The sequence below is a fragment of the Carex rostrata genome, chromosome 10 (genome assembly GCF_964058835.1).
Source record: "Carex rostrata chromosome 10, lpCarRost1.2, whole genome shotgun sequence".
Classification (NCBI taxonomy): domain Eukaryota; kingdom Viridiplantae; phylum Streptophyta; class Magnoliopsida; order Poales; family Cyperaceae; genus Carex; species Carex rostrata.
In genome coordinates this window covers 5333381-5466797 of record NC_135927.1, presented here as the reverse complement: position 1 = coordinate 5466797, position 133417 = coordinate 5333381, and the positions used below count along the sequence as shown (strand labels likewise).

At 33.6% G+C, this 133417-nt stretch overlaps 8 protein-coding genes, 3 long non-coding RNA genes and 1 other non-coding gene across 14 annotated transcripts; 3 read left to right on the top strand and 9 right to left on the bottom strand.

The window, feature by feature from the left end:
- The first annotated feature begins 20564 nt into the window (after nucleotides 1–20564).
- On the top strand, nucleotides 20565–21772 carry LOC144561082 (uncharacterized). Its single transcript, XR_013513578.1, has 3 exons — nucleotides 20565–20807; nucleotides 21413–21445; nucleotides 21541–21772. It is a non-coding gene; the product is annotated as an uncharacterized LOC144561082 (long non-coding RNA).
- Nucleotides 21773–38338: 16566 nt separating this feature from the next.
- Nucleotides 38339–40957, bottom strand: LOC144560986 (uncharacterized). Its single transcript, XM_078310205.1, has 2 exons — nucleotides 38492–40957; nucleotides 38339–38423 (listed from the first exon to the last, which is right to left on the bottom strand). The coding sequence occupies exons 1-2, from the start codon at nucleotides 40930–40932 to the stop codon at nucleotides 38399–38401; spliced, it is 2466 nt and encodes an 821-aa protein (XP_078166331.1). The 5' UTR covers nucleotides 40933–40957; the 3' UTR covers nucleotides 38339–38398.
- A 20775-nt stretch (nucleotides 40958–61732) lies between these two features.
- Nucleotides 61733–65578, bottom strand: LOC144560764 (uncharacterized). Of its 2 annotated transcripts, XR_013513470.1 has the most exons (3): nucleotides 62498–65578; nucleotides 61870–62346; nucleotides 61755–61838 (listed from the first exon to the last, which is right to left on the bottom strand). XR_013513470.1 is itself a non-coding variant. In XM_078310012.1 (2 exons), exons 1-2 carry the CDS (start codon nucleotides 65517–65519, stop codon nucleotides 61967–61969), a joined length of 3402 nt encoding a protein of 1133 aa, XP_078166138.1. In that variant the 5' UTR covers nucleotides 65520–65578; the 3' UTR covers nucleotides 61733–61966. The 2 variants fall into 2 exon arrangements, 1 of the variants encoding a protein (XP_078166138.1); XM_078310012.1 differs by having other exon boundaries at nucleotides 61733–62346.
- A 3338-nt stretch (nucleotides 65579–68916) lies between these two features.
- Nucleotides 68917–73112, bottom strand: LOC144560756 (eukaryotic translation initiation factor 3 subunit F-like). 2 transcript variants are annotated; one of them, XR_013513465.1, is made up of 7 exons: nucleotides 72658–73112; nucleotides 72491–72569; nucleotides 71479–71534; nucleotides 71052–71109; nucleotides 70880–70972; nucleotides 69534–69628; nucleotides 68917–69230 (listed from the first exon to the last, which is right to left on the bottom strand). XR_013513465.1 is itself a non-coding variant. In XM_078310003.1 (5 exons), the coding sequence occupies exons 1-3, from the start codon at nucleotides 72829–72831 to the stop codon at nucleotides 71479–71481; spliced, it is 309 nt and encodes a 102-aa protein (XP_078166129.1). In that variant the 5' UTR covers nucleotides 72832–73109; the 3' UTR covers nucleotides 70726–70972; nucleotides 71052–71109. The 2 variants fall into 2 exon arrangements, 1 of the variants encoding a protein (XP_078166129.1); XM_078310003.1 differs by lacking the exons at nucleotides 68917–69230; nucleotides 69534–69628 and having other exon boundaries at nucleotides 70726–70972; nucleotides 72658–73109.
- A 1832-nt stretch (nucleotides 73113–74944) lies between these two features.
- LOC144560166 (uncharacterized) lies at nucleotides 74945–79910 on the bottom strand. The gene is made up of 4 exons (XR_013513346.1): nucleotides 79731–79910; nucleotides 78898–79660; nucleotides 75292–75517; nucleotides 74945–75165 (listed from the first exon to the last, which is right to left on the bottom strand). It is a non-coding gene; the product is annotated as an uncharacterized LOC144560166 (long non-coding RNA).
- Nucleotides 79911–83210: 3300 nt separating this feature from the next.
- LOC144560089 (uncharacterized) lies at nucleotides 83211–91627 on the bottom strand. Its single transcript, XR_013513317.1, has 3 exons — nucleotides 91391–91627; nucleotides 83952–84197; nucleotides 83211–83529 (listed from the first exon to the last, which is right to left on the bottom strand). It is a non-coding gene; the product is annotated as an uncharacterized LOC144560089 (long non-coding RNA).
- Nucleotides 91628–94980: 3353 nt separating this feature from the next.
- Nucleotides 94981–99262, top strand: LOC144560165 (uncharacterized). Its single transcript, XM_078309347.1, has 6 exons — nucleotides 94981–95237; nucleotides 96081–96209; nucleotides 97034–97107; nucleotides 97249–97378; nucleotides 98043–98357; nucleotides 98742–99262. Exons 1-6 carry the CDS (start codon nucleotides 95109–95111, stop codon nucleotides 99027–99029), a joined length of 1065 nt encoding a protein of 354 aa, XP_078165473.1. The 5' UTR covers nucleotides 94981–95108; the 3' UTR covers nucleotides 99030–99262.
- A 2886-nt stretch (nucleotides 99263–102148) lies between these two features.
- Nucleotides 102149–105396, bottom strand: LOC144560164 (annexin Gh1-like). Its single transcript, XM_078309346.1, has 5 exons — nucleotides 105233–105396; nucleotides 103881–104026; nucleotides 103398–103616; nucleotides 102645–102857; nucleotides 102149–102559 (listed from the first exon to the last, which is right to left on the bottom strand). The coding sequence occupies exons 1-5, from the start codon at nucleotides 105306–105308 to the stop codon at nucleotides 102263–102265; spliced, it is 951 nt and encodes a 316-aa protein (XP_078165472.1). The 5' UTR covers nucleotides 105309–105396; the 3' UTR covers nucleotides 102149–102262.
- Nucleotides 105397–109120: 3724 nt separating this feature from the next.
- TRNAR-ACG (transfer RNA arginine (anticodon ACG)) lies at nucleotides 109121–109193 on the bottom strand. The gene has a single exon. It is a non-coding gene; the product is annotated as a tRNA-Arg (tRNA).
- A 443-nt stretch (nucleotides 109194–109636) lies between these two features.
- LOC144560195 (sugar transport protein MST1-like) lies at nucleotides 109637–112504 on the bottom strand. The gene is made up of 4 exons (XM_078309372.1): nucleotides 112369–112504; nucleotides 111605–111930; nucleotides 110494–111126; nucleotides 109637–110080 (listed from the first exon to the last, which is right to left on the bottom strand). The coding sequence occupies exons 1-4, from the start codon at nucleotides 112502–112504 to the stop codon at nucleotides 109637–109639; spliced, it is 1539 nt and encodes a 512-aa protein (XP_078165498.1).
- A 2384-nt stretch (nucleotides 112505–114888) lies between these two features.
- On the bottom strand, nucleotides 114889–123400 carry LOC144560163 (sugar transport protein MST1-like). Its single transcript, XM_078309345.1, has 5 exons — nucleotides 123151–123400; nucleotides 122571–122893; nucleotides 116802–117124; nucleotides 116054–116363; nucleotides 114889–115444 (listed from the first exon to the last, which is right to left on the bottom strand). Exons 1-5 carry the CDS (start codon nucleotides 123284–123286, stop codon nucleotides 115001–115003), a joined length of 1536 nt encoding a protein of 511 aa, XP_078165471.1. The 5' UTR covers nucleotides 123287–123400; the 3' UTR covers nucleotides 114889–115000.
- A 3808-nt stretch (nucleotides 123401–127208) lies between these two features.
- Nucleotides 127209–133126, top strand: LOC144560710 (sugar transport protein MST1-like). Its single transcript, XM_078309962.1, has 6 exons — nucleotides 127209–127263; nucleotides 129298–129593; nucleotides 129674–129993; nucleotides 130653–130894; nucleotides 131502–131892; nucleotides 132413–133126. Exons 2-6 carry the CDS (start codon nucleotides 129461–129463, stop codon nucleotides 132845–132847), a joined length of 1521 nt encoding a protein of 506 aa, XP_078166088.1. The 5' UTR covers nucleotides 127209–127263; nucleotides 129298–129460; the 3' UTR covers nucleotides 132848–133126.
- The last annotated feature ends 291 nt before the right edge of the window (nucleotides 133127–133417 follow it).

Below are 133417 nucleotides of genomic sequence, written 5' to 3'. Positions count from 1 at the left end.
AGCAACTTTGGAGCTTTGAGAGTGAACAGAACTTGAAAATATAAATAAATTTTGATATTAATTCCTCCATATGGCTTTACTAAATTGGACTAGAAACTTTTACAGAATTTACTATAACTGCTCACAAGTAACTATGTAGGCTGATAAGAAATTTGTACAAGTAGTGTTGGTAGGTTCTAAAACCTTAGAATCGACCTCAATTTTTCCAGGAGCAAAATTGATTATTTTAAATTGTCGTAGGGTCTGGCTGATAAAGGATTGACAAAATTTGTACTCAGTTCGTAATTTTAAAAGTGAAAAAAAACAAAGATAAAGGATTGAAAAAATTGCTTACTGAAAGTGATGATCAGAGAGAGAGGCGGGCAGAGGAGAGAGTCGTTTGGTGCCTGGGTTTGAGAACTGATGGAGGAGAGAGGCGGACGGAGTAGAGAAGCGGGCGGAGGAGAGAAGGGGGGTGTGGAGGAGAGAGTCGTCTGGTGCCTAGGTTTAGGAATTGACGGAGCACTAGTTATTTCACAAAATCTTCAGCAGGGGTATTTTGGTCAATAAAATTATTTGTTGAATTTTCAGAATATTTTAAATCAGAAATCTGAATTTAGTGTATAAGGGTGGCAATTAGCTTAATTTAATGAGTTTGGGGTGGCAAATAACTAATATCAAGTTTTAGGGTGACAAATAACTAATTTTCAAGTTTTGGAGTGGCAAATAAAAAATTTTCCCTAAAAATAAACATCTTGAATTTTAGTGTGGATGATTGTGTATACATTACTTGTAATGAAATGAATCATATACCCTCGGAAATTGATAGATAAGGAGACTAAGCATTATTATTGCACACCACATATTTTATTTTTTAATAAGAGGTAAAATAATAACTTTATCAATTTAAATAAGTTCTAATAAAAATGAAATAAATTGGAAAAAATTGTGACTTTTTGAAACTTTGAAGGATAAGTATACTATTATAAATTATAGTTGGGGAAATACGTAATTTTGAAAATTTTGCGGGGCATACATGAAATTCTCCCAAAAAAATATTTCTGAAATTGAATTCTTACAAAGTGTGCTAACCTGAAAACGACAAATCCAATTTCCATAAAAATAGCAATTTAGTACTTTCAGAATTATTACTTATATGAAGAATATAATATTTTGAGATAAAAATTGAATAAAACCGCTCAAATATCCACAAAAAAAATGTAACACCATATTTTCTCACCTTAATTATTAATCTTATTGTTTCCTGTTACTTCTTTTACTTCTTTTTCCAATACCTAGTGATTATACATGGCTTATCTATTGTCTTTCATAAATACTATAATATTATATATGGTGCTCATAACGAGGGCTAGCATGCATTTACCTAGAGGAGTGTAGTATGATCTGCCAAAAGCAGTTTGCATGGCCATAGCGCTGAGAAGCAAACAGATGATGATGATGAATTCACTCTTCATTTTGCTCCACAAATACTCTACACACTACCATGAACAGCTAGCAGGAGTAGCAGTGTCCCAAGTCAAGTCCCTCCTCTCTGCTGTCAGCTTTCAATTCGATCACATGACACCATTTGTCCCGGTAGAGAATAGTATTCCCAACACGGTTAAATTTTCCTACACGAAAGGAGCAACAACAAAATTGAGGTCAAGGTACAACGCAAAAGTGTTACATGTGCTGCTTGGCTGAGTTACTGAAATCGACTGTCAAGTTTGGATTTCGAGTGCAATTGTCTTTTCACCGTAGAATTCCAGCATCCTAAAGGAAGGTTCACTTGGACCATGTACAATTCAACTTTTTCCCCATAACTTGGTTAATTTTTCTACTTGAACAGTTGGTTTTAGGTAGGTCGCACGGCCCATCAAACCGTTGCCGTTACGAAGTATCTAGAACGAATATATATATACTCACAAAAATAATGACAAATGAACAATTCGATTTTGATTCAAGCAAAAGTTCGTAATTCAAAAATAATTCATATATATTTCGAGAATAATTCAGTACCTAAAAAAAATTAAATTTTTCTTCACGTTTTATATGTATTTTATTCGCGAATAAAATGTATTGTACGTTTTTTTGTGTTTTAATTATTCGGTGTTCTGTTCGGAAACGTGAAAAATCTGAATTAACGTGAATAACTCGCAAATTGTGTTACTATGCTCACTAGTGGAACTGTAACACCAACCAATAGGCACCCTCGAAAAGCTAGTCTGATGCCCATGAGACCTACTTTTGGTTCGATGGGTTCCATCACCTTCCGATGCACTTTAAGTTGTGTGCACTCCTCTTTAAAATACAAGTGCGTCTGTTTTAATTTTCGTGCAAATAAATTTTAAAACGTATTAGACGGTCTTGAAGATCATTGGACCCAAAAGTAGGTCTATACCTATCAAAACCTGATACACAAATCTTAAAGCGGAACAAATAAATTTGAAGCTCATTAGATGCAAAAGTAGATCCATACCTACTCTGTTTTCCTCCAGATATTTCTTACTCCTATCCTCTCTACTAATAAATATAAATATCTAATAAAATGCTCTTGTATTCGTGCACCTAAGGTAACACAATATTTATCTATCTTTAGATAGTGACCATTCAATCAGAATATCCAAAATATTAAAGATCTCCAGATTCAAATCGGACGGTTCAAATCTAAACAGGAATATACTTTTACCTCAGAGGATTTGGAATCATAAATATTTTGTTGTTATCAAGTGATTGCGCGCTGCTTGCCATTTGTTCGGAAATGCAAATAAAAAAATTCATAAATAATTAACATTCGTTGTCTCTCCAATGACATCACCAAATTCTCCCGTATCTCTCGCCTTCTCACGTCGACTTCTCTTTTTTTCTTTTCTTTTTTTCTTTTTATCATTTCAATGCCCGTAGGTTTTCTATTCATCATAACAGCAAAGTCTCATTACAGATGATTTAGAACTCCCTGACCTCATTAATTACAATCCGTAAAAAAAATCTCAAAACACCCGAATTACAGTCTAATTAACAGAAATGTAAACTCTGTTACACTCCATCCCTACATTCTACCTGCCTTAGCTAATCCGTCTGCCATCTCGTTTTGGCACCTATTAACATGACAGCATTTGAACCCGACATTCTTCTTTAGGATTTCCCAAACCTTCATAATTTCCAAGTAAGCTGACCAGTCCACATCCGATGGTGGTTGTAACATGGACACTGCTGATTGTCTATGTGAAACATGCAGGAGTTCAGTCTCAGATTTAAGGCATGTTCTGTAGCTTCCATCAGTGCTGTAGTCTCAGCCTGCATAGGTGTGCACACACTCGCTGCAACGGAATGCTACACTATGAGCTGAGACCCTTTTGTGATTCCACTATCATAGCCAGGATCCATCTACAAACATCGCCAATGGAAAATATTGCTCTGCACCACCGCATTTCGCTCTGTCTGCAACCTCCCTCTTCACGCTTCTTCACCATCTACCGCTATCTCCGTCTCTTTTACGAAACCTTAAAAACCCAAAAGACAAAGGAATCTGCTGGTTTTTAATTAAGTAATTAACACTAAGCTATATTTTTAGGACTTAATATGAGGTTAGATATTTGCTTTACTTATTTAAATTCTAGAAAATAAAAAATAAAAAATAATACTTATCTTAATTAGGATTTTATTTTCAACTTTTATTACTTTCTATTGTGATCTGATTGAAGTTAAGAATTATAAATTTATTACCTTTGATTTTCAACTATGAGCTTCTTAAGTTCACCAAATCTTTTGTAAGTTTAACTTCAAAATTTATTAGATTGATTTCAAATAAGAAATTTGAATTTGAATTTTTTACATGCAAAATTTATAAATTTTAGAATTTATTTTGTGTTAAGTCAAACTATCAATATATAAAAGGATGTTTATAAATTTAGTGCATTTCATTTTCATTTTTTCTTTACTCTTTGATTTTATACTATTTTTTTTCCGAAAGAAGTGGATATACCCCACCAATTTTCATTAATAAAAATAGAATCTGGTACCTAGCTAAACTAACAAACACAAAGCAACCTAGCTTTATATTCAACAAATACCAGCATCAACATACAACTATCTAAATAATTTCATTCTCGGGAAGCGGGACCTCCGTCAGTACTTAATTGAAGTGGAATCCATAAACAATAGCAAAAATCCTCGAGCTCAATTCATCAGTAACTTGCAAAAGAAAATGTTGTACAACGTTTTGTAATTAATGGGGAATCTGAACACGGACTAAGACGGAATAAGCCGATCTTTAGGCTGGATTAAATTGGCCTAAACTAAATCACCTCTCTAGGTGGTTTAATTTAATTGAGTATGAGATCTAACTTTTCATTATTTTTATTATTTTTAATCAATTTTTAAGAATTATAAAATACGCAATTTTTTTTTTTCCATTTACGTATAAGGAAACTTGTAACTTTATCAATTATAAAATCAATATTTTTTTTTCAAAATGACATAACTTTCTAAATCAATAAAATATGCCATCTAGAAACTAATTAAATAAAATATTTTTTTAAATTGTACAACAAAATAATAAATTTTTTGTTCATCAACCTAACACATTTTTGACAAATAAATTAGTACACATATAACTTCAATTAAATAAGATTCATTAAATACAATGTGCTTCTCTAAGATATAAAATTAATTTGTACATAACTCATCTTCTTGTAGAATTTCTTTCAATCAAAATGAAAAGAAAAATAAATACAAATAATAGTTTTATTATTGTTATTACAAATTTTGTAAGACAAAATAATTTGTAACATCAAATCATGTCTTAAGCCAACAAATTCTTACCAAACAAAGAATAATTTAAATCAAGGTATAACTTTAGATATCAATCAAACATGAATAATTTAGATCCGACCTAAGTTGAAATAATCAAGTTAGACTTCATTAACTTTAGTCCACAACAAAACATCACCTATATGTGCAGTGAGCTTATTGGACCTACGAACAATGGCAGGCCGGACGGCCCATGACCATAACCCAAAAACTAATTGAAAACTGGATAATTTAAATGGTTATACTTAGTCATATTAAATAACATAATGAGCTGTTATAACCTTTTTTCAAAAAAAAAAACCAAAGAAAGAAAAAAGGTTTGGCAGATAAGGATAAAATTCATATACTTCAACGGTATTATCACATAGCATTCCCTCCTATTTATCTGAATTCCTGAAGTTACATTTTTCTATATTTAAAAAGAATACAAAATCTACCTAAATTGCTTGTAGTGATGTTCAGTGAATCAGTTTGATATTGTTTTGTTCTTCTGCAATAACCTTGTCTAGATTAGCGGCCATTTTTATTAAAACTCTAAAAAAAAAAAGGTTTTTTACAGATCTACTCTCGCATTCGTTTTTTTTTTTTTTTTAAATTGCCCCAACCGTCTGGCCCACGGGGGGCCCACTCTCCCTAGCAGACCTCCCGGGCCAGGAGCGGTCCACAAGAGAGATCTTAATATTTTGATTTAAATAATTTTATGAAGAAAAAATTTTCTTGTTTAGAGTGTATGCCAAAAAATAAGACATTTGATATATTTATGCAGTAATGTCATAACTCTTTATAACTTTGATTTGGTTTGTTAGTTTGATATCACAAGTTTACAAATAACACTAATTAAGGACTAGGTCTTAATTGATTCAAAAAATTTCAAGTTCTGACAGCTTGTTGATCTTCTTATCTTTATTTCTGATATTAAAACAATAGATTAGAGTTACTAAAATATGAATAAACCTGAAATTAGATCTTTGTCTATGCACAAAGTACCATAGACTGATAGCTGGTATGGTACCAAGTCCAAACTCAGCAGCCAAGCACTAAGCAAAGGCCACTGGTATAGTGCAATGCACTAAAAACATCAAATTTGATATCTTCTGGTAAATCAGCAAGTTTGGACTGATACAGGGACCAAACTACAAAAGTGATTACACCAGCAAGTAGAGCATTTAAAAGTACACAGAATTGACACAAATTTCAATTTATTTACATTTTTCTACAATTAGTTATGAATTTTCAAAGTTCAGCTTTCGAAAAAACTTTAAACAGTCATAACTTTGGCTAGGAAAGTCAGATTTGCGCGTATAAGCACTTTTCGAAAGGGGGAGACGAAATGGATCCGAATATTGCCCAGGAATTACCCTTGCGCATCCAAAGCATCATAATTTCAAAAAAACGTCGTTTAGTATCTCAAAAATCTAGTTTAAGTTTTCGTTCAACGGTAGACGTACAACGTACGATCGATATTTTGTTTAGTCCAAAGCCTAAGAGATTATTCAAGAATTATTCATATAATTATTTTTAAATGCATTTACTATTTATTGTGTTCATTTGTCTATCTCCGAGCAAATGGTATATGTTGACAATAATCAAATAATCCAATTATTCTCTAAAAAAAAAAGTTGACAATATCATTGAGGCAATATAACTATATTTCCTTGTGTATATTTGAATAAAATAAATTATTAAGAATCAAGGCCAAGTCTTTAATTAGTGTTATCTTTAGATTTGTGATAACTTGAAGACAAATCAATTCAAGGTTATAAAGTGTTACGATATCACTTTATAAATATATCAAATGCCTTATTTTTTTGGCATACACTATAAACAAGAAAACTTTTTATTCACAAAATTATTTAAATCAAAATATTAAGAGATCTCTAAAAAAAGAAAAATAAAAAAAGACGACCACTGGCCCGGGTGATCTGCTAGGGAGGGTGGACTGCCCGTGAGCCAGGCAGTCAGGGCAATTTTAAAAATAAACCCGAATGTGGGTGCAGATCTGTAAAAAACTTTTTTTTTTTTTTAGGGATAAAAATGGCCGCCAGATTAGCCTTTCTTTCTTTTTTTTTCTCTGCCTTTTTATCTCCGGTAAATACAATATGTAAAATTATCAAGCAAACTATTTCGTTATCATGAATAAGTGTTCACAAGATTATTGAATTTTCTTTATTAAATTAAATAATTTTAATGCACTCTTTGGATGATGAGAACACAATTCATCCAAATAAACATTATACAATATATATATGTAAAATGTACTTATTTTTGCCTCCCAACTTGCTTGAAACTTGGTAATTACATAATAAATCATCCATAATTGTTGTTATAATTAGTTTACAGAAATCTTCATCATTCATTCATCAGCATCGCTAGTGCAAAGAATCCCCTACTTTGTGCAAGTACTTGCGAGGTGCAAACCGTAACCGTATCCAGTCCGATCCATCAAGAGTAGCACCATTTAGAATACAGTAGCGTGTCTCATTTTCTAAATTAATGTTATAAAAAAATTTAGAATTATTAATTGACCAACTTAGTTTATGGTGTACAAGTAATTCATGAATTATTTTAAGTTTAAGATCACAGATTATTTATTTATGAAGCAAAAACTTGGAACAAATCATATAGAGAATATTTCCAATTTAATCATAAAATTCATATTAGAAGTTTACATCACCACTATATTGAAATATATAAAAAAGAATCACTATTCACTGTATCATTAATTAATTAAAGCATTTTAATACATTCATTAAATTGATAATTTGAACACAATATATCCAAATAATTTATAGTAAATGTACTAGTACTGCCGATATCATCTATAATCACACCTGTGTCTTAATTAATACAAGCCGAAATAATTATGTAAAATGTACTATGTTGTTATTAGTTTCCAGAAATCTCCATCATTCTTTGACCAGCATCGATCGCTAGCAGCACCCATTACCACAACAACTCTCGCTGCAGCAATTGCCGGGGGATCGGTAGGTTGTAGGATTTACAGGTTTTGTAGTATATGGCCCACCTGAATGTGTGGAAAAGTTGAGAACATATGAATGAATATGGAGTTGTACTAATATAAAGAAACAACAAGGGTATTTATGTACAAATTAATAAAGCAACAGTTAATTATACTATACTAGAAGATCTTCCGAAGTTCACCAAGTTTCTTCGTGAACTCAACTATAAAATCTATCAGATTGATTTCAAATTACTTCTTTTTTTTCTATTACTTCCTTTTTCTTTCTTTTTTCCTTTGCTTTTAAAAAGAAAGACTAGATTTGTAATGGAGAGAAATGGCTTTTTTATTGGTTTTCAAAATACCATAATATGGACTATTACTGTGGATTGGGAGATGAAGCTTAATTTTGTTGTACATGCTTATTAAGTCACACAGAACAAGAAATAACATTTACCTTTTGGTTTCGATTCGAAGATGGAAACAAAAGCAGAACGAGAGGCAGCATTAATCGCCACAACACTGAGAAGCAAAAATAGAATCATGAGTTCACTCCTCATTGTGCTCTAAAAAACTCTACACACTACTAGTATCAATAGCAGTATCAGCGTCATTTGATTTCTTCTATCTTCATCATTTTATACAAAAAATTATAACAAGACTTTGAGCAAATCAAAACCCAAGTCAAGTCCTTCCCAGCCTCTACTATCCCAAGTCTGAATTGATTTGTCTCGGTACAGAATAATGTCGCTAACTTGATTAATTTTTTCTACATAAAAGGAGTCATAACAAAATTCCAATCAGAATTCTACGCTTGCAAATGTCTAATTACATGTGTTGCTTAGCTGTATTACTTGAATAAAATCGTCAAGTTTGAATTTTGAGTGTAGCTGTCTTTTCATTGTTGAATTGTAGCACCCAAAAACGAAGAATCACTTGCACATGTACAATTAAACTTTATAAACAGCTGTTTGACTGGATCTACGACCAATCGTTTCAACGGTCAATATATGATTGCTCATGCCAAAGGCAGGCCGCACGGCCCATATTGACCATCACCACCAAACCATTTCCCTTACCGAGTATCAACAACTAATATATTTTTTGATATCAGAATATTTGTTTCTCGAACTGTGTTTGGATTCAAATTTTGTTTGTTATTTATATTTCGTATGAATTTTCGCATGTCGTATTTAAGAGATTTATCGGAAAAGTTTGGATAATCTCGTTGGGTAATCCAAACATTTGTTTTTCGTGACACTATATCTGATATGACACCAATATTTATTGAATTTAAATATAACTGAATTTGATATAAAATTAATTTGATTTAAGTTAATTAGCTACTCCGATTGATATGTATCTCATAACTTTGATTTGATTGCTATTCATTATGTCCTGTTCGATTTTAATATCATTCGCTTGGGTTTTGAAGGAAGATAAAATTGTAACACCCGTAATATTGAAAACCTAAAAGTTTAAGTTACAAAAATGCAAAACATAAAAAATAACTACCATGGCATTTTAGCCCACGTGGCCCCATGCATGGAAACTCCCGCTTTTCACCGACCTCTCTAACTTTAAAAAACTTAATCTCTATCTTCTTTTTTAGGTAAAACATCCGTAGGTTTTTGTGATTCAGTGTTTTCTCAGCTGATGAGTTGTTGTTTTGATTCGGTAAATTCAATTTTCAGTCTGATTTGAAGAGAAAATCATCGCTAGACTTCTATCACACTCATCAAGGAAAAATAATCAATTTGTATTTACAGAATGTACATACCCCTATGCATCTAATTTTATGAAACAACTGCTTTGTAACTTTTTTCTATCAATGAAACTGCCAAAAAAAACTGCTTTGCAACTTCAGCCGAAAAAAAAAACACCCTTAGGCTTCATATTAGATCACGAACATTCACTACATCGATATTACATAATTAAGCAACACTCAAAGGGTATGTAAATTACACCATGGAGAAGGATGGAGACAGAAAAATAGAGGTGTGTGGAAAGAAAAAAAGAAAAATGAAAACGAGAAATTAATGTTTTCACAAGCTTTTTCTGTCTCCATCACATATGATGGTGTACAGAGAAAATACCATAGTAGGCAATATCGGCCGATACCGATCCGGATCGGCCAATACGTATCGGTATCGGCCGAGTTCGATCCGATACCGAGCCGATACTGATGGTTTTTCTGTTTTTGGTCCGATTTATGCTGTTTTGGTCTGATTTATGCTGTTTTGGTCCAATACACAACTACCACGTAGCAGTAAAAGATTTATATATGCTGCCAAGTACCCGTGATTAAATAGAACTCCATATAAAAAGGTTCAGAAATGGCTAAATGAGGAAACCACCAATGATGAACATAAAAGTCCGATTTTCCTATTTTTTTAGTGTAAAACAACCTTCTGGCAAAAAAGTCCGATTTTCCGATCCGAATCGGCCGATACCGGCCGATACGCCGATCCCGATCCCGATACCGATATTTCCTACTATGGAAAATACCTCTACACTCCTTTTGAGTGTCTCCATTACAAGCTTTTGAGTGCTGGTTATACCATCACATATGATGGTGTACAGAGAAAATACCTCTACACTGCTCACCACGTTCTTCACATGCAAGCCGACACGTATAAGCTCAACTTCTCATTATCAGACCCGTGTTTCGTTCCTCTGTTTCCTCCAGACCCAACGGTGAGAAGATGCAAAAGCGGTAAGGGATGCTATCTCTTCTTCATCATCTCTGCTCTGTAAACAGTACTGAGGTGCAAAGGTGCGCATGGTCCGAAAAACATATAGAGAAAACTGTGGAGAAGGATGGCACAGATAAATAGAAGTGTGTTGAAAGAATAAAGAAAAACGAATTGAAATTATGTTAGAAGAAAAATGAAAACGAGAAATGAATTTTTTTCGCAAGCTCTTCATCAATACAAAGTCGATCAAAATGTCATAAGTTTTTTGATAGGTCAAAATTACATACATATTCAATCTAATTTTTATCACGAAATAACACCAAATATCTTGTATTTTTAATATAAAGTGAATAGAATACACGTAGGATCAAGTTACTGCATTTGTTTTATTTTAATTTGTAGAAAATGAAAAAAAATGAAGAAAAACGAAGAAAAATGCACAATGCGGATGCACGGTTTGCGATACGGTTGTACTAAGTACTTAGATGGATTTCTGAGCGCACACCAATTTTAAGAAGGTATAATAAGCTATGCATCAAAATCTGTCCGAATGCATGGATCTCGATACAGCCGCACTCTGGTATCACAGAAAAGTCTGAGCGCAGTGCGGACGCACTGTAGCAACCAGTGCAGGTGGCCTGATCGCACTGTACCAGAACGCAGAACTAGGGCCTGAAATTAAAATGGCCATAACTTTTGACTTGTAATTCCGTTTTGGGCATATGACCATTTTTTAGAAAACTAGTGAGAAGATCTACAACATGAGAAACTAAAAAAGAAATTTGGGATCAAGTGCGAACGCACTCAGTACTTAGAAGAATTTTCATCATCTCAACACTTCATAGAAAAAAAGTCCGAGCCTAGTGCGGACGCACTCACCTCCAGTGCGGCCTAAGGCATCCGCACTGGACCCATAGACAACCAAAAATACACATTTTTGATAGTTTTTATATTCCTGGCGCACCAAAGATGTGTTTTTACAGCTAAACTTGGACAAGGCAGCCTGAGAAACAATGCAAAAATAGCACCCACTAAACCCACTCACCCCACAGCTATGCCTTTTGATTGGGCATAGTCATTGGCTATAAAAGGGAGGTTAATTCCCATTGAAGGCAACATAGACTTAGCGTAAAAATTATGCAGCCAAGGAAATCTTTTCAAGGAGGGAGAAGAAAGAAATTCGAGCAAGAAGTCGGCAAGATTGAGAGTTTTCATTCAAGAAGGATTGTAATCATTTCTTTATTTCATTTCTTCTTATTTTTTCTCAATTTTTTTAATGGAACTCTCCAAGAGAGAATAGATCTCTCTAGAGGTTTAGATTAATGCATGAACTTGTTTAATTTCATTTTATTTGGATATTTATTTTTGTTATGATTGTTTTATGAGATTTGATTGTTAATTTATGTGAATTATTATTTGTGTTAATTACATAATTATTGCTTGAATTGTAGTTATCCTGTTTTGAATTCGAAAGAATCAAAATTGACTAGGATCAATAGGATAGTACCAAATTATTAATGCAAATACCCTAGGTTTGGATTAGGATCTAACCAATTTGTAATCTAAGCAGGAACTACAGAAATTAAGGTTAGGGACTTGGTGAAGGACCTAACCGTGAAGTCAAACCCTAATTAGGACATCTCAAATCGAATTGGATATTGGTATGATGGACTTAATCGTGAAGTTCCAATATTTGAGGATATGAGAGACTAACAAGAGCTTATGGTCTTGGTAGTTAGGGTGAAGGACCTAACTGTGAACTTCGAATTACTTAGGCACGATATTAATTCACGAAAGTGACTCTTAATGACATATTAGGTTAGAAACTCATCAAATCATACATGAACTTAAAAAAATACCGAATAGATGGAATTATAAAGGGATTGTAAACCGAATACTCCTAAATCTCCTAAACTTGAAAACAAACTAATCTTTATTTTCTTTGTTTTATTTTCATCTATTGTTTAAATCTCCTTTCTTTCGAGTATTGAACCCAAACTTAGGACTATTAGAACAAACCTCTCAATTTACTTTATTTGCACTTTATTTTTTTATTTTCTAAAATTTATTTGACAAAATCTAAACTAAGTATTTACCATACTCCCTGTGGTTTGACACCTAGATACTACAAGGATAGGTTGTGCGCTTGCAACTAACTTTTCTTTGAGTATTGAGGATAATAAATTTAAAAACAAAAAGAGTATAGATCAAACGTAAAAATTTTATTTTAATATTTGAGTATTAATTTTGAATTTATGAATGTTTAAGAAATGGAGGTATTCACTACTACAAAAAGGTTGATTACTAACAAGTTATTAGTCACAGTTCCGAAATTTATTTAAAGAGCCGTGGGTAAAAAAGGAAGTGAGATGGTCAGAGGACATGTATACACGGTTGAACCGTGGTTGTTGTGATTCAAACAATTTAAACGTGGGTAAAGAAATGATAACTGAGTGTCGGTGCCATTTACCCACGGTTGGGATTGGAGAAGCCGTGGTTAATGTGGTGTGAGTAGAAAAGGTTTAGCATTTAACCACAGCTAGGGGTGAAAACAGAGCCGGATTATCCGGTGGATATCCGCTCCGTATCCGGTTATAATCCGAATCCGAATTCGGATAATTTCCGGATACGGATTCGGATAATTTTCGGAAATCCATAAAAGATCCGGATACGGATACGGATTCAGAGTCCTAAACGGAGCGGATATCCGGATTATCCGGATTCGGATAGTTTGGCCAAACCCATATAAAAGAGGAATAAATATTTGCTATAGGTGGGATTTGAACCCATGTCCTCCCATCTCAATGCCTTAAGACTAAGCTTCAAACCACTACAACACAACATCTTTTGTTACCATACACTTATTTGATATATATATATATTATATGAATAGATTATCTTTCATCTCTTACAAGTTCATTAATATTTATATTTAATGTTTTAATTAATATTTGTATTTTAGAAGTTCATATATCTTAATTATCCGACCATTATTCGTTTTATATCCGTATTCGAATCCGTATCCGTGGACTATCCATTCCGTATCCGTATCCGTTTAAGGCGGATTTGGTTTTGAATTTTGATATCTGTTTACTATCCGTATCCGTATTCGTATCCGCTCATTATCCGACGGATGCGGATATGGTATTAGCATTATCCGCTCCGTATCCGCTCCGTTTTCACCCCTAACCACAGCTCAAAGCCATGAATAAAAGAGTGTGAGTAAAAAGATGTGAGAAAAAAGTTTCAGCCGTGGGTAAAAGGGTGACAAAATCCTCTTACTATAGTTTTCATTTGCCTCTATCTATCACATGACAATATTTTCATTTGCCTCCCTCTCCCTCTCCCTCTCAAAACTCAATACGAGGGTTTGTAATTTCAAAACTTCACCCTCTCTCTTCGCCGCTCAGCACAAATCCGCCCCCTCACTCTCCGCCGCTCAACAACATCGCCACCCTCCCCCTCTCCTTCCACCGCTCAGCGCAATGCTGGCCCCCATCTCTCTCTTGGCATGGTGAGTACAGATTTTACTCTCTGTTTTCATTCAATAACTGTCCATGTCCGAAGGTTTTAATTAGATGAAATTCTTATCTTGTACATTGATTATGTGGAAGTCGATGCCTATCTATTTGGTGTTTGGTAATTCATATTTACTGTGTCCGTAAGGTGTTCGACAAAATTCAACAAAGATTATTTTCGTTATTTTCACGGGGACCTGACACAAATTTCATCCAATAAGTTAGAAATTGAATTTACAACACAATTTTTACGTGTGGTAGAAATTTTTAAGATTCAATTTTTTTTCTTATATTATGCTGCAAGTGAGTCAGTGCAGGTAAAACTTATCTCCACCACTGCACTTGTACATCTGTTGCATGTACTTCGTGATCTCCATTATGTATGATTAAAGAATCAAAACCTTGCAAATTAAATGGAGTAACAACAGGTTCAAGAGAAATTCAACCTTGAACAAGCCTCCTCTGATACAGAACCAGTTATACTTATTAACTTAAGCTTGCTTGCTTTCGTTCAGTAATCATGTGAGTCATGACATAATACTCACATTATTGGTTGAAAATATATTTTATATTATTTTTGGATCATGAGATAATGTTTGTTTATTTTTTATATTACTCGTGCAATCACCAATACATAAATTAAAAATACAAGGATGCATTACAGCATTAGTTACTAACAACATAATTATTGGCTTAGTTATTCACACTTCAGTAATTTATTTTGATAAAAAGCACCTAGAAGGTTAATTTATTGACCAACTTAGATCAGTGTTGGGGTCAAGTTTCGGCTGGATCAATTTTGTGTCTTGTATGGTTATGATTAGATTGTATCTTGTTTTTCGGTGATTGTCATCTTTCAGGGTCGATGCGGGTCAGGTTGGGCTTAGGCTGTATGTTATTTCTATAACAGCGGCGTGGCAGAAAACGAGCTCTCTTTGTAATATCAGATTTCATGATTTTTCAGTTACTGTTACTTTATGTCATAGGGGCATGTCAGAGATTTGTTCTGAATCGGTTGCATGATATGTGACATGTCAGGTTATGCCATCTCCACTTTATACTAAAGTCATATTTAGTTAGTTTTAATCAGAATTGGTTTGTTTATTTCCTTTGTACAACTACCAAAGAAATTCACACTAATAACCTTCACTTCTGCAATTCAGTGCCAGTGACAGTACTTGGGTTGAGAGTGCAGATATTATGTGATGAAATTCATGCACTCATTCGTCACAAGGCATCAAAAAATCATTCCAAAAAATGTATGTTAGTTCTATTTACATTATTTATTTATTTATTTTTGACAGAATTGCCATGTGTTCTATGTTATTATATTTGTTCTATAAAACGCTGGTAGATGAACCCACCTGGTACCAAACTTGTTCTCATTGTCTTGCTTGTCTGGATTTGGTATCTTGCTATATTAACCCATGTGTTCTATTTCTTTTTCTGAATACTGATATTTTGAATTGAATTTAACCAATGTACCCAAACTTGTTTTGTAAGTATATATTTGGGTATAATTATACAAAAACTGCACTGTGTATATGTCACCTCTTAGGCTTATTAATTAGTTTTTGTTGTGCTTGAATTGAAACTTATTTAACTGAATTTATTCAGTAAATAGATAATTTTTGGTACAAGCTTATTGAACATACGCACTGTGCACAATATCCCTCTTTAGTTCATACCTAGGTTTTCCAATAAAATCATAGGGTTTTTCTAAATTTACTTGAGTTCATTTGACATTTTATAATTTTGCATGCAGTTTCCTATGCTAGGTGTTGCGCCTCTCCCGATGGATCAGTTCCATGAAATCAGGTGTATGTGAGCTAGAGTGTTCATGGATGAGCACTTAAATTGATATGTTCTAAATACTTGATTCTAGTTCTAGTTCTAATAGTTCTAAATACTTTGTAATTCTTACCGTCTACTTTTGAATGCGTATGTGGGTTATATTTAGGACAATGTTTATGGAAGTGCAAATATGATCTGTTGTACTGGGAATTGTCTAACTCTAAATAGTTTATTTATGTAGTGATATTTTGTTCAAATTAATGTAGTGATTTTAGTATATATGTGATGTAGTGAGAATTTGAAGTTGTGTGATTTTTGGTATTTGAAATGGCTATAAATATTGATATTGTTAATCAATTAAAAACACTATTATAAATATACTGAAACCGACAAATTAAATACTATTATAAATACTGCATGTCAAAGGGTGAAATGAAACGCTAATTAGGTTGGAGAAAGGGTGTGGCTAAAAGGTGAAATGAGTTAACCGTGAATAAAGGGTGTGGCTAAAAAGGTGAAATGAAACGCTAATCCGTGGGTAATCAAATTGAAGCTCTAATCTTGTCACGGTTCGGCAACCGTGGTTATAAACCTTCACTTTTACAAACGTCCACATTACTCACGGTAGAGAATCCGTGAGTAATTTTAATTTTTGACCGTGGTTAATTTGTTATTCTGTACTAGTGATTCGAGCAATCCACCAAGAATATAACGACAGATTAGGATGTAATTATTACAACAAAATATATTCATTGCATGATTATTATGACATAATATATTCAAATAATTTATAGTACAAGTACTGCAAAATATCTATAATTATTGTACCAATACAAGTTGAAATAAAAATGATACAATATGTAAAATGTACGTTGCTTGTCTTCAACTTGCTTTAATTAAAGTAGGTGATAATAAATCATCCGTACGCAATTATTGCTATTAGTTTTGGGAAATCTCCATCATTCTTTCACCAGCATTGCTAGCAACACCCTACTATGGGCAGGGGCATGGTTGATAGATACCAGAAATTGGAGGTCTAGTATTTCATGGGTTACTCGCGCAGTTGCAAGGAGTACCTCCTGAAGGACCTCCTGAAAATAATATAATTATTTTTAATTTAATTGGATGCAATGCAAACACATTTCTTTCTTCTGATAGTATGTTAAATTAGTATTATACTACTAATATAACTTTCATTGAATGTGTTTGGAACGGTGTGAATGAATAATGGAAGTATAACACTATTTTTGTTAATTAATATGTTAAAATAGTGTAGAAAAAATGTTAATTCGGATAATATAGAAAAATTGTTAATTAAGTCCTATTTTATATAAATAAATATTGTTGGAATTTAATTCTTAGAAAGAGTGCTGATCAGAAAAAAAAAATTCCAATTTTCATACAAATAGCCATTTAGTATTTTGGAATTAGTACTATAGTATGAATAATATAACTTTTTGAGCTAAAAATTCAATTAAACTAAATTTTAAATATCTAAAAGTTATTGTAACACACTTTTTTTCCCCAACCTTATTGTTTACTATTACTTGTTTTTTCTTTCTTTTTTCCTTTGCTTTTAAAAAGAAAGACTAGATTTGTAATGGAGAGAAATTGTTTTTTTATTGGTTTTCAAAATACCATAATTACTGTGGATTGTACATGATTATTAAGTCACACAGAACAAGAAATAACATTCACCTTTTGGTTTTGATTCGAAGATGGGAACAAAAGCAGAACGTGAAGCAGCATTAACCGCCACAACACTGAGAAGCAAAAATAGAATCATGAGTTCACTCCTCATTGTGCTCTCAAAAACTCTACACACTACTAGTATCAATAGCAGTATCAGCGTCATTTGATTTCTTCTATCTTCATCATTTTATATAGAAAATTATAACAAGACTTCAAGAGAAAATCAACGCCCTAGTCAAGTCCCTCGCAGCCTCTACTTTCCCAAGTCTGAATTAATTTGTCTCGGTACAGAATAATGCCGCTAACTTGATTAATTTTTTCTACATAAAAGGAGTCATAACAAAATTCCAATCAGAATACAACGCTTGCAAATGTGTAATTACATGTGCTGCTTATCTGTATTACTTAAATAAAATCGTCAAGTTTGAATTTCTAGTGTAGCTGTCTTTTCATCGTAGAATTGTAGCATCCACAAACGAAGATTCGGTACAATTCAACTTTATCCGAAAACAGTTCTTACGTAGGTTGCTTTCATCGTATAAACAGTTTCTTTTTTTTTTTGAGAGAAAAATGAAGGTCATGCCTTCAAGTTCCATTAAAATGACACCAGAGATGTCCGATTTTTACAAAAGTTTGCTAATCAGTAATTTAGAAAAGTAAAAATTTGAAAAATAAAATGTTGTAAATAAACTAGTTATAGCAATTCTCCAGTGGCTGTTAGTGAGACTTTTCCCACCGGACCTCTAACTCCTCTCAGCTCCCTAAGAACCAGCTGATATATTCATCAAAGATCTCCTTTGCTAGCATACTCTCATTCTTGCTTTCCTCTCTAAAAATTTGTTTGCATCTTTCTCTCCATAACACGAAGCAAACGACCACCTGTAGTCTTCTAACTTGGGTGTTGTTACTGTTGACTATGTTGTCCATGTAGTGACCTTGCATTAGTTGTACCAGTACACTTACCGGCATCTGCACAGCATCCCCGTTCCTTCTGATCAATTGCTGCCTGACCCCATACGTGTACCAACATGTACCGTATAGATGCTCCACTGATTCAGCTGCTACCTTACAAAGGATACATCTATTTGGTATTTTCCATCCTCTTCTGACGAGATTGTCCACCGTTAAAATTTTATTTCTCATCATAAGCCAAATGAAAATCTGCACTCTGGGAGGAGCCTTAATATTCCATGATTTAGCTCGGATGTCATTTACCACTTGGTATTCCTCCATTCCTTTGTAAAAGGATTTAACAGAAAATGATTTCCCCATCTCCCATTTCCAAAGGGCATTATCCTGTGTTGCTTGATCCAATTCAATATATTGAAGCTGTTGCAGTAGCTGCTGACTTTGGTCTATTGAATCTTGTGTGAGGTATGTCTCCAAATCAAGGTCCCAATCTCCATGATTATTCGCTTCACGGATCACAATATTCTTCTGTTGAGCTTGAAGATATAGATCTGGATATTGAAATTTGAGTGGCATTCCCATCCAAGCATCATGCCAAAATAGAGTCCTAGTCCCTGATCCCACCACATATGTCAATGAAGCCTCAAAGAAATCCTTTATTTGCCCGATAGATTTCCAAAGTGCCGTTTGCCCCACCATATCCCATGGCCTATGTGTGCATGGTAGAAAGTGCAGCCACCATTGTCTCTCCGGTTGAATGAAGTTCCAGACTAATTTTGCCATTAGAGCCTTGTTCATTGTAAGCAAATTCTTGATTCCCAAACCTCCTCTATTTTTTGGTGTAATTACAATGTCCCAAGCAATAAGACTCATATACCCCACCTGTTGCTGATTTTCCTTATGGCCGTGCCATAGGAACCTTCTTCGAATTTTATCGATCTTCTTAATTAGCCACTTTGGTAAAATGAAAGTAGACATGAAGTATATGGGCATTGCAGAAAGCGTGGCATTAATCAATGTCACTCTTCCCCCCCATTGACAAAAGCCCTGCCTTCCAAGTTGAGAGCTTACCTTCCATTTTTGCAAGCAGTGGTTGGTACTCTAATTTTCGAATTTTTTTGTTTGAGAGTGGCATATCAAGATACCTGAGAGGAAATTTTGATGGTTTACAGCCCATTATGTTGGATTTTGATTCAATTTCCTGTGGAGTCAACCCTGTAATGATGAGTTCCGATTTTTCCATATTCACTTGCAGTCCTGATAGGTCTCCAAAGATTTGAAGGATTATCTTTAAAAACCTAAGCTGCTGCTCCTCCGGCCTCATGAGGAATAGTGTATCATCCGCATATAGTAGGCATTGCTTGCAATCTTGGAAAGGTTGTGCAAAAAGACCTTGACTCACAAGTCATTGGAACCATGTCGACAAGAAATCCATAGCCAAGATGAACAAATATGGTGCCATTGGATCTCCTTGCCTAACTCCTCGTCTCAATTTAATGTTTTTCCCTGCCACCGAGTTCAAAATCACCTTTGTTGTTCCTTGCAGTGTTGAATTGCTTACAATGCGTATCCAACTTTCTGAAAATCCCTTTGCCAATAGAACTTGACTCAGAAAATCCCAAGATAACGTATCAAAAGCCTTGAATACATCTGCCTTGAAGAGGGCTATCTGTTGTCTCTGTCTAGTAGCTAGTGTCACAACTTCTTGCGCATACAAAAAACCTTCGTTTATGTGCCTCCCCTTTATAAAACCTGTTTGTCCTTCCATCACTAAATCTGAAATGACAAATTGCAGTCTATTTGCCATTATTTTTGAAAAGATCTTTTGAACCGAGTTAATTAAGCTGATTGGTCTAAAGTCCGTCACTTCAATTGCCCCATCTTTCTTCGGTAACAGGATAATATGCGAATCATTTAGCGGGTAGAAGGTTACTTGTGGGTCCAGGATGATCTGATTGTAAACCTTTAATAAATCAGGTACTATGCTTTGCTGAAAAACCTTGTAGAATTCTGCTGTCGAAAAAGACTACTGGTCTGAAGGTAATTACTAAGGCAGTTATTGATGTTCTTGATTGCTCCGATTTTTATTTATTGTTCTTGATTGCTCTATTTTATTAAGAGGAATAATGTATCAAATTCTAAGTGGTCTTGCTTACATTCTAAGTGATTCTTGATGTTTCACCGTTAGTATGGTACTAACCAGTATATACCAGTAACAGCCCTGTAGTAGACCTGTTGAGAGATATAATTTGTAAGGGTAAATATGTAACTTCTGAATTGTGTGAGCATATTTCTGAATTCTGTAATGGGATGCAACAATGAAAAGATGCTTCAATTTTTTGTAGAAAATATATTGGTTAAGGATGGAATAATTAAAATTGCAGATTTGGGGCTAGCAAGGGAACTTTACTCGGAGCCTCCTTATACTGAATATGTCTCTACAAGATGGTAAGTTCATTATTTTTGTTCACTAAATGCTTTAAAGTTACCCTTGAAATTCTACTGGTACCTCAAAAACCCCAAATGACCTTCTGTGACAGATCAGCCAGTGCAGGCTGATCAGAAGTCCAAACCAAAAATCCACATGAACAGTCAGATAGAGGACTCAAAAACACACACTTTAGACCCAAATTTTGCATTCATAGAATTTTTCTATGATTTACTAGCTATTTTTAAAGTTTGCTTTCTGAATCTCCAAAAAAATGCTGTTCTCTGCATCTTTTACCAATCTGCCCCTTCATTCAAGCATCTGTTAAAAATAGTTAGAAAATTACTAAAATCCTGAAACTTGGCTGACAGTGTAGTTTAGACTTTCCTTTACATTTCTATAAAAAGAACAAAAAATTTGACTTTGTAGATTGTCCAGAATGAATTTTTAAAGATTGGCTGACAGCAGCTAAACTCAGATCTGGGTTGGTTTTCTTTCCATTGATCTATCTCGATCTTCTCTTCCTACTTTAAATCTGTTTCTTTTCAATTGCTAAAACAACATTACTTACGTTCTTAATTTTGCTTAATGGGTGAGCTTGCATTAATTTGAGAATAATTTGCAGAGTGAGTTTGCATGGAGTGAATACACTTCTACGGTATATTGTCATACTACCCTCTTGTCATACACTTTATCATTGTGATATTAAATTTAATGGCACAAATTCTAATTTTCACTAATTGCTATCCGTAGGTTGTACTAGGTGAAGTGGCAATGTGAGGTTGATTACGTTGAATAGGCCTCGTCAATTGAATGTCATCTCTTTTCGGGTGGTACTATCCTTTATATTAGTTATAGGTTGCAAGAAAGAGAAGCATTTTTTATTTAAGTCAAGTAAATAGATTTTTGATGGCAATTAACTTGGATGATTTGGTGTCTTTTGTGTGTTTTGTGGATATATGACATGTAATTTGATAATTTTTAATGGCAATTAACTTGTTTGGTGTATTTTGTTTGTGATTGTGGCATATTAATTTTTTAATGTTAATAAATGTTGAATGGTAATATATGGCTAGCAAAACAGAATCATGCCAACACAGAAAAACAGTGGGTGTTAATGCACAACACTGACTCTTTTTTAAAAGAGTCGGTGTTGATGCACAACACTGACTGTTTTTCAAAAGAGTCGGTGTTGGTACTCAACACTGACTGTTTTTGAAAAGAGTCGGTGTTGGTACTCAACACTGACTGTTTTTGAAAAGAGTCGGTGTTGGTACTAACACTGACTGTTTTTGAAAAGAGTCGGTGTTGGTACCAACACTGACTGTTTTTGAAAAGAGTCGGTGTTGGTGTCAACACTGACTGTTTTTGAAAAGAGTCGGTGTTGGTGTCAACACTGACTGTTTTTGAAAAGAGTCGGTGTTGGTGTCAACACTGACTGTTTTTGAAAAGAGTCGGTGTTGGTGTCCACACTGATTGTTTTTTAAAAGAGTCGGTGTTGGTGTCAACACTGACTGTTTTTTAAAAGAGTCGGTGTTGAATCCAACACTGACTCTTTTTAGAGAGTCAGTAAAAGGTAATCTTCACTGGCACTGGTTTTACTGACGCTGCTATAACAGTCGGTGTAGGGGTATTTTAACAGTCAGTGAAGGGGTTTTTTGTACTAGTGCCTCGCCATGCACGCCAAGCTGTGTCTCACTCCTCTCATAGCGGTCAACAGCTGCACACAGCATGATTATGCCAAATAATGAATAATTAAAATTTGCAATTTTAAATTAAAGTATGTTTCGGTTGTACTTACCGCGCGAGCATTGATCGGACCCCAAGGCATGTAATTGCTGGATGAATCCATCAGTCTACGTCGAAGGGTCTCGCCATAATGGCCGGTCAGGTAGACTGACGGCATGTCCCATCTCTAGTACCATACGGCATATCTCAGATCCCCGGGACCAGCACCCAACGATGTAGTAGACGGCGGGCTCCATAAGTGCTGCTCCGGATGTTGAGCCCAGTTGTACTGCATGACGAAATGCTGGCTCCAGTCAACTTTAGACTTAGTGTGCGCCGTTTTGCAAGTGCAATTAATTAGAAAGTAGAGAAACAGTGGATATATTAAAGTGATAATGAAATTAAGTAGATGGTACTTACTTGTGGAACTTGTCGGTAGCATCCTTGCCCATCAACGGGGGCTCCGGGATGAAAGAATCCAAGTCAAACTGTCGGGATACCCGATCGGGGTAGTGGTACTCCACTATCCAAAAACAGACGACCGGTCCCCGATAATACCATAGGTGTGTCTGCTCTAATGTCAGCGGGCTCAGCCATCTACGCTGATACCATGCACGATACAGAAACCAATCGATATTCCCATCTCGGAGCATCTGGAGCTGACCCCAGACATAAGAAATCCCCCTGCCCCTCTCTTCATGATCAAGATGACTGCCCCATATGGCGGCGTATGCGGGGCATCTGGCTGGGTCAGGGCCTCCCCAATCGGGATGCGGCAATGGTATGACTGGCCGATTTATGGGCAGATGTGACCACGACCAGTGCTGAACCAGAAGAAGTGGTCCAAAAAGTTGTTTATTCTTGACCTAAAAATTTAACTTAAAATAAAAACTGGGTGCTTCTTATCCAACCTTCAATAACAACGTATATTAATACAGACTTACCAGACAAGCATGACAGATGCCTCTATATAAGTGGGCGAGGATAGCTCCACCCCAGTTCCATCTCGATTCTTTCTCCAGGTCCCTCAGCAGGGAGAGATACATCATCCGAACCGCGTCACCGCTGGAATCCTCAAACATGACAGCACCGCACAAATCCAGCACATATGCTCTAGTATACCTGCAATATAAAATAATCAATGTAAATAATTGAGACTGTTGAGCAACTACTAAGTTAATTTAAAGAGTGTAATAGTACCTCCTGACCGCCTCAATGTCATCAGTATCAAGATCTATCTGATTCTGGAAGAAGTGAGACCGGAGTGCCTTTAGAGAAATGCAGTACCCGGAATAACGAAACTCCTCCTCCTCCCCCTTCTTCTTCTTATATTTCTTCTGCAGAGTCTTCGGATCACACCCTAACAACTCCGGTATCATCCTCTGCAGCTCTGGATGGTCTGAGATGCCACCTATGGGGTCGCCATCGATACATAAACCCCATAAGGCACTCACATCACCAAGGGTGACTGTCATCTCCCCGACCGGAAGATGAAATGTATGAGTCTCAGGTCGCCATCTCTCCGCTAGACCATGCATCAGAGACACATCGATCTTACTCTGCGGCATGGTGGCAAGCTAGTACAACCCGAGGTTCAAGATGTATCGCTGCATTTCTCTATGTGGAACGAATGGAATCTCAGACCTGCGGTGCCTCACCGTAAGCATGACATCATCCTGTATTTATTATCAATTTGTCATACTCAAATAGTGTCATTTTTTTAGTAACTCAACAGAATGTCATTTTTTTAAGTATAAAAATCACGTACCTCAAAAGATTCCAATGAGACGCGGTGCTTAACATGATGGGTCCATAGAAGATGACTAAATGTGTCAGGATCATGCACACCATCTGGAAAATCGGCCTGAGACGACGGATCCGCTCCAGTCGGATCCTCAAAACCCCTGCCAGTCGTATCATCATACGACGACGGGCCCTCTCCAGTCGGATCCATCAAGGACGTGCCAGCTCCACTCGGATCCACCGAGGATGTGCCAGCTCCACTCGGATCCACAGCATCTGCACCCTCTGCAGGCTCAGCTCGTACTCCCCACCGTCTAACTCTAGGCATACTACATTTGCCAAAAAATATTAATCAAAACATACAATTTATTTAAAATTTTTTTAATAAGAATTGAATGTATATAATCCCAAAATAATTGCATGTATATGATTTTCAATAAATCTAAAAAAAGTAAACCCATAATTGTAAGTAAATTGCATGTATATGCATTTTTTTTGTTTACAAAAATTAATTTTGTTGAAAATAAATAAACTTTACAAAAAAAAAAGCATATACAATTCTGGGTTTACTTTTTGGGTGTATATGCAATTTGTTTAGAAAATTAATTTTGCATGTACATGCATTTTTTTTGTAAACAAATAAACTTTACAAAAAAACAAAATTAATTTTTAAACAAAAAAAATGCATATACATGCAATTTACATACAATTTTCAATTTTGGGTTTACTTTTTGTAGATTTATTGAAAATCATATACATGCAAACATACAATTTATATAATTTTTTTTAATAAGAATTGCATGTATATAATCCCAAAATAATTGTCTGTAAATAAATTGCATGTATATGATGTTCATGCATATACAATTAATTTTGTTGCATGCATATGCATTTGCATGTATATACAATTAATTTACACTTTGCATGTAAGTAAATTGCATGCATATGCATTTTTTTTTTTACAAAAATTAATTTTGTTGAAAATAAATAAACTTTACAAAAAAAAAATGCATATACAATTCTGGGTTTATTTTTTGGGTGTATATGCAATTTGTTTACAAAATTAATTTTGCATGTACATGCATTTTTTTTTGTAAACAAATGAACTTTACAAAAAACAAAATTAATTTTAAAATATTTGCAGACCTAAATTTTAAAATTAAAAAAAATGAGATATACATGCAATTTACTTACAATAAAAGAAAATATATATCATTTTTAAACAAATATTGATATACTTCAAAATAATTAGTTTTACTTCAAATCTTTTATATTGATATATACATGTTTTTCGCCAACTATCACAAAAATAATTTAAAAAAAATTAATATGCATATTTTGAAATCATAAACCCAAACCCTACATTCTTAAACATTTCAACCAATTGAACCATAAATTATAACCCCAAATTGAACCGTAAATTTTAGCCCTGAATTGAACCCTAAACCCTAAATTTTTAAGTAATTCACAACCATAAATCCTAAATTTAACTACAAACCCTAAATATTAAAAGCAATTCACATCCATAAACCCTAAATTGAACCATATCTCACATTCAAGCAATTTTTCTATAAATTATAATCCTAAATTCAAGCAATTGAACCAATTCGAGCAATTTGAGAATTCAACCAATTCAAGCATTCAACCAATTCAAGTATCCAATTCGAGCAATTCAACTATAAATGAATCGAATCGATTCACATTCAACAATTCAAGCAATTCACCCCTAAAATGTAATCGAATTGAATCACAATCAACAATCAATTTAATCACATTTAACAATCAATTTAAACTAATAGAATCAAATCGAATCGAATTGAATCGCATTCACAATTAAACCCTAACCCTAACCCTAAATTAAACTAATCGAATCGCAATGAAAAAACATACCTTCAATCGAGGAGGCTTCGGCTCGGTGGGGAAGCGGCTCGGTGGGGCAGCGGCTTGGTGGTGTAGCGAGTGAGGGAGAGAGGGAGCGAGGGAGATGACAATGTTGCGATGGGGAGCGGGTGGTGAGGCGTCGACCGGCGGGGCAGAGCAGGGGTGTTTCTTTTTTTTTTCTTTCTTTTTTCTGGTCTGGAGGCGGGGCAGAATGGGGGAGAGGCGTGAGGGTTCGGGTTGGGTGTATGGGGCATGGGGCGCCCGGGGGTGTGGTGCCTCACTTGGCTCATGGAGCGCCCCAGCATGTGGCGCCTCATTCGGCTTGTGGGCCGCCTGGCGGGCTAGCGCCTCACAGGGTATTTTTGGGCAGGCGGTCAGGGCATTTTTAAAAAAAAATGGTAGACAGGAGCATATTTAAAATTTATATTTGTTTTAGGGATATTAATAAAAATGGCCGCACTCTCTCCTATTAATAAGATATCTTGTATCAACAGTTTTTCTATTAAAAATAATACAAAATCTACCTAAATTACTTCTAGCTATGTTCTGTGAATCAATTTGATATTGTTTTGTTCTTCTCCATTCCGTCCCTGTCCAGTTTGATCTTTTGTCTCTTTTTTTCTGCCTTTATCTCAATTACTGGAGAGTGTCACGCGTAGTTCAGCCTTATCTCAAATACTGAAGAACCAGCATGACCATGACCCACCAAACCATTTTCATTACCGATGGACTATCTGCAACGAATATACGTATCAACAGTTTAAGGCAGATTGGGGTTTAAATATTCACATCCGTTTACTATCCGTATTCGTATCCATGCATTATCCATTCTGAATTCGCTATGTTTTCACCTCTAAGAGAAACGCAACTCCAAATTATATTTCTAATTACTTGTTGGTTTTACGTAAAAAAAATACATATATAATAACCATTAGTTGTTGATTATGACTTCAAACATCCCTTAATCTAATTGTTATTTGTTACCTTGAAAAATTTAACAGTCTTTGAACCAATTATATGAAACAAAAAAAAAAAAATGAATTGTGAAAATATTTAACACTTTATCTCAAAAATATCATTGAAATTTTGAAATTTTGTTTCTTATTATTTAATTGGGAGGGTTGAATGTCCTATCCTTCTTTCATTATAATAATATTATGAATTATGAAATATTTAAAAATTTATTTTCTAAATAAAATTTGGTTATTGTGTATTAACCCGTTGCATCCTCATTATTTAAGTCATGCCACACAAAATCTCTAATGCATATTTTGAAAACCTCTGTCCATCATAATCCAATCATGTGGTTATAGAGGCATAGGAATAGGGACAAGTATCCTCTCCATTATTGTAAAAAAACTCCCTTCAGTTTACGGATTGATATTAACTCTCTGTTCCTTTGGGATTCCGGCTAGCGTAGGGAGCAGTATTATTGGGCTTTGAGCTTCGTGCCATGTTAAAAAGAACGTTCCAGATCCAGTAATTGTAAAAGATTCCTTATTATGGCATCGGAGAGGATCTGAATTCTAGGAATAGGATGTCACTTTCCATCAACAACTAATTTCGTGTGGCTGTGTTGTTGATGGACTTTTTCACATAAAAGGGCAATTTCATGTATATACCCCTTAAAAACATCAAAATTATTTATTTTTCTATCTAAAATTCATAATATCATTTATCATTCTAAATTTTAAAAACTCACAAATTTAGCCCTTTTATTGCATTTTCTATTAAAATCCAATTTTAAATGGCTAAAGTACCCAATTTACCCATTATTTAAAAAAAAAATGTAGCATGTTGAAGGAAAATGTCAGTCTTAATTGGTCGGTTTATGAAGACAAATGGTTCAATTCTCTACTTCTGATGTTTACACATGTGTATACCTAATGTCATTGTTTATGCGTTAGAAGTAGAAAATTATCTATTTTTCCTCGAAAATTGATCAATTAGAAGACTTTTTTTTAATAAACTACATTTTTTTTTTGTAATGAAGGGTAAAATGGATACTTTTTAAATTCAAAATGAGTTCTAAGATAAAAAGCAATAAAATGGGTAAATTTGTGAGTTCAAACTTAGATGGTATATATTATATTATTATGAATTTTAGAGGGGGATACGTAATTTTGATGCTTTTGAGGGATATATATGAATGTCCCCCGAATGAAATTATTCAATCATACCATCGTTCTTTTATTTTGAATTTTATTACTTTTAAACTGGAAAAAGAAAGGGTAAGTTAGGAAAAAATAATTGAAGTTGATTTTGATTACCGTTGTGTGGCGCCGTTTGATTCTAATTAAATAAATTTGACAAAATACAATAAGCACATTCTAAAGCCATTGAATTAAATAATTGAAAATGATAGACAATAAAGGTAAGAAATATTTTGGCCACAACTGACGCTTGTACCGGTTATTGTATCAATACAATGCATGACCCCTGTTTTAACTGAAATAAAAATGGTAATAAATCTTTCATTTATTGGAAGCAAATATTTGTATATACAAGTCCTTGTCAAGTTGCCATCCATTTATTGGAAGGTGTTACAACATTCATGACTACAAACCAGCAAATGCAACAAGTCATTGTCCAAATAAATAATTGATAATTTATTTGCTGGAATTTATTACAACCGTTCCTGATTCTCCGTTTCAGACGATACGAGCAACACGTGCGAATTGACATGAGCTTAATTTCCGAGATTTTGACTTGTTATTATAGTTACTTTAAGATAAGAAAGTGTGAACCAAATTTGCTCATAATATTCAGTAACTTTTTGGAAGATGCTCTCCTTGGCATGTGATATGACATCTTACCAATCATTTTAACAATGATTTCCAATCACTATTTGTAATAGGCACAAGGGACTTGTGTTTTGTGAAATGATAAATAAGTACATTTTGTGGTGATTGAAGTAAAAACTAAATTAATATTTTAAATTAATGGATTTACTTGATGCCGCTTCTTTCTTCTTTTCGTTTAACCTGATCTGAATCCCATAACCCTTATATAATTGTAGTATCTCAATTGATTCAATTAAGATAATTAAACTATATAGAGATGCACCATCATCACAATTCTGTTCCAACATATACAATTCTCGCCAATTGTGTGGCAGAACCTAACACGTGGGTCCCTCGTGTCAATGAGTCATATATGTTGATATTCTAAATTCATTAATTAGTTCATATTATTTAATTTTCTTTATTTCATGTTAGTCGAACATGGATTGTTCATGCGTTCAAATGAAATTTCCGATATAATCTGTTCTAATTTATCATTTCCTCAAGTACCTCATATTAATTCATTTAAATTTTACTTCGGTGACATCCCGATTCTCAACCATTCGTATATAGAATTTTCAAGTATATATTATATTTTATTCAGCTGTTAATTTGATTTTAATTATCCAAAAATTTAGTTTGTACTTAATTAATCAATGTTAAAAATTTAGTTTATAACAGGATCATTAATAAACACCTCATATTGCTACCCAAAAACTCTACAAATTACCAGGAACAACAATGACAATTATTTTATACTGAAAATTATAAGAAGACTTGTGCAAATCAACTCCCAAGTGAAGTCCCGCTGCCGCTGCCTCTGCTTTCTAAAGTCTGAATTGATTTATCTCGGTACAATTATGATATTGGTCCCTGGGGAACACAATCAAATATGACAATGTTCCGTAAATAAGGAAATACCTAATAAGGCAAGTTCTGAATTCAGACCCAGTAAGAATCCAATAAGATTTAATTAATTAAATAAATATGAAAGAGGCGCCTGATGAATGCACTTATTCATTTGATATCATATTCATCAGATGGAAATTATTACGGCTCCTATTCATCAGATGAATCAATTAGGCCTCTTTGTCTCTCTCTCTCTATTTTTGTCTCTCTACTCTCTCTCTAAAGAAAACTGAAAAAGAGATTAATATAGAGTGATTAAGAAGAGGAGTTTAAGTTCAGAACTTGAATCGGGTATCAGGTATCTCTCCTTGTGCGGAAGAGAACATTGTCGCTGCCGCCTCTCTTGCTCTCTCCATCGGACTTGAGTGGGATTACTTGGAATTCTAAGGGCTTCCGGTGATCAACGGTGATTGTGCATCTCTGGAAGACCATGGCTACTGATCAAGGTAACTTTAAATTTCATATTAGGGTTCACTAGAGGATCATGGCAATTTAGGATTTATATATGCAATACGGTTCTGCATAGAATTAAATCCAACACCATGTACTATTCAACTTGTTCGATCTATTACTTTCTTGCAATGTTATCAGAACCGGACCGGACATCGACCCGGTAAAACTCCGGGTCATTGGTTCACTGGTCGGACCAGTGGTTCAACTGGTTCAACTGCTGGTTTTTTAATAGTTACAACTAATAATCTCAAATACTAATCAGTTATTTAATTTTTCGTCTAAGTTCTTACAAGAATAAATGCCACATTTTACATAATAAACATTCTTAGTTCAGAAATTTGCACAAAGTTCCCTAAATCACAATAAGATGTACCAGAACACGTCAATAACATAAGAGACAATTAACAATACCGAAATACCATTTCAAATAAAAGCAAGTCAATTGTTACAACTTACAAATAGTCTCACACATCTCAAGCCTCATACATCAAATATAAAAGTTTAACTTTTCAAATGACTAAGAAGATAAACTAGCAACAAAATTTAAAGACTAAAAGTTACGATTCTTAAAAAAAGACGCTCCGTCATTAACCATCCACTTAGACACGCTAAATCAACCTTCTCTTTTTCTTCTTTTATTTGTAAAACATTCTTAATAGATGGTTGAGCATCGGGCGTGGTATGAAATATGTAGCCATCAACACCAAGTTTTAATTGCCAGTTTCTTCTTCTTCTGAGCACTGTCTGTTCTCCACCAAATACATTTTCTTGCAAAAATTCATTAAAGATCATCAAAATCAACTCAAACTTTATAATGATCATTTGCCTTAAGGAAGTGTATCTATATAACTTAATTCTAACTTTAATCATTATTAATCAACGCATTATTGTAATATCTAAGTAAATGTTTCAAACATAACTAAAATTGGGATATTTCATCCAATATGCTTACATTAATCAATTAATATTGCTTCTCTCCATTAAATTATAAAACTGTAATATTAAACATGGAAACACCAAAACTTGTTAAAATACTAATTAAGCCTTATTAATTCAAATTTTAGATCACATTCCACAAGTACCATAAATACAAGTAGAACTATAACCGATACTGGTAAATAACAAAGATGCATGGTTAATCAATTTAAAGTTTTAAACCCCACACATATACACAAGCAAAACATAAAATTTACAACTATATCCTATTAGTAGTGCTATATATGCTCCCAGATATACGACAATACAACCAAGAAAAGAAAATTATCCAGTACGGTCTATGTGGAAATCCCATGTCAAAATGTCTTTTGCTTTAGTTTGAGCATTTCATCAAGCAGCTTATATGCATGGATCCATTCAATAAAATTAACTCAAAATCTTCATAAATTTACTTACAGTTCTTGATCTTAGGAGCTTTTTTTGTGATTCGGATTCAAATGAAGTCTGTAAAATGAGATTGAGCAACAATCAAATTGACAGCAGAGAGGAGGTCGAAGTAGAAGGAGATTTGAAGGAAATTTTAGAAAAACAGCTTCCCATCTTCACCATCGAAGAAAAGACAAGAAATCACAGGAAAATTGGAGAATGATTTGAGAAAGGAGAAAATAAATATACGATATCGGAGATCAGTAGGAGAAGGAGATTTAGATGAATCTGTTTTGAACCGTGGTTTTCTGTCGGTTTAAATCAGCGACATTTAATAAAAACCGCTCGGTTTAATCCGTCATGAACGGTTCATTACCTTTAGCGATCCACTTGAAGAACCGAACCGGACTAGTGACTGGGTCCGGTTTTTTCCGGTTAAACCACCGGTCCGGTCCGGTTCTGATAACACTGCTTTCTTGACATGAACTTCTTAATTTTCTTTTGCTTTTGTTTGTTTCAATATTCAATAAAGTTAGTCTAATATTTTCATATTTCTTTAGTTCTTTTCCTAACTTGTGATGTGCAGATTCCGTCAGCACTTAATTTAATTTTAAACGGACCTTTTAAATCCTAAAAACCCTTAATTTGTCATTAAATTCGTGAAAATTTGTAAAAGAAGATCTGAACTGGAGCTACGGCCATGATCCTAACCTCTTTTAACGCTGAATAATTTAATGGATAATATTACCGACTGCAAGTGATAGCCTTTTTCTTAAAAGAAAAAAAAAGAAAGAAAAGGATCAAATATCCTACTAAAGAATTCTCTCAAGTTCCCTGAGGCTTTTCCTCGGTTAGTTGATGTTGATCATGACTATAAGCTTGCTCCATGTAATGAAGAATTGGAATAATGTGGTGTCACAGTGTTTGCATATTTTTATGATGCCACCATGAGAATTTCTGGGATCAAATATCCTACTATCAACATCTTCTTTAATGAATTTTGTGAGTTTTACTTGAGTATACGAATTTCGCTCGCCAGCAACCATTCTTTTATTGCCAATATGGTGACCCGAATGTGTGGCAAGTTCTAGAAATATTAGTGTAACAAAAGTATGTTATTGGCTATTGCCATTATTTTAGATTCTCGGTCCAAGTTGAAGTCGGTTGAGTATTATTTTCGATTAATTGACTCAAACTGTATCCAGTCCGATCCATCAAGGATAGCACCATTTAGAATACAGTACCGTGTCTCATTTTGTAAATGTTATTTTTTTTTTTTGGAATTATTAATTTCCCAACATAGTTAAGGAATACAAGTAATTCATGAATTATGTTCAGTTCAAGATCATAGATTGTTTATTCGGCAAATACTTGGAACAAATCATCTATAGATTATTTTCAGTTTAATCATAAAATTCATAGTAGAAGTTTATATCACCGGTATATTTAAATGTATAAAAATGCATCACGACATCATTAATTAATTAAAGCATTTCAATACATTCATTAAATGGAAGATTGGTTCGAATCAGCCTAGCTCCTTGCAAAATGCAAGGGGAATGCTACCTAGAAATTCCCTTTCTCAGACCCTATAACGTGTTGATTGGTAACACAATATATCCAAATGATTTATAGTAAAAGTTGTACTGCTGATATCATCTCTAATCAACTGTGAATTAATACAAGCCGAAATAAAATGGATACAACATGTAAAATGTAATAATGTTGTCTCTCAACTTTCTTTCAACTAGGTAATAACATAATAAATGATCCCTGATCGTTGCCATATATAATTAGTTTCCGTAATCTCCATCATGCTTTCACCAGCACTGCTAGGAGCACCCGGGCATATTTCTTTGAACTAGGTAATCACTTTTTTCGACAGCAGCTATTTCCGCAGCAACCAGCGGGGTGATTAGAAGGCTCATTATTACAACATCCTCCTGGCTCAGAATTTGTGCAAAAGTTGAGAATATTCGAATGACTATGGAGTTATACTAAACAGCGTATAAAGAAACAAGGAGGTTATTCATGTACAAATTAATAAAGCAACAGTTAAACTTTACTCGAGATAGATCTAGTCCAGTTTTGTCTTAACTACTCATAATACGACCATTATGGAACTGAACTACAATTTAGAACGAGTCCTTAATTACATTATACATGAAATGATATGTTTAAAACTTTAAATGCATGATAGGTAGGAATCATGTTCATACTCATTAACTAATCGGGCACTAGATAAAAAGAACAATCAGCTTAATAAAAAATAATAAAAATAGTATATATACTCTTACATAATAAAAAACAATAAAATAATATTATTTTACATATTGAAAAACAACAAAACATAAGCACAACACAATTTTGATCATGAATAACACTTGTGGTTCCTTCCCTTGCAACAAAACTAATATATGTTAGCCAACTTACAAATGATCAAAATTGTGTTGTACTATTACTTCTTTTTTCTTTCTTTTTTCCTTTGCTTTTAAAAAAAAAGATCGACTAGATTTGTAATGGAGAGAAATGGTTCTTTTAATGGTTTTCAAAATACCATAATTACTGTGGACTGTACATGATTATGAAGTCACACAGAACAAGAAATAACATTTACCTCTTGGTTTTGATTCGAAGATGGGAACAAAAGCAGAACGTGAGGCAGCATTAATCGCCACAACACTGAGAAGTAAAAATAGAATCATGAGTTCAATCCTCATTGTGCTCTGAAAAACTCTACACACTACTAGTAGCAATAACAGTATTAGTGTCGTTTGATTTCTTCCATCTTCATCATTTTATACAGAAAATTATAACAAGACTTAAAGAGCAAATCAACGACCAAGTCAAGTCCCTCCCAACCTCTACTTTCCTAAGTCTGAATTGATTTGTCTCGGTGCAGAATAATGTCGCTAACTTGATTAATTTTTTCTACATAAAAGGAGTCATAACAAAATTCCGATTATAATTCAACGCTTGCAAATGTCTAATTACATGTGCTGCTTAGTTGTATTACTTAAATAAAATCGTCAAGTTTGAATTTCGAGTGTAGCTGTCTTTTCATCGTAGAATTGTAGCACCCAAAAACGAAGATTGACTTAGACACGTACAATTCAACTTTATCCGGAAACAATTCTTACGTAGGTTGCTTTCACCGTATAAACAGTTGTTTGACTAGATATACGACCAATCGTTTCAACGGTCAATATATGAGTGCTCATGCCAAAGGCAGGCCTCACGGCCCATATTGACCTGTTCGATTTTAATATCATTCGCTTGGGTTTTGAAGACAAGATTTTATTGAAGGAAGATAAAATTGTAACACCCATAATTTTATAAATTTTATAAATTTATTTGAACTTATCAGTAATATTGAAAACCTAAAAGTTTAAGTTACAAAAATGCAAAACATAAAAAATAACTACCGTGGCATTTTAGCCTACGTGGCCCCATGCATGGAAACTCCCGCTTTTCACCAACCTCTCTAACTTTAAAAAACTTAATCTCTATCTTCTTTTTTAGGTAAAACACACGTAGGTTTTTGTGATTCAGTGTTTTCTCAGCTGATGAGTTGTTGTTTTGATTCGGTAAATTTAATTTTCAGTCTGATTTGAAGAGAAAACCATCGCTAGACTCCTATCACACTCATCAAACAAAAATAATCAATTTGTATTTACAGAATGCACTTACCCTATGCATCTAATCTTATAAGACAACTGCTTTGTAAGTTTTTTCTATCAATGAAATTGCCAAAAAAAAACTGCTTTGTAACTTCAGCCAAAAAAAAAAAACACCCTTAGGCTTTAGATTAGATCACGAACATTCACTACATCGATATTACATAATTAAGCAACACTCAGAGGGTATGTAAATTACATAAACAACTTTTCGTAGTCTAGCTAAATTGGACAATTGTGGAGCCTGTATACTTTGATCCCTCTGAATATATTAATGGCCCAGTTTGGCTTTTCCTCTTGTAGGCTTCCGCTTAGTTAGAGACTTGGAGGATTTCCAGCATTAATTATCACAACAAGAATGAGACACTTTTCGCGAGGATAAAAAAGTGATTTTTTGCGACGGACTACTCTCATTCACTATTACAGAATAAGTGATTATACACGGACATAAACAAGCGAGCTACACGGATTTCCTGCCACGTGGGCCGTCACGGTGTAGAAATCCTTGTATATATACACACGGATATGTACCGCGTACAATTACTGATAGCTACACGGATTATTACATACACAGCCGTTTACAAATCCTTGACGCTGGCGCTCTCCATAACCGAGCTTCACAGATTATTACATAAAAAGCCGTGTACAATTAGATTTCTACACGGTTATTTATCTAGATATCCGTGTAGCTCTCTTATTTTTTAATATTTTTTAATGTGGAAAAACCTTTCTACAGGGATATATAATTAAATGTCCGTGTAGCTCTCTTATTTTTTAATATTTAATTTTATGTATTAATTTTCTTCTTTATTTTTTTAATGTGGAAAAACCTTTCTACACGGATATTTAATTAAATATCCGTGTAGCTATCTTATTTTTTAATATTTTTTTAATTTTGAAATACCTTTCTACACGGATATATAATTAAATATCCGTGTAGCTCTCTTATTTTTTAATTTTTTTTAATATTTAATTTTATGTATTAATTTTCTTCTTTATTTTTTTAATGTGGAAAAACCTTTCTACACGGATATTTAATTAAATATCCGTGTAGCTCTTTTATTTTTTAATTTGGAAAAACCTTTTTGCACGGATATATAATTAAATATCCGTGTAGCTCTCTTATTTTTTAATATTTTTTTAATATTTAATTTTATGTATTAATTTTCTTCTTTATTTTTTTAATGTGGAAAAACCTTTCTACACGGATATTTTTTTAAATGTCCGTGTATAATTGAACTACTGTTTTTTTTTACATTGTTTGCTTTTTTTGTTTTTATGCAATATAAAATGTGTAGAAAATAAATATGCAAAAATAAAAATAAAGTGGCGGATAAATCTTCCTTCCAAAGTGAGAGGGTTTAATGAGAAATGAAGTGAGGATAAGAGAGAAAATGAAGAGACATGGAGTTAATGAGAAAATAAGAGGCAAGACTTAAATTGGGTTAGAGAGCGTGAATGAAGCATACACGGTTTCTAAATACAAATTTTTTGTTGGGTGATTGAGCAAAATCTGACACGGTTATTCACATAAAAACTGTGTGTGATTGCCTAAGACCTTACACGGTTTCTTATTAAAAAAAAAACTGTGTACAAATATAGGTGTCTTTCATACACGGTTGCATTTTAAATGACTGTATGTGTATGGTTGAGCTCATTTTTGCACAAGCTCCTCCTCTCTTTACACACTATTTATTTGAAATTTTCCCACATCCATGTATGATATGTCTTGTATGATTAACGTTTTTGTAGTAGTACAAATTTGTAAATCAATTTTATATGGTGTTTATATTCTAAGGAATTTTTCAAAGAAAAATTTAGCATTTATTATTTATAATTCTGGCTAAAAAAGAAAATTAATTGTAGCCGTTTGATTAATACAATACAAATATTTTGATGCTGATCTAATGACTCAAGACAAATGTGTGGGAGGAATGTTGAGAGTCTTGAATCAGTAGTGAGAATATTATTATATAAAAATGCAATCAAGTGAAAAGACCATCAAAACAGCTTGCTTTGAAAGTAATTCTGATTTTTGCTCTAGCTAGTTTATCTATTTGTATATAAAATAAAAGAAATTGCGTAATTAAAAAAATACAATGTAGGACTGAAATATCCTTCTTCCATAAACAAGGAAAACATGCAATAAATAGTACACAATTTTACATTTGCTTGTTAATTCCAGCTTCCAACCTACTTACTCTATACTAATTTTGCTGCTTTCTGTTAATATTACAACACTAATGCTATGGCCACATGATGCACCTAATCATTAATTGTCAGACGTGCAAAACTTGTTATTTCTGAAATTAGATATAAATTGTTAATTGCATGCTATGATGGAGCCCTAAATGCCCCTGAAGTCTACATTTATGTCATCTATAGTAAAAGGGAAATTAAGAACATTCACATGAAACAAATGCCCCACTGTTTTCTCACATGACTTGGGCTTGCTTTTATTCATGCAATAAATAATTTTCTCATTAAAATTAGAAAAGAAAAATTAATCATTATTTGAGTGTTACAAGACATCTTAGTTCCTAATCTCCCAACTATTACAATTTTAACATCTCAATGTTATGTTTAGATTTCCTAATTCCAATTAGTATCAAATGACTGAATTTTTGGCAAGGCCCCTTTCAAAGATTGCTTTACCAAAATTTGTGCAAACATTTTGGACAAGTCGCTTTTTCTTTTAAGGCACCAAGCCATAAAAATAATGAGCCCAAAAATGTAAATTTGATGAGACATTAGTATGCACCCATTGCAACAAATGGACTAAAAAAATGAGAACTGATTTTACGGAAATTTGTTTAGTGGTTTTATACATACCAATCCAAATCCCCAGATTGATTCAAGAAGGTTATGGTCAGTATATGGTACAATCATACAAAGAGGTCCTACCAAATTGAACACATTGATAACTTGTTAACAAATAATCATACAAAGAGGTCCTACCATACATTTTTGTGACATTTGTGTATAAGAAAATGTACTTAATAAACAAATACACACTCATAAAAATACATAGTGATTTATACCCATTTATTATTACAAAGATCTTACATATATCCATCAGCGAAAATGCCGAATGTCAAACCTATCTATAATGATAATGTACCACTTTCTTCCATTCTCCCATGATATCGAAAATGTTGAATGTCAAACCTATCTATAATGCTAATGAACCACTTTCTTCCATTCTCCCATGATATCGTAGCCCAAATTACAAAGGCAAATCCCACACCTAACCCCAAGCCGATAGAAATAGACAGCCCAATTATATCAGTAGAAGACTTTGAAGGCAAACCTTTATTAAACCCATGATTTGAAGGAGGTGCTGAACATTGCAATGATAAAGGACCACCACACAATTCTGGATTACCCAAGTAAGAAGTATTGGAAAAGGTTGAGAACTGACGGTCTTTGGGTATTTCTCCAACTAAATTGTTGTATGAGAGATTTAGTGCAGAAAGAAAAGTGAGAGAGGTGAGTTCTTCAGGGATGTGTCCAGAAAGCTGGTTGAAAGAGAGATCTAGTGATTGAAGTTGCTGTAAATTAGCAAATTCTGTTGGAATTGGACCAGCCAGGGCATTAACTGATAGGTTAACCACATCAAGTGACTTGAGTTGCCCGATCTGTTCGGGTATTTCCCCCCAAAATTCATTATTTGACAGATCAATGTAGCTGAATATGCCAAGTGAGAACATCAGATCAAAACTCTGCCCTTTGTATGTGACTGAAGCTACATACGGAATGTAACTTTCATTGATCTCATTATAATATAAGAACCTTGTATTTGTTGCCCCCATCATAGCCTTCAAATTCACAAAAATATTTTTGGGCAATGTACCACTGAAATGATTTGAAGAAAGGTCCAGAACCGTTAGCATGGGGAAAAATGACTCATTTCCTTTTGTTTTGATTTCCACATCTGATATTTTTCCATAAAACATATTTGATCTTAAGACAAGAACTCTCAAATTTTCAAGATTTCCCAGCCAATAGGGAAATGTGTTCACTATCTGATTGTTTCCCAAGTCTAAGACCTCGAGAGAATTGCAATACATAAGGAAGTTGGGCAAACTTCCATTTATTACATTTTCACTCAGATTAATTGTTTTAACTCCACATGCTTGACTAATATTTCGTGGCAATGGCCCACTTAATTTGTTACTTTTCAGGTCAAGCACTTCCAAATCAGTAACTTCTAGAAGGCAAGGTGGAATTGTACCAGTTAAATTGTTATATGAAAGATCAAGTTGTGTTGGCAATGTCACATTACAAATGAAAAGGGGAATCTCTCCTGTGAGACTATTATTTGAGAGGTCTAAGTATTGAATATTTGTTTGGTAACTCAAAAAATAAGGAAACTTTGTTAAATTGCACGATCCCAGCCCTAGATATCCTAGTTGCGGCAATGAGACATAGAATGAGTCCTTATGGTTTTTGTCTTCTGTAATAGACAACTTGTTGTTTGAGAGATCTAGAGAATCAAGGTACTTATTATGCATGATGAATCTAGAAATTGACAATTGTCCTTGAAGATTGTTGTGGTCAATGTAGATAAATGCCAAAATTGATGAACCATTTAAGAACTCGGGTAGATATCCGGACAATTGGTTATTTGATAGAACAAGGTATTCCAAAGAAGGATGAGTAAAGAAAGACATTGGTATCGTACCTGTCAATCTGTTTGAATCTAAGTTCAAATCTTGGAGTCTTGTAAGGTTTGTTATTGAAGGAGGAATTTCTTTATAGAAGTTACAGTTGAAAAGACGCAATACCGATAAGTATTGGAGATTTCCAATTGAATCTGGTAATAGACCTGTGAAATTTGTATATTCAAGAGACAAATATTGCAAAACACTTTGCTTCTTGAATACTGGCAGTTGACCTGACAACATTGAGTTATATGATAAATCAAGTTCTGTTAGATTTGTAAGGTGGAATATTCTATCCGGCAAATTTCCACTTAATCCACACTCTTGCATGTATAGCTGCTGAATTGTTGGACCTATTTGAAAAATTGCATTTCCCAACTCAGATCCATTGAGTGAAATGTCAACCTCATTCAAGCGAAGAACTTGGAGCTTGGTGAGGTTTCTGAGTAAGGTTTGTAGGTCTATGCCATGAAGATACAAGTTATTATGGGATAAGTCAAGTGAGATAAGGTTTGTGAGAGCAGAAATGCTGGTTGAAACTTGACCGGCAAAGGAAGAACCGGATAAGTCGAGATGGGTTAAATTAGCAAGTCGCTCAAACCCTGTTTGTGGAAGGGTAATATTATAGAAGTAGTTGTCAGATAGGCTGAGGTACCTAAGAGAGCTGAGATTGAATAAATTCGGGTTGATTTCACCTGAGATGGACCGGTCAGTAAGGTTGAGCTCAGTCACCAAACCGGTTTGCTCATCGCATGTGATGCCATCCCATATGCAACAGTCGGTACTTGCATTCCATGAATGGAGTTCATTGGTGTGGAAACCTTGCTTGAGTTGAATCAAGGCATGACGTTGGTCAGAAAGGCATTGTGCATGTGTTAGAGTGATGGTTTTGATAGAGAAGGAGAAGAGGAAAAGTGACAAGGAAAGAAGTGCAACAAGTGTCATTGCAGCGGAGAAAGTGTAAGCAAGACTATTTTGAGCGGTGCTTGAATGAAAAATGTTGTGTATGAGTGTATCCATATATATAAGATCATGCAAAAGGATTTAAAGAAAAAAAAAAACTAAGAATGCCCAAATTAATTGGGCAGATGAAAGACTTGACTTAACGGACACAACAGAGGAGATGGAAAGTTGGGCTTATTCTCACGATCTGTTTTGAGATTTTGTATGAAACTTTACAGTCTTATTCTATGAAGTCAACAATGCATGTCGGTAAATTTTCATGATTTTTGAAGGTGTTTTGATATGTTAACTAGAGGTGCAAAGTTGGGCTTAAAAAAAAAAAAAAAAAATTTCAAACCGTAAGGAAATCTTACGGTTTGAATTTTTAATTCAAACCGTAAAATTTCCTTACGGTTTGGGCAAAAATATAATTTTGCCAAACTTCTAGTTATTTATAATAAAATATTAATAAATTTGGGTATTTTTAAAAAACTCGGCGCAAATGCCTTAGTCTTACGTGGGTGCATTTCTGAATTACTTAACCCCACTATCAAGTTAATTTTAATTTTGAGTGGAGCTGTCTTTTCATTGTAGAATTTCATCATTTTATACAGAAAATTATAACAAGACTTAAAGAGCAAATCAACCCCCAAGTCAAGTCCCTCCCAACCTCTACTTTCCTAAGTCTGAATTGATTTGTCTCGGTGCAGAATAATGTCGCTAACTTGATTAATTTTTTCTACATAAAAGAAGTCATAACAAAATTCCGATCATAATTCAACGCTTGCAAATGTCTAATTACATGTGCTGCTTAGCTGTATTACTTAAATAAAATCGTCAAGTTTGAATTTCTAGTGTAGCTGTCTTTTCATCTTAGAATTATAGCACCCACAAACGAAGATTGACTTAGACACGTACGTACAATTAAACTTTATCCGGAAACAATTCTTACTTGGGTTGCTTTCACCGTATAAATAAACTGTTGTTTGACTAGATCTATGACCAATCGTTTCAACGGTCAATATATGAGTGCTCATGCCAAAGGCAGGCTGCTAAAATTAATGAAGTAGAACTAGGGTGTTCTTAAGCATAAACTTTTTCGAGGGAACCGGTGGTCAAGTTTGATTCCTATACAGAAATCAAACTTGACCACTAAAATTTATTTCGCATAATATAACATAAACTTTTTATTATTATTAAATGAGATAAATTAATGAAGTTTAAAATAAACTTATAACTTCTAAATAAAATATTTTCTTATCATTCTGAAGTTTGTTAAATATTAATCTACAATTCAATATATAAATCCAACGTAGTGGACAAACAACCATCTAGTAAACTTTACTCGATCGGAAGCAATGATCAATTACAATTTATTATATATTCTTATTAAGTATTAACTCCAACGATTCACACACCACCCAACTGTTGTTATTGCTCTTTATTATGAATCGGTTTTTATTTTTCTTCAAACGGATCAATATTAAATTATTAATTGATTTGTATATCTCAGATTTGACGGAAGTCACGGAACTGATCCAAAAATAATTAATAATATTATATTTGTACTTTAGTGAAATTACAAAATTAAATTTCACAAATTATATCAGAACAAATACTTAGCTAAGAAATAATCTACAATTTAATTGAAAATAACTAATAAGAGTTCATGATATGGAATATGATTATGAAATATCATCACGGACACTAGTGGAGAACATACAATTAGTGTCGCCTTAAAAAACCAACACTAATACTTTAGTATCGGTCGTTTACAAAAAACCGACACTAATAATATTAGAGTCGGCTATTTAAATGTAGCCGACACTAATAACTGAGAATTAGTGTCGGCTGTTTATAAAAGCCGACACTAATGTCACTAGTGGAAAAACTGAAATCAAGATCGGCTTATCTGAATCGGCTGTAAGAACCAACCGATACTAATACCTATCAGTATCGGTTCTATCACTAAAACCGATACTAATAGCGATTGAAACCACAGAACCTGACCTAATTGCATCGGTTTTAAGCTAAGAACCGATGCAATTAGTTCAGGTTCTGTGGTTTCAATCGCTATTAGTATCGGTTTTAGTGATAGAACCGACACTGATAGTCGCTATTTAGCTTTTTCCAAAGTCTGATTCTTCACAGAATCAGTTTTCTTTCTTCCTCCGTTGGTTGGCGCAGCAGCTAATTTAGTGGGCATTGATCAGCTATCTCACTCTTCTTTTCTCAGGTTCATTAATTGATTGATCATTTCTTTTCTCAAGTTTGATGTTAGATCTAGCACCCTTTAAGCTCTAATTCGGCTCATTTTATAAACCCTAATCTATCTTTTAGGTTTTAATACATTTTTATATTTGAAGCTTTTCTTTATTGTGAAGATGAGGAAATTCATGAAATATATGAACTTTTGATATAACTATATTTGCACATGCATGCTATATATGAGCTTTTGATATATACCCATATATACCCTAGCATGCATCATATATATGTTATATAGGATTTGGCTAATATGCTATATATGGGTTGCATAGAGGCCTCCCATGCTACGGCTCAAATTTTTTTGGCTAATATGCTATATAATCGGGATTGATAATGTGGAAGACGAAGAAGCGTACGATCATTTTGATGAGATACCACCGTTTTCTACTGGCATGGCATCTCTACCGGGCGCTGAGGATAATGAAACAGGTCACATGCGCATCGATCATGATGAAGGAGAATGGGTTGAAGAAGTTTCCATTGGCAAGTCATAATATTGGTATGTCATACATTTAATATTGGTATGTCAAAAAATATAAAAATGTGAGTTAATAATTTTTAATATTGCTGACAAAAAAGGTACGGGTTTTTTTTTTCAGAATGCATGGAAACACCCGACGATGAGAAGCATGCAAGTTATTCTTCAACACTTCTTGTAGCTTATTTTTTTTCATGTTATATGTAATTTATTAGCTTATTTTTAAATTTTTAATGTTATTATTTTAGTAGCTTATTTTATTTAAACTAATAACACACTATCATAATTTTTAAACTAATAACACACACATAAACATCCTTTTTTTAAAATTTTAAAATAACATACACCATCATAAATAAAAAGCACAATTTTAAATTAATAGCACTATCAGCATCGGTTCCTAGCTAAAGAACCGATGCTGATAACACATAAACATGGTTTTTATATTTTAAAAAAACAAATAAAATACAAAAATAAAAAATAACACATAAACATTTTTTTTATATTTAAAATGACATACACATTCATAAATATAAAATAACACATAAAAATCCTTTTTTTAAAATTTCAAAATACAAAAATATAAAATAACACATAAACATCATTTTTTTTTATATTTAAAATGACATATACCTTCAAAAATAAAAAAGCACTATCAGCATCGGTTCCTAGCTTAAGAACCGATGCTGATAGTAATCCACATTATTTTAAAAAAATAGCACTATCAGCATCGGTTCCTAGATTAAGAACCGATGCTGATAGTGATCAGCATTGGTTCTTAAGCTAGGAACCGATGCTGATAGGCTTCCCTCTCCAACCGGCGCCTCTATATTCTTTAAAACTTACAAATTTTTCAAAACACACCCAAAACCTCAAAACCCTCTCCTCCGCCGTGACCTAGCCCTGATTTCAAACCTCAAAACCCGTTTCTGTGTTCTCTTCTCCGCCGTGACCTAGCCGTGACCTAGCCGTTTCCATTGCTCTTCTCCTCCGCCGCTCCGTTGGCCCGGTCCTGTTTTCTCCTCCGCCGGCTCCATTGCTCGGCCTTCTCCTCTCAGTCCACTCGCCTCTCATTTTAGGTAAGTTTGCTATCTTAGTTTTGCTATTTTAAGTAGTTTCAAATTATCAAATCAAATCAATTCGGTTTCAAATCAACCAAACCGAATTTATAAATTGTTTACAATTCGGGTACCAAACCGAATTTAGAAATTGTTTTTGAGATTTGTTTGACATTTGAGAGAAATTTGTTAGAAATTTTTTAGAAATAATTTGATTAATTCGAGTACCAACTATTTTAAGAATATACTTGTTAGAAATTTGTTACAAATTTGATAGATTAGGGTACCAATTTAAGAGGTACCAATTTGAGAAATAATTCGGGTACCAATTTAATTCGGGTACCAATTGAATTTAGAAAATTCTTGTTACTAATTCTTGTTGAGAGATACATTAGAATTTCGGTTGTTGTTGGTACTTAGCTTAAGAACCAAAATAAATGTTGTTGGTACATTAGAATTGTTGGTACATTAGTAATTGTTGGTACATTAATTAGAATAATTGTTGGTACCTAGCTTAAGAACCAAAATAATTGTTAGACATTTGGAAATTGTTGTTGGTACATTAGAATTTGGGTTAATAATTGGTTTAGTTACCAAACAAAAATAATTGGTTTGGATTTATTTGTTGATTTAATTTGAATTGGTTTGAAGTTAGTTTGGATTTATTTGGACTTTGAATTTATTTGGACTTGGATTTATTTGGACTTGCAAATTCAGATATGGAAAGCAATACTGAGACAGCCTCGGCTAAGAAACGAGGAAGAGGGCCTAATGCAATTAAGGAGAAGTTTAACGAGAAAGTGAAACAGCTGGAAGTTGACAAGTTTAACAGGCCGGTTGTTACTAGGGATACAACGTCTTTTCCAACGGAATTCGGTATATTGGTGAGAAGGAATATTCCTATAAGTTTCCAATTGTGGAAAGATGTTCCAGAAGAGAACAAGCTGAAAATATGGGAAACACTGCCGGTTGTTACTAGGGATACGACGATGTTCTCGGAAAATCTCTGCCAAATCCGGAACATCCTGGGAGGGTGAGAGGAGTGGGAGGTTTGGTTCCTATCAGAAAAACATACGAGAAGAGCTCAATAAGGAGGAGACGCGCTCCCTCGAGTTCCGAAGCAAAAATGAGGGAAGAACTGAGGGAAGAAATGAAGGAGAAAGTAAGAGAAATAGAGGTGAGACTAGAAGCAAAAATGAGGGAAGAAATGAAGGTTCAACTTGCACTTTTGGTTCAGCAGTCAATGGGCCAACAAGTTCAGACGTTTACCCCAACAGTCCTTCAGAGCAGCAGCCAACCAGTCAAACCAATTGCAGATCTTTTCGAGTATACTGAGGTAATGCAAATTCAAATTCAATAATATTCAAATTTCACCATTTATTTTCCATTACATGTTGTACTGTTCATACGTTTTAGTTTATTCGAGTAAATACATATATCTGAACAGGAGGCAGAACTAAGCTGCAAACTCCAGGCAGTTGTCAATGGGAACACTGTTACAGTAGCCGTGGGGACAATTCATGTTCCAGTTGCACCCGGTGGAACAATTCACAGCAGGCCGATGCCGCTCGACCATGCAAGAGTAATGGTGGATGGTATTTTCGATGCGGATTTCATAGATAACCCATTACCTGTACCAAATGGCGAGCAGGAAACCCTAAAGGATGCCCTCGGCAGTTTCACTGCATGGCCGATGTCCATGATAGTGATAGGTTCAGCTGTGGTATATTATTATTACAAGTTCTTATACTTCCGAATTAGTATCTGTGTGATAGAGTTATAGATGATTTTGGATTTTACTTCAATTTATTATGAAATTTTGCAGGAACCAGGCAAAGAAATGATTATTCCCGGAGGTCCGAAAGCAACGAGTCACTGCAAGGCATTTGATGGTATCAATTTTGACAAGCTGGGACAGACATTCAAGCATATTCGTGATCAGTTTTTTGAGCTAGATGGCAGCCCAATCGAAATCGATTCCCCAGCTGATCTTTTATGTTCAGATGACTCCATACGCGTCTATGCAGATGATTATGCGGCCTTGCTTACTCCACGAGAGTGGCTCACTGTACCAGTTGTTCAGATCTGGATGCTGTGAGTTAATATTTGTAATAATTGCAGAATTTTAGTACTTGTAATTCAAATTTCACAAAATTGAGATCACCTTTGTGTCTTTATTTTGTAGGTATTGGCACAAATACCTCAAGGAGGAATATCCCGGTGAGCAGGTTGGTTTCATGGACCCCAGTCAAACGAATGCCACCTTGTTGAATGATGACCGAGGACGTGTTCTTCAATACATAGGGAAAACACTCAGAGAAAATCGGGACAAGAGATTAATCTTCATACCATACCATCAGATGTTAGTGTTACATATATATATATTCTAATTTTATTATATTTCTTTCAATTCATATAAATTGAATAATATGACATGCTACAAACCTAACATGCATAAATCATTGGATATTGGTTGTACTTATGCCAACAGAACGTTCATTGTACGTGTACGATTCCGATAAGAAGTGTAAAAGAATGCTGATGATCAGTGCTGCTATCGAGGAGTAAGTGCCTTTCCTAAATTTTACGTTTTGTTTAGAATACTAATGATTTTATTATTATATTATCATTTAAAAAATGTCTCGCAAGTACGGATTGTTCAATGTTTTCATATTTCAACAGCGTCTTCATAAAGGAAATGGGTGCTTCTTTAACGGTTCGTAACGATTGCAAGGTAATAGTTCCTATTGCGATATAATTATAATGAATATACATATAAGCCATTTGTATGCTCGTAATACAAACATTTTATTTTTTTGAAACTTGTTATATAGTGCCCACAACAACCAGCCGGCTGGGAATGTGCATATTATACCATGTTGCTCATGCAAGACATAATAAAGCACTGTCTCGATGTTTTTCCGCAATTGAAGGTATATATGCATTTATAAATTTTTCAAAAATAAGAATTGTTGCTTCAAATATAATAAAATACACAATTTAATTGTATATATATGCTATTCATAAATTCTAAAAATGCAGGATATTCCCGCTAAATATACGGTACAACGCTTGGCCGAGTTTCGCCAAATGTGGGCCCAAGTCTTGCTGAAAGAAATTAAGACGAGAGGAAGTTAGGAACAAGAATTTTTTGTAATAAGTTAGGATGTGTATGATATATAATTAATTTAGGATGTGTTTTATTGATAATTAATTTAGGATGTGTTTTATTGAAAATTAATTTAGGATGTGTTTTATTGAGAATTTAGGATTTGTGATAATTTGAAATTTTGGCCAGCTAAATAAATATGGAAGCTGGCCATTTATTAAAAAATATTTTTTAAAAATTCAACAGAGTATCAGTATCGGTTCTGACGTAAGAACCGATGCTGATAATATTTTACTGAATTTAAAAAATATAATTTCAAATATACATCTGTATCGGTTGTACTGTACAACCGATGCTGATAGTATTTTACTGAATTTTAAAAAATCTAATTTCAAATATACATCTGTGTCGGTTGTTAATTACAACCGATGCAGATAGTAACTAGTAGTATCGGTTGTAACAACCGATACAGATTTGTTTAGTATTTGTATCGCCCTCATCAGAATCGGTTGTGAACCGATACTGATATATTTAAATAACCGATGCTGATTCTATTTTTTCCAATGGTGTGTATTAGTGTCGGCTCTTTATAAACAACCGACACTAATACTTAACAATTAGTGTCGGCTCTTTATAAACAGTCGACACTAATACATTAGTGTCTCCTTTTTATAAACAGCTGACACTAATTCTCAGTTATTAGTGTCGGCTATTTATAAACAGCCGACACTAAAGCTAAAAAAAATTCATTTTAAGTCCCGCGCACCTCTTTCAAATGCACGCCTAGGGTTTAAAACATCTCCTTCACTTCGCTTCACGCTTCTCTCCGATCTGATTTTCTCAAACCGAGCCGCTTCTAGGCGAATACCAGAAGATGTAATGCAATATGGTCCTGCGCATGCTTCACGAAAAGGGGCGTAACTTTTGATCCTTTCGTCGGATCGGGCTGAAATTTTGACAGGAACTCCACAGCCCAAAACCGGATCCGAAATGAATCTATAACAAATCCATAGATTCGTTTCGCCCATCGTGAGCTCAGATTCGCGATCCGAGTCTTCCTTCATGGACTTTTGGTATAGTCTTTATAATTTTAGAGTTTTTAGGGTCTTTTATGTATCTTTTATGTATTTTCTGTTTTAGGGTTTGTATGATATTTTATTTAGGGTTATTTATCTACAATTTTATGTATTTTCTGTTTTAGGGTTTGTATGATAACAATAAATGAGCAATTTGGATGATATTTTATTTAGTGAGTGTTATTTGTAAATTTTGATGAATTATTTGATATCTTTGTTTTATATATAGTTCAGCAAAAATATATGAGCATTCCAGAACAAAAATTTTCATTTTTAGAATTTTCTATGATTTATAGTGAATTTTTTAAATTTATTTAAAAAAATAAAAAAACATTAGTGTCGGCTATTTATTAAAAAGCCGACACTAATAAGTATTAGTATCGGCTATTTATTAAATGGCCGACACTAATACTTATTAGTGTCGGCTTTTTAATAAATAGCCGACACTAAAAGTTAGTATTAGTGTCGGCTATTTAATAAATAGCCGACACTAATGGCTTACTTTTAGTGTCGGCTATTTATAAAGTATTAGTATCAGCCCGATTAGTGTCGCCTAATGTTCGACACTAATACCCATAAACAGCCGACACTAATTCCAAGTTCTCCACTAGTGGGACTATATAAAATGGATCCAGTTTATAATTAATTATTGCATTTTCAACTATCAAATTAACAATAAAAACAGAAACATTGACAAAACTATTTCGCTGCAACAGTTTAACTTAATTCCTCCAATTGTTAACTTAGGAATATCAAAATAATAAATCTGTAAAATTACTATTTAAATTATAGAATCATGCTTACAATTTAATTTCAGTAATTTTAAGTTTATCATGATATTATTTTGCTCTTTCGTTAATTTTTTTTTCTTCGGATAGACTTATTAATTCTACAAATTATAAACTAATTAAAATTAGTATTTTAATTTGATCAAATTCAGATTACGGGTTATTGCCTTAGATTGTTGGAAAAATATTAACTAACCAACTAATTTAAATCTGAAATTTGATCAATAAAATAAATTAAAATATAATTAAAATTTAATCAAGAATATAGTAATTAAAACTTTGTTACCCGGAGCTGCAAAATGCGGACCTAAGCACAAGAATAATCAGTTAAGCTTGCTCCAAGTTATGCCGGTATTCCTCTACCTTCGGGCGCAACCGTGGTAGAGGTTGATGTAGCTTCTTTCAACAATGATTGCAGAATAATATGTTTTCTATAAAGAAAAAATATTTATTTGTGGGAGAATAGAAATTGAATTTATGAAATATGGAGCTAACAGAAAGAAGAGAGTATATCGATTATTGGATGATTGCTCTCCAAATGGTATGTCTTATTTATAGGCAAATAACATAGATGTCAATAAATTTGTACATTCATAACAATTAAAATGATATTCATTATATTACCGTTTTTATTAATGGATATGAACGGATCATACAGCAGCTCAAACGGATCAATTTATTTGAACGTTTTTGAAGCTGGAGCATTTATTATTTTAATTTGTATATGAATGTATCAATGAGTTACCAGCTCATTATAAATTATTAATTTGACCTTCTGTGGAAACAAACAATGAGCTTGTATATGATTTCACTAATAGCTCCATAATTCATAAAGTTAAAAAAAATTTAATATTAAAAAAATGTCTCACAATAAACCAAACTAAATTGAAAGGTATATGTCAAACACGACAGATACGAGTATGTGTAAAGATAGATGTGGGTTGATGGTGGGCGTCTGTATAGGCAAGCATGATGGTATCTTTTCGTGTTACCTGACCTAGTATTTGTAAAGATTTGGAAACCAATTATTCCTGCTTATAATTATTTGATTTTCATTTATGGTTTTCTTGTTGATTACCGTTTGACTGTCAATGATGAGCATTGCATTTAATGTCAATAAATGTTGAATGGTAATATATGGCTAGCAAAACAGAATCATGCCAACACAGAAAAACAGTCGGTGTTGATGCACAACACTGACTGTTTAGAAAAACAGTCGGTGTTGGTGCTCAACACTGACTGTTTTTGAAAAGAGTCGGTGTTGATGTCAACACTGACTGTTTTTTAAAAGAGTCGGTGTTGGTGCTCAACACTGACTGTTTTTGAAAAGAGTCAGTGTTGGTGGTCAACACTGACTGTTTTTGAAAAGAGTCGGTGTTGGTGCTCAACACTGTCTGTTTTACAAAAGAGTCGGTGTTGGTGCTCAACACTGACGCTTTAAAACAGTCAGTGTTGAACCGAACACTGACTGTTTTTAGAGAGTCAGTAAAAGAAAATCTTCACAGGCGCTAGTTTTACTGACGCCACTATAACAATCGGTGTAGGGGTATTTTAACAATCAGTGAAGAGGTTTTTTGAACTAGTGAATATATAAAAGAAGGTTTATAAATTTAGTACATTTCATTTTCATTTTTTCTTTACTGTTTGATTTTATACTATTTTTTTTCCAAAAGAAGTGGATATGCCCCACCAATTTTCATTAAAAAAATCGAAACCATTACATTGTTTATAAAATCTGGTACCTAAACCAACAAACACAAAGCAACCTAGCTTAATATTCAACAAATACCAGCATCAACATACAACTATCTAAATAATTTCATTCTCGGGAAGCAGGGCCTCCGTCAGTACTTAATTAAAGCGGAATCCATAAACAATAGCAAAAATCCCCGAGCTCAATTTTGTAAATGTTAATTGAAGCGGAATACAGCGCGTCTCATTTTGTAAATGTTAATAAAAAAAATTGAGAACATACTTAAGGAATACAAGTAATTCATCAATTATATTCAGTTTAAGAACATAAATTATTTATTTATTCAGAAAAAATCTAGCTTGGAACAAATCATCTATAGATTATTCCCGGTTTAATCATAAAATTAATGTTAGAATTTTACATCACCGCTATATTTAAATACATTTTAAGTGCTTCACGACATCATTAATTAATTAAAGCATTTCAATGCATTCATTAAATGGATGATTTGAACACAATATATCCAATTAATTTATAGTAAAAGTTCTCCTTTTAAAATGTATTAATGTTCTCTCAACTTTTTTTTGAACTAGGTAATAACATAATTCAATATGTAAAATTGATACAATATCTATAATCACACTGCCGATTTCATCCCTGATCGTTGCTATATATAATTAGTAACTGAAATCTCCATCATTCTTTCACCAGCACTGCTAGCAGCACCCGGGCATGTTTCTTTGAACTAGGTAATCACTTGTTTCGACAGCACTTACCACCACAGCAACCAGAAGCGTGAATAGAACTTGAATGACAACATCCTCCTGGCCCTGAATTTGTGCAAAAGTTGAGAACATATGAATGACTATGGAGTTATACTAAACAGCGTATAAAGAAACAAGGAGGTTATTCATGTACAAATTAATAAAGCAACAGTTAAACATTCTATAATTGTTGATTAAATTGTAAAAAAATAAAAATAAAAATTAATTTTTTTTTAAATAAATACTGTTGGAATTTAATTCTTAGAAAGAGTGCGGATCCTAAAAAAAAAAAAAAAAAATCCATTTTTCATACAAATAGCTATTTAGTATTTTCGAATTAATACTATAGTGTGAATAAGATAACTTTTTGAGATAAAAATTCAATTAAACTAAATTTTAAATATCCAAAAGTTATTGTAACACATTTTTTTCCCCGAAACTTAGTGTTTACTATTACTTCTTTTTTCTTTCTTTTTTACTTTACTTTTAAAAAGAAAGACTAGATTTGTAATGGAGAGAAATGGTTCTTTTATTGGTTTTCAAAATACCATAATTACTGTGGACTGTACATGATTATTAAGTCACACGGAACAAGAAATGCCATTTACCTTTTGGTTTTGATTCAAAGATGGGAACAAAAGCAGAACGTGAGGCAGCATTAATCGCCACAACACTGAGAAGCAAAAATAGAATCATGAGTTCACTCCTCATTGTGCTCTAAAAAACTCTACACACTACTATCTAGTTTCGTTTGATTTCTTTCATCTTCATCATTTTATATAGAAAATTATAACAAGACAGAGAGAAAATCAACGCCCCAGTCAAGTCCCTCCCAGCCTCTATTTTCCCAAGTGTGAATTAATTTGTCTCGGTACAGAATCATACCATTAACTTGATTAATTTTTTCTACATAAAAGGAGTCATAACAAAATTCCAATCAAAATACAACGCTTGCAAATGTCAAATTACATGTGCTGCTTAGCTGTATTACTTAAATAAAATCGTCAAGTTTGAATTTCTAGTGTAGCTATCTTTTCATCGTAGAATTGTAGCACCCACAAACGAAGATTCAGTACAATTCAACTTTATCCGGAAACAGTTCTTACGTAGGTTGCTTTCACCGTATAAACAGTTGCCTGACTGATATGAAAGGCAGGCCGCACAGCCCATATTGACCATGGTCACCAAACCATTTCCCTGCCCATCGATTCAAACAACTTGCACACACAAACCATCGGTTCCCTCGAAATCCATCCAAAAAGATGACGGGTTTTGGTCTTTCGTTGGGTAATCCAAACATTTGTTTTTCGAGATATTATCTGATGATATGACACCAATATTTATTGAATTTAAATATTACTGAATTTGATAAGAAATTAATTAGATTTAAGTTAATTAGCTACTCCGATTGATCTGTATCTCATAAATTTGATTTGATTGCTATTCATTATGTCTTGTTCGGTTTTAATATCATTAGCTTGAGTTTTGAGGACAAGATTTTTTTGAAAGAAGAAAAAATTGTGACACCCGTAATTTTAATAATTTTATAAAGTTATTTGAACTTATCTGTAATATTGAAAACCTAAAAGTTTAAATTACAAAAATGCAAAACATAAAAAAAAAAAAACTATCGTGGCATTTTAGCCCACGTGGCCCCATGCATGGGAACTCCCACTTTTAACCGACCTCTCCAACTTTAAAAAACTTAATCTCTATCTTCTTCCTTTTTAGGTAAAACACCCAGTAGGCTTTAGATTAGATCGATCATGAACATTCACTACATCGATATTAGATAATTAAGCAACACTCAGAGGGTATGTAAATTACATAAACAACTCTTTGTAGTCTAGCTAAATTGGACAGTTGTGGAGCCTGTATACTTTGATCCCTTTGAATATGAAATAGAGGTGTGTGGAAAGAAAAAAGAAAAATGAATTGAAATTATGTTAGAAGAAAAATGAAAACGTGAAATGAATTTTTTCGCAAGTTCTTCATCAATACAAAGTCAAAATATCATAAGTTTTTTAATATTTGACTATTAATTTTGAATCTATGATTGTTTAAGAAATGGAGATATTCGAACACTCCATCAAGAATATAACACAAGATTAGGATGTAATTATTACAACAAAATATATTCATTGCATGATTATTAGGACATAATATATCCAAATAATTTATAGTACAAGTACTGTAAAATATCTATAATTATTGTATCAACACAAGCTGAAATAAAAATGATACAATATGTAAAATGTACGTTGTCTTGTCTTCAACTTGCTTTAATTAAACTAGGTGATAATAAATCATCCATACGCAATTGTTGCCATTAGTTTTGAGAAATCTCCATCATTCTTTCACCAGCATTGCTAGCAACACCCTACTATGGGCAGTGGCATGATGGATAGATAGTAGAAGTTGGAGGTTGAGTTGGGTTATTCGTGGTACAGCAAGAAGGACCTCCTGAAAATAATATAATTATTTTTAATTTGGATGCAATGCAAACACATTTCTTTCTTCTGATAGTATCTTTAATTAGTATTTTACTACTAATATAACTTTCATTGAATGTGTTTGGAACGGTGAATGAATAATGCAAGTATAACACTATTTTGGTTAATTAATATGTGAAAATAGTGTAGAAAAAATGTTAATTCGGATAATATAGAAAAATTGTTAATTAAGTCCTATTTCTATAAATAAATATTGTTGGAATTTAATTCTTAGAAAGAGTGCTGATCATAAAAAAAAAAAAAATCCAATTTTCATACAAATAGCCATTTAGTATTTTCGAATTAATACTATAGTATGAATAATATAACTTTTTGAGATAAAAATTCAATTAAACTAAATTTTAAATATCCAAAAGTTATTGTAACACACTTTTTTTCCCCAAACTTATTGTTTACTATTACTTATCTTTCTTTTTTCCTTTGCTTTTAAAAAGAAAGACTAGATTTGTAATGGAGAGAAAAAAAAAATTTATTGGTTTTCAAAATACCATAATTACTGTGGATTGTACATGATTATTAAGTCACACAAAAAAAGAAATAACATTCACCTTTTCCTTTTGATTCGAAGATGGGAAGAAAAGCAGAACGTGAAGCAGCATTAATCGCCACAACACTGAGAAGCAAAAATAAAATCATGAGTTCACTCCTCATTGTGCTCTCAAAAACTCTACACACTACTAGTAGCAATAATAGTATTAGTTTCGTTTGATTTCTTTCATCTTCATCATTTTATATAGAAAATTATAACAAGACTTAAAGAGAAAATCAACGCCCCAGTCAAGTCCCTCGCAGCCTCTACATTCCCAAGTATGAATTGATTTGTCTCGGTACAGAATAATGTCGCTAACTTGATTAATTTTTTCGACATAAAAGGAGTAATAACAAAATTCCGATCAGAATTCAACGCTTGCAAATGTCTAATTACATGTGTTGCTTAGCTGTATTACTTGAATAAAATCGTCAAGTTTGAATTTTGAGTGTAGCTGTCTTTTCATTGTTGATTTGTAACACCCAAAAACGAAGAATCACTTGCACATGTACAATTCAACTTTATAAACAGTTGTTTGACTGGATCTACGACCAATCGTTTCAACGGTCAATATATGATTGCTCATGCCAAAGGCAGGCCGCACGGCCCATATTGACCATCACCACCAAACCATTTCCCTTACCGAGTATCAACAACTAATATATTTTTTGATATCAGAATATTTGTTTCTCGAACTGTGTTTGGATTCAAATTTTGTTTGTTATTTATATTTCGTATGAATTTTCGTATGTCGGATTTAAGAGATTTATCGGAAAAGTTTGGATAATCTCGTTGGGTAATCCAAACATTTGTTTTTCGTGACACTATATCTGATATGACACCAATATTTATTGAATTTAAATATAACTGAATTTGATTGAAAATTAATTTGATTTAAGTTAATTAGCTACTCCGATTGATATGTATCTCGTAACTTTGATTTGATTGCTATTCATTATGTCCTGTTCGATTTTAATATCATTCGCTTGGGTTTTGAAGACAAGATTTTTTTGAAGGAAGATAAAACTGTATCACCCGTAATTTTATAAATTTTATAAATTTATTTGAACTTATCTGTAATATTGAAAACCTAAAAGTTTAAGTTACAAAAATGCAAAACATAAAAAATAACTACCGTGGCATTTTAGCCCACGTGGCCCCATGCATGGAAACTCCCGCTTTTCACCGACCTCTCTAACTTTAAAAAACTTAATCTCTATCTTCTTTTTTATTTTTTAGGTAAAACACCCGTAGGTTTTTGTGATTCTCAGCTGATAGGTAGTTGTTTTGATTCGGTAGATTCAATTTTTAGTCTGATTTGGATTTAGAGTTTTTTAGAGTTTTTTCGACTATGGTATGCGAGAGAAAACCATTGCTAGACTCCTATCACACTCATCAAACAAAAATAATCAATTTGTATTTACAGAATGCACATACCTCTATGCATCTAATCTTATGAAACAACTGCTTTGTAACTTTTTTCTATTAATGAAACTGCCAAAAAAACTGCTTTGTAACTTCAGCTAAAAAAAAAAAAAAACACCCGTAAGCTTTAGATTAGATCACGAACATTCACTACATCGATATTACATAATTAAGCAACACTCAGAGGGTATGTAAATTACATAAACAACTCTTTGTTGTCTAGCTAAATTGGATAGTTGTGGAGACTGTATACTTTGATCCCTCTGAATATATTGATGGCCCAGTTTGGCTTTTCCTCCTGTAGGCTTCCGCTTAGTTAGAGACTTGGAGGATTTGCAGCATTATCTTCTTTAATTTGAGTCGGGACTTTTTGGGTTCTGGATATAGCATCACATATGCTGGTGTACAGCGAAAATATCTCTTCAGGCTTAGATGTCCTGAACTGTTCACATTTCTGGAAAAGTACTTTACGTCCTAGATTAATTTTTGATTTAGGAATTAATAGGGTTGTCAAAGATGGCCAATCAATAGCCTTCTTGCTTTATATTGGTGTAAAATTAGAAATGATGAATCTTATTTCAAGCTAACATTAATATTGCCTATGAATGTTTCTAATCTGACTCAGGTAGGCACTTTGATAACTCTGTCAGGTTCAAGTATCCAAGAGGAGGAAAATTCTCAAGATTCAGAGGAAGAACCTGGATCCGCAAGAATGGACCTGTCATATTACCTGAGAAAAAAGGCTGAATCCAGTAATACTGCCTCTGACAACTACCATCCATCATCTGATGATTACATGTCTTGCTCAACTGGTTCCAGTAATGAGAATTTCTACTACTAGTACTTAGTATTACTTAGCTTCTATCACATGACATTTGCCTTGCTTGTTTGTTACTTTTATCCTACTATTAGAACCATGTCAGGTTTAGTGTGTCGTAAGGGTCAATGCAGCAGTGATTATATACTGCCTTTTGTTTTTTTGGTAATGAACAACAATCCTTGTAATATTGTATGACTGGTTGTGTTTCAATATGAAACAGGTGGGTATACCCACTTTTGTTAAAAAGAAAAAAGTGCTATTTTAAATAAATAAATATTTTTGGAATTTAATTCTTAGAAAGAGTGCTCTATTAGAAAAAATGTAGAAAAAATATAGAAAAAATGTCAAGTCCCTCCCAGCCTCTACTTTTCCAAGTCTGAATTGATTTGTCTCGGTACAGAATAATACCTCTAACTTGATTAATTTTTTCTACAATAAAAGGAGTAATAACAAAATTCCGATCAGAATACAACGCATGCAAATGTCTAATTACATGTGTTGCTTAGCTGTATTACTTAAATAAAATCGTCAAGTTTGAATTTCTAGTGTAGCTGTCTTTTCATTGTAGAATTGTAGCATCCACAAACGAAAATTCACTTGGACCAGTACAATTCAACTTTGTCCGGATACAATTCTTACTAAGGTTGTTTGACTGGATCTATGACCAATCGTTTCAACGGTCAATATATGAGCTGTGCTCAATATGCCAAAGGCAGGCCGCACGGCCCATATTGACCAGTGGGAGTTCAACTTTCTTTACATGCAAGCTGACACGTATAAGCTCAACTTCTCATCATAGGGCGTGTGTTTCGTTCCTCTGTTTCCTCCAAACGCAACAGTGAGCAGATGCAAAAGCGGTGAGCAATGCTTTCTAACATAAATAGTACTGAGGTGCACAGGTGCGCATGGTCCGAAGAACATATAGAGAAAACCATGGAAAAGGATGGAGACAGATTAATAGAGGTGTGTGGAAAGACAAAAGAAAATGAATTGAAATTATGTTAGAAGAAAAATGAAAACGAGACATGAAAACAAGAAATAAAATGAAAATGAGAGAAAAAAAGTAAAAAATGAAAAATAATATTATGATTAATATTCTTATATTTAATTTCATCTCTATTTGGAATTTTGACTACCTTCGCGTTGATTATGAATAAGTTGTTACAATTTGATTTAAATTTTCTAAATTGATCGCTATCAGGTAATCAGATTTTTCTATAATATGTGTTTTTGATTTGTATGGTTGAATTGTGACACTGCCTTGATTGCACCGTTCTGATACTCATGAATCAGATAGACCTTATCGCTTAGTAACATGTCATATGAGACACTTCAACAGGCCAAGATAATATTCAAGTGCTTAGACAAAAGAGAATTAATCGAGCAGTGGTTGTTTTATGGTCCAAAACAACCACTGAGTAACAGATCTGCAATTGTTTGACACGCTTTAGTATTTTGGTTATTTCTGGCTCATACGAACTTCGATTGAGGTAATTCAAAATTCTGTGAAAAGTTGACAATAAGCTCTACAACATTTATGGAATACATTTGTCCAGATTCCGAACATATCATGGTCAAACAAACATGCCAAGAGAGTTGATATGTTTTGAGTCAGCTTGTTAGTAATTAATTAATTGTGAGTTGTTAGTGGGTTTTAAATATGGTCAAAAAGGTGTTTGTATCCAAGTTTATTTTATGGTTTCTAGATAGTCTTTTAGAGTCTCAAGAAAGTTAATTAAGAGTATTTTGGGAGAATAAAAAATAGTTGAAGTTGTATTAATTGCTAGGTAACTTTTAGAGGGAGAAATATGGCTATGTAAGAGCCCAAAGTAATTTTGTAATGACATTATTTAGATTGTTGAACTAATACGAATTTTATCATTTAAGTTGAGTTTATCTCCTCTTATCCACTATTGGGTTGAGCTTTGATCTTCTTGAGTGATGTTTAGTTGAACTAGCTAGTGTCATTGTGAATATCCATGGTTGGATAGTGTCAAATTGGATGTTTAAATTAGGTATTAGATTATGAGGCATATTAACGGTATGGCGAGTCTGAGGTTCGAATTTGATTTGTCAAATGATATGATTGTATGTTATGAGAATTTGGAAATTGTCTGCGGCAGACATTCCAAATGAGTGAATATTGTGTAACTTGTTTTATTGATAAACTAGACCCAGGTGTTATCACCGGCTAAATATTCATGCATAATTTCATGAAATTTGTGTGGATTAATCCAATCTATTTTAATAGTTGTTTAAATAAGCTAATTATAGAGAAACACGTTGTTAAATAACTGTTTACTGAGCTTTGCAGCTGAACCCGTATTGTTTCTATTTGTTATTTTTGTTGTGACATAGGCTGGCGAGACGAAGAGTGGATGCGAGCCATTGTTGTCACGAATCCAAGCCCGTATTGACCATGGCCACCAAACCATTTCCCTTACCATGGACACACGGTGGATTTTGCCATCGTTATCTGTGTTTCTGCCTTGTGGATCTGATCACAGCTCCTCTCTAACGGTTTTTATTCGCCAAGGCAATCGGTTGTTGTGCCTATCATCACAAGACAAGCAGTTTGTTTTTTCTTCTCTTCTACTCTCAAGCACTTCTTCTCCTCTTTGGCAATGAAAGAGTGAGTAGTATGAGTTGTACATATAGCTATCATATTATATGCTTGTTGTGGTGTGTTGCTTTTGTGGTTTTGTTTCTTCTGTTGGTTCTTCCTCTCCTTTTTCTCCTTCTTTTCTCCCTCCCTTCCCTCATTCTTTTTTTTCTGTTCTCCTATATTCAAGCTCTGAGTGATAATTGTCTCGATTTGGTTATTCAGTTACCAATCTGGTTTCATTAAGTTCCTCCATTGGGATTTCTAAGTTGTGACTTTTCCAGTCCAGTTGATTCAGTTTCTGATCCGGTTTGATTCAATGTCTTCTCTGCTGCATAAGTATATCAGAAGAAACAAGACATAATATGTACACAGAGAAAACAATCACTAGGCTCTTATCATTACAATCAAGTAGGGATAATTAAATTTGTGTCCACACAATGGACATAAACTTGTGGGTTTATTAGTTCTTGTTTAGCTGAATGTTTTCAAAGACACTTGTTGTCTCAATATTCGCCTATTTTTTCCTCTAAAATTGCGTCTTCTCTTCCTCTTTCTATTCTTTTTTTTTCTCTATTGTTGGATTTAAGTGAATTGTGAGTGGAAGGAGAGAGAAACATGACCTATATAACCTGTTTCAAAGAAGAAGAAAAAAAAACTCTCGGTCGCCAAGAAACTCGGTGACCCAATTCTTTTCTCGGCCGACGAGTTTCTGGACGACCTGGACATTTTTTAAATTAGTCAAAATACATAGACATTTCTATTATTTTTTATTTAATATTGGATATTGATAAAAAAATTGGCACTTTCTCCATCTAAATCTCTCCTTTCTCTCGCTTTTTCCCCTCGACGACCTCTCATTTCACATCTAGTCCACCACCATCCCCAATTCCTCTGCTCACTCCCTCTCTCTCTCTCCCCACCTTCGATGACTCTCTCCGCTACCACATTTCCCTCCGAAGCAACCTCCCTCCTTTTCGTGCTTCTTCATCATCTACCTCTATCTCTGTCCCTTTCCTTATGAAACCTGAAATCCAAAAGTCAATTTCAAAGGCGAAAACGGACAAAAAAGATGAACAGTAACAACTGAGGTAGATTTGTCAAATCGTGGCACAGCGATGACTCCCTCTCTCTCTCTCTCTCCACACCTCCGATGACTCTCTCCACCACCGCATTTCCCTCTGAAGCAACCTCCCTCATTTCCGTGCTTCATCATCTACCTCTATCTCTGTCCCTTTTCTTATGAAACCTGAATTCCAAAAGGCAATTTCAAAGGCGAAAACAGACGAAAAGGATGAACAGTAACAACCGAGGTAGATTTGTCAAATCGTAGCACAGCGAGAGGAGAGTCAATAAATGGTCGAGGTGGAAATGAGAAAAAAAAACTATCAAGTATGTTGTATAAAAAAAAAAGAACGGTCAAGTCTGCTTTATGGAGATATTTTTTAGGCGGCCTATTCGGTATGAAATTTTAGATGATGGCTTTATGGAACATACTCATGGCTATGGTTTGAAAAGGAAAACGGTTGATCTAGGGCCTCCAACATCGGACGTTATGGAATGGAATTTATTTGCTCATATTTTTGCCTTTAAAATTGATGAACTTCAGTTTCAATGAGGAACGTGTCATTCAAGATTCCAAAATAAAAGATAAAAATCACCCCAAAGTTGCATGTATTGAAGGAGCAAACTCAAAGTAATTTTCCATTATTATCCAAGGAGGAAAATCCTCCTACTTATTCAAGGTACCCATCATATATACTTTACTACTGTCAAATGGTACATCCTCTTGAATAAGGACTAAATACAAGTTCAACTCTTTGAATAAGGACTAAATACTGCAACTTACATTGATTTGTATATAACCTTCAATTATTATTTCAACCAAAAAAAAAGGAATATCTAATTTTGTGTTCATTCAATGCTATCACTCAGGGAACAATTTGGAAACACTTGCCAAACAGAAGCAATCTCAGCAGCTACTTGTTGCATCTTAATCCGATGTTGTGGCAACTGTACCGTGCAGGACAGAGCAACCTTAATTAGCTGGATCATGGACCTTATAGTTCTCTGGTCAGGAAGATCTGATTCTACATCACTCATCTGCCGCAAGATTGAACTGTCCACAATCTCGATGATTCTTTCTGGAAATGCTTCATTAACAAATGATGGCAGGCTTAAACCTTCCTTGAAAGTCTCATCAGTAGGTCTTTTCCCTGTAAGCATCTCTAGTAGTAATACTCCAAAGCTATAAACATCTCCAGCAGTTGAGGCTTTGCCACCCATCCCATACTCTACAGGTGTTTCCCCATGATTCATAGGAAGAAATGATTAGCCATAGAAATAGGAAATGAAGCATTTATAGATGGAAAAGGAAAAACTATATAGGTATTGCATGTTTTATGTTGATCGATGCATACAAAATTGGAAATAATTTGATCTCACCAGGTGCTATGTAGCCAATAGAACCTTTTAGTCCAGAAAAGCTTGAAGAATTCTTCATTTCCGCCATGGTACAAACCAATAACTCAGCTATACCGAAATCACTCACATGAGCAGTCATAGCATGATCCAGTAGAATATTGCTTGGTTTCACATCACAGTGAACAATTGGAAGTCCGCATCCATCATGAAGATACTCTAGCGCAGAAGCCACATCAATTGCTATGCATATCCTCTGGGCCAGGGTTAGTGCCTTACCAGTAGATTTTGGATGCAACCACTCTTCTAGGCTACCATTCGGCATGTATTCAAAAACGAGTGCTCTAAAGGGATTTCCAAAAAGATTTGTGGTGGAACAAGAGGTAATAACTCGAACGAGATTCCTATGCCGAAGGTTTCTCAGAGCATCACACTCGGTAGTGAAGCTCTTCAATCCTCCACGAAGATTAAGGTTGAAAACTTTTATAGCAACTGGATTGACTTCAAACTCTATCGTTCCTTTGTACACTGAACCGAAATGACCACTTCCCACCAAGTTTCCTGGAGAGAATCCATTGGTTGCTTTCTCTAGGTCAGCATAAGAGACTTTTCTGAATTTCTCCTTTGCCTGATCTGGAGAGAGAACTGCTCTGTGAGCCTTCCTCCGGAAAAGAAGCAGTGCTGATACAACAAATGCTAGAATAATAATTGTTCCAATAACTAACATCACTATCATCAACAAATGAGAGTTTGATTTTCTTGAGGCAGGTGCAGGACATGATGGTATTTCTGGAAAGAGATTGGGATCATTTGCACAGAGCTTTTTATTTCCTTCAATAAATACCTCACTTTGGTTGCTAAAGATCCCACCAGTAGGTACTGACCCATCAAAATCGTTGAAAGAGAGATTAAGATAATTTAAGGAACTGAAAGCCTTGAAAAAGTCAGGAATTTTTCCAGATAAATTGTTCGAAGAAAGATCGATCTCATTAAGACCTTTCAAAGATGTAAATGAGTTTGGAATGCTGCCTTCAAGAAGATTGCCTTCCATATGAAGATACTCCAAAAGAAGGCAATTGCCAAGGCTAGATGGGATTTCACCATAGAATTGATTATGAGAGATATTTAGAACTCCAATATTGTTCAATTTCCCCACATCAAGAGGTATTGGTCCCGTTAAAGAATTATGTGACAAGTCTAAGGCTTGTGTGAGTGATGAAATGCTAACAAGCTCGTTTGGGATCTGACCTTGGAGGTTGTTACAGGAGAAGTTTGCCTTGTACAGATGGATGCAATTTCCCAAACTTTTGGGTATGCTGTCGTTCAGCTGATTTTCATCCAAATAAATTTCATTTAATTGATCCAAATTTCCCAAAGAATTTGGAATAGGACCCGAGAGATTATTGCTAGACAACCTAAGGATGACTAATTGGGTGAGATTGCCTATAGAAGGTGGAATGCTATCTGAAAGCAAATTCCGATCCATAAAAAGGGTATAGAGACTCGTCAGGTTACCAAGCTCAATGGGGATGGTCCCAGATATTTTGTTTCCACCTAACATCATCAACTGAAGATTTTGGGAAAGCTTACCTATGGAACGTGGCAAGGTTCCTTCTAAGTTGTTATCCTCTAGATAGAGGTCTACCAACTCAGGACAGTTTGTTAAGGAGTGGAGGATAGTTGTTATACTGCCTTCCAGTTGATTCCACCCCAAATCTAATTTCTGAAGGCTAATTAGTGTTTCTAAATCTGGTATCACTCCGCTGAAAGCATTACCACCAAGATCAAGTGTGACGAGTCCCGAAAGTTTGGCTAGTGAACTTGGGATTGGGCCTTTTAATTTGTTTGATGTCATGATCAAATTTTGAAGATTTGGAAGTGTATAACCTATATCTTGTGGTAATTCTCCAGAGAAGTTGTTGTCTCCTAAACCCAAATAAACTAGAGATGAGATGTTATACACAAAGTGAGGAATTTGTCCAGACAAGCAGTTTATGGATAAATCCAATACTTCTAGGCTGGGAACTTTTTGTAGTTCTTCTGGAATGATCCCTTCCAAATAATTGTCAGCCAATAGGAGAGTATCTAGCAAAGTTAAATTTCCCACTGAGGATGGGATGGGTCCGGTAAGATTGTTTATAGACAGAGCAAGATAAATAATTGGTGATGGATTTAATGAGAATGGTGGGATTTGACCAGAAAATTCATTGCTCATAAGCTCAATATAAGCAAGATTTGGATTATTTAAGAGAGTTGAAGGTATCTCTCCAATAAGTTTATTATATGAGAGATATATAGCATATAATGAAGTGCTATTAGTGAGATAAGGTGGGATTTCCCCGGTAAGGCTATTATTTGCAAGATTAACAGTAGTTAGGGAGGAGCTCATGCCCAACTGCCAAGGAATGGTACCGGTAAGCTTGTTATCTTCAAAGAATATTTTTGTGAGATTCTGGAGTTGGCTAAATTCTTCTGGTATAGCCCCCTCAATTGCATTGTCAGCGAGTGCGATGATCTTAAGATTCTTGCACTGGCTTAGGTTTGGTGGAATCTCACCCACAAGTTGGTTTCTCGATAATGTAAGCACCTCAAGATTTGTGCAAGAAGATAGGTTGGATGGGATCTCTCCTTGAAAAGAATTCATGCTCAGGTTAAGGTATTGGAGATGTCGAAGACGGCCAAGCTCGGAAGGAATGTGTCCACTAAGGGAATTATTTGGAACATTAAACCGGTTTAGGAAAGTGAGGTTAGCAACATATGGAGACAATGAGCCAGAAAGACCGAGAGAATCAAGATCTAATGCTATGACACGAGAATGGTCATTCTGGCCGCATGTGACTCCCCGCCATTTGCACAAGTTGAGTGATGTGTTGCTGCTCCATGAAGAGAGAGCTCCAAGTGGGTCAGTGAGCTGTGATTTGAATTGAAGAAGGGTATCACGATCAGTGAAATTTGTGGTAGCGGAAATGGATTGAGAAAAGAAAAAGAGAAACAGGGCAATAAAAAGTGAAAGGAATGGTGCAGTGTGTGTGTGGCTGGGAGGCATTATTAATTGTTGGAGATTAAACCACAATTCTCTATGGAGGGACTACCACTTCTCAATTCTCGCTAGTGAGTTTTTTTTTGTGAGACTCTTTGATTTCATTCATCTTCATCATTTTATACATACAATTATAACAAGACTTTGAGCAAATCAACACCGAAGTCAAGTCCCTCCCAGCCTCTACTTTTCCAAGTCTGAATTGATTTGTCTCAGTACAGAATAATACCTCTAACTTGATTATTTTTTTTCTACATAAAAGGAGTCATAACAAAATTCCAATCAGAATACAACGCTTGCAAATGTCTAATTATGCATGTGCTGCTTAGCTATATTACTTAAATAAAATCGTCAAGTTTGAATTTCTAATGTAGCTGCCTTGTCATCGTAGAATTATAGCACCCACAAACGAAGATTGACTTAAGACACGTACAATTAAACTTTATCCGGAAACAATTCTTACGTAGGTTGCTTTCACCGTATAAACAGTTGCTTGACTATACGACCAATCGTTTCAACGGTCAATATATGAGTGCTCATGCCAAAGGCAGGCCGCACGGCCCATATTGACCATGGTCACCAAACCATTTCCCTGCCCATCGATTCAAACAACTTGCACACACAAACCACCGGTTCCCTCGAATCCATCCAAAAGGATGAGGGGTTTTGGTCTTTCGGGTCTGAGCTTATAAGCATACCGAGTATGTACAACGAATATACTTTTTGATATCATAATATTAATTTGTTTCTCAAATTGTGTTTGGATTCAAATTTTGTTTGTTATTTATATTCCGATCGTATGAATTTTTGTATGTCTGATTTAAGAGATCAATCGGAAAAGTTTGAATAATCTCGTTGGGTAATCCAAACATTTGTTTTTCGAGATACTATCTGATGATATGACACCAATATTTATTGAATTTAAATATAACCGATCAAGACATAATGAATAGGGAGTACAACTAGGGTGTTCTTAAGCTCGCCAAAGTGTTTGGTGACCTTAACTCCAAAATCCATCAAATTGATTTCAAATGATGAATCCGAACCGTTGAAATCTGTCTACCTTACGAGTGATGCGTCTACATGTGAAAATTTAAAACAATTAATTTAGTATAAAGTTAAGCGGTCAAAGAACGTTCAAAAAATGAATGCACTAAAATTAATTTATTAACTTTTTAATTTTGACGGATTGACTTTATACTAAATTAATTCGAATATTTAAAATTTTCACATATGGACACATCACTCGTAAGGTAGACGGGTTTCAATGATTTGAATTCGTCATTTAAAACTAATTTGATGGATTTTGAAGTTAAGCTCACCAAACATTTTGGTGAGCTTAAGAACACCCTAGTTCCACTCCTATTCATTATATCTTGATCGGTTTTTGAAGATAGAGCTTAAGAACACCCTAGCTTGAGTTTTGAGGAAAATAATTTTTTGAAGGAAAAAAAAATTGGAACACCCGTAATTTTAATAATTTTATAAATTTATTACAAAAATGCAAAACATAAAAAAAAAAAAAAAAAAACTACGGTGGCATTTTAGGCCACGTGGCCCCATGCATGAGAACTCCCACTTTTAACCGACCTCTCTAACTTTAAAAATAACTTAATCTCTATCTTCTTCTTTTTCGGTAGGAGTGGCAACGAGCTAGCTCGGTCCGATCTAGGTCCCAGCTCAACTTATTAATTATGGACCGAGCTACAACCAAGTAAGCTGGACCTGGGGCATCTAAGTTAAAACCTCAGCTTGAAATCATAACAAGCCTATTGTGTAATGGTCTAGGCTAACAGGTATATTTCAAATTTTTCACTAGTGATCTAGACACGATCTTACCGTAAACAAGTAATCAATTACACACAGTTCATGGATCATACCACACACATGATCTAGCAAAGTGTTGTAAGTCATATCTCTCCAATCAAGTAGAGCAAGATACGGTTGCCTGCAACTTAGTCTCTCTTGTTACAGTTTCCAAACCGCAAGCTTCAAGCACCAAGGTGTTGATCAAAAACTAGAGAAGATCAATGCCAGTTGCTCAGATCCTCTTGCCATTCCGAATCCGAAAGCTAGCTCGCTGATAGAGGTCAAATAAGTCGTTATTTTTCCTATCATTTAGCCTAGATTATTGTCATTTATCGAGTTACAATTGCTTATTTTTTAGAGATTCATATTATTTTCTGTTATTTTACTTGATTTTAGAGAATTGTAGTCTTAGCCTCAGCCGCACGGATGCCTTCATCCACATGCTACCCAGAAGAGCTATCGCAGACAGTTATAACCACCCGTGCGGATATCAATCGAACTACATGCTATTCAGGCATCCGCACGCAGAAACTGTCAGAACAACGGTTACAGATCGAACTTTCAAATCAAGGCCTATATAAACATATAGATGCCTGGGAAAGATCTCTCTCTCTCGAACCACAAAAGAATATACACATCTGAGAGCACTTAGAATTAGGGTTTCACTTTAATGGAGGCTATGCAAAGGAGAAATCAATAAGGAACAGCAAAGCCTCGATTAGAAGAGGAAGAAGAGATGAGACGTGAAGACGGCGTGCATGAGATATGGGACAGCATAGGTGTTCTCCCGCCATTACTCTCTGCTCTTTTTCTTTATGTATTTTGTCTCTTTTGTTGTTGTTGAACCCGCTATGAGCGGCTAAGCAACTATTTTCTAGAGTGAAGACATGTAATCTTGAATATTTATGAGTTTAATCTAGTTGTTCATTTATAATTATCTTTGCACTATGATCTAAATTATTACTAAGATCTTTATGCCTTATGTTCTTGTTTATTGTGTACTTAAAGTAACCTTGTATGAATGGAGTGTACAATCCATTCATACCCTTAATTTGGAGATTAACCAATATCCTAATAATATAAGTATCTTAGATACAAGAAGAATAGATCAACAGGGTGCCCGCTTGTATTTGAACTACAGTAAAGGGACCTATTAGGATATAGTTTAGCAGACGAATGTCGCATTCCAAAAATTACCTGTAACAGTGTCCCTTGATTTCTTCCATCTTCATCATTTTATACTGAATTAAATTATAAAATGACACATGCAAATCAACTCAGAAGTCAACTCTAGCCCTGCCTCTGCTTTCAACTCTAAATAGACTTGACTTCATTTTGTACCGGTACAGATCAGTAGCTCTAACATGGTTAACTTTTCTACACGATAACAAAATATTTGTAATTATACTGCTTTAAGCAGTATATGTGCAGTTGCTTTACTGGACCTATGACCAACGATGAATGATGGTATCAGCGATAAAAGAGGGCCCGTGCCAAAGGAAGGCCGCAGGGCCCTTGACCATGGCCCACTAAACCATATACCCAAATAAAAGGTTACATTGATATCGCTCATCACAATTCACAAAATTGAAATTTACTTTAGTTAAATAAAAGGATTCTATTACATTCAGTGAATGCTTGAAACACAATATATCCAAATAATTTATAGTAAAACTACTGCCGAATCATCTATAATTACTGTATTAAATTATTCATACAAAGCCAAAATAAAATGGATACAATATGTAAAATGTACTTATGTTGCCATTAGTTTCCAAAAATATCCATCATTATTTGACGAGCATCGCTAGCAGATGCACCCATTACCACAACATTTCTCGTCGCAGCATGTGCTGGGTTGATGGATATGTTCAGTATATGGCTGTCCACGTCCAGTATATGGTTGCCCTGTATTTGTGCAAAATTACGTAGAGAACATAAGAATATATATGGAGTCATATTAAACATCTCTTGTTGGTTATGTTTTCATGTACAAGTTGATAAAGCAATGGTAATACTTTACTCTCGAGATTACCAAAGTCGTTTTTGACTTTTTTCTCTTATCTCATATCAAAAGAACAAGGGGCATCTAACTATTAATAATTTATTTTATTTTTTTAGATAAGAATACGTTACTAATCTATAATATGGTTGTACATTATTATCAAGTCACTCAGAACCTATGCAAATCAAGGTGCAAGGAGCATTTACCTGGATTACCTCCATGAGTTGCACCACTGGGACGGGTCAGGCTTGGATCATTGAAGGAGATTTCAGCATAAGCAGCAGGTTGCATGACCATAGCGCTGAGAAGCAAACAGAGGATCATTAATACACTCCTCATTTTGCTAATTTGCTCCGAAAAACCAGTACAAACTAACTAGCTATCAGTAACTGTCCCTTGATTTCCTCCATCTTCATCATTTTATACTGATAAATTATGTCAAGATTTGTGGAAATCAATTCCCAAGTCAAGTACTTCCCTGCCTCTGCTTTTCCAACTCTGAATTGATTTGACTTCATCACTCCCAATTTGGTTAACATTTGCTACACGGAATGACTAATAACAGTATGAATTCATGTCACCTAAGGTAACTCAAATTTTTAGTTTCAATCCGGACCATCCGATCTACTTTGGGATGGAAATTTAAGGGATCCCAATACTACAGCAAAAATACCCTTCTGCGACCGGCCAAATGGGTCGCAGATGGGTAAAGCGCCGGTCGCAGAAGGGGGGATCTGGTCCCAGATGACCAAAATGGGTCGCAGATGACCCGGTCGCAGTTGCTCCGTCACTGATGATTGCCCTGCTGACGTCACCGGTCTCTGAAGGGTATGGCACCGGTCACAGATGACCCCTTCAGCGACCGACGAGATTCATCACTGATGCTATACGCTGACGTGGCTAGAGACCTATCAGAGACCGATTGGGCGGTCACAGAAGGGTCCCAAATCGGTCGCAGTAGGTTATTATTTTTTTTTTGTATTTTTTGTTATTTTTATTTTCCCAATTGGTACAAAATGTACCAAACAAATATAACATTAAACACATTTTGTTATATATTTTTCTCCCGCCTCAATTGGTATGAAACATAATTCACAAGCATTTAACATCTAATATTAAACAATTCACAATCAATTTAATTGATACGTACCAAGCAATTCATAAAACGACATAAACATTAATATCTAAAATACTACATAAACATTAAATACAAAATATCTAAAGTACGAATAAGTTGCTGATCAAAATTAGGGTGCAAAAAATAGTACATAAACAATAAACTTGGAATATTTAAAACACTAGGAATCTGCTTTATGCAATTACCTCCTGTCTGATTTCCAAGTCTTTCACTTGTGAAATAAACATAACTAAAATTCAGTGTAGTAAATGATAAGCATATATGTATCCAAAAACATGCATATAACAAATATCATGCACAAATATCATTTGGAGATTCTGTTGTATAAAATACCAAAAATCTAAAGATTAAATTTAAGTAGGTATGTGTTTATTTGTAAAATAAAATTAAGTCCTTTTAGGTGGTAACAAAAACCTGATTAAATTTAGTCTCAGCTTGAGATTTCTGATGTACCGGGAAAAGGTCAGGATGTGACTCCATCACTTTTCTTTTATATGCCGCCTTCATCTACAATGGAAAAAGCAAGGAATAACTAGTTGCACCAAACTATGCTGTAATACATGAACTAAGAATGAGAGAGAGAAACCTGTCACTTGCTGGGCAATTTGTGAAAACTTGGTGGAATTGAAAAAACTTGGTGGTACCTTGAAAAAGAAAATTAAAAGGAAAGGAAAATATAACCATAAAGTCCAAATCAGAATCTACTTTAAGCTAATTTCAAATATAAAAATAAAAAGAAGAAAGGAACAAATTTGTCATTTCTGATAGTTGTAGGTTGAGCTAATTTGACTGACAAGGAAATGTAAAAAATAAAAAATAAAAAACTCTAACTAAAACCCCTAAAACATGTGTTAAACTTCAACCAGTCCTATAAGCATGCTCATTGAGCTTAGTACCTATGTACCAGTCAATATCAAGCCATGTACCAGTCAATAATACAAAGAAAAATAAAAAAAGCACTTTACTGGTAAGAAGAACTAGAAGCTGAAATTGAAAAGGGCACTTTACTGTACCTAGGTAAAAAGAACGCGTCCGCATCTGCTGTAATTCCAAGGAGACTTACAGGACCCTGTAATTATGAATTTCCACCGTTGATTAAAATTGAATGGTCAGGATTAAAAATAAAAGAAATAGACTAATTTATTATGTCTTTCTCTCTCCCAGTGCTGCCCCCATTCTTGCCCGTCTATCATTTCCCAACTCTTTACTAACTAAAATCTAAACACATTGCATAATCTGAATAAGAATCAAAATAAAAAATTAACAAAAAAGAAAAGAGAATCAAGCTAAATTGGAGTTTTAATAAGAATCAACAAGACTCAATTATGGTCTAGGCATAACAAAATATTTTGACAACTCAAACCTTTACTAACCATAATAAACATATCAAATAGCATGTCAATTGCATAATCCGAGCAAGAATCAAAATAAAAATAAAAAAAAACTATCAAAAAAGAAAGAAAATCAAGCTAATTGGAGTTTCAAATACACCATCATCATTTCATTTTGAAGTGCTGCACCTAGAGCAAATTAAACTCAAATTTTACAAGCTAGTACCAGACTACCAGTGAAGAAATAAAATAAACTATAAATATATTTACAAGGGTTAAGAAGTAAAATAAAACAACAATAACTGAAAAGAAAAAAGAAAAATGAAAAAAGAGAACAAATTTAACTATCTTGGACTCCATAAGCTGGTATCAGTGGTGTTTAAAGTCCATTAATTGATTATATGGTACCAGCACCATGTGTACCCCAGGATATATATTTCGACCCGTTAACCCCGGTAATTGGATCCGACCCAGTTGCAAAGAAGAAGATTTTGGAAGTGAAACCACTAGTGAAAAAAAATCACAGACAAATCCATCATTTCGCATCTTTGTTCCCAATTTTCCACAGTCACTCATTAATATATTAACAAATTTAATTACAGCAAGTCTATAACAATCTCAACTAACTATCTGAATTCATCAATTAATCATGTGCTCAATATAAACAAACAGAAAATTGAGACTATGAAATTACCATCCAACAAGGCTTCCATGGGATTGACCTTTCGGTGCGTAGCGAACATATTATGGTGGTAATCAATATCCAACGCAACCTAAGAAACAACAAACATTCCCTTTAGCATTTCAGATGCATCTCATACAAAATGAAACTTAAAAAAAAAAGGAAAAAAGAGGAGCGACCTGATCGGCGGACTCGTTATGGGGAACGACGTAGGAGTTCTTAATTTCGACGGTGCCGTCAGGGGAGGTGGTGGATCCAAGTAGAGTTCCGATGATGCGGCCAGCTTGATCGGGGCGGTGCACATACGAGTCGCAGATGTTGAACAGGACCACCGGGTGGATCCGCGCGCTCATGCTCGCGGCCCCGTACCTGCACACTGCAGCACCGTTTGCTGCTACTTTTTACAGCCGCCATTGCCATTTTTCTTTCAATATCTTGCTTCTAGTGTTCTTTTCTCTTTCCTTTTCACAGCCGCCATCGCTCTTTCCTTTTCTTTTTTTGGGCTAACCCTAGGTAAAACGTGGGATACAGAGAGAGAGAGACTCACTGGATTTTTGAGGGGGACCCTTCTGGGACCGGGCCAAATCGGTCCCAGAAGGTGTGGGCGCCGGTCCCTGAAGACTGGAGAGCCAAATCCGTCCCCGTTACTTTTTTGTTTTACTTTTTTTTGTTTTTTCTGCGTCCGGCGAATAGATTGGTCTCAAATATCGGTCTCAGGTGGACTGTTTTGCTGTAGTTAATTAATATATATATGCATGCATTCTATCTCGGATCAGATTGGTCCAGGTAATGATCAGACGGTCCGAATTTAAATGAAAATTCTGAATTACTTCGACATTAGCAAGATTCCGGTCAAAGTAGAGCGCAAATGCCTTAATCTTACTTGGGTGCTTTGCTGAATTACTGACCTCCACTATCAACTTAATTTGAATTTGGAGTGGAGCTGTCTATTCCCTTGGGCCATGTTCTATCTCTTTTTTAATTTGTTACCTTTTTCTAATATGTTCCTATTTCTCTACTGTTTTTCCTAAATTGTGAGTTGTGATGTGGGGATTTCGTCGGCACTTAATTTAAGCGGACCCCATAAATAACAAAAATCCTCGAGCCCAATGCAACAGGAAATGTCCTACAAAGTTTGTAATAGAGAATCTGAACTTGCTTTGAGCAGTGTATGTGCAGTGGGCTTACTGGACCTACAACCTAAGATGGCTCATGCCAATGGCAGGCCGAATGGCCCATGACTATGATCCACAAACTCTTTCAAAGCTGTGTTATTTAAATGGTTATACTTGGACATATTAGATAACACAATGGGCTGTTATAGCCTTTCTTAATGAAAAAAAAAAAACAAAAAGAATGGAGGATGAGAATAAATTTCATTTACTTCAAGGATGATTGTTACAGAGCACTCTCTAGAAGTGAAAATGGCATGGATAATATTTATTTTGTATTCGATCCGTATTCGAAAAATTAAAAATGGATATTTGATTATCCGAATATCCGTGTAAATATAGATACTGATATGGTGTTACATTATAATTATATGCATCATAATAGTACATATATAACATATATTTTAATATATATTGTAAAAAAATATTATTCATCACTATAATTAGATAAATATTATGAATTTTAGTATTTAATATTTTTAATAAATATTCGATCCGATTCGTATCCGTATTCGTATCCATTTGATTTACAATTCGTAACCATATCCGAAAAATTAAAAAGAGATATAGATATAATTTCACCACTATCTGCTCAATCTGAGTCCACTCCGTTTCCACCCCTAATTCTCTCCCATTTATATGATTTTGTCAATTTACAATTTCCTATTAAAAATAATACAAAATCTAGCTACATTGTTTCTAGAGAAGTTTAGTCAATCAGTTTGATATTGTCCATTTTGCCCTGGTCCAATTTTTGTCATTCTTTTTTTCTTTTCTGCCTTTATACCTCCATCAGTACTGGAGAATGTTACGCCCAGTTTAGTAAATTAACGAATTTTAATACACTTTTTGGATGATTAGAACACAATATATCCAAATAAAAATTGAGCGGGTTCAAATATCTCATGTCTTTCATACCTCATATGCTTATATTCAATTTCAAAACTCAAATAGTCGATCTAAACTGTTCAACATGATTTCCGTATTAAAATGTGCTTGAATTTTAAATTTTATATATATTTTTTATTTTTTTTACTATTTTTTACATAAGTAATTAAAAAATTAATATTTTTAAGAAATTATGGACCATCTAAAAGCAGTGATATTTTAGCTATCTAAAAAATAGTAATAAATTTCCGAAAATATATAAATTTTGGTCTTGGAGCACATTTTTATATGGAGATCATGTTAAGTTATTCAAATCGGTTGTTCGGACTTCGAAAATAGGGACAAAGATGTTAGACATAAATGAGGTATGAAAAACATAAGATGAGGTATTTGATACCCCAAAAAATTATACAATATGTAAAATGTACTTATGTTTGCCTCTCAACTTGCTTTAATTAAACAAGGTAATTACATAATAAATCATCATTTATTACATCATAATTCATCATAATAAAATGTACTATTAGTTCCCCAGAATCTCCATCATTTATTCATGAGCAGCTCTATCTGCGCTCAACGTGCGCTGTGCATACATTCGCGAACTTTTAGGTCGTCTATTACTTGGCGCTGAACTTGGGCAAAAATGGAGAACATATGGATTAATATGGAGTTATATAAAACCACGAGGTTGTTCATGATTAATTTTAGTTGTACATAATTACTAAGTCACTCAGAACGAGAGATAACATTTACCTCTGAACTTGTTGTCACTGGCATTGGCCGCACGGTTTGCTGAAATAGAGGAGTAACCGGTGTAGCTGGAGCCTCGGGCGGAGTCTAAGCCAATCGTTGAACCAGCAGCAGTTTGCATGGCTATAGCACTGAGAAGCAAAAGGAGGATCATGAATACAGTACTCCTCATTTTGCTTCCCGAAAACTATACACACTACCAGTAACAGTGTCGCTTCATTTCTTCCATCTACATCATTTTATACTGGTAATTATAATATGCATGACTAAATCAACTCCCAAGTCCAAGTCTCCCCCCTCCCTGTCTCTGCCTTCAAGTCTCAATTGACTTGATTTGTCCCGATACAGAATAGTTGCTCTAACTTGATCAACTTTTCTTACACAAAGGGAATAATTACAAAATTCCGGTCAACACAACAAAAATGTCTTTCTTACTTGGATTGCTGTCACCGTCCAACTTGCTGTGAGATATGTTTTGATGGTTTATTGGGACCGTCCGATCCGATCTGCTATCATAATAAAGCAACTCAAAGTTTGAGTTTAGATTTGGACCGTCCGATCTGCTATAGTCACGCATATTAAAGTGATCATGTGCATTCTATCTTGGAATAGATTGGTCCGGATATTTATCGGCCAATCTGAAGTCAAACTCAAAATTTGAGTTACCTCAGATCCCCTAAAGTATTTTGAGTTTGAGTTTGGATAGTATGACCAAAAACTGCACAAATATTAATGGGATTCCATAAATTATATGAATCCGACGGTCCAGATTGAAACTCAAAATTTTGAGTTATTTTAGGAATGAAGACCCCAACCAATGATGGTATCATCATGCCAAAGACAAACCGCACATCCCATGAATATGCATCTTTTGCATTAACTCAAAAGAGCATCTTTTGTGTTTAATGCATCTCGACCGATCATAATCGAAGCCAATCTGGCCCACATCTATAATACACGAAGGCCTTTAATATTAGTGAGGATCTCAATTGGACAGTCCAGATCTAATAACGCACATTCTGTTAATGCATAGCATACGAATTTTCCATGCCCCATGACCATGACCCACCAAACTGTTTTCATTAGCAAGTATCTAGAACGAATATACTTCACATCTCTTCTGATTTGTTCACATCTCTTCTAAAGATTAATTTATTCATTCTTATGTTCTCCCTTTAAGCCATATTTCATTCATGTTATAATTACCAACTTTTGCAGCTTTTTAATTACAATAAACATAGCACAAGATCGGATCCAGGAATTTGGTCAGGATTAGATAAAATAGAAAATGAGTTGGACTCGAAAGAAATATCGGGTTATAATATACAAGGATGGAAATTAATTTTCCAATGGAGTTTTGAACCGTTGATTCTTTTAGAAAGGAGCTTGTTGGAATGACTTGAGGACAACACAAATCTCCGAGCACTCTCATCCATTGGATGAGCATTTGAGCGCTGTAGATGATCCCAATCTTTTAGTACATTTAAGGTTGACCACAGCCTACCTTTTATTGGTATGCAGTGTTCACTCTTCGTAGGCGTTGCCAACTTTGCATAACTTGTTAAAGCAAAAAAAAAAATACTTTGCACACTTGTGCACCCATTGTTTTTTTTTTTTTTTTTTTTTTTTTTGAGAAAAATAAGGATCATGCCCCTATTTGATTGCAATGTAAAAGGAGTTAAAGGGTTTTGTAACCTTACAGAAAATTGAACAAAAGATGTGACTCAAAACAATCGAGTCTGAAAAAAAAAAAAAAAAAAAAAAAAAAAAAAAAAAAACAATACCTAAACACATGAACCGAATTTTTTATTAATATCCAAATTTTATATTAAATTTAAAAAAATATCCGAATCGGTTGGTTTTTTCGAAATCTACCCATTCCGGAAAAAAATTTTCCGGAATTAAACTCTAAACCCGGAAAAAAAAATTCCGGAAACTCGGTTCTAACTCCGGAAAAAAAATTTCCAGATTTAAGAATTTTTTTTTTCAGTTTTTATTTATAATTTATATATTTTTTTTATTGAAGTATTACAAATATTTAATATATTTTTTAAAAAATAGATGGAATACTATATAATTTGATTTATTCGAAAGACTAGTACAAATAATCCAGATCAACATTTTTCATACCGGATTTTTTACGGCCGTAAAAAAAATAATATAATATAATATATGTATATGTATATGTATGAGATGGGCTACGGTGAGTTGCGAAGTAAAGCGACTATTTTACTTCACGCTCATATTTTGCGATTTTTAAGTTTAAAACATCGATCCGAACCGTTCATCTTGTTCTCCATATTGAAATGTGCTTGGAGACCAAATTTTACATTTTTTGGAATTTTTTTACTATTTATTAAGCAATTTTGAAAGTCGCTAATCTGATGGTCCAGAAAATTTTTGTATGGTCTAAAGATTAATTTATTCATTCTTATGTTCTCCCTTTATGCCATATTTCATTCATGTTATAGTTACCAACTTTTGCAGCTTTTTGCAATAAATATAGCACAAGAGTGGATCCAGGAATTTGGTCAGGATTAGATCAAAAAGAAAATGAGTTGGACTCAAAAGAAATATCGGGTTATAATATATAAGGATGGAAATTAATTTTCCAATGGAGTTTTGAACCGTTGATTCTTTTAGAAACGAGCTTGTTGGAATGACTCAAGGACAGCACGAATCTTCAAGCACTCTCATCCTTTACATGAGCATTTGAGCGCTGTAGAAGGTCCCAATCTTTTAGTACGTTTAAGGTTGACCACAGCCTACCTTTTATTGGTATGCAGTGTTCACTCTTTGTAGGCGTTGCCAACTTTGCATAACTTGTTAAAGAAAAAAAAAAAAAAAAAAAAAAAACATTTCATAACTTGTGCACCCATTGTTTTTTTTTTTTTTTTTTTTTGAGAAAAATAAGGGTCATGCCCTTATTTGGTCGCAATATAAAAAAGGGTGTTGTAACCTTACAGAAAATTGAACAAAAGATGTGACTCAAAACAGTTGAGTCTGAAAAAAAGAAGAAAACAATACCTAAACACATGAATTAAAAGAGAATGTTAAAAATGTTTTTAGTAAAAATTGAGAGCTAAGAGTAGATTATCCTATGAAATTTTCTGCGTTGTGACCTCCCTGTAACTGGCTTAATTTCTTCAAAGTGTTCCTGAAATTACTTGAGCACCTTTCACACCAGAGAATGAACTGTGTAATCATTATTGCTGATCTTTTCTCTTCCTCTGTGTCCCTGTGCAGTATAGTATGACTTCCAAGGGCAGCATGTTGTGTAATAGTAGATCTAACTTGATTAAACTTTCTTACACAAAAGGAATAATTAGAAAACCCCTGTGCAGTATATTAAACTGGTATGCTGTTTTTCAAATTTTAAAGTTTTGGAGTGGCAAATAACAAATTTTCCCTTTATTCAAATACCATCGTAATTTTCATAATAACAAAATTCTGGTTAAAGCAGAACACAAATGTCTAACTTTTACTTGAACGGTCAAAAAGGGCCCATGCCAAAGGCAGGCCGCACGGCCCATATTGACCATGACCCACCAAATCGTTTCCGTTAGGAAGAACCTACAACGAATATACTTGACATTTATAACCACTCACCAGTGGGACCGTAACGCCATCCAAACTCATGGGCACTCCAGTGGCCCATATTTCTTCTTCTCATTTTTTGTTTTTTTTATTTTTTATATTGCAATCAGGTGGTCATTACGGAATCCAATTCTTCTGTGGTAACAAAATATTAGAATGCTGATCCATACCGTACGTCTCCTTTAATATTCGTGCTAAAACAGATCCGACGGTCCAGATCTAAGCTCAAAATTTTAATTACCTCGGGTGATATGATTTTGTGCTTCTTCATCATCTAACTCTATCTCCATTGCTTTCCCTATGAAACCTGAAATCCAAAGGACAAAGGAACCTGCAGACAGTACTGGTATCGGTGTGAAGCAGGTTCCTCTGGCTATATCAGTTGGAATCGGCCTCGCTATGCGGTTTCTGGAACTGGTATGAAGCCGGTTTCTGCTGCCAGTGCGTGGGCCTCTGCTGCTTTTTTGGGCTCACTACAAGACAAAAACTCTTAACTTCTCGGCTGCCTTCTTGGCTTTCATTGATGAGGTAATTTTATGATTAAGATAAAAAGAAAGAGATTGCAATTTCTGGAAACTAATAGCAACAATTAAGGAAAATAATTACCTACTTTAAAGCAGGAGACAACATAAAATTTCCTTAACTGTTGCTATTAGTTTCCAGAAACCTCAATCAATCTTTCACCGGAAACCACAACATCTCTCGCCACAGCAGCATGATCCGCTGGGTTGGATTCGTGGATCTGGAGCATGTGAAGATGGTCTAGTATATGGCCCTGAATTTATGCAAAAGATCCAGTTGAGAGAAATGGGTTAAATTGACTTGACTTCAATTCTGTGGCTTACAAGTCTGAATTGACTTGACTTCATTTGTACCAGTACAGAATAGTAGCTCTAACTTGATTAACTTGTCTTAAACGAAAGGAATAATTACAAAATTCTGGTTAAGGTACAACGCTAATGTAATAAATCTTACTTGTGTTGCTGTCACCGTTGAACTTTCTTTGTGCAGTATAGGTGCAGTTGGTTAATTTACTGGATCTACTACCAACGATAAAAGAGGGCTCATGCCAAAGGCAGGCCCAACAGCCCAACGATAATGAGTTTTTCAGTCATTATCTTTCTTACTTAAAAATGGACTATGAAGGAATTAATAGGTCTCATTTTATAGTTCTTGGTCCCAAGGCAAGCCGAGGTGTTGTAACAGGCATGGCAATTGCTTGCTGATTTTATGTCCACAGTTGTCAGCCTTGTGCTCGGCCCGCTGTCTCTGCATGCCTGGTCCTGGGGCAGAGCACCCAGGGCGATGGCCTTAGGCCCCAAGATTCAAAGGACCCAAAAAAAAATTTAGTATGTATGTATTACACAAAATTATTTGTATATATTAAAAATAAATAAAATATTAGAACTCAAACTTTGTATATATAAAAGCTCTAAACTTTTCTATAAATAAGAATGATCTATTGGCATATTAATATATATATATATGAGTAGAACTAGGGTGCTCTTAAGCTCACCAAAGTTTTGGTGAGCTTAACTCTAAAACTCATTAAATCGATTTCAAATGACGAATCCAAACCGTTGAAACCCGCCTACCTTACATGTGATGCATATACATGTGAAATTTTTAAACATTCGAATTAATTTAGTATAAAGTCAAGCGGTAAAAAAACCTTCAAAAATGAATGCACTAAAATTAATTTATTAACCTTCTAATTTTGGCCGCTTGACTTTATACTAAATTAATTCGAATGTTTAAAAATTTCACATGTAGATGCACCACACGTAAGGTAGGCGGGTTTCAACGGTTCGGATTCGTCATTTGAAATCGATTTGATGAGTTTTAGAGTTAAACTTACCAAAACTTTGGTGAGCTTAAGAGCACCCTAGTTCTATTTTATATATATATAGAGAGAGAGAGAGAAAGAGAGAGAGAGAGAGAGAGTAAGGCTACGCTACGTCGCGAATTAAACGGGTTGTTTTAATTCGCGCTCATATCTCTAGTTTCGAAGTCCAAATAGTCGATTCAAACCATTAGATGTTTAATTAATCTATATTAAAATGTGCTTGGAGACCAAATTTTACATTTTTTGAAATTTGTTTATTATAAATAGTTTGAAAATCGCTGTTTTTATTAAAATTTTGCACCATTAAAAAACAGCAATTTTCAAACCATCTTAATAAATAATAAAAAAATTTGAAAAAAATATAAAATTTGGTCTTCAAGCACATTTTAATATAGATTAAACATCTAACTATTTTGATCGGCTATTTGGACTTCAAAACTAATATTAATCAACAAAAATATTAATGAAAATATATAATTAAATCTGACATCTACGTAATTGATGGTACATAAAAAGGAGTTGGAGATTTTAGTAAACAGAGATAAATTGTGAGTACTGAGAAATCTATAAAAGGAGACATAAATGGATTGGGAGTGGCAAACGAAAACGAGGAGCTGGACGAAGGCAGCTTCTTGTCTCTTCTCTTCTCTTATAAATTTAGTGGCCCATTTTGTTTAAAAATACCAAAAAAAAAAAAAATTATTAAAAATAACCAGTTTTTTTGAAGAATTTAAAAATGCCCAAACCACCAATATTTCTGGCAGTCCGAAATTTTTATTTTGAACCGCCAAATTTCCTGGTGGTCCGAGATTTTTTTTTTTTTTTTTACCGAACCGCCAATATTTTTGGCGGTCCAAGATTTTTTTTTTTTTTTTAAGCTGCACTTAGGCGGTGGCGGCATGTAGGCAGGACCCTGCAAGGATACTAATAAAATTTAACTAACTTAATTTACGGAAGGAGAAAATTTTGAAAGACTTTACATAAAATAAAAAATGACATACCGGGGGAAGAACTGGACGTCCATGCTTGTCACAGAAGGCGTGCCAGCCGGTCATGGTCAGTACCCAACGATGGTAGTCCCACCCTGTTAGCTATGTTATGTTTTATTATATTTTATTATGTCTTTTTATGTTATGTTTTATTATATTTATAGTTTTAGTTTAGTTTAGCTATTTATAGTGTAGTTTCGTTATGTTTTATTGTGTTTTGGGTTTAGTTTTATATTTTTCGTTTTAGTGTAGTTTAGTTTCGTTATTTTTTATTATGCTTTGGGTTGAGCTACGTTATAAATTAAGAACACAATAAAATAAAAAACAACAATACAACAAGTTTTAAAAATAACAAATAAAGAACACAATAAAAGAGGTAACAATAATACGACAAGCTTTGACAATAATATTTGGATATGTTTTATTATGTTTACGAGAGGTACAAATAAAGTTCACAGAAACTTCTCACTTAACAATTCAAACTAATTTAAATTTCAAACAAACGGATCAACATAATCTCCGAATACAACATGAACTAAATTCATAACGAACTGACCAACATACTATTTCTTACAATGAGCCTTGAATTCATCTATCTGCACACATTTCGGACAGACCTCAAAATGAAAATTGTTCACAAAATAAAGTTCATCTAATTAAATATTCAGCAATTTGGACTCAGATGTGCAAATTTTCACGATTTTTTGAGGTGTTTTGCTATGTTAACCAGATGTGCAAATTTGGACTCAGAATGAAATATTCAGCAATTCGGACAATTTTTGAGAGCCGATATCTCACGACCTATTCGGAGATTTTGTATGAAACTTCACAGTCCTGTTCTACCATATCCAGACTGCATGTCGGTAAATTTTCACAATTTTTGGAGGTGTTTTGCTATGTTAACCAGATGTGCAAATTTGGACTCATAATGAAATATTCAGCAATTCGGAAAATTTTTGAGAGTCGATATCTCACGACCTGTTGGGAGATTTTGTATGAAACTTCACAGTCATGTTCTACCATGTCCAGACTGCATGTCGGTCAATTTTCAAGATTTTTGAAGGTGGTTTGCTATGTTAATCAGAGGTGCAAAGTTGAGGTGCCTAAAAAAATTTGCAGTGCAGCTTTAAAAAAAAAAAAAAAATCTCGGACTGCCAGAAATATTGGCGGTTCGGTAAAAAAAATATATATATATATATATATATATCTTGGACCGCCAGGAAATTTAGCGGTTCGAAATAAAAATTCCGGACCGCCAATGGCATTTTTAAAATTCTTCAAAAAAACTGGTTATTTTTAATAATTTATTTATTTTTTGGGTATTTTTAAAAAAATCGGATTTAGTGGTGTTGTTTGAAAATTTAAATAGACAGCATTTGAAAGCAGCTTCACTAATTTTTCCATCGTCAGGAATAAATTTATTGACTCTATTGATCAAATGTCCTGGGACAGTATTTGATATCGCTCATCACAATTCACAAAATTGAAATTTACTTTAGTTAAATAAAAGGATTTTAATACATTCATTGAATGCTTGAAACACAATATATCCAAATAATTTATAGTAAAACTACTGCCGAATCATCTATAATTACTGCATTAAATTATTCATACAAGGCCAGAATAAAATGGATACAATATGTAAAAGGTACTTAATTATGTTGCTATTGGTTTCCAAAATATATATCCATCATTATTTGACACATCGCTAGCAGGTGCACCCATTACCACAACATCTCTCATTGCAGCATCTCTTGTTGGCTCCATAGATACGTCCAGTAGATGGGCGAGATCCTCCAGTAGGTGGGTCTGAATTTGTGCAAAAGTAGAGAACATAAGAATATGGAGTCATATTAAACATCTTGGTTGATGTTTTCATGTACAAAGGAATAAAGCAACGGTTATATATACTTTACTCTTGAGATTATCAAAGTCGGTTTTTCTCTTAACTCATCGCAAAAGATAAATGTTAATTCAAATAAATGTTTGTATATGAAACTATTGTGATTAAGATAAATGTTAATTCAAATAAAATGAAAAGGTACTAATTTTGTAATAATAATAATAAATAAATAAATAAATTATTGTTTCCTGTTACTTGTTTTATCCTTTCTTAAAAACGATAGATTATTAATCTAATTTTTTACTTTTTTTAAGTAAGAATACACTATTATAATCTATAATATGGTTGTACATTATTATCAAGTCACTCAGAACGAGAGAGCATTTACCTCGAGGAGTGCGATTGGGAACACTACTTGAATTAAAGGCCGAGTAGGAGATTCCAGCAGAAGCAGGTTGCATGACCATAGCGCTGAATAGCAAATAGAGAATCACTAATACACTCCTCATTTTGCTCCCCAGTTGTAGTGTCGCTTGATTTCTTTCATGTTCATCATTTTATAGCAAAAATTATAACAAGACTCGTGCAAATCAACTCTCAAGTCAACTACCTCCCTGCCTCTGCTTTCCCAAGTCTGTATTTATTTGTCTCGGTACACAATAATACTCTAACTTGATTAACTTTTCCTACACGAAAGGAATACTTACAAAATTCCGGTTAAAGTAGAACACAAATGTCTAACTCTTACTTGAACTGTCAAAGAGGGCCCATACCAAAGGCAGGTCGTACGGCCCATATTGATTATGGCCCACCAAACCGTTCCCGTTAGCATCTTAACCAACCACTAACCAGTGGGACCATAACGCCATCCAATGGGCATATTTCTTCTTCTGATTCGTGCCTTTGTATTGTATGGTGTTATCAGGTGGTGATTTTGGAGTCCACATTCTCTGTAGTAACAGAATATTTTAGTATAGATCCAAACCGTACAAACTCCTCAATATTTGTGCCAAAGCAAATTTTTTTTGAAAAAAGGCAGAATTGCCCATCCATTAATAGAAAAGAAAGTCTTACAAGAAGAACTGACATAAAGACGTGCGACAGGAGCACGTGCAAACTATCCTCAGGCAATTCACAAATGTACCCAACAAACAAAAATAACTAAAAGGCTCTAACAAGTGAGCCAATCAATAGAATGTCATGGAAAACCCTCCATATTTATGACAAGCAAGCAAATAAAAGAACTACTAAGCAATTGTGGCATGTGCAAGTGATCCCGAATTTTTTATTAATATCCAAATTTAATATTAAATTTAAAAAAATAACCGGATCAGTAACGTTTTTCGAAATCTACCCTTTCCGGAAAAAAATTTTCCGGAAACAACACAGCCTACAAATGCCCCCCCAATGTATGCCCGTCCCCGTCCCCGTCCCCGTCCCCATCAGCTCCTCTTCAGCGTTTTTTAAGGTAATTTTTTTTCTAATTTAATTTATTTAATTTTAAATGGTTTAAAATAATGTCCAAATAATTTAGGAAATACCGAATGGTCTAGAATAATTTAGAAAATACCAAAATGGTTTAGAATAATTTAGAAAATACCGAAATAGTCTAGAATTATTTAGAAATTACCGAAATGGTGTAGAATAATGTAAAAAATACCAAAATAGTCTAGAATAATTTAGAAAATACCAAAATGGTTTAGAATAATTTAGAAAATACCGAAATAGTCTAGAATTGTTTAGAAATTACCGAAATGGTGTAGAATAATTTAAAAAATACCAAAATGGTGTAGAATAATTTAGAAAAATACCGAAATGGTGTAGAATAATTTAGAAAAATAACAAAATAGTGTAGAATAATTTAGAAAATACCAAAATAGTGTAGAATAATTTAGAAAATACCGAAATAGTCTATAATTGTTTAGAAATTACCGAAATGGTGTAGAATAATTTAAAAAATACCAAAATAGTCTAGAATAATTTAGAAAATACCAAATGGTGTAGAAAATTACCTTAGTAATATAGAAAATTGTTCGATTAATTTAAATTTTTTTTAGGAATCTCTTTTCCTTTTGGGTCCCTTTCGGAGCTCTGATTGTCTGATCGATCGGATCTGCGATTCAGGTTTTTACATTTGTATTTTTTTAATTTTAATTTAAAATATAATTAATGAGTTCATTTTAATGGTTTAGAATATTGTCTGATTAATTTAGAAAATACCAAAATGATGTACAATAATTTAGAAAAATACCAAAATAGTGTAGAATAATTTAGAAAATTTCTAAATGGTGTAGAATAATTTAGAAAATACCAAATGGTGTAGAATAATTTAGAAAATACCGAAATAGTCTAGAATTGGTTAGTAATTACCGAAATGGTGTAGAATAATTTAAAAAATACCAAAATAGTTTAGAATAATTTAGAAAATACCAAATGGTGTAGAAAATTATCTTAGTAATATAGAAAATTGCTCGATTAATTTAAAATTTTTTTAAGAATCTCTTTTCCTTTCGGGTCCCTTTCGGAGCTCTGATTGTCTGATCAATCGGATCTGCGATTCAGGTTTTTATATTTGAATTTTTTTAATTTTAATTTAAAATATAATTAATTAGTTCATTTTAATAGTTAAGAATATTGTCCGATTAATTTAGAAAATACCAAAATGATGTACAATAATTTAGAAAAATACCAAAATAGTGTAGAATAATTTAGAAAATAACAAAATGATGTAGAATAATTTGAAAAAATTTAAGGTGATTTACAATATTGTTCGAATTTTGTAGTATGACAGACCCAGTACTTAAGCATAGATTTAGCCCCCTGTTGTGGATAGTTCACGGTAATCACAGGATATCTGAGGCGTCTAAGGAGGTAAAAATTTACTTATTTCATTTTTTATAACTCTGTAAGTAATCAAATAAATATTGTAATTAATTTTTTCCTTATTTTAGAGTAAAGAGATTTTAACCGTGAGACATTATCGGCACAAATGCGAGTATAATGAGAGGTACGCACCATTTTTAATTCGAATGGGCTTATATCAGCTCGCGACATTGCCCGATATCACCCTCGATGCGGCCCTCATTCATGGACTTGTCAAGCGGTGGCGTCCGGAGACGCACACTTTTCATCTTCCATTCAGAGAGATGACAGGTATGAACCTGTCGCTAACCTCTCTCTTACGGCCCACGTGCTTGTAGAGATTTTCGGCAACATGTTGGGAGCAATACCGATGCACACATTGATCGGTAGACTCATCCCATCCGAGATTTGGATCCTGAAACATGGCTTTAATTCCCAAATGTCTATCCGATATGACACAAAAAAATCGATTATCTCCAATTACTTCCAACCTTAACCATCTCATAAAAAAACCCCAGTTGTCAGCGCTTTCTTTCTCCACAATTCCAAAAGCCACTGGAAGCAATTGGTTTTCAGCATCGTACATACATGCCATTAGCAGCCTACCTTGGTACTGTCCCGACATGAAACATGCATCGATACTAATCACTGGTCTGAGGAACGGTATCGCTGCAATACACGCTCCAAATGTCCATGCCGCTCTGTGGAAGTGCCTATCAGTTTCTTTCTCAATCGGTTTCGAGATCACACAATACTTAGTTCCTGGATTGTTTCTCTTGATGGCTTCCAATAGTGGAATAAGCAAGTTGTACGAGTTCTCCCAACTCCCAAATAGATTTGCAATAGCAAGCTCACGGCCTCTCCATAATTTGTTGTACTTGGGGGTTACCTTATCATATTTCATCATGACGATATCTCGAATATGATTTATAGAAGAGCACACGTCCCTTCTAATGGTCTTATCAATCGCAAGGGCAACCATCTCTGCTGTAAGCTGACAATGATCAGTACGTGTTGCCGATACTGTGCACGTATGGGGAAGTGCTTGTTTGGTAATAATCCAAGATTCTGAAAGACCGTTCTGCTTTGCGGACACCTTAAATTTACAAAAAGCATCTCTGCACCCCACCTTGTAACGTCTAGGTTCGCTCCTAATAACCCTGCACTCACAATTATTTTCAAGATGAAACTCATTGATTGCTATCTTTAGAGCCGTTTTCGACTCATAAAATACACCTTTAGCCAATGGATTATCGAATGTTTTTTTTGAGCTGCCGAAAAAATCGACATCCGTAGGCCGAAAACCGGATATGTCATTGAAACTGTCAACCGGATGTGTCATATTTTCCCAACCAGTAATCGGGTACTGTGATTGACGGGACTGTGGTTGTGACTGGTTGGGCTGTCCGATATCATCATCGGAACCCGACGACTCACCGGAGAGCATCTCATCTACACTCGCCAAACTATCAGAATCAATTGCATCCACAGGTACATACGAATAATCGCGTACTTGTCTGCGGACCGCACTGGAATTGGGTCGGGATCTCATTGGTATATCCACAGAGTACCGACCGGTACTAGGTCGGGATCTAACTGGTATTGGGTCTTGATCCACATGATTCTGACTGCTACTGGGTCGGGATATAACTGGTTGATCCACAGAGTTGCTACCGATACTGGGTCCGGGTCTCATTCTTACATCCATAGAGTACCGACCGGTGCTAGGTTGGGATCTAACTGGTATTGGGTCGGGTTCCACAGGATTCCGACTGGTACTGGGTCGGGATCGAGGTTCAGGAATCTGACTGGTACAGTTCGGTTCCAATTCTACATATAACTCCATAATCTGGAACCTTTGTGAAAAAGACGACACAATTCCTAAAATCATTTCGAATGATTGTTGGTCCATTACCGGTACTAATTGATAGTCACGTTGTCCATCGGTGGACATATTAAACCTGGCTTGAATTTCCAGATTTGCTTGACTAGCATTGTACCCAACAAATTTATAAATCTCATTCTGAAGATAATCAAAATTGTGGTTCACGGTTAGCGGTAATGAGTATTTAGCTCGGGTACTGTAATAGACCCCGTCATCATTATATTGGATTTCCCCTCCAATATAAATTTTCGCACAAATAGTTGTCATTTTTAGTTTCGATTGGTCTGGCAATTTCAAAAATAACAACATATAAGTAATTAAAAATTGTGTTGCCATTGGTAAAAATATTCTAGACAATTTTCAATAATTATTCTACACTATTTTGGAATTTCATAAATTAATAGGGCAACATTCTAAACTATATTGGAATTTTTTAAATTATTATAAACCATTTTGGAAGGTTGTAAACAATTCTAAATTTTCTGGACAATATTATAAAAAATAAAAAAATATTTTGGAATGAAGTAATTAATTATAAATTAAATTAAATTAAAAATAACATAAAGAAAATAAAATTACCTCAATCGAAAACCAGTCGATCTGACTGTCAGACCTCCGTAAGGAATCCGAAAAGCAAAAAGTTCCTAAAACAATTCTAAATCATTTCAGAATTAATCAAAATTATTTCAGAATTAATAAAATTATTTTAGAATTAATAAAACTTTTAAAATTATTCTGCACCATTTTTTATTTTTTTCAATTAATATGACAATATTCAAAATTTAAATAATTTCAAATTAAATAGTTACATATTTAAATAATTACAAATTAAATACTTCTAAATTTAAATTATAAATAAAATAAATTTAAATTACGAATAAATTAAATTTAAATTATAAATAAATGAAATTTAAATTATAAATTAATTAAATTTAAAATATACATAAATTAAATTATAAATTATAAATTAATTCAATTTAAATTATAAATTAATTAAATTTAAATTATAAATAAATTAAAACTTACTGTGAGAGAGCGGGTGCTGTGAAAGCGACGACACTCTGCGGATTTATAAACTAATTCAATGCATTTCCGGAAATTCCGTCTATTTCCGGAAAAAAAATTTCCGGATTCGGAAACCGGAAAAAAAATTTCCGGAAACAGATACCATTTCCGGAAAAAAATTTTCCGGATTTAGCCGGTTTCTGGAAAAAAAATTTCCGGAAAGGATAGATTTCGAAAAAGGGTGCTGATGCGGGTATTTTTTGAAATTTAATATTAAATTTGGATATTAATAAAAAATTCGGCAAGTGATCTCTCATGAAACAATCAATGCACAAGTGCTAGTTAGTAATCAACAGCGACACCATTGGAGTGGTGTCAGCAATGGGCCGGTACAGGGAACTCAGCGGCAAAGGGGATAGGCTTTGAAGTGGCACCATGTCCAAATCCTCAGGAGTCCAAATAGCAATCTGCACCTTTCTCCTTTTAGCCCCTGACCAATATTCCAATAAAGAGCAAATTAGTACAATTAGTTGTCTAATAGATGGCACACTTTTGTTATCAAAACAAATAGAGTTTCAAACGCACCATATAGTCCAACAAACAGCACTAACAACCATGATCATGGCTTCCCTATGAGGGAGAGGTAAAGACAGGGCCAATTGTTGAATATCATCCAAAGAAGTCCAATTATAGTAGTATTGTTCGAATTGACCCATCCAAAACCAGATTTGAGATAAGTAAGGACATGTAAAGAAAAGGTGTAGGGAGGATTCGTCCTCGGTATGACAAAAGTGACATAGGGTATCACCTTGCCATTTCTTTTTACGCAATACAAGTTTAGCAAGAATTTTGTTTCGAAACAATAACCACATAAATATTTGTGCCAAAGCAAATCGGACTGTCCATATCTAAACTAAAACTTTGTGTTACCTCAGATGATATATATTTGATAATTGCGTACTATTCACCATTTGTTCGGAAATGCAAAATAAAACGAGAGGAGATTTGTAATTACAACATTTTATATATATTGACACATTTTGACAACATATTCAAGTCTGAATTGAATTGACTTCATTTGTGCCGGTACAGAATTCCGGTCAAGGTACAATGCAAATGTCTCTCTTACTTGGGTTGATGTCACCGTTCAACTAGTGTGGGAAAAATGGCACAGCAGAGCCGGCTCCATCACGGAATAGCACGGCACGTGTTACTGTTTCGTGCCATGACTCGCTTGTCGCGTACCGTGACCACCCCCTGATATTTTGGTCACGGCACAGTACAGCATGTAATCATGCGAGTCACGTATAATTAGAACCATTAGGTCTTAATCAAATGGTGAATCTTGAAAAAACTAATTTAAATTATGAATAAATAGTTAAACGTGAGAAACGTGACCAGTTACGTTTGGACACGGCACGTGAATAGTCACGGCGTGACTTGCATGCCGTGATCACCCCTTGACATTTTGGTCACGACATAGCACAAGTCACTATTCACTTGGTCACAGCACGGCACGGCACGAGTCACTGTTCACTTGGTCACGGCACGGCACGTTTTTTCCACTCTACGTTCAACTTGCTGTGAAGTATTTTTAGTTGGTTTATTGGGAATTCATATCATCTAAAGTAACTCAAAGTTTGAGTTTATATCTAGACCGTCCGATTTGCTATTGGCACGCATATTAAAGTAATCATGTGCATTCTATCTTGAACAAAATTGATCCGGATTTTAATCGGACCATCCAAATTCAAACTAAAATAATTGAGTTACCTCAGAGAATACAAACATATTTACAGGACTTACAACCAATGCAATTCGGATCCCCGAAAGTAACTTTGAGTTTGATTTCAGAACATCTGATCAGAGGGACCAATTTCGTTTCGATGGGGCATCAAACTCAATTTCAGAACATCTGATCCCCAAAAGTAACTTTGAGTCTGATCGGTTCCATATCTTTCCGATCCGCTTTAAGATCCATATTCGCTGCTTCAATATGTGTGCACATCAGCTTTAATATGTGTGCAAGTCCAAGTCTCCCCCCTCCCTGTCTCTGCCTTCAAGTCTGAATTGACTTGACTTGATTTGTCCCGATACAGAACAGTAGCTCTAACTTGATAAACTTTTCTTACACAAAAGGAATAATTACAAAATTCCGGTCAAGACAACAAAAATGTCTCTCTTACTGGGATTGCTGTCACCGTCCAACTTGCTGTGAGATATGTTTTGTTGGTTTACTGAGAATTCAAATCCTCTAAAGTAACTCAAAGTTTGAGTTTAGATCTCGACCATCAGATCTATTTCAGCAGGAATATTAAGGAGCCACGTACATTTTCTTTGAACATGATTGGTTTGGATTCTGATCGAATTGTGCGGATACAAACTCAAAATTTCAAAATTTGAGGTTCCTCACAGGATCCGGACTTGAGGATCGAGACTTGTTTACATGACCTACCACCGATGCAATTCTGATCCCCAAAAGTAACTTGAGGAGGGTTTAAATGTCTCCATTTTTTGTGTATTCATCGTGCTTTCATTTTTAAGAACTTTAATAACTTAAAATTTAAAATTTAAATGTCAAATTAAAACCATTGAATATGTTCTATCATTTTATCTATGCACGTGTAAAAATTTCTGACATTTTAACTTTATTTTAGTTTTTATCAACAGGCAACAGCTTGTAAAAATGTACTTCAAATGATTGAATCACATAGAAACAAAATTGAAATGTGATATTTATTTTATGAGTACATAGAGGAAATAATATAGATCACATCTAACATTTTATTTTGACATTTATGATTTAAATTTTGATTTATTAACGTTTTTAAAAATGAAGGCATTATGGAGACACAAGAAATGGAGGTATTTGAACTCTCCTCAAGTAACTTTGTGTTTGATTAATTTTGGAACGTCTGATCAGAATCTGCACGGATATGAAAGAGATTTTGTAAATTCTATCTTGAATTAGATTGATCTGAATTCTGATCAGACGGTCCGGATTAAACTCATATTGCTACTTGATATGAATAAATAGTGCAAAAGTTTTAAATATTTGTCCAGCAAACAAATTTGAGACGAAGACGCCTAACATTGAACAGTCTCATGGGCTTTTAGTTTGCAGAAAGTCTCATGCTCTCATGGGCCTTTTTTCTGAGACAATACTCTTTTTCACTGGGCCTGAGGAATTAATTCCTTTTATGAACCATCAGGATTTCAATTTATGTAAAGCACTGTTAATTATAGGCCCTGTCAGGCCCAGTAGAAAAGAGTAATACGTAATATAGTTTCTCACTGGGCCTTGTTCAATTGTAGTTTTCTTTTTTAATGAGACAATCATAGTTTCTTACCTGTGTTAGTTACACAGTTCAATTTATATATATGCCCTCACAAAACCTACCTACTTATCCCTTCAAAATTCATATATAATACTTATCCTTTAAAAATACAAATTTATCATATTTTACAAAATGTATCTTATCCCTTAATTGAAAAGTTCAGAAATATTACTTATCTTTTCTAAAACCATTGGTATACTGGAAGACTATCCCCTCAGGTAAGGGTGGCAAAAAAAAATCGTAGCTCATGGTTTAATCATGACCTACACCTGACTCGTTCTCTAAGAGCTTGCTCGAAACTAGATCGAGCTGTTAACGAGTCGGCTCGCATACTAATTCCGTTCAGAATTAACAAGTTCAAGCTAGGATCTAGCTTGTTCGTCAGCTCTCGAGCTAGCTCGGTAAAGCATTATTTTTGTGAATTTGTATGAATTTGTGTGCATTTTATATTGTCCAGCTCAGTTCAAAAAGTTTGTAGAACTTATTTTCTTCTTAAAACATGATACAACCAAATCCAATGAGTCAGCTCGTCAACTTGCAAACTAATTCGGTCCAGCTCGTAACGATTTTAAGATGAAATTTTAACTCGAACCTCTAAAGTCAGCTCGCTCATGACTCAAATAAGCTAGCTCATAACAAGCCAACTCATTGGCACCCCTGACCTCAGGTACCGTATCTATTTAAGAAAATACCAGCCGATCGAGTGATTGTTTTCATACCTGCCTTGAATGCATGGGTACAAAAAATTTGGATCTCACTCTCCTAGATCAGGTACCTGACTGGATCTGGCTTTTGGTATACCAGCCGGTAACCTGAATGTGGTTGGCATTGAAACCTAATTTGTTGTTTGTTGGTTATATACATTATTTCTAATTAATGCCTCATGATGAGTCATGAGTCAAGCCTTGTCTTAAGTTGTGGAGTCTTGTCACCATTCAAGTTGGCAAAACATCGTTTCATGGTCCTAAGAGCTATGATTATTTCTAATTCTATTTGTTTTTTGTATGGTCTAGAGATTAATTAATTTATTCATTCTTATGTTCTCCCTTTAAGCCATATTTCATTCATGTTATAATTCCCAACTTTTGCAGCATTTTTTTGCAATAAATATATCACATGAGCGGATCCAGAAATTTGATCAGAATTAGACTAAAAATAACTTGGGACTGGAAAGAAATATCAGGTTATAATAAAGATAGGTAAATTTGTTCACTGTAGGCAATGGCTCAAAAAAGTATGGGTTTTTTTTTTTTTTTTCAAAATCATTAGCATATTTTCTTAAAAATGATTTATTTGTAAGTTTCTTATTTTTAATTATGTTTAAAAATAATGGAACCCCCCGCCCCCCCCCCCCCCCCCCCCCCTCCCAACCAAATTATGCAATTCATCATACTACTATACCTATAATGGATATTAATTTGCTGGTGTGTTCAAATTTTAATAACTTAATATCCTAATTAAGGAGGTGCTCATCTGTTGTGATGGACGGAAATTAATTTTCTAATGAAGTTTTGAACCGTTGGATCTTCTACAAAGGAGCTTGTTGGAATGACTCAAGGGCAGCACGAATCTTTCAGCACTCTCATCCGTTGGATGAGTATTTGAGCGCTGTAGACGATCCCAATCTCGTTTTGGTTTTGCCGTCTTGGAGCGCAGCGCGTTCAAAAATTCTTCCCCCACGTTAGTTGACTGTACCAATCTCTAAATCCACACAAAAAGTTCACAATATATTACAAACTTATCGGTAATATTATATGCAGGCATCCAGCCCAACACCGACAAGCAAAACCCAATTAGTTTTTTCAACGTCACTGGGAGTGAATATGCGTAAACTATTTGCGGTACGTTTAAGGTTGACCACTTCAAAAGCGCCTTAAAAGAAGTATAAATTCTAAACATTTCTTTAATCCAAAGGCCTCCGGACAAAGTTTATTCTAAATCGGTCCAGAATCGTCCGATTTGCGTTAATATTCGTTCAAAAGATTAAAACCTTCACAAGTTCAAAAGTTCTCGTAATTGTGAGCCGTTGGAATGAAAATTGACGTAGATGAAACTGCTATAGCGTACTTTGTCGTCACCCCATTGCACCAAACCTTAAATAATGAAACGGTCCTGATCCACTTAACTCAATTTTATGTTTGAATATTCACCGTCCGATTATAACCGGGCCAATCCGGCACGAGGTGGAATGCACTGGTTTCCTTTAATATTCGTGCCAAACAAAGATTGACGATCCAGATTCAAATACAAAGATTGGGTTACTTTATGGAATTTGAATTCCAGTATTTAACTGCAGGCCTGAGGCCAGCACTATTTTTTTTGTTTTTGAGCCTGCAGCTTTGCTATAAGACTCCAATATAAAAGCCAGGTGGACAAGAGAGAGAAATAATAGATCTCTCTCTCTCTCTCTCTCTCTCTTTCTCTCTTTCTACAAATTCAAAAGAAAAGAGGGGAAATGGCGAGGCCAGTGCGTACGTCACACACTGCCACGGCGAATCTGCTGCGGTGGTCGGAGGAGTCACGGCAACCTCCCGATCTCCCTCGCACCCCCTCTGCCACCTCATCCGCTCGCCAGGGTTTCAAGGTCAACCACCCTTTCTTCTCTCTCTCTCTCTCTCTTTGATTCAAGCTACATTTGCTTGTTTTTGGAAAATCAGTACATTTTGGTATAAATGCTGGTAGAAGTACAATTTGAGCGAAGTTCTAGATGGTTAATTTGGAAGAAGGCCACTTAATTTATCAGTTTTTGCATTGATTATTTCTTAGTTTTTTTTTTTTTTTTGAGATTACTAGTGTACATTTGCTGGTACTTGGGTAATATTTGCATATTTACTGATTACTTTCTCAATTTGCAAAAGTACCAGCTAGAATGCTGGTAGTAGTTAATATTTGTAAGAAGCCCCTTTAATTTATCAGTTGTTACATTGATTAGTTCTTAGTTTTTAGCTTATTAGTTGATTGAGGTAAAATTTATATAATTTTTTGTAGTATTTCCTGTTTAATTTCGCCATTTTTATTGTTCCAATTAGAAAAGATGTGATCTTTTTTCCGGTTTCTCTCAATAATCAAACCTCAATTTTACCTTATGACTTGCATATAGAAGTGTTACTGTCTAATTACCAAATATAAATTAAGTAGAAATAGATTAAGACTTTTTTGGTATTATAATTAAATCCTTAAATCACCTCGGTGAAATATTACAAAACACACAATTCTTTCTTACAATGATTTTGACTTCTTATTTGAGATTTTTAGAACCCTAAATTAGTACAATCTTTGTATCACTGCCAAATCTCAGCATGCCCCTTTATGTCTCTATAAAATATCAAAAACAAAAATCCTTATACCACTTTAAAGGGTGCATATAATATATGTAGAGTTCAATGTAAAGTTTCCTTAAAATGTGCTTCTTTTTGTGTATTTATAGCCTGTTGATAAGATCAGCTCAAGCATGTTTGGTGCACCTATGACCAAACAAGAGGTCGACGATCTCCCTCCGAGCCCCTCTGCTGCGGCAGCCTCGCGTGCTGCGACAGCATCACGTCAGGGTTACAAGGTCAACACCCTTTCTTGTTTCTTCTCTCTCGCTCTTTAATTTAAGATACATTTGCTGGTATTTTGGAAAATTTGAACATTTTTCTGAAATTACCAGCTACATTTATCAGTGGTTGCATTGATTATTTCTTATTTCCTATTTTCCACCTTATTAGCTTAATTTAATTTAAGCTACATTTTCTGGTACTTGGAAGGGATGTTTGCATATTTACTAATTACTTTCTCAATTTTGCAAAATTGTCTCGTCATTTGTGGAAAATCATAAATTTTTTTCTAAATTACCTGCTAACATTTACTGGTTTAAATGAAGTTCTGGGTAGTTAATTTTGTAAAAAACCCTTAAGTTATCAGTTATTACATTGATCATTTCTTAGTTTTCAGCTTATTAGTTGATTGAGTTAAAATGTATATATTTTTTGTAGTATTTCCTGTTTTATTTCAACATTTTTATTGTTCCAGTTAGATGCGATCCTTTTCCCCATTTCTCTCAAAAATCAAACCTCAATTTTACCTTATGACTTGAATATAGAAGTGTTACTGTCAGCTTATTTGATTACCAAATTCAAATTCAGTAGAAATAGATTAAGACTTTAAAGAGTATGATAATTAAATAATTAATCCATCTTGGTGGAATCTGAAAAAACACAAATTACCTTATCACAATTCTTTCTTACAATGATTTTGACTTCTTACTTGGGATTTTCAGTAGCCTAAATTAGTACAATCTTATACCACCTTAAAGGGTACATTTAATATATTATGGTATATGTGGAGTTCAATGTAAAGTTTCCTTAAAATGAATACTCTTTTTGTGCGTGTTTATAGCCTGTTGATAATATCAGCTCCATCATGCTTGGTGCACCTATGAGCAAACAAGAAGCTGATGACATAAACAAAAGGTAACATCAATTTGGTAAAAAAAAAAAAATTGAACCTAATTCATGCCCATAGTATGATTTTCTCACATATTTTCTAGGGTTTTTGAGTAATTAGGCCTAGATAATTTTGAATGTTTTGATAACAAGTTTTTCACGTGTCAGGAAATATTATTCCGATTCAAAGCTAAGAGAATTTGCAGGCAGTGGCATTTTTGAGGGCGAAAATGGGAGCAGGGAATCAGAACCACCCTCTGTTGGCTCCAATACGAAGACCTCTGTCAAAATTTCTCAGGTAAAACTTATCAATTACCTCTTCTGGTATAATAAGGTACCAGTTCTCTCAAATCAATTTTAAGGGGGGATTTCAAATGTTACCAAATATGGATCAAAAGTAGAGAAATGAACCACAAACCGGCCAATTAGAAGACTGACATGGTACATATTTTTATCTTTTTATTAAAGGTTAAAATGAGTATTTTATAAATTAAAAATGAGTTTCAATAGAAAAGACAATAAAATAAATATGATATTATGAAGTTTAGAGGGGAAAATATGTAATTTCGATGTTTTTGAGGGGTATACATGAAATTCCCCTAATTTTAAATACTGACAATCAAATAGAATAGAAACTTAATAATTTATTGCTATTTTATTCTTCTGTACCAGCAAACTATGGCTGGTATGAGTCAAATATCATTTGCCACACAGGAAAACCCCTCTTACGTATCCCCCCTATAAAATTCAAAATATCATTTATACCCTTCTAAATTTGAAAAACTCACAAATTTACCCAATTTATTGACTTTTCTATTAAAACTCATTTTAAATTTATATAATACCCATTTTACCCTTTACTTAAAAAAATGTAAAACATGTTTAAAAGAAATATTCGGTCTTCTAATTGATCGATTTTGAATCGGAACTTAAATTTTTGCTATTTTATTCTTTTGTACCAGAAAACTACGGCTGGTACGAGTCAAATATCGTTCGCCACACAAGAAACCCCCTCTCCGAAAAAACCAACTTCTCTTACTGAGGTGGCGAAACAGAGAGAACTAAGTGGGAGTCTAGTGAGAGAAGAGATTCTTTTAAAGACAACAAAAGAGATATCTGAGACAAAAATTAAGGAACTCACTGGAAGTGACATTTTTGGGCCTCCACCTGAGGCACCTGCACGGCCACGTGCTCCACGTAATGAGGATTTGAAGGGCAATGTCGACTTTGCACATCCCAAGCCGAGAACTATTCATACATCTGTCAAAGTTTCAAATGTGAGTGTTTCTTTTCTCTTCATTTTTTGTTTGTTTTATTAATGAGTGAGGCTATGGACTCGTATCTATTTTTTTTCTAAAGTTTAAACAGTTGATCTGAACCGTTAAACATTATCAAATTTTAAATTTTTGAGAATTTTTTTACTACACTTTTAGATAGGTAGAAAATCACTTGATTTGAAAATTCTGGACCATACAAAATCAGTGATTTTCTACCTATCTAAAAACCTAATAAAAAATTCTAAAAAATTTAAAATCCGGTCTCGGACTACATTTTCATATAGATATCATGTTTAATAGTTCGGATTGACTATTTAAACTTTAAAAATAGATATGGATGCATATTAATTGTTCATTAATCATTTTTTTTTTCTTTTTGGACAGCCTGCTGGTGGTGCTAGCAGCATTTCATTCAGCGAAGAACCCGTAACAAAGCCTTATAGAAAGATCAACGAGCAAAAATTCCAAGAATTAACAGGGAATGGTATTTTCAAAGAGGCAATGCCGGGAAAAAGCTCTCCAGAGAGAATTCTAAGTGAGGCGAAGCGGCGTGAAATGAGTGGCAGTAATATCTTCTCTGACGGGACTCAGGCGAAGGGAGCCACATCAAGGGACTACTATGGTGGGTCCCGCCAGCCACCTGGTGGCTCGAGCACCCTTACTTTGCTGTAACTGCTTTGAAAATTACTGTGAACTTGCTTTACTTTTTTTAAAGCAAGAGAAATGGCACTTGTGTATTTTCATTGAAAGAAAGAGAGTGGTGTTTCTTTGAAAGAGGAGTGGGTCCTACCTCAGATCCCTTGTGTTTTTTCTCTTCTATGTTTTTTGCAAGGTTACCAGTAGTTATATGTAATATTGATATATACTCCAATGTATCATGTATGTTATGTTATTTGCACCTTCTACCAGCTTTTGATTGTTTATTGTTACCAGTAGGTATTTTAGATTTAGTCTAGTTGTATTATTGTTTTTGTGCCCCAATCCTGACTCATATCCATCTCTATTTTTAAAGTCTTAATAGTCAGTTCAAACTATTCAACATAATTTTTCATATTAAAATATACTTATATTTAGTTTGGAATCCTTTTACTACGTTTTTAGATAGGTACAAAGTCAATTTTTAATTTACAAAAGAATAGGGACCATCCAAAAACAATGATTTTATATTTATCTAAAAAAGGAAAAGTTTCCAATTGTCCTTATCTGGAGCAGTTTTAAATTTTGAAACTTCGTGAGTAGTTGACATGTCAAGAATCAAGATGGTTTTAGTATTGATTTGAAAGATCAGGAAACTTATTCGGCTGTGGGTTCAATGGAAATTCGAACCACCAAATTTATTACAATCTTTTTATGTGCTGAGTAGAATCAAAATTCACTAATAAAAAAAAATTGGTTCAAAGAATAACCATTTTTTTTTTTCAAAATAAGTAACAAATGAATATTGATTAGAATAGGGTGTTCTTAAACTCACCAATTTATTTGGTGAACTTTACTCCAAAACTTATTGAAATGACTTTAAAAGACAAATCAAAACTATTGAAATTGATATACTTCACAAATGACGCGTTTATGTGTTAAATTTATATTTTTTTCGAATTAATTTAGTATAAAGTCAAACAATAAAAAAGAAGAAGAAAAAGAGATTCATAAGATAACTTTCAATGCGTTCATTATTCATCGTTTTTTTACCAACTATATCAATTCAAAAATTTATAAATACATCACTTAAGAAGTAGATCGATTTCAACATTTTGAATTCTTTATTTAAAGTCAATTTGATAGGAGTAAATAAAAAACTTGATGAGAAAAATTCCTAACCCTTGATTAAAAGTAATGTGATGGTGACATGAATAATGTTAATGTTTTATTTTATTTGTGCGCCTAACCCTCTACACCGTTGCTGTTAACATTATAAGTGACTTATAATTGCATATGATGTTTGCAAGGTGTATAGGTGGCCGAATATCTCCTGTCAAAGAATTGATAGTACTTCATCTTTCACCATCATAGTTTATTATGTTTAGTGTAATTATAATTAAGTAGTCTTTAAACAACAGTTATCATTACTTATTTCCATAGGTCACCGATGACCATCAATTATCGAATTTAATTTAATTTAGATAATAGAAAGATATAACAGGAAAACAACTTTATAAATCAAGCCTAGAATTTAAACCCCCCCCCCCCCCCCCCCCCCCCCCCCGACACACACACACACACACACCCACCCAATATTTAATTTAGATTTTCCATATACCGCATATTTAGTATAGTGACACGAGTTATGTCTGTCTACAAAAAGGTCGCAGCTTATTTAGTACAGTAATATGAGTTCTGTTTGTCAATAAAGAAGTCACAGCTTCAATTCTCGAAAATAACATCTAAAATTTATATTGAAATGTACCATAACTTTTTAATAAAAAAATATATATCGAAGCAACTTTATTAATTAAGCGTAGGTGATATGAAAACCCAAGATGCACATAATCTCTTTTGAATCATTCCAATCCAAGATGCACATAATCTCTTTTTGTGCAAAAGTAAATCTAAACTCAAATTTTGAGTTACCTTAGGTGATATGAAAACCCTCCATTTAATTAAGGTTTAGAGGTTATCATTTCTTTATCGTTGAATACAGATCAGATATCTCTTTCTTTTTATTCAAAATAACGAGACATGATGAAGTCCTGTCACGGTTATGATTTGATTAAAAAATGAGAGGCCATGGTATTATTATTTTTATAAGCTTTAAAATCAGATATCTGGCCGGTCGCGGTTATGATATTTATTAGCTTTAAAATCAAATATTATTATTGAGTGAGGCTATGATATTATGCATAATACAAATTGATTTATATTACAGATCAATATTTTTAATTTTGAAGTTAAAATAATTTATCTGAATATTTTAACATAATTTTCATGTGAAAAATGTACTTCCAAAGTAAATTTAAAATTTATAATATAATTGAGGTAGAAAATAATTATTTTTGAATGGTCTGTAATCTTTAGATTAAGTGATGTTTTACATATTAAAAAAAATATGTAAAAAGGTTTTTACAAAATGTGAAATTTGATCTATAACTATATTTTTATATAAAGAGTATTGTTGAACGGCTCAGATCGATTATTTAAACTTTATAGATATTGCTTGGATTAATATATGCGTGATACATAATAGGTAGCCTCATTATTATTATCTAAAACCAAAATTGGGTCGGGTTCGGATCCTGCTCTGCAATAACCGAACCAATAAATTGTTTTCCAGACATATTTGGGACGAAACAACACAAATGCTTCTATTTATCACTACCAAATACAGAGCACATATATACTGCCGATCATAAAATCTATCCGTAAACTTCACCATCAAAAGTTTGAATCAACTTTTGTTAAATCAGTTATCGTCAGATCCTAGCAATGCAAGAGTCGGTTTAAATGGTTTGGTTCGGTTAAATTTTTGAATTACTTTGATTTTTTTCATATTTGATTCAGTTTAATCTTTCTTTATTTCGGTCAGACTCATATACACCGTGATACTTATTTCTATGATTATAAAATATACTTGTATATGTATTGAATTTTGACTCTTTAAAATCTAATCTCTCTTATTTTTTTGTTCGTTGTTATTCAATTGGTACAATAATATTTTTAAAAACCAATTAAAATTTTAATTTGACTATTTTAATTGGGTTTCAACAAAACCGACCATTTGAACACACACCCCTATTATCAGATATGGAGCAAAACCTAACAGAAAATACAGAAAGAAAGCTCTGATGGATCATTCATTGAGCAAAAACACACAAATAAACTACTTTATTCAATATTTCCGATAAAAAAAAAGTCCATAAAGCAAACTCAACTCTCAAAAGTTCAAAACAACTTCTGGTAAATCACTGACATTAGTTCTCCTCGCATCCGAGCAATGCAAGAACCAAATCCTCGTAGTGACGATGAGTGTCGTGCTTCACTGCCTTCTCAAGCGGCACGCTGTTACGGCTTTGGTACACTTCCTTGATCAACTTGAGGTCGACCTCTGCGCGAGTGGCCACGATGCGGGTCAGAGCAGTTTCTTCGGTTCCCATTTTGTTGAGAGAAAGCCTCACTACTTTCTCAAGGTACTTCTCAGGAGTGCAGATTAAACGAATGACTGCTCTCAGAGCAGCTAAGAAATCGTCCTTTGGGTCGGATTTCAGATCCTGAGATGAAGAAAGTTTTTGTGCATGAATTTGAACTCAAAATTTGAGTTAACTTGGGTGATATGAATTATTAATAAGAGACTACCTTGTTGATTGCATTGCCAAACTCATTTTTATACTGATTGAATGTGGCAAGGAGCTGAGGCTTGCTCCGGGTTGTCAGAACCCTGATTACCTCTTCATCACTGTAAGCCTTGTCAGAGATCTTGTCATGGAGCAATTTGGCCTCTGATTTTGCGAGGTGCATGTTCACCTCTGCACCTTCATACCGATATGCACTAATAAGTGGTACCAAAAGCTGATGTAGAAAGGTAACGTTCAATTGGTTACGAGAAAATCATGTCTTTTACAAAACACAATTGTTGCACAAGTGTAAATTTATATTACGTATTGGCTTTGAAAGATTAATTCAGCTTTTAATCAATTAAACTAATTGTAAGGGTGCCACAATTAACAAAGTAAACAAAACAATAGCAACTAAAATCCAATAAGTAACACTTCTTATAAGCAAACAAGTGCATTATATATAAAATGGGACACAACAACAATCAACCATGTTGTGGCGTGATCAAATTTGGATGGATGGTTACAGCACATTAGTCATGCAGTTTATTAAAAATTCACCATTAGAGCAATATCTAATGGTCCTGACCACACATGATTCGTATGACCACGTGTCATGCCATGTCGTTACCATACCAGTTTGCGTGCCGTGTTGTGCCAATTTTTCAAAGGATGATCATGTCACGCATGGTCACAGCATGTGACCAGCACACGTGCCATATCTGGTCACGGAATGACTATTTTTACATACCTATCAGATTAATTAATTGTTTACCTTGCGGAAGTCACCCTTGGTGTGAGCAGCCACATCCTCCTCAAGAGAACGCTTGAACTGCGTGTGGTACGCGCGCCTAACGATAAACAACTCCTCTGATGACCTCGCACATGCGATCTCGATAAGAACACGGTTCGCTGCGTGCCACTTGGTTGCCGCCTCGTTGGCCAAGATTGCATCTCTCTCGCTAGGCTCCAGTGTCCACAATAGCAGTAGTTTCTGTGCAGAGCAAAAGTCGAATCAGAAATGATAATTTTCATAGCACTAAAATCACTACTAAGATTAGCAAACTCAATTAATCTTTATATTGTATCAAATATTCCTCAAATTATGTTTATGTTATTTATAAAGTAAGCTGTTAAATTAATTGGGCCTTGGTTATCCATGTGTAGCCCAAAGAATCAATCTGGGCCTAAGGTGTACACAGCCCAAATAAGATGTAGAGAGAGAGAGAGAGAGAGAGAGAGAGAGAGAGAGAGAGACCTCAAAATCTCCATGGGTCTCATGAAGAAGAGATTCAAGTAGATCCTTGCCATAAGTTGCCTGATAAGCTTGGCGTATGGCCTTCCTTTGGGCCGCATTGCGGTGAGCAAGAACTGAGATTATCAAATTCTCATTTGTTCCCCACCCTGCAATCAATATATTTTAATTGTATATCATTTACTAATGTAAATCCTTGTATATATGAATTGCTCCTTGGACTAATGAACATATTTAATTTTGCACAGAAACAACTTCAAAACATATATCCTTACAATTCCACATAAATATTCTTATAAAGTGATTTTCTACCTATCTAAAAAAAGTTTTTTTTTTTTTTAGTGTAAAATTTGATTATCAAGTACATTTTCGTATGATGACAATGTTGAATGGTTCACATCAACTATTTAGACTTTGTAACTAGAGATATTGAACCAAAGTACGGACCAATGTGTGCTACGCATAATACCATAGCCTCACTATATTCAAATATATATAAAGAAAAATGACGTGTGTCTGTGATCTAATTTAATGTATGGAAATTGAGTGATTGTGTCAATCTGTTGGTGACTAAATTCTGCCACGAAAAAAAATAATATAAATAAATTATGCGTAATATTATGTTTTTTTTTATTGATATTATAATTAGAAAATAGCTAGCAAATAAAATAATATAAATAAATTGTAATATTATAATTAGAAAATACATGCCTAAAAAATAAATTTTATTATGTTTTTTTTTATTGATATTTTTATTATGTTCACCAACCGCAAACATCAACTGGGAGGAGCTAACAATTAAGCTCAAAGAATGCTCACCACCTGTTTTGATTAAATTATTAAATCTGCCATTTTTATTTAATAACTTTATCAAACCCCGGTCAATGGTTCTAATGCCCACTTACATATTTCAATGTCTACAAAGATCAATGCTTTAATCATCATGTGCAAAACACATTAACCAAAATGTTGATAAAATCTTAAGTAGATCAGTGATCATCTCAACTAGTTCTTTTCAACTGCCATCTCTTAACAGTCCTTGAGAAAATTATAACAATTTAAATCAAAGAAATGGATAGCAAATCAAAATTTGACCTTCAATCAATTTATCACTATAAACCGCAATTCAATGTCTAGGGGAGTACATATACTAAGAACAAATCAGATCGCCTTAGTACTGAAAGATCAATGCTTAAATGCTTAAATCATCACATACAAAAATCATTAACAAAATTTTTGATCAAATCTTAAATAGATCAGCGATCATCTCAACCAGCTCCTTTCAACTCTCATCTCTCGATCAACAAACCTTACAAAATTTTTAAGAAATTATGGATGAGAGATGAAAAATTGACCTTCGAATGCTTTGTGAAGCTGCTCGCAATCCTCTTGAGGAGAGGGGATCGAATGGGGAACAGTAAGAGTCGCCATTGTTTCTCGATCAAGGTCTTCGAAAATAGCAAGAGAAATCTGATCAAAAACAAAATGTAGTGGAGAAGGTGCGAAGGGAGGAATGGGATTTAAATAGGACAAGTACTGGACCGGACTAATTCTTATCCTCTGAGGTAACAGAATATTTTTATTTTTATTAAAACTGTTCGATAAGAATCCGCACGAATATAAAGAGCTCTTGCGCATTTCACCTAGGGCCGGATTTGTCCAGATTCATATCGAACGGTATTGATCTAAACAGATATATTCTGTTACCTCAGCGGATTTAGACTGGGAAGGAATGAGATTTAAGAGGAACAGAGATGGAGCCGACAGATTCATATCCTCTGAGGTAACAGAATATCTCTGTTTAGATCCAGACCATCTATTTGAATCTCGCACGAATATTAAAGAATCCCTATGCATTTAACCTCGGCCGGTTTGGTCCGGTTCTGATCGGACAGTCCCGTTCTAAACAGATATATTATATTACCTCAGAGTATTTAACTCGACAGGAATAGGATTTTAGACGACAATAATTCATTAACTCAGAGGTAACAGAATATTTCTCTTTATATATACACCGTCCGATAAGAAATCACACGAATATTTAAGGATCCCTTTGCATTTTATCTCAATCGAATTGGTCCAGATTCTAATCCGACGGCCTAGTCTATACATAAACGTTCTGTTACATCAGAGGGTTTAGACTCGGGAGGATTGGGATTTAAAAGGACAAGAGATGGAACCCACTGATTTGGAATACGTGGCGACGATTGATTGGATGAAGCTAAGGTGAACCACGTGGTTGGTGCATTGTTTTGTTTACTATCTCCACTCTGTACACGGGTCATGGGAAATACTAATGTGGTGATTTTGATTGAATGTTTTTTTCTTTCCTTAGTAATGAATTTGGTTTTGTTAAGAAAGTAATTATGGATAATTAATTAAATTATATAGTATCTTAGAAAAATTATTTTATTTTGGATCTTTTATGCTAGTCAGAAAATGTTGAGCCAATGTTTATTTTAATACTACAGTTGTAGATTTGTCTAAAAAAATATTTGTTAAGTTCTAATGAAATATCATACAGTTAAGTAAAATTTGAAAATACATAAATATTTCTTTACAACTCTAAAAGTTTATGTAACAAATTAATAATAAGTGTAAATATATTGTCTCACAGGATTAGACATGGCGACTCTTGTCCATCCATCACACATTTACAGTTGTTTTTACTCCTCAAACTCCAATAAAAAAATAACATTTATTATTTTCTATATTCAATGAAATTAACATGAATAAATATTTGTTGGTTCTAGATAAATCACTATTGTATTTAATAAATTAAATTCTTAAAATGATAAATTCAATGAAATATCATACAGATACAGTCAAGTAAATTTTTAAAATACATAACATTTGTTTACAATTCTAAACGTTTATGAAGTAAAAAAAATACGATTAGTCAATTAGATATTTGTACAGAAAAATATGAATATATTTCTCCTCTAAATTGAGGAGAGAGAGAGAGTATAATAAATTACATGCCCTCTGATTGTAATAAAAAAGGAAAAAAAAAATATAGAATCGTATGGTTGAAAGTATTGTTGATATGGCGTAGGTAAAAGCCTTGGAATTGTATAAAAAAATTTGGAGATTTTGTTGAAGGTTTTTATGTACTTTAACAGTAAAAAACAATTAATTTAGAGGATTTTGTGGGGCATTTTAAGATTTTCTTTTCTTTCAACTTTGACACTAATAATTATGCTTTTTTCTACTTTTTAAAAAGTAATGAAAGTCAAGATCCCATATCACATTTTTTTAGTAAAAAGATAATGATTGGAGTCTATTTGTGTCAAAAATCACTATTAATTTTAGAAAAAAAACAATCAAATATTTCCATTGAAAATTAAGGAAAAAATCATAAACTTTTATTATGATCACAAAAAGGTACATAGACAGCATAGTATGAAAGACATAAATTGGGATATCATTTGGAGATGTGAAACAATGCTCTGGTTTTAGAACAGATGTACATACGGACAGCCACGTGGTGGGGCAATTGAATAAAGGGTCGACGTGGTGACATACACTTAATCCACAAATGTATATTTTTAGGAAAGAAAGATAATGTTTTCCTTTCTCTCCCTTTCAATGCCATTAATTAGTAGATAATGCATCAACTTTTGAGGAAACAACCATATGCTAGGTAGGTTGTGGTGCATTATTAACATAATTATTTGTAGAGAAGGGTTCAAAATTGTCATCATTCATCTACTTTTTAAAATTCTAATAATTAAAAAATTGTAAAACTTAAAATGTCAAAATAAATAGTGTGATATGATTGATATTAATTTCTTTATATGTACATTAAAATATTATCATTTTATAATTTTCATTTTATATGAATTAATAAGTTGAAAAATCAATGTTCATAATTTACATTGGTATATTTTTGCAAGCGCTTGATACTAATCAAAACAAAATTAAAATTTCATAATTACGTGTGTATTGAAAAAATGATATAAATCACATGTAATAAGTTATCGTAGTTTTTAAAATGGAGGCATTTGAAGCCTCTTATTTTAATATTATTACAACATTATTTAAATTTTTAATTTTGTATATAAGTTTGACCTTTATTAATTATTCAGTTGAAAAACTGCTTCTCTCTTGCATTAATAATGCAATATCAATCTTTATTTTCTTAAAAGTTGGTTTATAAAATAAGAAATATTTTGTATGATTCCTTTATTTAGATCATCATCATATTTTTTTTTATAATTTTCAAAGTAGAGTTTTTTATGGTCCCACAATCATCTTAGTTATAAATATAAATTTTATAAGAATAATTCATAAAAAATGTGCAAATTAATAATAAAAAACAACTTGATCAACCCCATTTTGTCATTGTTAAATAATGTACTTTTAGTTCTTTCTTATTATTTATGTTCTTAAGGAAAAAAAAAGCTTGAGAGAGATGTTTTAGTTATGAAAGTAAAAATGAATAATAAATGATTATTAATATAAAGAACGTTAATGATAAAAAGGATATCTAAAGTCGTTGAGATAATAAGAAGTTTAATTGGAATGAATATTATCACTAATTAACTTAAGAAGTCTCTTAGGCTATCCGCTGAGTATTGGATTCAGGCTCTTTTGTCATTTGATCTGCTTTGAGATTCGTGCAAGTTTGATCCACAAGCAATCATGGACAAATATTGAAGTGGTTGCAAATATTTTAAAATTGATCAGACGACAGATGAGTTCATCGAAATCCAAGGAAGAAGTAAGCAAAAAGATATATTAAAAGAATTTATTTTATTTGTGAAGATAAAAATACTTATTAGTGTTAGTATCTTTGTGGATACTCTAATCGGTAATGGTGATATTTTTAGTTTGTAATTTATAATTTTATATTAACTTTCAACAATATTTATTTTTTATCTTTACAGATAAAATTATCAGTTCTAGCGAGTATTATTTTCAATGTTATTTTACCAGATAATTTGACCCCCAATACTCTAGAAATAAAAAAAAATAGCATCCTTAAATTCAAATTCAAAAGTTTTAACGGTTGAGTTATAATGATTTTATGATGAATTATCAATTACAAGGACCATTAAAATTTAAAATTTGATGAGTCGTTCATAACAAAATACATTCAAACTTTTCCTTTAAATTATTTTGTTACAGTACGAATTTAAGCAAAAAATATTACCAAAAAAAAAAAATCAGCAGAAGATGCTCTTAGCCTCCAAAGCCCAGAGTTCAAAATGAGAAAGTATAAAAAGAAAATAATCATAATACGACTCCGCTGGGGATCGAACCCAGAATCTCTGGTTCCGTAGACCAGCGCCTTATCCATTGGGCCACGGAGTCCTTGTTGATTACTTAATTTTTCATTAAATCTTTATATTTCTTTCTCTTTTCGAGTCGTTCAGGTTTGGTTTTGCTAATTGACATGAATTTGTAGAATTAAGCATGAATTTTTTTTTAATCGATTGCATTATGGTGAATGATTTATTTCTCTTTGTTCTCATTTGTAGGGATCATTGTATGGATAGAATTGCAGTAAAATTGAAAGTACCATTTCTGTGGTATTTTATTTCTTCATAAATTAACCAGGATACATGCATTTTATCCTGTTAATGCACAACCGTCTCAAAAAACAGCACTCACATATTTTTGCTGTTTTAATCAATGAATAAAATAAATAAATACCAAAATGAAAAACAACAAATGAATAGAATTAAAGAAAGTGAAGCAACTAGCTAGTGATTTTGTACTACTAGCTAATTCACTTTAAACAACAAATGAATTAATTAAGTAGCTTCATCATCAACTTTTTCTTCACACTTGACAAACCGTTTCCAGTACCAATGCCGGGCCCACACTGCATTCATCGACTCAAGTGGCACGCCTTTAGTTTCCGGCATGAAGAATGCAATGAACAATGTCATCACTACAATCCAACCGGCGTAATACGCAAAAATGCCGTATTTAAACTTGCAAAGCATAGAGAGGAAGAATTGGGTCTGAATGAAAGTACAGAAGAGCCCGACAGCAGCACTGATACCGTTACCAGCAGAACGAATCTCAACGGGGAAGATTTCGCTAGGGATGAGCCAGTTGAGTGGGCCCCACGATAGACCGAATCCGGCTGCGTGCCCGCATACTAGCACCACCACTGCCACCGAGTAACTGTGCGACATTTGTTTCGCACCGCTGCTTCCTAATTGTGCTCCCATAATCCATGCAATTCCAACCTTTATCAGACGATAAAATGTGAGGCAAATTATGTGAATTAATTTTTTTTTATTTTTTTTGTAAGACAACAAGACACTTGTATACATGATATTAATTAAATTACCAGTCTGTTTATTTGCTTAATATGGGTCAAAATCAGAGGATATAAAAAAAAAATAAAAGCCCATAAATGTTTAGTTTAAGTTTGGGTATATATATATATATAAAATTAAGCCCATTATTAAATATTACTGTTCATATTTAGACCCACAATTTTGATACAACCCAAAATGAAGCCCATGACTTCAAATTTAAAAATTATTAGCATGGATAAATTAAGGAGGTATCACAAACAATAAGGTTTGGAAAAATATATATTTTTATTTGACTCAGCTTGATTATTCAAAACAAAAAATATATATCAATTGCTGACCTGGCAGATGACCATGACAACCCCACCAATCATAAACAGAGGACGACGGCCCAACCGGTCAAGCATAACCGTCGAACATGACGTGGCAAGCAGGTTCACTGACCCCAAAATGACAGCACCAATGAGAGCGGCATTGCTTCCAAACCCGACCGTCCGGAACAAGATCGGTGCAAAGAAGGCCAACACGATCACTCCCGTTAACTGAAAAAACAGTGCCACGGCAACCGCCATCACAAGATGCGGCCGGTACTCCCTCATGAAAATCCTCCTAAACGCCCCTGCCTCGTTGTGTTTTGACTCCTCAACCGACTTGATCACGTCCTTTAGTTCACTGTCTGTGTCTGCATCTGGGCCCCGCACGTGCTGCAATGCTGATTTGGCAGCGTCTAGTTTGCCACGTAGAACCAGGCTGCTGGGTGTGTCGGTTATGAATATTGAACCGAAGACGATGAGTAGCGAAGGAGCAGCAGCGAGGCCGAGGGAGAGACGCCATCCCCATTTTTTGATGTGGTTCGCTTCAAAGTTTACCACGTTAGCTATGAGGTTACCGAGTGAGAGGAAGAATTGGAAACCGCTCGAGAAGGTGCCTCGCCACCGTGCCGGTGACACCTCAGCTAGATATACTGGAGTTGACTATTGTGTCAAGAAAACAAAACAAAAATTTATTTATTCATTGATTAACTAATTTGTTAGTTAGTTGAGCAAAGAAGAAAATCTTATGAGGAAGATTGACAAGATTTAAAATTATAAATAAGCTAACTACATACTTTATGGTATTTACATAAACAAACTGATATACTGATACAATCTTAGGCACTGAAATTTTCTCTTTGTAAAAAACTAAGAATGCATCAAAAGTAACAAAACAGACAAATTTATGCAGAAATTGTTGATTTTAAAAAAATGATAATGTTCTTCATGAGTATAAAAATAAGCTAACAACACATTTGATGGAATTTTCATAAACAAACTGATACACTGATACAATCTAAGGCACTAATATTTAATTTCTCTCTGTAAAAATGTATCAAAAAAGTGAAACAAACACAAATTTATGCAGAAATTGTTGATTTAAAAAAAATGTTGATGTTCTTCATGAGTTTAATTATACCTGGTTAGTGAAACCGACACCGAAACCCATAAACATACGTCCGATAATGAGCATGGCGAGATTGACAGCTGCGGCATTGAGAACAGCACCAATGAAGAAGAACATCCCACCAAGCAACATAATCGCCTTTCGGCCTATTTTCTTGCTGAGTTTGCTCGCCACAAGAGAGGCGAACAAGCCGGCAATGTATAGAGACGATGTGAATGCTGTTAGACTTTGGCTGTCATACAAACAGTACACGCTTGTTTGCGGCCCGTGCATGATCATTTTTCGAAGGGCACTCGGGAAGAATTTCTCTATGAAGGAGAGCATAGATGAAACACCTCCTGTAAAAGTAGATTAGATTGTGAAGAAGGGAATTCATTAGTAATTAATTTTTGTTATGATTAGTAAAGAATGAGGCAATATAGCATAGATTGGTCCGTGCTATGAATTAATATCTTTGTTTTCAAAGTCTTAACGGTTGATTTGAACGATTTAAGATAATCACAATGTGAAAATGTACTGGTAAATCAGATTTTATATTTTTCAAATACATTACCATGCTAGAACATTCAACAAGTAGTGATAAGAAAATGTAAAATGTAATTTGCATGTACATTTTCATATGAATATCATGTTAAACGGTTCAGATCGACTGATTGAATTTTAAAAACAAAAAAATTAATTGATAGGACGAACCAATCTACATTATACATGTATAATATCATAGCCTCACTAATTAGGAAATTTATTTATATATTTATGGATATATATATGCTGACCTGAAATTCCAATATCATAACCAAATATGAGACCACCTGAGGCAGCCATGATACAAGTGAGTATGACAGAGAAAGTAAGAGATCCACCATAGTCGGTTGTGGGCCCATTTGTCAGATGAATCCCTTCCATACCCATCTCTCTTTCTCTTCACTAATTAACACAGAGATTGATATATCAGAGAGAAAGAGAAAGAAGAGAGAGAGAGAGAGTGTTGTGGATGAGAGAAGATCAACTAAAATGCCAAGTATATATAGAGCATTGAGAAGAAGTTATTAATTAAATTAAATACAGTAAGTAATTAATAATTTCTTTTATAATTTGTCAATCAAATTCAAGGAATCAAATTAAAGAACAGCAAACGTAGAGGTGATGAAATGATTAAATTAATTTAATTTTAAAGGAATCAAAATTATTTTAAATAAAATAGCTAGCTAATTGATAGAACGATAGTTCAATTTAGTTAGTTCAGTTAGTTTAAAATTATGGTAATTTGATTTTTTCTGTTTACAATTCAATTTGACAATTAAATATCACTAATAATAAAATGTAATATACTATTGTACGCAATAGTACAGAAATTATCAAATAATCAAATTAATTAGAACTTATATTATTGGTATATCATGAGTTGGATTTTTTAGTAGTAATTTGGCTTAACCGAATTAATCCAATTAAAATTAAATATATTAATTTGATTCGGTTATACCAATGCACTGTGGAGAAGTCTGGGGCTTATTGGTTAGATAAATATTTATTAGATAAAATAAAATAATTCGAATAATTTGTCATTGATTAATTAAAATAATTCATTAGATAAATATTTATCATTTCCTGTTTGCGCTTATTGGTTCCTCTCTTTTCTTAAAAAAAGAAATAGTTTTCTTCCTTTCTTTTAAATTAAATTGAGAAGTCATGGGGCTCTGACTCCAAACAATTTGACTCAAGAAAATTAATATTAAAATAACATGCTTTATTTCTTGAGAATATCCGAAAGAGATTTATTAATTGAGATAACTTGACAAAAAAAAATTGTACACAATGAGGTGGACAATTGTGAATAGTGACCAGGCGTTACTACCAATAATTCTGATTTAATATAATATAATAGGGTTTTTAGTTTTTAAGTAAGAAAATTAAGTAGTTAAAATAAAATCTAGAGGGACTTTATTCTTAAGTAAATAATACTTATTAGCAATACTAAATGTAACAATAATAACTATTAATACTAAGTAACAATAATAAATTTTACATTGACTGTTTATTTACATATTCAGTAATTATTTATTATTTAAATTACTCAATTCCTTCAACAAAAATTTCCTGTTTAATTATTTTTACATGAATAATATATGTGATAGTTTTTCTAATGCTATTGAAAAGTAAAATCGGATATTTTGAGGTCTCCTTGAGCGTCTTGTCAGCATATTGAAATATTAAACCCAAAAGTCATTTATACTCTTTGGGCCTAACGCCGAATAAATTACTTCTAATAATATTAATTGCATATATATTATATTTAATTATTTTAAAGCTAGAAATGTTCTTTCTTTTTGAAATTATCATATTTGTTATTGAAACAAACTACTGAACAGTGAAAGCTTAATATCTCATGATTTGCACAATTAAAATAATAATTAATTCCTTAATATGGTCCAATAGAAACCCCTCTTTCAAAAAAAGACCAGCACATAATATAATATAACAAGTTAGATTAAAATATAATAACAGCACATAAAATCTAAGTGAAATATATAATTTTTTTTTTATTAAACTGGAACAGGATTTCTTCAGTTCTATCCCTTCATAAAGTTATATTCGCTTTTAATTAGACAATATACTCTTAAGCAAATTATGTGCTTATTAAAAAAGTACCAAATTTTCATGGAAAAGATCGGTAAGGATATTAGCAATGCTCATTTGACTTGATGCAGCGCATAAATAATATAGTTAAAATGAGAAGGTATTTGACTAGTATGCTGTATTAAGGGATCCAGCTCCTGCGCGCCAGGTACCGCAGAGGATCCTCCTCACTTTACGGTTTGAGATTTAATCTCAGATGGTTTGAGATTTGAGCTTGTGTAGGGGGGCGGTATTATTGAGCTTTGAGATTTGTGACAAGTTAAAAAGAACGGTCCAAATTCACTAATGGTAAAAGATTCTCTTTTCAGATAATGGAGAGGATGTGATTCGCTGTATTAAGTCAAACGAACACTGTTAATATCTTTAAGACAAATTTAAGAGAGGTTCACTCGTCATTATTCCAATTAAGTGTAACATAAAAATTTGAACCTACCTTCTTTGTATTAATATGTGCTAAAGGCCTGAAGTACTGGCATCAGCTAATATAAAAAAAAAAAAAAAAAAAATCAAAAACTGTTCTTTCTTCTTAATTAATTTTCAATATATCCCTCTGTTTCATTCTTTTTTTTTCCCTTTTTTTGATTTTTTTTTATGTATTAATATGTGCTAAAGGCTTGACACAAAGACTCACATATTTGTAAAAGGTAAATTTACAAGGATACACAAACAAGCATGTAACGAATTTACAAAAATCTAATATGTCAAAACAAGACATGCTTAATTAATTACTAGTAAGCAGTTGTTTCCAATTAACAAGAAAAACAAAAAAAATCAAGCTGATTCATCAACTACTTGATTCTTTTCCCTGACAAACCGACCCCAGTACCAGTGACTAGCCCAAACCGTGTTCATTGATTCCAACGGAACACCCTTCGTTTCCGGCATGAAAAGAGCAATGAAGGTGGTCATGATCACGATCCAACCAGCGTAATACGCAAACGTGGCGTATTTAAATGTGCACAACATGGCAAGGAAAGTTTGAGTCTGTATGAAAGTGCACCCGAGACTGATAGCGGATGTAATGCCATTACCAGCGGATCGAATCTCCACGGGAAAAATTTCACCCGGTATTACCCAGTTTAGTGGGCCCCATGAGATACCGAAACCTGCAGCGTGGCCACACACTAGCACCAATACCGCTACGGCGTATCCATGAGACATCGCGGCCTCACCGCTCTTCCCAATTTGTGCTCCCATAATCCATGCTATAGCAACCTTCAGAATTAATTAGAGAATATTATGAGCAAATTATTTTTTTTTTCTTTCATTTTTGTTCCTCTTTTGAGTTCCATAGTTCTATCACTTCATGTATAAAACATATGTTCGAAATTTACAAAGAGTGAGGCTATGGTACTATGTATAGCGTATATCAGTTCATACTGTGATTTCATATGTTCGTTTTTAATATTTAAACGGTCAATCAGAACCGTTAAATATGATTTTTATATAAAATATACTTGGAGACTAAATTTTAAATTTTTAAAAACTTTTTTACTATTTTTTAAATAGGTCAATAACTAATTTTAAATGGTCCTGAATCTTTATCAATGACTTCCTTAAAATGGTGTTGAAATACAAATAAGTAGCCGTAGAACCCATTTTGTTAAAAAAAGAAAAATAGAGATTTGGGCTAATAAAAGCCCATGAGTATTCTTTAGAAAATGGCTGTTCTCAAATAAGAGCCCGAGAGATTAGCTCTTAAATAAAGCCCATTGCTGTTATCTGTTAACCCATTTAGAACCACTATTTATCATCAATTCTCCACAATCTAATTATATGTATCATCCAAAATTTAAAATAATATTTTGTTAATTAACTGCTGACCTGGCAGAAAAGCATGACAACCCCACCGATGAAGAACAGTGGCCGGCGACCCAACCGGTCGATGGTGAATGTCGACAACGAAATGGACCCAAGGTTTACTGCCCCCAAAATAACAGCACCGATCAATGCACCGTCGCTCCCGAACCCGACCGTCCTAAACAACAATGGTGAGAAGAATGCGATCACGATCACACCTGTTAGCTGAAAGAACAACGCCACTGCAACCGACATGACCAGGTGTGGTCGGTACTCCCTCCTTAAGATCCTTCGGTATGCCTCCTCCTCGTTCTTCTTCGAGTCCTCCACCGACCTGACGACATTCATCATTTCATAGAATGGATTTAACTTAAATTGCATTTACAGTAATTAATTGTGGGTAATTAAGTAAGAGTGAGGCTATGGTACTATATATGTATAGTGCAGATTCGTCCGTACTACAGATTAATATTTTTTTTTCCAAAGTACAAATAGTCAACCTAAACTTTTCAATGTGATTTTCACATAAAAATGTACTTGTATTTTTATTTTTATATTTTTGTTTACTTTTTTAGAAAGCTAGGTGACACTACTTTTACATAGTAAACATAATTTTTGATCAAGTTATGATTTTCTACCTATTTATAACTTTTCTACATATTTATGCACTATGTATAGTACTAGCTACTAGCTAGTGCTTTAGCCTCACTCATTAGCTAATATAACAAGTACCAAGTTAATTAAACATTAGTGAAAAGGAAAATGGAAGTACCTGATGACATCCTTGAGCTCAGCATCAACGTCAGCATCCGGGCCCCTTACACGGCGAAGCGCCACTCTAGCAGCATCGAGCTTACCACGTACGACAAGACTACTAGGGCTGTCAGTGATGCAGAATGCACCAATTACAATGATGAAGGCCGGGGCAGCTGCGAGGCCAAGAGAGAGGCGCCAACCCCAGCGCTCGATGTGGTTAGTGCCATAGTTGGTGAGGTTAGCTGCAAGGTTGCCGACTGCAAGGAAGAATTGGAAGCCGCTTGTGAAGGCGCCGCGCCACCGCGGCGGTGCTATCTCTGCTAGGTAAACTGGGGTGGCCTTCATGTGTTGTCAATTAATTGAATGAAATAAAAATATATAGTTAGTAATTTTGTGGGTTTATATTTTCCACAAAAATGATATACATATGAGCAAGAAAATTAGAAAAATGACATGCATGAGAGATAGCTGAAACTAACTTTCAATTAATGCGAAATCAAAGAATATAGTTAGTAATTTTGGGTTAATATTTCAACAAATTAAAATGATATATCACATATTAGAAAGCAAATGATTTGAGAAAGTATTAGCATATGATTTTTTTTTTTTTAAAAACTTGTAAATGAAAATATTGCTTGGAATCATATAAAAATGGAAGATTGAAGACGTCAATATAACCAGATTATAACCCAAATGTCATGTAATCAAAGAATGCCGAAATTTTTAAAAATATCATTTTTCCAAAAATGATAAACCAAAAGACCACGATTCAGTGAAATATCGAAAAATCGCATGGCCGTATCTAGAAAATGCGGCCACTTTTTTGGTGGCCGCATCTAGGAGTTGCGGCCACATTTTTTTTTTTTTTGCCTTCTCATGCAGCAGTTCAACCTGAAGAAAAAAAAAGGTGGCCGCATTTAGGGGATGCGGCCCGAAAAAAGGTGGCCGCACCTAAGAGATGCGACCATGCGATTTTTCGAGATTCCACAACATCGTGGTCTTTTGGTTTATCATTTTCGAGAAAATGGTATTTTTAAAAATTTCGGCAAAGAATGTGCATGTAATTTTGTGTTAGTTTTTCATCAAAAATGATGAAAATGATATAAGAGAGACATTTAATTTGCATGCCTAACAACCTTCACTACTACAAAAATGGTCATTGTACACGGATTTGACAATTTTATATAAAAACCGTGTAGAAATTGTAATTTTTTGGGTGCCTGAAATATCTGTGGTATCTCTACACGGATATTTATTAAAAAATAAGTGTAGAAAGCCGTGAGAGAGCTACACGAATGTTTATTAGGAAATGTACACGGTTTATTGTTTAAATAACAGTGTAGAAAGCCTTAAGAGAGCTACACGGATATTTAATTAACGAGCCGTGAAGAAAGGTAGGAATTGTACACGGATGTTTGTTTAAATAACAATGTAGAAAACCTTGAGAGAGCTACACGGACGTAATAAAGAGCCGTGTAGAAATGTTATTTTAGGGTTTTTGTTATATAAAAAACCTTTTCCTTCCAATGTCGTTTTGATTAATTAATACTTTCTCTCTGTTGGTCTGATTTCTGCGCACAAGGAGGCCGGATCTGAGATCTTTGAAGTTAATTTGTATTTCTCCTCTCTATCTCGCTAAAGTTAGAAATAAATATATAATTTGTTAGGGTGCTAAATTCTTATATTTACAGGTTATTTTTCAATTATAGCTTAGGTTAATCAATTATCATGATTTAATTTGTGCTAAATTCTTATATCTGCAGGTTATTTGAATTCTCATCTTGGCACAACCGCACAAGGAACAAATTGATTTTTCAAGTGCCGAATTCTTATCTCGGCACAAGGAGCAAATTGATTTTTCAATAGAGTGCCGAATTCTCATCTCGGCACAAGGAACAAATTGATTCTCCGGCCAGCCGGCCTAGTGTAGCCCTCTGATGTGTTGTAAACTTTTGAAAGGGAAACCATAGTGTCAACCATCGGATCATGTATATATAGTGTCGATCTGCCTGTCTGGTAGGTCTTGATGCACCATTTTTGTTCTAATGTAAAGGATCTTGGTTCAGAATTATTCAATTTTTGTCTTTGAACTTTGCTATCTTAGACTTTGATTCAGTCAGCTTCTGATCACTTTCGTCAGTCAACGTCTGATTGTTTGTTTAACATGCATAAATTACATGTCAGTAAAAATCAAAATCTAACTGTAAATAAGGGCGGAATAAAGAGTGCCGAATTCTCATCTCGGCACAAGGAACAAATTGATTTTTCAATAGAGTGCCGAATTCTCATTTCGGCACAAGGAACGAATTGATTTAAAAACTTGAGAATTTCCAACATACTATTTCGGCACAACAAAATAAAATAATTTTTGTGCCGATTTAGCATCTCGGATATTTAACTAAATTCCATGTACAAAGAAAATAAACTGGAGATCACTAGCCAAAAAAAAAAATTTCTATACGGATATTAATTAACTGAAGTCCGTGTAGCTCGGTTATATGGAGAGCGACACTGTCAATCAATCGTACACGGCTGTTTATATAATAATCCGTGTAGCTCTCTTATAATCGCACACGGATAAATATCCGTGTGTATTTATTCAAGGATTTCTACGTGAGGGTACATGGCAGGAAATCCGTGTAGCTCCTCTATCTATGTCCGTGTGCAATCTCTTTTTTTGTAGTAGTGCTTGGAAAGCAAAATGAATGAGAGGTAGCTGCAACTAATTACTTTCAAATCACCTAATATGATATATATATTTTTTTTCTAGCTTGTGCATGCCTTTATATATTCTTTATCTAATTTTGGAAATTAGTATATTGTGTGATTAATTAATAATTGTTCTCACCTATTCTTTGACCAAATTGAACATACTTAATTTGAAATCTCTGTAGTTTTAATGAGAAATCACTTCACAATGATTTTACAAAAAAATAATAAAATAAAAAATAAATTGAAAGGTATGTTTACTGGTATGTCTTTTTATGGTGAAGCATCAATTAATGATCATTAATTTTAAATCGAGCTTGATGTACACTAACATATACACAAAGCTGATCATTAAATTGTCAAAACAAATAATTTTCAAAGATCTCTCAAATTTTATTGATCTAAAGTTGACTTTGATCATATATGTCTCCATGACTGAGCCAAAATTTATATATAATGTAATTAATTAAGACTTATAACAGCTAGCTATCGTCATCAAGTAATTAATTAAGACTTCACAAGATTTAGCTATAACCATTAACCAGATTTGTTTTTTGAGTCCGGGCAGTGGTTAACCGGAAATTTGTATCAAATCCTGTTATTAGATAACCGGATTGGGTATTTTTCGAATTCCATTGCAAAACAAGGTATATTCCGTAATTTGTTATTTGATTTGGATATTTATAAAAATTTCGGCTCATAAGTCATAAGACCGACTGTATTTAATTAATTACAAAAGTATATATATAATTTGACACCATAAGTGACTAGCATGTCTATGGAAGTATTATTTTTATGTTTAATTAAAATCACTTGGTCTACATGCCAGATTATAACCCAAATTAAGGTCATGCAATCAAAGAATTTGTATGTGATTTTAGGTTAATTATTTTTCATCAAAAGTGTTGAAAATGATATAATAGCCTAACAACCTAGGAAAGCAAAATGATATGAGAGGTAGCTCAGTAGCTGCAACTACCCTTCCAACCACCCAAGATAATTTTTTACTTTTATATATGTTGTGTGAATATTCTTTTCTTTATCTAATTTTTGAAAGTAACATACTAATTATGTGTTGAATTAATAAACGTTATATTCAGATACTTATCAATTCAATTTCATGAATTGAATTAATTAAAAAAGAGTACATAGTACACTAAGGAAAGAAAAAGCAATTAAAAGTTTTAAAAAAATCATGTAAAATGGGAAAAAAATTGAGAAAAAAAAATGATTTTACACCTTACACATTGCAACTATATAAAATTGTGAAATTGAACCAATCTAATTGGACATCTCTGTATAATTTTTCATGAGAAATTTTTTCTTTTTTGTCAATCTTAACTATAAATTTTCAAAAAAAGAAGATAGAAATTTAATATTTTTAAAATAGCATTACAAACATGTTATTAAACATATAAATATAAATACCCCACTTACCCTTCAAACTTCATTTATTTATGTATTGTTGGTGATGCACCAAACAGGGGCAGATGAAATGCTATAAATACTATAAAATTGATTTCATTCATAGTATAAAAATTATATATAGTTTCATTCACACTTATTTTTTAATTTGAAAGTTTGACTCCACCTCTAACACCGAATCTCTTGTTATTTTCTAATTGTTAAAATTTCTAGTCACTTGATGCACAGTGAAATATGCACCAAATATCATCATATTATTAACATATCATATACCTATAACGTTGAATTTCAAATTAAATATATATTTTTTAAATTATTAAAATAGTCAAAATAAAAATTGTCTTAAAATTCCTCAATTGCTCTAAAGTTGACTTAATTTGATCTTTATCCATAAATATCTACATGGAAAAAGCGACTGTATTAATTTAATAGATAAAAAAAAAAAAAAAGAATTTGACACTATAATAGCGACTTACATGTCACATTAAAGAACCCAAATTTCTATGGAACTAAATATTTTAAGTTCAATTAAAATGACTTGGTCTACTATGTGACATGCATTAATTTTCATACCATATATGTACCACTTGTTGAGGATCATACGACTTTGTTGATATATTTTTTTGTCTTCTAAGCTTGACTTTTCAACACCAATATTTATTTCTTTCATATATTAATAAAATTTACGATTTTTTATTTATTGTGTACAAATATCAATATAATAATATATTATTTTACTTACAAAATAACAAATTTTCTGAATTGTAATGCATAATTTTCTTATACGTACGAAATATGAATCTCGCTGAATTTTTTTTTCCAAAAGATGTTTTTATTTCTATACTTTTCTCAGAAAAAATATACTTAATGTTCAAAATATGCTTTTATTTCTATATATTTTTTTAGAAAAAATAGGAGCATTTAAATTTGGTAAAAAAAAAAAATTCTATGGAAAGTAAGAAAGTATATATGAAGTCTAATTTGTTAATTTCTTCCTACAATGTTAAATTTGATTTGCAACCCAAAAAGTACCCACACATAAAAGCCCACCACTTTAACTGAGTAAATTAATTAATATTGAATGGAGCTAAAATTGAGTTAATTGCAGAGAATGAATTATATATTGCTTTAATTATCCATGATTGATGGAAACATTAAAAAGCAAAGTACCCAAACCTCCGCAAGAAGTCAACTCCTTATTTCCAGATCTCCTTTGTTTTTATTCATGATTCATGAATTTAATAATATACACATTTCTCATGTAATAGTGAATTTAATGTGTAGATGTGACAGTGTGATTAACCAACCAAGACCAGCCCACATGAAATAAAACCACAAGGAAATGTTTGACATCTCCAATTTTATCACTAGACATATATATAGTGAGTACTGAGTAGTGATATTCTACCCCTGGATATCTAAAAAAAAGTTTTTTTTTTTAATTTACAATTTAATCAACAATTATATTTTGAAAAGGAGATCATGTTAAACTGTTCAGATTGACCGTTTGAATATTGAAAACGAAAATATTAATTCAGAATACAGACCAATCCACACTTCATTAATACTCTAATATTGTGATAGTTGCTTTCATGCCAAAGAAATTTAACTATTCAAATACAAATCAAGATTAAATTAGCATGTATGTTACCTGATTAGTGAAGCCGACACCGAAGCCGAGAAGCATACGACCGATGATAAGCATGGCGATATTGACGGCGCTGGCATTGATAGCAGCGCCAGCAAAGAACATGGCGCCGCCTAGCAACATGATAGCTTGTCGACCGATTGCTTTGGTGACCTTACCGGCAAACAGAGAAGCTAGTAGGCCGGCAATGTAGAGTGATGACGTGAAAGCCGTCAACGACTGGCTGTCGTACATGCAGTACTCGTTGCTTGTCCCCTTCTCGATCATTTTACGGAGCACACCGGGGAAGAACCTTTTTAAGAATGATTCCATGGATGATACTCCTCCTGTTATTGTTAATTAATTAATTTAAGTTAATATGTATGTTTCTGATTTAAGATTTCTTATGAAATAGATGCTCAAAATATAAGAAAAATTAAGCTAATTTAAAATCAAAGAGAAGACCATTTGCCTTAAAATTTCCAGAGCTTCATTCTTTTGATTTTTTCAGTTTCAATTAACAACTTGGGATTATTTTTGAGTGTCAAAAAATACTAACAAAATTTAGAAGCAAACTAAGGTAGCTGTAGCTATATATTCTGACCTGAAATTCCGATATCATAGCCGAAAATGAGACCGCCAGAGGCCGCCATGACACAAGTGAGTATGACGGGGAACGTAAGAGATGCACCGTAGTCAGCTGTAGGCCCGTTGGCCACGGCAAATCCTTCCATCCCCATTTTTACCTACCACACACTCTTCACTCTTCAGTACACTTCAGAGAGAAAAGAGAGAGAGAGAGAGGGGGAAGAGAAAGAGAGATGGAGAGATGGAGAAGGAAAGATGTGAGCTGTGGGTGTGAGAGATAGATGAGCTAAAAAGGGCAATAAATAGAAAGTAGAATAGATCCATGAGAAATGATTTAAAGTGAGAGTAACGCACTTGATTTTTGACCCAGTTCCGTTCCGTTTCGGCTCGTGCGAAACACTTGCGGTATTGGGATTCGGATCCTCTGCATTACCTTACCGTTTGAGTTTGAATCCGGACCATCCAATCATAATTTAGACTAATTCGACTAAGTTTTTAATGCACGATATATCTTTAAATTTTGTGTCAATATATAACGAATACATTATATTCAAACTCAAACGGTATCATACTTACTTTTGATTCACTTAGAATCATCTACATTTAGAGGCTAAGCACTCCTTCTAAATTGAAAATTTTCAATTTTATCCTTCTAATTTTTTTAATTTTTATGGTAAACTATTATATTAACCTCTCTCATAAAATAAAATTATAAAATACTTATTTATTCAACTCTCTTATTTTAATTTTTTAGTTTTATTCATATCTGAATTACCTCTCTGTCCAAATTTGAATTTTGACCGTTAAATCAAAATCCAGACTAATATAACGGTTATAACCCAAACGAAACCTCTTTAAAATTTGTGCTGATATATAATGAACGGATCTGATTCAAACTGAAACGATATGTTACCTTATGTGATATGAATTCCAGGTTTTGAGGGGGTGAGATACCTATCTTTGTCATGTAGTGGCTTTTATTTATAGAATTTTAGGATTTCTTTCTCTTTCATTTTTTTTTTATTATTAAAAAACATATTGTAAGTTACAAGTATACGGATAGTTCAGATCAGTGAAGCAATCTTGAGCGACGGATTTGAATCAAACGGTCTCGATCCAAAACTCAAAGATTGGATTACTTTAGAGGATCCGGACCCGTCTATTTCCACGGTCCTAACTTTGTCTTTGTCTCTGTCTTATAATTCATCCAAAAACAATTAATGTTTCTAATTTTCTTCAATATATTGTCTACATTTCGATCACTATTTCAAAAAAATTATCTCTGAATAATTATTTTTAAGTATTGTAACATGTAGAAATGCTGCATCAAAATAACGAGCAGACCTAGAAATTTTACATGGAGACTTCAAATTCAAATCTAAAAAATTACAAAATAAATTTTAACTACAAAGTACATATTTGAAATCAAAGAAATAATTAATATCCATAACTTGACTGTAGATTCGCTTAGGAGTGTTCAAACGATCGATCCAGTTGAAACCAAAATAAAATAGGCAAAACAATTTTAAAAAAAAAAATCAAACAGAACTAACTGAATTAAAATACTAAATCAAATAACAACTAAACTATTTAAATCGAATTAAATTTTAGTTTGTTCGGTTGAACATAATAAGAAAGATTAAATTTCAAAGAGTCAAAACTTAATACATACAGCAATACATTAATAATTTTATAGAAATAAATATTCAAATATGTAGATAACTTTAAATATCCAAATTAAAATAGAAGGAAGGAAAAGTTCAATGAACCAAATAAAATATCAATCATACTTGAACTATTGTAGTTCGGTTAGTTCGGTTTAGTTAATTTTAAAAAATCTAAACTAAACCGGTCTATTTTTTAATTAGATTGAAAACCAAACAAACCAAACCGTTTGAACACCCAGAAGAACTATTTTAAATTAAAACTAGTTGAGTGTTTAAGTGAAGGAGAGCTGATTGATAGATATTTATATGGTCAACACTTGTGAAATTCAAATTTGTTAGACTAATAATAATTTATTTTTGCATCCAGTGTAGTGGTACCAGGCTGTTCTATCTACCACTCCATCTACTACATCATTTATTATCCATATAGTGACCTTGCAATTAATTATTTGAGATGTGTTAATTAGACAATTCCATTTACAGAGGAGGTTGGTATTTTATATATAATTGACTTCTCCATTTTAAATGTGCACTGGATACCTCCATTCCATCCCAACATTGTACACTTGCAATGTTACATATGAACTCTGAATTCGTATGTACCTGACTGAACCTGACCGAAACAGACGGCCCAGATTTATTCCCAGTCCTGATTTTTAAATTTGCACGAATCTCAAAGCACAAATAATACCGCCTTCTACGCCATCCGGAGTAATCATTGGCTGAGAGTAAATCTGAACCGTCCATTTCGATCAAGTTCAGTCAGGTACCTAGGAGGATATATATAATCCATGAACTCCATATTCTTTGCAAAGTTAATTAAATTCCATAATAGGATACCACACAAATTTTTATGATCTTGTTTTTCCAAAAAAAAAAAAAAATACAAAATAATTGATGATGATATAAATTTTAATTATGATAACTTGTGTTATCTAGAAAGTAAGGAACTTTAGTGCTTTATCTTTTTGGTAGTGCGCTGCTTGTTTCTTTGATATTTCATGCAAATTTGTTTCCTTGGTAAAAATATGAAAGTGAAGTTTGCATAAATATGATCATAATACAATTTGAGAAGCAACACAAAGTAGCTTTTACAATGTCTGATGTGGGATCCATCAGAGCCCTGCATAATTGGAATAGTGCTCATTAATTATGGGGGAATTTCATATATGCCCCTCAAAAATCTCAAAATTACATATATCCCACTGTAAAATTCATAATATCATATTTAGCCCTCTAGCTACATTTAAAAAACTCAATAATTTACCCAATTTAAATTTACAAAGTTTACATTTTATCTATTATTAAAAATAATAAGGGGAATTTCATCTATACCCCTCCAAAATCCATAGTATAATATTTACTTCTCTAAACTTCGAAAACTAACAAATGTAACCATTTATTGTCTCTTCTATTAAAACTCATTTTAAATTCCCCCGAAATAATAATATGAGTTTTTGAAATTTAAAGGGGTAAATATGGTATAATGAATTTTTGTTGGGGAATACGTAATTTTGAGGTTTTTGAGGGGCATACATGAAATTCTCCCATTAAATTAAGTTAGGTCATTACATAATTCTAACAACCCTCTGGAATTCGGCCTTAAAAAAGGTTCCATTCCTATGCCACGTGAGATCCTCTTGTTGGTACCAAATTATTCCCAAATTAAATAAAAACCTTCATGGTTCTCATTTTCAACCATGATTTTATTTGTTTTTCTTGTGGTGTAATCTCAAATGGGAAATCAAATCGGAAAAGGATAATTTAAATTTGCAGCTTGTCAGCTGTATTTTTTTAATTTTGCTGGGAAACCGGGTGGAATTTATATATATAGGAATAAAAATCACCGTCAAAACATGTGCAAGGATTTCTTAAGCTCTTGTAATTAATCTTCCAATTTTCTGAATTTTTTTTTATTTCGGTTCAAAATTGTTGGTTTTCTTTTTTTATTTGCGAATTGCCAACTTAATTAATACATCAAAACAATATTAAATTGTCATACATGCTGGAGACATGTAGAAACCAACTCCACCTAAAAATACAAGATTAAAAACATGGATTAATAAAGGTAACTAAAATTAGAAATAAGACAACTCAGCAGTAATATGTTTTTTTTTTCAATCTCAACCATTGAAATGTTTTTTAACAGTCCTGATTTGGAGATAAAATCTATTGATGTTCTCTTCTTTTCAAAATCTCAACGGTTGAAATTGTTAACAGTTCAGATTCTTGCTTATACAGCTTTTTTTTTTAAATTCACTTAAGAAAAAACACCTGTTAAATATAAAAAAATTGCAAATAAAAAATTGCTAAAAAAAGAAAAAAAAAGTATTGAACAACAAGAGAGAAGGGTACTAATGGAAGAAAAAAGGAGAGAAGATTATGGAGGCTCAGAATTGATCATAAACCAAGAAAAAAAAAATTCTGAGCAATCTCCATCTTGGCATGATCATATAGCCAAAGTGAGTAATTTTTTTTTTAATTTTGCACAAAATGTGGTTCAATATTGTTAATTTTTTTTTGTTCTTGCTGATGAAATATATCATGCTATCATTTCAAGCTGCAATCATATCTTTACTTTTCATTTCTTTTTGTAAAGTTGCATCTTAGTGATTGATGTAACTATCATGGGTGTTAATATTTTGCCTAATCACAATTTCTTAGTGATTGATGTAACTATCATGGGTGTTAATATTTTGCCTAATCACAATTTCTTGTCGGAATTAGGCTTTTTTTTGCTTGATCTTCTCAATGAACATTTTTTTTTGCAATTAGTGTTAATCTGGACATATTAATTAAGGCTTTCTAATTAACTGCTTTAAATGATATTTTCAAAATAATATAAAAGAAAATATATAAGGTATGCAAAGACAAAATAATTAATTGGAATTAATTTTCTAAGGTGGAAGGTATAGCATCTATAAACAATTAATAATATGCATCTAAAAATGCTTAAACAGGAAGGTGTTAATTTTGCAGTTCTTACAATTCAGTTTTATAAATGATAAAATATTGAATAAATTTTTGCATTTATGATTGACTAATGTACCTCATCTTAACCAATGGAGGCTTCCATTTGAAAAAAAGTACTGGAGAGAATAACAACACTAATGTTTGATAGTGGATTGCAAATGTCAGCACCATTTACTATTATGTTGAAATTCCAATGAAATCATAGTTCCATGCTAATTGCCAAATTGGAAGCAATCAGTTACCATGCAATGCATCATTTACAAATTATATTTTGTTTGTTTCTCAATTTTTTCCAATAACACTATTTCTACTATATTGTTTGGTGTTTTGATGTTTTGGTATTGTTTGGTGTTTGGTCAAATGACAATGGAAAAAGAGGGAGAGAGGTATCAACCTTTTTGTTTTGTCATTTGATGTGACTCATTCAATCTAAGGTATCAATGTTAGTTGAAGAAAAGGAAATTATAACACATTCACTTAACATGGTAAGAAGTAAAAAAAAAAAAATGATAAAAAATAATCAAAATTAAGAAAAAGATATGATGTAGACATTTTTTATAATTTAAACATAATATGCATTAAGTAAGCTGCAATTTGAAAATCGATTGATTATGCATTATGTACTGCAAAAGTTTGTCCCTTTAGTACCTTCCTTGGTGTAGGAATATTTTTTTAATTTTTTTTATTGAAAATAAAGATCTAGTTTTTTTAATTTCAATATTGATTAAAAAAAAGAAAGAACTTTATTCTAATTTTCAAATCCGCAACTTTTCACATAAAACATTGCTTTTTGTCACTACATCAAATACCGGTTCATATATATGGGCGGACCCACATGGTTCGGGGGGGGCAGTTGCTCCTCCATTGATTTTGAGTTTTAGTGGAGATCGGAACGTTATGATTGACATTTTCCCCTAAAATTTTTTCTCTCTCTGGATGTTTGATTTGTAATTCGGGTTAAATTTAGAGTTAAAATTAAATTAAATTTTATAATTGATAATTAAAAATTACAAATAAGAATAAAAAAATTACAAGTCAAAATGTTGGAAAGTATAAGTTAAAAAATAGTTTTTTAGTGGAGATCGGGACGTTACGATCGACCTGTCCCCCTAAAAAAATTTTCCCCTCTGAATATTTGATTTGTAATTCGGGTTAAATTTATATTTTAAATTAAATTAAATTTTATAATTGATAATTATAAATTACAAGTCAGAATAAAAAATTACAAGTAAGAGAATAAAAAATTACAAGTTAGAATGTTAGAAAGTAAGTTAAAACATAGTTTTTTATCGAATATCTAATTAATTAAAGTGTTTAAAACTGATTCAATATTTTTTTTGTACCCCTGATGAAAATCCTGAGTCTGTCCTTATTCATATATGACTAACATTATCTAACTAAGACCAGACAAGTTATATTTATTATATTCAGTTCCATTTTGATTCAAGGACAAATTGTTGTTAATTACATCTACTATTTTTCTATTCTGATAACTAAATATATTTTATCTTCGCTACATCTAGATATTACATCAGCCTACGTATCAGCTGGTGCAGCTGGATACCTCCATTTCGGATAAAACAGAGAGTAGAATATACAGAAGAATTCATACTCTGTAATCAACCTTCCACTGAGTGTACAAGTAACATCTTGTGGAAAAAAAAATATTAATTAATAATTTATAAAATGGGAAGTGAGTTTGCCGCCGGTAATGGAGCGGCGGTGGCCCATGGTGGATCACTGACGTGGTCGGTGGTGATAACGTGTATTGTGGCAGCCTCAGGTGGCCTCATCTTTGGCTATGACATTGGTATCTCTGGTACTTCATCAACCTCTTCTTATTTTTCTTTCATTTAATTTGTATGAAAATTTCAACCTCATCTAACGGCTAGTATGTAGGCGGCGTGACGGCGATGGAGTCGTTCCTCAAACAGTTCTTCCCGCAAGTGTTGAAAAAAATGGTGGAGGCCGAGCATAACGACTACTGCATGTATGATGACCCGAAGCTGACCGCATTCACATCGTCTCTCTACATCGCCGGTTTGTTCGCTTCTTTATTTGCTAGCTATGTCACAGAAAGGATTGGAAGACAAGGTGTCATGTTGCTCGGTGGGTTTTTGTTCTTTGCCGGTGCCATCACAAATGCCGCGGCTGTTAACATCGCCATGCTCATTCTCGGTCGTGTGTTCCTCGGCTTCGGAGTCGGATTTACCAATCAGGTGTCAATGCCTTGTATTTATAAGTTTGAGTGAGACTATAATACTATGCATATTACGAAGAAGCTCGTACTATGAATATATCTCTATTTTCAAAGTTCGAACATTCGATCTAAACCATTAAACACGATCACGATATGAAAATGTACTCAGAGAGACTAAATTTTTACATTTTAAGAAATTTTTAACTGTTTTTTTGAGTGAGACTATGATCATACTATGCATATTATGGATCGACTTGTGCTATGAATATATATCTATTTTCAAAATTTGAACAGTCGATATGAAATGTTAAACATGATCACTGTATGAAAATGTATTTAGTAAAACTAAATTTTTACATTTTTAGAATTTCTTAACCATTTTTTTGTAGGTAGAAACTCACTACTTTATATGCTACAGCATTTTTTAGATCAAGTGATTTCCTGCATATCTAAAATAATAATAACAAAGTGTAAAATAATATAAATTTTGATCTTTAAATATAATTTTATATGGATATCATGTTTAATATTCAGATTTTCACTATTTGAATTTTAAAAATAGAAATACGAAATTTTGGCTCATTTAACTCTCCAAGTTGATGCAAGCAACCTAATTAAGTTATTATGCATTTTAAACCTCAATTAACTACTTAATTACAATATGTACTAATCACACAGGCGACACCGGTGTATCTGGCAGAAATAGCGCCAGCTCGATATCGCGGCGCTTTCACGGCGGCATTCCAATTCTTCAATGGAATCGGCGTGTTGGCTGCCAACCTGACAAACTACTTTGCTAGTCACATTCCGGAATGGGGTTGGCGCCTCTCGCTCGGCCTCGCTGCAGCCCCGGCTTTTGTTATCTTGCTCGGTAGCGTTCTCATCACCGACACCCCGAGCAGTCTCATCCTACGTGGCAGGTATATATATTACCCATGCTGTTCAATCTCAGCTTTTCGATCATTAGCATCATAATTTGTTCTTGCCTGGATGTTAAAGCAAATTTTTTTTTAATATCTCGGTTGAGTTGGGCTCTGATTTCAAGGTCTGTTCAACATGATCTTCATATTAAATGTGCTTAGAGATTAAATTTTATATTTTTGGAAATTTGTACAATGGTTTATGGAACTATTTAAAATCACTAATTAATTTTTTATGGTCAACAATTTTTTTAAAACCTGTGATTTAAAAAAAATCAAAACTAACGTAAAATTTCAAATAAAATATAAAATTTGATTTCCAACTACATTATTTTTTAGTAAATGATAGAAGTCAAGCCACCCAACTACTATTTAATATCCACAAGGAATTTTCTTAAACCTGAGATCTCTCACACGGAGTCTCCAAACACATTTTAATATGGAGATCATATTGAGTAGTTTGATAGGCTGTTGCAACTTAAAATGAAGATATGAACAGAAAGCAATACATATCATCCTTACTACCTGAAGCGCCGTAGCCCAACCCAATACCGGTCTACCGACTTTAGGCTGCTAACCTACCTACCGACTTTTCAAATAATTGTAGAGTTGACACAGCCAGAGTGGCACTTCAACAAATCCGAGGGGCCGATGCCGACGTGAACGCAGAGATAAAAGAGATCATGCATTCGATTGAGCAGGGACAAAAGAACAACCAAGGCGCATTCAAGAGGTTACTGATGAGAGAATACCGGCCTCACTTGGTGATGGCACTCGCAATACCAACTTTCATGCAGCTTACCGGTGTGATTGTCGTTGCCTTCTTCGCTCCGCAGTTGTTTCGCACCATTGGATTTGGGAGTGACGGTGCATTGATAGGTGCGGCTTTGCTTGGGTCCGTCAATCTCGGTTCAACCCTTATATCGACTTTCACCGTTGATCGATTAGGAAGGAAGGCATTGTTCATGATCGGCGGTATCCAGATGATCATCTGTCAGGTAGAAAAATGTTTATATTTTGTTAAATATTTTTTTAATTATTTATGTTTGTCTTGAACTTTCAATTATGGGTGTTAATTCGATCGAACCGACAAATTTTGAATTAAATGGTTTAGTTTTTCGGTTTAAATTGTTCAGTTGGGTTGAGTTTTTAATTATTTTTGTTTTTTTTTATATTCGGTTCAATCAAATAAAATGAAATTTATTTGATATTTACTTGAACAATTTCAATTTTTTTATCTTTAGTTCAGTATAATCTCTTTTATTTCGGTTCAACTAATATATATCTTGATATTTATTTATTTTGGTTCAACGACCAAACAAACAAAAAATACTTCCTTTTTCGGTTGACAATGTTAATTCGATTGGTTCGATTAGATTTTATAAACTGAATAAAATTTTAATTTAATTATTTTAATTCAGTTTTAACCAAATCAACCGTTTGAACACCCCTACTTCCAATTAATCTAGCCTTCAATTAGTTCTCATGTCCTTGACATTTTCCTCTTCTTGTTTCAAGGTGGCTGTATCATGGATAATGGGAGCACAAGTCGGTGGAGGCGGTACTGCTCAGCTGACAAAAGCCTATGGATTAGCGGTTCTCGTAATCGTATGCATCTATGCAGCGGGATTCGGGTGGTCATGGGGCCCACTAAATTGGATCATTTCAGGCGAGATTTATCCTGTCGAGATACGATCATCAGCACAGGGAGTAGGCATAGCAGTCAGCTTTACCAGTATCTTCATTCAAACACAGTTGTTTCTCACAATGATGTGCCGATTCAAGTACGGGATTTTCGCGTATTTTGCCGGATGGGTTTGCATCATGACGACTTTTGTAGCAGTTTTTCTACCAGAAACAAAGGGGGTACCGCTTGAATCAATGGGAACTGTCTGGGCTAGACACTGGTACTGGCGTCGGTTCGTTTCGGTGCCAGAAGGGTCGTCTTGTTGAGTTCATATATGTTCATACTCACTTTGATCATCTGTATGTACACAATTTTCATGTAAGATGGCTATATTGGAGTATAGATTTTACACAATATCAGAGTTCATGTTCATTGAATGTGTTGTGTTGTGTTGTGCTCAGATAAAAATATCACCTTGTTATTTCTTGTTAAATATTACATCAATACTGGATATTATCCAAAAAGGAATTCTGTAGAGTTTTCCTACAAAGATACTAAATAGTGGTTTCAAGTAAATAATTTCTCGAGGAAAAAAAAAAGATATTAAAGACATATGTCTCACCCAAAAAAATTAAAGTAAAATGAAATTATCTAAACTGTTTACCAAGCCAATTGTGCTACCTCCCCTTTCTATTTTTGATACTTGTTATTAGAATCAAATTGTAATTAGCACAGTGAATGAAATGTAAACGGACCATATATACTTTTTGTTATATATTTTAAGCAAAATGTTATAGGTAATATATATAAAAATTTATGACCATATTTTTTTGTAATTTTTTATATTAGTGACCTCCTCCTTTTTTCTATGTGTTTGTTTTCATAAATTAAAATTC

Bases quoted from the DNA above. Each gene is read 5' to 3' on its own strand.
- LOC144560165 (XM_078309347.1), top strand. From the start codon at position 95,109: ATGGCGAGGCCAGTGCGTACGTCACACACTGCCACGGCGAATCTGCTG. The intron at 95,238-96,080 runs GTCAACCACCCT...GTGTATTTATAG, and splicing joins CCGCTCGCCAGGGTTTCAAG to CCTGTTGATAAGATCAGCTC. The intron at 97,108-97,248 runs GTAACATCAATT...TTCACGTGTCAG, and splicing joins GCTGATGACATAAACAAAAG to GAAATATTATTCCGATTCAA.
- LOC144560764 (XM_078310012.1), bottom strand. From the start codon at position 65,519: ATGCCTCCCAGCCACACACACACTGCACCATTCCTTTCACTTTTTATT. The intron at 62,347-62,497 runs GTGAGATCAAAT...AAACACCTGTAG, and splicing joins TATTGGCTACATAGCACCTG to AGTATGGGATGGGTGGCAAA.
- LOC144560710 (XM_078309962.1), top strand. From the start codon at position 129,461: ATGGGAAGTGAGTTTGCCGCCGGTAATGGAGCGGCGGTGGCCCATGGT. The intron at 129,594-129,673 runs GTACTTCATCAA...GCTAGTATGTAG, and splicing joins CTATGACATTGGTATCTCTG to GCGGCGTGACGGCGATGGAG. The intron at 131,893-132,412 runs GTAGAAAAATGT...TCTTGTTTCAAG, and splicing joins TCCAGATGATCATCTGTCAG to GTGGCTGTATCATGGATAAT.
- LOC144560195 (XM_078309372.1), bottom strand. From the start codon at position 112,504: ATGGGTATGGAAGGGATTCATCTGACAAATGGGCCCACAACCGACTAT. The intron at 111,127-111,604 runs GTATAATTAAAC...TTGACACAATAG, and splicing joins GTGTCGGTTTCACTAACCAG to TCAACTCCAGTATATCTAGC. The intron at 110,081-110,493 runs GTCAGCAATTGA...CGTCTGATAAAG, and splicing joins TTGTCATGGTCATCTGCCAG to GTTGGAATTGCATGGATTAT.
- LOC144560756 (XM_078310003.1), bottom strand. From the start codon at position 72,831: ATGAGCGCGCGGATCCACCCGGTGGTCCTGTTCAACATCTGCGACTCG. The intron at 72,570-72,657 runs GTCGCTCCTCTT...GTTGTTTCTTAG, and splicing joins ATAACGAGTCCGCCGATCAG to GTTGCGTTGGATATTGATTA. The intron at 71,535-72,490 runs GTAATTTCATAG...TCATAATTACAG, and splicing joins CATGGAAGCCTTGTTGGATG to GGTCCTGTAAGTCTCCTTGG.
- LOC144560164 (XM_078309346.1), bottom strand. From the start codon at position 105,308: ATGGCGACTCTTACTGTTCCCCATTCGATCCCCTCTCCTCAAGAGGAT. The intron at 104,027-105,232 runs GTCAATTTTTCA...TATTGATTGCAG, and splicing joins GCTTCACAAAGCATTCGAAG to GGTGGGGAACAAATGAGAAT. The intron at 102,560-102,644 runs GTAGTCTCTTAT...TCTTCATCTCAG, and splicing joins TTGGCAATGCAATCAACAAG to GATCTGAAATCCGACCCAAA.
- LOC144560986 (XM_078310205.1), bottom strand. From the start codon at position 40,932: ATGACACTTGTTGCACTTCTTTCCTTGTCACTTTTCCTCTTCTCCTTC. The intron at 38,424-38,491 runs GTTTGACATTCA...CATTATAGATAG, and splicing joins TTCATTAGCATTATAGATAG to GTTTGACATTCGGCATTTTC.
- LOC144560163 (XM_078309345.1), bottom strand. From the start codon at position 123,286: ATGGGGATGGAAGGATTTGCCGTGGCCAACGGGCCTACAGCTGACTAC. The intron at 117,125-122,570 runs GTAACATACATG...CAACACATGAAG, and splicing joins GTGTCGGCTTCACTAATCAG to GCCACCCCAGTTTACCTAGC. The intron at 116,364-116,801 runs GTACTTCCATTT...GAATGTCGTCAG, and splicing joins GAGCTCAAGGATGTCATCAG to GTCGGTGGAGGACTCGAAGA.